The sequence below is a fragment of the Schistocerca nitens genome, chromosome 8 (assembly GCF_023898315.1).
Source record: "Schistocerca nitens isolate TAMUIC-IGC-003100 chromosome 8, iqSchNite1.1, whole genome shotgun sequence".
Classification (NCBI taxonomy): Eukaryota; Metazoa; Arthropoda; class Insecta; order Orthoptera; family Acrididae; genus Schistocerca; species Schistocerca nitens.
In genome coordinates this window covers 367,087,279-367,231,457 of record NC_064621.1, presented here as the reverse complement: position 1 = coordinate 367,231,457, position 144,179 = coordinate 367,087,279, and the positions used below count along the sequence as shown (strand labels likewise).

General features: G+C 42.4%; 1 protein-coding gene across 1 annotated transcript; it reads left to right on the top strand.

Moving 5' to 3' along the window:
• Nucleotides 1–37,091: 37,091 nt before the first annotated feature.
• On the top strand, nt 37,092–122,199 carry LOC126199296 (venom carboxylesterase-6-like). The gene is made up of 10 exons (XM_049936121.1): nt 37,092–37,227; nt 40,543–40,677; nt 55,281–55,557; nt 67,376–67,561; nt 73,866–74,065; nt 81,379–81,544; nt 92,143–92,324; nt 106,751–106,883; nt 116,621–116,750; nt 121,848–122,199. Exons 1-10 carry the CDS (start codon nt 37,159–37,161, stop codon nt 121,993–121,995), a joined length of 1,626 nt encoding a protein of 541 aa, XP_049792078.1. The 5' UTR covers nt 37,092–37,158; the 3' UTR covers nt 121,996–122,199.
• Nucleotides 122,200–144,179: the final 21,980 nt, after the last annotated feature.

Sequence of the window (144,179 nt, the reverse complement as noted above, 5' to 3'; positions counted from 1 at the left end):
TGGACTAGAAGTCAAAAATTCCATTAAATTAAAGAAGTAACCACAAATTAAGTCTCCGATATTTTATAAGTTATCGCGTGGTACGACAGATACGTCAGATTAAAATTAATTTCAAAATGTTGAAAGATTTGGAAACAACCGAAGACTGACAGGTGCTTCGGATGAAATGACGTGGAGGGAGGGGGCTTGGGGGGTGGGGGTGGGGGTGTTGCTATATATCGTCTTTCACGACGAAAATGTTTAGCGACAGTTATTCCGAGAAATGTTGTGTGACTAGGGCCTCCCGTCGGGTAGACCATTCGCCGGGTGCAAGTCTTTCGATTTGACGCCACTTGGGCGACTTGTGCGTCGATGTGGATGAAATGATGATAATGATGATTAGGACAACACAACACCCAGTCCCTGAGCGGAGAAAATCTCCGACCCAGCCGGGAAACGTACCCGGGCCCTTAGGATTGACATTCGCCGGCCGAGGTGGCCGAGCGGTTCTACGCGCTTCAGTCTGGAACCACGCGATCGCTACGGTCGCAGGTTCGAATCCTGCCTCGGGCATGGATGCGTGTGATGTCCTTAGGTCAGTTAGGTTTAAGTAGTTCTAAGTTCTAGGGGACTGATGACCTCAGATGTTAAGTCCCATAGTGCTCAGAGCCATTTTTTTATTGTCATTCTGTCGCGCTGACCACTCAGCTACCGGGGGCGGACATTCCGAGAAATGAAGTATATGAAATCTTGCTGATCAAGTGGGGCATTCCGAACAGTGTGACGACAGGTCAAATTCTTCACCGGTCCTTCATAAAATACAGCTAATACCACTTCAGTCTGAGATAACATGCTTGACGATGCCCTCTGTTACAACTGCAGACGATGACCCTTTCAGTGTAAGACTATGCCATAATCTATGTCGTACTAAGCGCCAATGTCGTACAGGTCAAGTGTGGAATTACCAGCCAGTTATCGACATGAGTAGAGAAATATGATAACGTAGCGAGTGATGTATTAGCCTCACGACAGAATACAGGGGAAGCCACTTGCTGATGACCTTTACTCATTACTTGTGGATGTACAATTTGTTTCTTCTGTGCCACGTGCATTAGATACGTCACTCATATAACCAAACGAGGGTAAAATGACTTTATGACATTTAAATCAGTACACAGTGAACACGAATATAGTCAGTGATGGCGACAATAATTAGTTTGTGGCAATTGCAGGCTCACCAATAAGAAAATAAAAACCTAAATATAAGCATAAACTCTAGGTTCTAATATAAGATCACCGTGAACAGCATCAAAATAATGTAACACATTAAAGTTGTGTGGAAACTTTTCAGAAATTTCCACTCATAGCAAATGAGACTGCACGTTCTAAGTCATAAGCACGAGCCATAGATCTACATACAAAGAACTTTTTCTTGTGATTGAAACAACCATTGAGGCAAACAGTTACATAGAAAAAGTGGAGCTTTTACGACAGCTACAGCGAATCTAAGTCCCTGAATACTCTTCTCGTCCACATGTAGACACGAAAGGCATATCCCACAGTATAAAATTCATTCCACATCAGAACGTGAAAAAGTTCGTTATCCAAAAAGCGAAGTGTATTTTGCCGTCTTCGTGCATTACTTTCCTACCAAAGTCTAGCGTTTTGTGACATGTCATACATGTAATGACAGTGTTATTTTGCAAAATAACATTGAAAACAGTTCATAGCTAAAAAATTGGGAAATCGCCATTAGCCTCGATGTCGCATCACCCAAGTCACATACGAAAACAATTCGAGACTTAAGTAATAATGTTAATGGAATTTTCTGAGCTCCTCTCTTCCCGAATACAAACCTAGTACTCCAGCCATTAACACATTCGCAGTAATGACATTTTTACGTTTGAGTTTCAGCCCTTGAACTTACAGTTTATGTAATCGCCTGTGGTTCTGGCAACTGCGTATTCTGGTCTAACAATTTGGTCCGAGACGCTGTTGAATTGCGAGTAAAACTGCGTGGAAGTACCCCCTAACTTCGAGTCAATGTGGAGACAGAGTTAAACGCGGGCTCAAAATTTTGTGAATTAAGAAGGCAGGATTTAGGAATAAATTCATGGCAGATTTAATTGTTTTCTGCCTGTAATGACCCCTTATTAATCGAAGAAGTAACACGTACAACTTCTTAGAGAAAATATTAGACCCAGTGTTTGCAAAGTTTTCAGAGTAAATAAGTTGGAGGTGTGTCAAAAAGAAAATGGATCGCATTCAATATTGCGTCCGGTGGAAGTATAAAAAATTGAGAAAAAAAAGAAAGAAAAGCACCGCTTGCTTTCGCAGCGATATTTAAACTTCTCCTGATTTATTTTATTTTATTTTTTTAACCTTAACAACTTATCATTAATTCTTTTCACTTTGAAATGCTATTCCAAATATTTCAACATTTTGAAATTTCAGATTTTTGTCTGACGCAGCTGTCACACCCTACAAGCAAAGAACGAGCATAAAATATCTGAGACTTTGTTTGTATTTCATTGATGTAATAGAATTTGTGATTTCCGGCGCAAAACCTCGCTTCTTTATATTCATTTATATTGAGAAGATTTGTTCTAAATAAGGAATGCTTTGACAAATGCCAATGTCATTTAAGTAAGCAAAAGCTCTTGCCCCACCTCATCCACCTCACCCCCATGCTACAGGTTTGTTTTGACCAGTTTTTAGACTGTTTCTGCTTTAAAAGTGATCATTACTTAATCAACTTTGCGATATTCTTGTGGGCATTCTTTGTTTTTTTTTTTTTTTAACTGATTCCGCAATGGTTGAAGTATCCGAAAGTTAGTACCAGTTTTTCGTTTCATTTGTTGCCAAAACATTATTTTCAGAATGGAGAACTCTCAACAAGTTTTCAAACCTTTTCGTGCCACAACATCACAAGTCTAAGAATTGGCCATTTATGCCTCCCAGTTACCCTGAATGATAAGCGTCTGACGAAGCCTCTTTCTTAGGTATATGCCAAACGTGTATTCCAGTTCTGACTTGCTTGTGTTTTTTTATGATCCGGTTTTTTGTACACTATGCCAGTTTTATTGGTCTTCCAGGTTTGCAAGGATATTGTTTGTAGCTCCAGTTCCACCAGGCTAGTAATTCGGTAGGAGCTTATACAGTAACAAGTGATTGGAAGATAGGGTCCTCAAACTCTCTTGTCTTAAGACTATAAAATTTTCCTTGAACATTATCATTTCATTGTTTGGCTATTACAACTTCTTTACTTAAACTATCTGGAGTATCATTTTCAGTATAAAAAGTAATGTTGGAAGATACTTGTTCAATTCCTAACAATTCGCTTGTATTAAGTGAAACTATTTCATCGCCATAGTGACCATGTGGGCACAAATCATCTCTGTCACTGATATCGGTACCATCCATAAAAAAAGGCTATCTTCAATGGATAACTTCAAAAACGGTAAACAGTCATTTCTACTTTAATTGTCACTGTGACAGCTGCTGATTCGTGAAAATAACGTAATTTATAAATCACAGTCGACTATACACTAATTAGCTAGAACATTATGATCGCCTACCTAATAGCACGTATGCGTATCTTTGGCACGGGTAACAATGGCGACGTATCGTGGCATACGAGCAATGAGGCCATGGTAAGCCACTGGAGGGAGTTGGCACCATATCTACTCATAAAAGTCACCTAATTCCAATAAATTCCTCGGAGGAGGGCGATGAGCTCTGACGCCACATTCAAACACATTCCCGATGTATTCTATCGGGTTCAGATCTGGCGAGCTGGGGAGCCAGCACGTCAACTGGAACTCTTCACTGTGTTCCTCAAACCACTCCATCACACTCTTCACCTGGTTGAAAAATACCACTGTGGTTGGGAAACTTGATCGCCATGAAGGGGTGTGCGCCATCTGCACCCAGTGTACAACACTCCTAGCCCATCATGGTGCCTTGCAAAAGCTCCGCTGGACCGATGGATGCCTAGGTGAATTTTCCCCAGAGCATAACTGAGCCGCCACCAGTTGATCTCCATCTCGCAGTTCAGGTGCCAGGGAGCTCTTCACCTGGAAGACGACGGATTTGAGCCCTCCCATTGGCATTGGGAGAAGCTATCAGGATTCATCGGACGATGCAATGCTCTGTCACTGCACCAACGCGCAGTGCCAATAGTCATAGGCACATTTCAGTCACAGTTGTGGATGTCGTGGTATTAACATTGGCACATGCATGGGTCATCAGCTGCGGGGGCCGATCTTTACGAGTGATCATTGCACTGTGTGTTCAGGCACCCCTGTACTCTAGCCAGCATTAAAGTCTGATGTTAATTCCGCGACAGTTCACTCCCTGTCCTGTTTTATCAGTCTGCCCAGCCTACAAGGTTCGACATGTGTAATGATATGTGGTCACCCAACCACATTAAGTCAGAAATGGGGCTAGTCGGTTTCTCGTGCAGCTTGCATTATCACCAAATTTATCCAAGATGATGGATCCAAGATGGTGGCTAGAGATGTGGCAACAACACACTGATGTTATGGTGGAAAATTCAAATTTAGGAGGGAAATAGGGAAATTGGGGTACCTCCACTAACTGAACTCCCCTACCCCTCTCCCCACTCCTATGACATCATCCACCCACACCACCACCTTTCCCCTGGAACTATCAGGAAACATTCAGTTTCCGTCCACCTGCTAAAGATTAGGAAAGTTAAGTTAGTATACTTAATTTATTTTTGATGGGAAATTGAAGTAAAGATAGGCCCTATTTACACATCTATATGTACAGTGCTGAAAAACGGAGCACCTAAAATCACAATACAGCTCAAAACTGACGATGTCACGCAATTAGTGTTAACCTGCTATAAAAAAGTCGTAATACCACCCGAAACTAGTAGCAGACGGATTGAAAATAAATAGTAACTCTACATAGGACGCTCCTCCAACTACAAGCGAAATAAATCTCTCTGCTCCACTTGCAAATTGGCGGGAAAGAGACTTAGTTTAAAACGATAACTGAAGCAACCTCCTAAACTGGTATACTAATAGAACTTACAGAGTGTTAAAAAACGAGAATTGCAATGATGTTAAAAATCGGGCTACACATACCTTGTACTGATAATAACACCATGCTAAAAACGACTGCGCAAAGAGTAACGCCATTTCATGTGTAAATTACAGCTGCATGCTGTGGGATATAAAAACAGCACAAAAAAGCTTTGTAAATTACCTGGTGCTAGTGCTGCAAAGGCTAAAAACAACTACACACAATGCTTGTAATCGTGTATTTAACACTCCTATACTAATATTTAAGAGCTTTGAGGTGCTGGCTGTTAATCATAACTTGAATTGAGTAGCACTGAAGCAGTGGGAGGAATTGGCAGTTTCTCATCCACGACATCTACACCCTGTCCTTACAGTAACACCGGAATGTTCTGGGATGGTGCGTATGTCGGAACCAGTACCGACCTGCAACATGTGGAGTAGGACTACGAGGACACTTCTTTAGAGAAGAGACAGATAGCAGAAACTCATTGGCCTGCTCCAACATGCCACGCTGGTGTGCTACAGCATCCCACGTTTCAGTCATGAGTAAAGCAGGTGATAGAAGTCGATTTATTGGTAGAATACTGGGGAAGAGCAGTTAGTCTACAAAAGAGATTGCTTACAAATCACTCATCCGACCCATCCTAAAATATTACTCAAATGTGTGGTAGCCATACAGATTCGACTAACAAGGGATATTGAATGTATATAGACAAGGTCAGCAGAATGGTCACAAGTTTGTTTAATCCATAGGAGAGTGACACAGAGATACTGAAGGAACTGAAATGGCAGACACTTGAAGACAGATATAAACTATACCGAAAAATTCTATTAACAAACTGTCAAGAACCAGCTTTAAATGATTCCTCTAGGGATACACTGCCACTGCAACCCACTACTATTTCTCACACAGGGATCATGAGGGTAAGATTAGAATAAATACTGCACAAGCAGAAGCATTCAACAATCATTCTTTCCACACTCCATAAATGAATGGCTCTGGCTCTGAGCACATCTGTGGTCATCAGTCCCCTAGAACTTAGAACTACTTAAACCTAAACTAACCTAAGGACATCACACACATCCATGCCCGAGGCAGGATTCGAACCTGCGACCGTAGCGGTCACGTGGTTCCAAACTGAAGCGACTAGAGCTGCACGACCACACCGGCCGGCATAAATGAATGGAACAGGAAGAAACCTCAATAACTGTTACAATCGGGCTTACCCTTGCCATGCACCTGACAGTGGTTCGCAGAGTATAGATGTAGATGTAAGTGCTGCAGATCCCGATAGACCTGATGTCACTGCAGGTCCCAACAAGCTGCTGGCGGGAACTGCTGCAGGTCTGGACATGGGTGCTGCTGCACACAGGAACCCACTGAACAAAGAAGTAGAATAAACAATAAGCATCTACCGAAAAAGATATTGAGTTGAACAAAGAATGACTATGTGTGGTAATAGTAGCAAAGACATATAATGAGTACTTACTCTTCAGCTTCTTCTGCAGACAGAGGCAGATGAGGATCTCAGTTGCTGTTGATGTTTAATGTCTACTACTACTCCACTGACAGACTGGTGGACTGCCGTATTCGTCTTATATCACCCCTGTCATCACAATCACATGACCAAATGTTCTGCATTCCTATCGACACTCCCCAATTTTCAGGTGAGAATGGTGGAATGCTGCATTCCAATTACTTCCCTGAGTGGAAACGGTGGGGGAGCACTCCATGTAACAGTTTTTCGAACTTGCACAGTCGGTCTGGGATTGTTGGTGAAGAACACACACTCATCTCTCAGACATATTCAGGGGCATTTCAAAAAAGGTAGACAGTTATAGCACAAACAGCCATCTGCATGAGCTGCGAAATTTATCTTCAACCCATCATGATGCATCACCATCATTTGCTGAAAAGCATTCTTCTTGTGCTCAACCATTATCTTTCCTTTCCAATCCTTACGTAAGGAGCTATGGATGCAGTCCTCAGCTGCATGCTTACCTTTAGTACACCCATTAAAATCCTACCTGCTCATCACTAGCATCTCCTCAATTCAACACATTCAGAACAATATGCCTACACTGGAGCAGATGAGTGTCCCACCTCTTGTACTTTCGAAGTCTGACTGGTCTTTCATGAAGGGTCTATAGTTCCAGTACAAGCATCTGTCAGCATGAGTTGGGACATGTAGCTCCAGTCCATCCTCCTCTATCTTCATTATTTGATTAAATATATTCTTATTCTTACACTTATCCAATATCTCCACTTTCCAAGCATCGTGCAGGGAGAGATGGATGCAGTCATCAGCTGCATGATTACAAGAAATATAGCTGTCGAACTCTTCTTTGTCTAACACCATCATCTTCTCCACTGAACACATTGTGCATACAATAAAGTAAAGACTTACATCCATCATATTTGGCAGCTCAGCGCAGACTGAAGCTTCCTCACTAGTAGAGGAGGAGAGGGAGAGTGGGGGAGGGGAAAGATTGGGGGGAGGGAAGTGGGGAGGCCCAACAGCGCCCTCTGATGGTAGTATCATGAACTAGGTCAGTTGGTCTCCAAACCCATGGTGAACATACAAAATTTGAAATTCCCACGATTTTTTGAAATTCCCATCAATTCCATAGGGGCAGAGGGGGTCAGTTATGTCAGAGGTGTGGGAGGAGCAGTGGCGGAGTTAGGGTTTTGGAGGTACCCCATTGCCCTATTTCCTGCATGTTGTTGGATAAATTTGGGCCGGCCGCTGTGGCCGAGTGGTTCTGGGCGCCTCAGTCCGGAACCGCGCTGCCACTATAGTCGCAGGTTCGAACCCTGCCTCGGGCATGGATGTGTGTGATGTCCTTAGGTTAGTTAGGTTTAAGTAGTTCTACGTCTAGGAGACTGTGACCTCAGATGTTAAGGCCCATAGCGCGTAGAGCCATTTAAACCATTTTTGATAAATTTGGCAACAATTCAAGCTGCACCAAAAACCACATAGCCCCACTACTGACGTCTGAAGGTGGATTCACCTTGGTTTCGCCATGTTTTCAAGACACTCACCACAGCACTCCACAAACACCTGGCAAGTCGTGCAGCTTCCGAAATACTCATGCCGAGCCTCCAGGCCATCACAAGCTGCCCTTGGTCAAACTCATATAGCTCACACACCTTCCCCATTTTGCACAAGGACAGCACGCTCACTGATACTACATGCACAGTGTGTGTAGTCTTTTCTTGCCAGGTGACGCTGCTATACCTGAACGGTTTTATATCGATAATAGATCGGTGTTCACAATGTGTATTACATATAGCCCAAAAGACTTATTTGCACACAGGCTTTAACAGCTATTGCGACGCAATGAGAAACAATTATTAGTTTGTAAACTATTATTTGCTGCTTATGCTAAATTAATATAAATAAATATGTGAAAATATTTCATCACACTGAAGTAATACCATCGTATGAGTGCAACAATAGTACCTGTAATGTCTGTAATTTCCTCACCAATGATTCCTGATAATGCCATCAAATATCGCTGTGGAAACCTTCACCTATATGTTACATGAGCTATTAAGAGGAATGGGGCCAAATCATAGTGTTTCCAGCACTTGAAACTCATGCGGCAAAACTTTGTGGCCATTAGCTTGATAGCATGTTGGTCCACCATTGGAATGCCATACAACAGAGATTCTGCATAGCATGATAAGATAAATCTTTTTAGCTTTCCAGAGGATTGTGGCACCAGATGCCTACAAACATCTGACACAGTTCCTGTAAATTACAGGTCGATAGTTTGTGGGCCTGGAGATGGCATTAGGTACATGTTCCATGGTTTTCAACTCTGGCGAAAGTGGTGGTCAAACATCAACGTTACTTCACTAACACCAACTTCTAACCTCTGCCGTTCCATTCTGGCCTTGTGATGTAGACAATAACCCCACTGGAAGCTGTCATCGCCATCAGGATTGGATGCAGCTGGTTTGCAATAATTTTCACGGAGATCACAACTGTCATGGTGCATTCAAAGGCTACAAAATTTCTATGGATGCTCAGGTGATTGTCCCTCATAGCTCAGTACTGCACCACCAGGCACTGTCCGAGGCTTGGTGTATGTATTGACAGAACTTCGCTTGGATGATGACATATACGGAAACGAACAGCAATGTGGTGTAACAAGAAACTTGATTCATCTGATCTGGCGACACATTTCCATTGACCTACTATTCAATCTAGATCGCCATGTACCCACTACAGTAGTAACTGATGGTGTCATTGGGTCACTATGGGGATACATAAGGTTCGTCTGTTCTTCAACAATGTTCAGTAATGTGCACTGGACGGTGTGCTCCGAAAGACTTGTGTCTGCACCAGACTAAGGAAGCCTCTGTTCTCCAGATTCTGTGAGCAAGACATGGACGTCTAAGAACTTGAGTAGCTTGTTGCCTACTCATGAAATCATTGCTCTTCAACCTCTTTCAATAGATGCTGATGATGGTAGCTTGCGAACAGCCGACCAGCTTGCACTGGTTCATAACAAGCTAACCTTTGTAAAAGTGACTTATGTTAGTGGATTTGCACCTTTGGAAACCGTATCGTTCGTCTGAGTGCCACTTATATGTACACATCAAAAAAAGTTTTGCATCACCTCGGTTCCTAGAGTTCCGGAACTTGTACAGAAAACTGCAATAGAGATCAACATAAACATCATTTCTGCTCTTTTTATTGCTCATGAAAACCATACATTCCATGTTGTATCACCATACAGCGAAACCTTGAGACGTGATGGTCCAGACTGCTGTACACACCAGTACCTCTAATACCCAGTAGCACGTCCTCTTAAATTGATGCATGCCTGTATTCGTCGTGACATATTATAAACAATTTCATCAAGGCACTATTGATCCAAATTGCCCCACTCTTTAACGGCGATTCAGCGTAGATCCCACAGAGTGGTTGATGGGCCACGTCGTCTATAAAGAGGCCTTTTGAATCTATCCCAGGCATGTTCAGTAGGGTTCATGTCTGGAGAACATGCTGGCCACTCTAGTCGAGGTATATCGTTATCCTGAAATCATTCACAAGATGTGCACGATGGAGGCACAAATTGTCGTCCATGAAGACGAATGCCACGCCAATATGCTGCCAATATGGTTGCACTATCGGTCGGAGGATGGCATTCACGTATCATACGCCTTCCATGACCGCCAGTGGCATACGTCTTCCTCACATAATGCCACCCCAAAACAGCAGGGAACCTCCACCTCGCTACCCTCGCTGGACAGTGTGTCTAAGGCGTTCAGCCTGACCCAGTTCCCTCCAAACACCTCTCCGACGATAGTCTGGTTGAAGGCATATGCGACACTCATCGGTAAAGAGAACGTGATGCCAAACCTGGGCGGTCCATTCGACATGTTGTTGAGCCCATCTGTACCGCACTGCATGGTGTCGTGGTCGCAACTGTGGACCTCGCCATGGACGTTGGGAGTGAAGTTGCGCATCATGCAGACTATTGCGCACAGTTTGAATCGTGGCTGCATGAGAAGCATAATTCAACGTGGTAGCGTTGCTGTCAGGGTTCTTCCGAGCCATAAGCCGTAGGTAGCGGTCATCCACTGTAGTAGTAGCCCTTGGGCGGCCTGAGCGAGGCATGTCATCGACAGTCCTGTCTCTCCCTGTATCTTCTCAACGTCCGAACAACATTGCTTTGGTTAACTCCGAGACACCTGGACACTTCCCTTGCTGAGAGCCTTTCCTGGCACAAAGTAACAATGTGGATGCGATCGAATCGCGGTATTGACCGTCTGGGCAATGGTTGAACTACAGACAACATGAGCTGTGTACCTCCTTCTTGGTGGAATGACTGGAACTGATCGGCTGTCGGACTCCCTCCGTCTAATAGACGCTGCTCATGCATGATTGTTTACATCTTCAGGCGGATTTAGTGAAAACTCTGAACGATCAAAGGGACTGTGTCTGTGATACAATGTCCACAGTCAACGTCTGTCTTCAGGAGTTCTGTGAACTGGGGTGATGCAAAACTTTTTTTGATGTGTCTGCTTTTCTTGCCTCACCATGTGCCTCCATTTCTACCAAGTGGCAACTAATTTCTCAGTAGTAATTGGCCATAAATGCTGGCACATCAACGTGCATGCAAAGCAATAATGCAGCAGAGTGACAGTAGTATCAGAAGAAGCTGTCAGAGAAAGTGAGAGTCATTTTCTACGCTCTACAGAGATAATAGGATAGTTGAGTCACACACAGCAGGAGAACACACTGCATAATTAGCACGGCCCAGGCTATTCCGTATGTCCTGATCACTATTGGCACCACCTCATTACTTTGCTAAACAATCTTTGTAAACTTTAGCTTCGTAATGACTCTGTCTCACTGTTTTTTGTAAATGCTTAAGCATTATGAAATAAACTACTGGCCATTAAAATTGCTACACCACGACGATGACGTGCTACAGACGTGAAATTTAACCGACAGGAATAAGATGCTGTGATATGCAAATGATTAGCTTTTCAGGGCATTCACACAAAGTTGGCGCCGGTGGTGACACCTACAACGAGCTGACATGAGGAAAGTTTCCAACCGATTTCTCATACACAAACAGCAGTTTACCGGTGTTGCCTGGTGAAACGTTGTTGTGATGCCTCGTGTAAGGAGGAGAAATGCGTACCATCACGTTTCCGACTTTGATAAAGGTCGAATTGTAGCCTATCGCGATTGCGTTTTATCGTATCGCAACATTGCTGCTCTCGTTGGTCGAGATCCAATGACTGTTACCAGAATATGAAATCGGTGGGTTCAGGAGGGTAATACGGAACGCCGTGCTGGATCCCAACGGCCTCGTATTACTAGCAGTCGAGATGACAGGCATCTTATCCGCAAGGCTGTAACGGATCATGCAGCCACGTCTCGATCCCTGAGTCAACAGATGGGGACGTTTGCAAGACAACAACGATCTCCACGAACAGTTCGACGACGTTTGCAGCAGCATGGACTATCAGCTCGGAGACCATGGCGGTGGTTACCGTAGACGCTGCATCACAGACAGGAGCGCCTGCGATGGTGTACTCAACGAAGAACCTGGGTGCACGAATGGCAAAACGTCATTTTTTCAGATGAGTCCAGGTTCTGTTTACAGCATCACGATGGTCACATCCGTGTTTGGCGACATCGTGGTGAACGCACATTGGAAGCGTGTAGTCGTCGTCGCCATACTGGTGTATCACCCGGCGTGATGGTATGGGGTGCCATTGGTTGCACGTGTCGATCACCTCTTGTTCGCATTGAAGGCACTTTGAACAGTGAACGTTACATTTCAGATGTGTTACGAACCGTGGCTCTACCCTTCATTCGATCCCTGCGAAACCCTACATTTCAGTAGGATAATGCACGACCACATCATGCAGGTTCTGTATGGGCCTTTGTGGATACAGAAAATGTTCGACTGCGGCCCTGGCCAGCACATTCTCCAGATCTCTCACCAATACAAAACGTCTGGTCAATGGTGGCAAAGCAACTGGCTCGTCACAATACGCCAGTCACTACTCTTGATGAACTGTAGTATCGTGTTGAAGGTGCATGGGCAGCTGTACATGTACACGCCATCCAAGCTCTGTTTGATTCAATGCCCAGGCGTATCAAGGTCGTTATTTCGGGCAGAGGTGGTTGTTCTGGGTACTGATTTCTCAGGATCTATGCACCCAAATTGCGTGAAAATATAATCAAATGTCAGTTCTAATATAGTTTATCATCTGCATTTCTTGTTGGTGTAGCAATTTTAATAGCCAGTAGTGTCGTATTGGTAGAGTGTTTATTGCTGACTACTAAATATATTCATAATTACAGATGTTTATATACAAAAAGTATGTCGTTGAATTCGGTATATAATGTTAAACAAATTGAGTATACACACTACCCAAAGTAAATTACAGTTTACAGTAGTTAGTGGGTTCCTTAAGATGAGATTTAAAAATATTTCTTAAGTCTGCAACAGATCACACTGATTCTGCTGTGCCCCCTCATGGATACTGCCAAATAGGAGTGGTGTTTCATAACATATATTCTAGCCATAATTGAATTGTATCTGCAAAAGTTCAGCTATGTCTGATATTGCTCGTTCAGTCCACGGGTGTACTGCCTGTCGATAGTGTCCAACAGGCAAAATATTTCGGCGATCAGACATGTCGCCATCGTCAGGTGCGCTGACGAACTGAGCTCCAGAGGGCGGGGGGCCCCTCATGAGGCGATCTCTCCGCGGTCCGCTCCCGCACGCCAGCGGTCGCTGAGACGCTGGCGCCTGTGGTGGCGTCGCTGTAATTGTGTCGTCCGCCCGAGTCGCCCGTTCGTTTCCTTTGCTGAGCGTGTCCGCCCTCAGGAGCTCAGTTCATCAGCGCACCTGACGATGGCGACATGTCTGATCGCCGAAATATTGTGCCCATTGGACACTATGGACCGGCATACACCCGTGGAGTGTTCGAGCAATATCAGACATAGTGAAGCTCCCTCAAACAAATATGAAAGTATTCAGGATATTGGATGGCATCTAACACTAGTATGCATGTCACAAAACTTGGCGAATTGGTGGCAGAGGCGTCACCCGTCACAACTCATGTTTGCAGCTGAAGTGGTGACCAAGCAGCTGGCGTTTTCCCCTGTAACTTTGATGCCCTGAGTATGGTTGGTTGACGTTTCATGGCGTGGGTTCTTATCCTCAATTTGTTCACAACACATCCTGTAAAACCTCTTGTAGTCTGTCGCTGGAAATCAGGTTTAACCTGTAAATCACAGTCAGTCAACTTAATCGATGGATTCGTCGCCTCTGTCCTTGTCACAGACTGAATTCTTCCTCCGTCATCATTTACGCTATAGCTCGAGCGTCACATATCCTCCTGCCATCGCCTGCACTGTCTTTTGTTCAGTCGTCGGCCTGTGCCCAGACGAATGACATTCTGGAGCCGTTTCTCATTCCCATCGGATGCTCCTACTTTTATATTGCTCCCTCTGTCCTATTCGACGAAACGTATCCTCACTATCGTCGTATCAACAATCTCTTATCTGCTCTTGCCATTATATACGTATTGCAAAACCATGGACGTGGCACTCCATAAAAGTCAAACTGACGTGAAGTGCGCTACATGCTTGGACCTGTAAATGTGTAGTAGTTCAGTGTACAAAGTAGGTACGAGTAGTGCTGTCTACGAGGGATGTTCAATAAGTAATGCAGTATATTTTTCTGAACGGAGGTTTGTTTTATTCTGAATTCCAATGCACCATATTGTTCCCCACTCTTTTGGCTTCAAGACTATTTTTCAACATAATATCCGTTGAATGTGACAACTTTGCGCCACCTTACTGGGAAGGCCTGTATTCCCAAACGGTACCACTTTACTGACCAACCTCAGATCCAACGTCTTACTACACCAATAACCTCTCCATCATCCGCATGTTGTTTCCAGTGGAGTGCAGCCATCATTCCATGGATATCCTTTGCTGCTCTTTATGGTCTTCTGTTAGATGGCAAGGTACCCAGCAGGCTCACACCTTTGAGCACCCCAACTGTACGACGAGACTGTCAACAACAGAGACATCCTCTTAAGCAGCGAGGTGATTGACTGTGATCTGTCGATCATCTCGAATAAAAGTGTCGGCATGTTCCAACATTGCAATAATCATAGTTGTGTGTGTGTGTCCGGCTGGCACACAAGAGATTGGACAGGCTTTCACGATCTGGTTGCGATGGTGACAGACGCCTCGTCCAACGACTCATCGTGCTCTTGTTCACTGCCAGGTTTCTGTAGACATTCTATAACCGCCTCTTAATACTTGCGATGCCACGGTTTTCTGCCAAAAGAAACTCAGTGACATCTCTCTGCTTAGAACGCATCACTGTTACAGACGCCACCAATCAGAGCTTCATGAAACTGTAGAGGCTTCAGCAGAAATATTCCACGATGTTCCACAAGAGAATTCCTCTTTTTTCAACCGAAACTGGCCGCGAAAAAAATGTTCCATTACTTACTGAATCCCCTGATCCGTCATATATATATAAGGAAAGGCTATGTGGTGTCACTGCCAGACACCACACTTGCTAGGTGGTAGCTTAAATCGGCCGCGGTCCATTAGTACATGTCGGACCCGCGTGTCGCCACTGTGTGATCGCAGACCGGGCGCCACCACACGGCAGGTCTCGAGAGACGTACGAGAACTCGCCCCAGTTGTACGACGACGTTGCTAGCGACTATACTGACGAAGCCTTTGCTCTCAGTTGCCGAGAGACAGTTAGAATAGGCTTCAGCTAAGTTAATGGCTACGACTTAGCAAGGCGCCAATTGTATCAGTGCATGTATCTTACGAGTCTCATTTGTATGGTCAAGAGAGATGTATCACAAGGAGTGATTAAAAGTTAAGTATATTCCAAAGCTACGTATTTTCTTTATAGCAGTCATAACGTATCCTGTTCCAGACTTGACGCCAGTCGGCGTGTGTGTACGCGTGCCTTTCGGCTTTCTCAGTGTGGCGTAGCTCGCTTGTTACGCCACAACAGGTTATACTGCGTATTTCTCTCCAGACACGTTGCTCGTTTGTCACAAGACTGTACTATTCCTCATGGGAGAAGGAGATACGTCTATCAGCAAATGTCGGAATTCGAAAAGGTAGGGTCGTAGCCTACCTAGAGTGCAGTTTATCGATCTATGACAACGGAGCTTGTTTTCGTTATTCGACGACTGAAATTGGAATACGGAATCAATGGTTTCAGAATCGGCATATTCAACGCCATCCAGAGTTTCATTGGCCCCACAGGACTAGCTGCTGAGAGGACAGACACCATGAAAGACCATACAGCCATGTCATATACCCTATGTGAGGAAATGGCCTTGTTTACAGCAAGTCACGTATGTACACAGATAGTTCGACGTCTGAAACACCATGGACTGTCAGCATGGCGACCAGTTTTACAGCTTCCTCTGTCACTGCAGCAGAGAGTGGTGCCCCGAGGGCGGTGCGTCCAACGGCATTATTGGGCATCTTAGTGACAACGTCTCGTCTTTCCAGAGGAGTCACTCTTCTGTGAACAGCATCAAGAACGACGTTACCATGTATGGGGTCTCTGTGGAGAATGGACGTTGCCGGATTGCTTCATCCTCAATAGGGCTACCATCTGGCATGATGGTGTGGGATGTGTTCATAACGTATTCACCACTGGCTCTCATAGCCAGCAATTTTGACAGATGGCGTTACACTTTTAACATGTTGAGGGTGGTGGGTGGGTGCCATCTACTATGTCCCTGTGATGTTTTCATGTAGCAAGATAAGGCAAGACCCCATATTGTTCTTACTGTCTTGACCCATCACGATCTAGAGGGTGTTCGAATGTTGCATGGTCAGCATGTCCTCCAGATCTCTCACATGTTGAAAACAACTAGTGACTGGTTGCCGGAAGACTGGTACACCATTACATGCCAGCCACAACGACTAATGAACTCTAGCGTAGAGTTCACGCAGCCAATCAGTTTGTTATCTGGTGAAATAAATAGGAACTCAGTGTACCAAAGAAGAACAGAAGACGTTTTTATGGTGTTAAACTTTCAAGATTCTAGGGAATTTTATTCTTAGCAGCGATTGTTACGATGGAAGCGTGGTAAGGGCACCTTTATAATGAGAAACTGTTCTACAGTGAATGATTCCAGGCAAGCTGCAAACAGTTTGATTAGTAGTGTTTCTCCTTACCAGAATCTTGTTTCGGCTATAGCACCAGTTTCCAGTAAATCTGGAGATGTTTCAGTTGGTGAGTCTTAAGTATATGTATGAAAGTTGTACATAAAGCTCAGTATATATTTATATATAATTCCTTCTCCTTTCCCAATAATTCATCCTGCACCAGCTCAACATAACATAGAGTAACTTCCATTGAAGACAAACTCGTTCATGTCTTCACTCTCAAATAATGAAAAGCTTCAGTGTCTTAGTGACTCAGGCATTCCGCAACCTAAGCTAACCGCTAACTTGGTACTGCCTGTCTCGTTCTCACTTTCTTTAAGATTCATTGCTAAATCAACTTCGACTCAATCACTATTTACATAACTCGTATTCCTGTCCTGAGGCTAGGAAGCAATGACGAATGGAGATGCTGTAGACGGTGTCCCGGGAGCTTTATGAGGTCGATTTTGTGATTTTCAGCTTCAGTAACATTTGGATTGTAAAGTGCTCACCTGATATCTCTGATAGCAGCCAAAACTTATTTATACTATTTTGGTGCATCTATAAGGAACTAATTTGTTTTATTTTCTAAGTTCTTTCTCTCTCTTTTGTTAAAAATTCTTGTCTCCTGCTTTATTGCTAGTGTTTTTAAAGAAAATCGGCGAACTGGAGTATTTATGATTACATGCACTTTGGAGAACAGGTTACAAAACTGCAGTAATACGAATGATTATTCAGAAAATACACAATAAGGCAGTACTTGCAAAGCGTTAAAAATGCCTGGGAACCTGTACTTTTGTAAGTAAAAGAACAGTTTGTAACGTTATCCTTTTACCCGTGCTAATGTGCCTCCGGCAGCTGCGCCTCCGTCAAATATGGCTGAAAAATGGTTTTCAAAAGTAGTCTGATTCAAGTGATGTTGTTCACAGCAGATTTACAGTCCAAAACACTTTAACTGGTGGTGGTGATGGTGGTTAGTGTTTAACGTCCCATCGACAACGAGGTCATTAGAGACGGAGCGCAAGCTCGGTTTAGGGAAGGACTGGGAAGGAAATCGGCCGTGCCCTTTCAAAGGAACCATCCCGGCATTTGCCTGAAACGATTTAGGGAAATCACGGAAAACCTAAATCAGGATGGTTGGAGACGGGATTGAACCGTCGTCCTCCCGAATGCGAGTCCAGTGACTTTAACTGCAGTTTGATATTAAATAGCCTACTGTTTGTAGCCAGATCGAGTTTCATTTACTATTATTTATACACAGATACACTTTACTGATCTCCTGTAATGGTGTTGATTGTCTGAGTGCTAGTATAAATGTACTGATTCACTGTAGTTAATGTGTGGCCATTAAATCATTAAAGTGTTTACTAACTACACTGTCCTTCAAGTATAACTGTCATATCAATACGAAGAACGACTTGCGCAGTAAGTATAATTCAGAAATAACACAGTACACAGTCTAACACTACTGTAACAGTTTCCAGAAAGCATTTTTGAAGTTCGACGCAGTTCTCGAAATAGTCTGCAAATTCACCGTAACTCATTAAAAGCAGTCACTGAATTACAGAAAATTCTCCTGGATGTGAAATTTAGATCAAACTCGGCACATTGTACGAATTGTAATTTGCGCTAACTCGTCCGCTGTATATTTTTACACACAGATTTTTCTCACGTTGTGCTCTTAAGCAGAATGACTAAAATAATTTCTAAGGTACTTCTTAACATAGATTTACAGTTATTAGAAACACTTTGAGCTATTGTCATTTGCTGTTTTTTTATAAACTACAATTAAAGATTTCTCTTCCTGAATAACTAAATAACATGTTTGACTAAGGACTTTTAGATAAAACAATAGTTGTTGTTGAATTATGCTGTCTAGTTTGCCAAAATATGGGATTCTACTTCACCAACAATGTTTTGGATAAGACTGATAATTACTCGGAAACTAAATGACGGCAAAAGTTACTACCAAGTTTCGAACACTAGCAGTTAAATGATTATTCATCTGTCTTTTCCTCTACTCTATCCAAAAGTTAATAACTGGGTATCTATGTTTACATATAAATAACAATAAAGAAGTTTTAAATTACTGGTATTTGTAATTAGCTGCACTCTTACGTAAAATAATCACACTCATGAATTACAGTTAATCAGAACAATGTACTGCGTAATAAAATTGGCTAAGCCCTGAGTTAATATTCAAGATTTCTGGTACTGTGCACATGTCATATAAGTGATAAGCACAACATATTTGCAAAAAAAAAAAAAAATGAAGAAGTAGGGGGAAGAGAAATATAACAGGGGGAGGGGGGGGAATCACCTGCTTTGTTACAAATTGACGAACGACAACTGGTATCTATCACCATCAACAAGTTCATACAGGTGGACAGAAATCATCTCTAAGTCTTCCAGTGGTGCAATGTAGCTTAAGTTCAGATTTCCATCGGAACTAACGTGATGGTGCTATTTTTGGAACCTTGGTAGTGCTGCTCATATATGCTCTGATCTAGTCGTTGCCATTTCTTTCTAATCTCAGTGCCATGGATGGTGATTCTTCAGTTACTAATGGTAGCTTCCTACATTCAACTCAAGAAGGTGACTTTCTCATATTTCTTATGTATGAGGATAGAAGTGACTCAATGTAGCCGAAGGCTTCAATATATCAGCCAGGAACTTTTTCGTTTCAGATTCTTAGTGGCTGAAACTAAACTGACGACGTTTTAGTGCCCAGGAGAGTAATTGATAAGCATTTATTATGTGCAGGTATTTTTTCAAAGATGCTACAATTTTCAGTATTTTTAAAAGATTTGTGGAATCTACTTATTTTAACAAGTGATTTAGTAAGTAATCTATCGGATTTGCGTGTGGGGTCTTTGGTCGCTGCCCATTTTTCATAAATTAGATTATTCTAGTTAATTTGGTAACTTTATTTTTAGCAAAAAGAGCCACAAGTGGTTAAATAACTTCTTCACTTTTTGGTAGGTGGGTCGGTATTCAGGACACGAATACTGACTAGAACTCACACTCTTACTGAGTACAGCACCTCTCTTATGTGCACCGAACGCAGTGGTGAAACACAAGGAGTTCAAATTCCTATCCAGTCATCCATATTGATGGTATCAGTCCTTTTTAAAAAGGACACGGCCGAGTTCTTTCCCAGCCCATACTATTCCGAACTTGTACTTCGTCTCTAAAGACCGTATCGTCGACGGGGTGTTAAACCCTACTCTTCCTATCTTGTTTTAGATTCTGCTTCTTTCACAGCCATCAATAAAGTCTACAGCAAAGCAGATCATAATGTGCTGAAGGTTGACACCAGAAAGGATTAAGTGCTAATTTCCCGATCATGTTGTAATACAAAGGGGCATTTGGAATTTCCATCAAATAACTGGCACAGTCACCCATTTCCACTACCGACAGAGAGATGGGCACGAAATCGGACAAAGCGTTATCGGACATTTACCTTGAACGGGCAGTTTGACGATTCAGCAAGTGTGCCGTGACAGTGCTGTCTCTATGCAGATAATTACCAGATTCTAAATGTCCTGCGATAAAAAGAAATGATTTTTTGCTCAAAAGACCTGACCACTAGTTAACCACAAAAAAATGGCTCTGAGCACTATGGGACTCAACTGCTGAGGTCATTAGTCCCCTAGAACTTAGAACTAGTTAAACCTAACTAACCTAAGGACATCACACACATCCATGCCCGAGGCAGGATTCGAACCTGCGACCGTAGCGGTCTCGCGGTTCCAGACTGCAGCGCCAGAACCGCGCGGCCACTTCGGCCGGCTAACCACAAATTAAATGAATATCAGTCAGTTTCGTGTACAAGGGACTAAGCAAAGGAACTATAGAGGTTGACTGAATTCAGTTGAAATGTAGTACTGCGAACATTCTTCGTGAAAATGGAGGTAGTGAGAGATGATAGATTACTTACCTGGAATAATGACCTTCGAAAGATGACCAAGAAAACAAACTAGACGATGGTTCAAGAGAAGTCATGAGACTACAGGAAATACAAAATTTAAAAGAAATCAGACAGCGAGAAGACGTTTGTAGGAAACCTACTACAAATTGTTTCTAAGACGCTATAAAAAAAACCAAAGAAGTTTTGATTATAAAAAAGAGAAATGATTACCTGAGTACCCGTCAAACGAAACATCGGTTAGCCAATGCGTTCCATTAAGCGTTTGTTAACGATTCTGTTAAAAGCTGCGTATTTATATAAACCACCACACATTCCTCTTACCAAGTCAAAATCAAACTGGTGAGAGGTATGTGTGGATTGTGGAATCATTGTGCAAGCATTTATAAAGTATGTGTTGCCATTTGATGTTCATTATTGAGATCAAACACTGTCAGTGCAGCCTCAGTAAGACACGCTTTAAAATGAACCTGTAAGGTTCGAAACTTGTCACTAATGTAACTACTGAAACAGTTGACAGAATCGTTAATAAACGCTTCAAGGAAGTTAATAATGTTGCTGGTTCCCTGTCAATAAAATGTGGAAAATGTGGAAATGAAGCAAAGTGTTCCAGTTGACAAGTTTAAATTTGCGAAATCACCACTTATAAGTCCGACTGACGTTGTGTTGGCCAATTCAGTGGTTTCCTCCTTCCTGCCGACCGCTGTCTTTGCTGACGTCTGAAGCTTCTCTTGCGACAGGTCGTGCTCTTGTGTCGTTTTCAACCATGACTCAAAGTAAACGCGTTTTTCTTAGAATCTCCGATAAACTTAAATAGTAGACCAGTTGAAGAAAATTGGAAGTGGACCAAACTTACCTCGGGAATTTGGAGTCAGACATTAAAATGACCAGTGATGTCGCCACTAAATTTTCCAGAGTACTTGACTGTGAAGGTGGCAGCTTGCATACGAAAACAATGAAAAAGACAGGAAACCAGTACTGAGACAATACAGTTTACATGTGGTTAATGCAGGAACCTAGCCAAGGTCAAGCAATAAAAGAATCTTCAGTTTGTGAAAAAATCTCGTGAAATGAACAAGAAACAAAGGGTTGACACATTTCAAAGCCCTACCGGCTAGATTATACGTTTTAAATGTAGGCATGGTATTAGGGAATTAGACATCAAGGACAGAAACCGTCGGCTGGTGCTGAAGCGGCTGAGCCTTTCAAAGTGTCTTTTAAAAACATAATTGATTTGGAGAGAGAAAAATTAATGACTACGATGCGGATGTAACTGGTTTTTAATGGAAGAAAATCTGCAGTTTCTTAAAATGAAACGTGATAACCTGGTTTTAAGGCGAGTAAATCACGTATCACTGCTATATAATGCGGAAAATTTACTGGAGCACAGAAGTATGTGTGTGTGTGTGTGTGTGTGTGTGTGTGTGTGTGCGCGCGCGCGTTTAGAGTTTAGGGGCGCTCAACGGCGAGGTTATCAGCGCCTTTACAAATATTAAAGGCAACGAACGTGGTTAAAAGGGCTAAAATGTTATCACACCGTGAGGAGTAAAACCACAAAATGACACTCGCTCACTTACTCCCACTTCACTCGCGTTGACCCACACCATCACTCCACCTCGAACGCTATGAGACAACTGAGAAAGGGTGAAAGGTGCTATACTTAGGATTAAAACATAAAGTAAACAACAGAGGAGCTAAGACAACAGTTCAGAAAAATGTGACTGGTGGACCACTTACAGAAACTGGGGTCACCCGGTCTGTAAAGGTGCTAAAACTGAAAGTAAAATAAGAAATACAAGAGCTAAAACAGCAGCGTAAGGAAATGTGACTGGCTGGCCATTTAGAAAAAACATGAGGCAGACAGTCACTCCGTTAACACATTAAGCACATCTTCCTGAAATTTTATGAAACAAATTGGACATATCACAAACCCTCACAACTCTTAGCACATTTATTTGAATGTCACTTTTAAGGGGAACCCGAACGATGAAAATGACAAAATTAACGTTTTTTGGTTTTTTCATTGTAAAATTATTTGGAGTTTTCTGACTAAAACAAATCAAGTTTCAGCCTTCTAAGTGAATTCTAACTGTGTTTTTTTATCGCTGCAAAGTTGACGCGCCGCGTAAACGACTGTAACGACTTGGTGTGTCATCTCTGACGGCGCCGCTCGCTGGCTGCAAACAGGATATCTCTGCGGAATTAGACAGTGTTTTGTTTTCCAACGTTGTATGGCTAATGTGATCAGACAGGTTTACTCACCTACTAATTTGAGGATTAAATGGCGTAGCGTTTACCGATATGAACAGTCACTTGTCACAGAGATAAACGCTATACCGTGTGTGTTGACTTGTGGAGTTTTCTTTGTATTGTTTAGCTGTTCAATTTTGCGTATTTGATGAATTTTGCTCGTACCTGTAACATTGAGCATATGAGGAGAGCAGTATGGGCATTATTTTTTCATACTGCATCAACAAATGAGCACCCACAACATGCACTGTGCCCCACAGGTGACGACTCATGGTGTAAGTACCAATCAGGAAAGGAATATGCCCATAAAAACAGTTTGCGAAATGCTGTAATTGATGTATTCAGAGATTTATCAAAGCCAAGTTTATTGGAAAAGTGTTTACATGGGAAAACACAAAATCCAAAAGAAAGTGTAAATAATTTAGTTTGGATTGGGACTGCCAAAAACGTGTTTCTACCGATAAAAACATTGTATTTTGGAGTGTATGATGCAGTGACAACATACAATGAAGGAAACATTATCAAATGTGATGTGCTGAATCGTTTAGGTTTCCAACCAGGACACAAAACCATTTCCACAATGAGCCTAATTGATGAAGAAAGACTAAGAGGTGCAGGAAGAAGAGACAAAAGCCTGCAACATGCAGCAAAAGGGAAGAAAAGACCAGTGAAAAGGAAACTAACATTGGAAAAAGAAGAGGATGCTGATAATCCATCATATGGGGCAGGAATGTACTATTAACTTTCGAAGCCATTTCCCATAACTTTAAAATTTTCATCTTTGAGGAACATTTTCTTAAAAACTGCTAACAGTATATTAGTGAAATTTATATACAATATTGTTTACTTCTTTTCCTTCATTTTTATAACAAGTTGTAAAAACATTTTGTATAATTCATGAGTTACAGAAGAAAAAGTGCAAACTTTTGGAGAAAAAAAATAAGCATCTGTTTAAAAAAATTGTAAAACAAAAACCAATAAATATTTCTTAACATGGCAATATAACTTTGTAGAGAAATATTCGCTGAACATATAGTCCAAATTTCAGAGCAATATGTTTAATGGTTTTAGAAAAAAAAATGTTCCTTGTATTTGCTAAAATTAACATGGAGGAGATGGATCGTTCTGGCTCCCCTTAACGGAGCACACAAGCTTCCTTTGCTGGTCACAAGAAATCTACATATCCGGAGTGCTTTAAGGGAGTTAAAAGATTTATCGGTCACCTACAATAACCAAAAAAATTCATAGATGGAGAAAATTAGAAATTCGTGTTGTACAACAAAGTAAAAAATACTTTATTAGTCGCTTCTTCTGTAATTTATGAGAGTATTTAGAATGATAGATATAAATTCTGGTCGATACTTAAGTTCATAAAATACGTGATCAAAAGTATCCGGACACCTGACTGAAAATGATTTACAGGTTCGTGGCGTCCTCCATCCGTAATGCTGGAATTCAATATGTTGTTGGCCCACCCTTAGCCTTGTGTCAGCTTCCGCTCTCGCAGGCATACGTTCAATCAGGTGCTGGTAAGTTTCTTGGGGAATTGCAGTCCATTCTTCACGGAGTGCTGCACTGAGGAGAGGTATCGATGTCGGTCGGTAGGCCTGGCACGAAGTCGGCTTTCCAAAACATCCCAGAGGTGTTCTACAGGATTCAGGTTAGGGCTCTGTGCAGGCCAGTCCATTACAAGGATGTTATTGTCGTGTAATCACTTTGCCACAGGCCGTGCATTATAAACAGGTGCTCGATCGGTTTCAAAGATGCAATCGTGATCCCCAAATCGTTCTTCAACAGTTGGAAGCAAGAAGGTGCTTAAAACATCAATGTAGGCCTGAGCTTTGATAGTGCCACGCAAAACAACAAGGGGTGCAAGCCCCCTCCATCAAAAACATGACCACACCGTAACACTACCGCCTCCGAATTTTACTGTTGGCACTACACACGCTGGCAGATGACGTTCACCAGGCATTCGCCATAGCCACACCCTGCCATCAGACCGCCACATTTTGTACCGCGATTCGTCACTCCACACAACGGTTTCCCATTGTTAAATTATCCACTGTTTACGCTATTAACACGAAGCGAGGCGTCGTTTGGCATTTATCGGCGTGATGTGTGGCTTATGAGCAGCCACTCGACCATGAAATCCGAGTTTTTTCACGTCCCGCCAAACTGTCATAGTTCTTGCAGTGGATTCTGATACGCTTTGGAATTCCTGTGTGATAGGCTGGATAGATGTCTGCCTATTACACATTACGACCGTCCAACTGTCGGAGGTCTCTGTCAGTCAACAGACGACGTCGGCCTGTACGCTTTTGTGCTGTACGTGACCCTTCACGTTTCCACTTCAAAATCTCGCTTACAGACGTGTGACAGAAATGATGCCCGATTACCTGACCACATTCTAAGTCCGTGAGTTTCAGGGAGCGCCCCGTTCTGCTCTCTCCCGAAGTCTAATTATTACTGAGGTCACTGATATGGATTACCTGGTAGTAAGTGGGAGCACAATGCAAGTAATATGAAAAACGTATGTTTTGGGGGTGTCCGGATACTTTTGATCACGTAGTGTATTCAGAGGCTGTGTGTGTGTGTGTGTGTGTGTGTGTGTGTGTGTGTGTGTGTGTGTGTGTGTGTGTATGTGTGTGTCATCCTTTCGTAATTGCTCTGCAAACCAAGGCTTTAATTTCCTAGCACAGTGCTTTCCTGCTGCAGTTTAGCCTTGAAAATGACAGGTTGATTTCCTGCCAAAATATCGACGGTTGTCGACGATTTCACGTGGCTCCATTCTCGTAAGTTATTTGCAAGTTGTACACGCCGTGAGAAATTCAGGTCACATATTTACTATTTTTTCTTTACTTTTCCGTAAGATTATTGCTTATCGCCTCATAGCGATTATTACAGGGTGACCGGGCTAGAGGTATACACAAATAAATGCGTATAACGAAATAAACCGACAATTTATGCAGTTGGGTAAATACGCAATCGATAGAGACAGTCTCCAAGATGTCATCCTCACTATTTCATGAACAGCATTGAGTCGTATGATGCATGCGTGCAAATTTTGCTGTGCAGCAGACAGACATACTCCTGGCAGTCAACATGTGGACGCGACGGAGAAAGGTGCAGAGTGTGCTGTAGTTAGCAGACTTAAAATCTGTAACGCGTTTTCAGTGACGAGCAAAAAATGGAAAGTCGATCCTCCCACACGTAAATGAGAATTTTGATTTCACATACTGCAGAACATCCGCCAACACATGTAAATGAAGAGACGGTGAATGTATGAGCGATGCATTGTCTAAAAGCCAATGTTAATTCATTAGATAAACTATTGGGGAACTAGGAGTCCTCCATTCGACAGTCCACGACATTGTGCACAATCGTCTCCGGTTGCGTGCTTACAAACTATTGCATCAAATTAAGCAGGAGGACCACCACAGACGAAGTGATTTTGCTGCTGAAATGTTGCATTGTATAAATGAAAATAACGACTACCTCAACGCAATGCTGTTCAGTGATGAATCTACCAGCCTCCACTCCCTTCCAATCTCTTGCAAAGCTAACCGACATAACTGGGGAAGTGAGACTCCAGAAGAAGTGACTGAGTACGAAAGGGACACTCCTGTGGTTGGGATTACATTAAACATCGTGTGATCCGTCAATTGTTTGGAGTCTACAGTGACAGAGCACAACTATCTCGACATGTTGACGAGCTGTGGCGTTCCAAAATGCCTCCCTAGGTCATTTTCCAGCAGGTTGGTGCCCCACCTCACTATCAAGGGGAAGTTAACACATTTCTCCATGAGATATTTCCTCAACGTTGGATCGGAAGTCTCATTTTCTGTCTCTCTCTGTCTCCTAATATGACTCCGCTGGATTTCATTGTATAGAGGTTATCAAGGACATTGTGTACAGGAGAGGGTAGATTTGAGACAGTGGATCTACGCCACAGTAGAGACCACAACACCTGTCATGCTTATCAACATGTAGCGAGAAATGGAGTACCGTTTCGATATCCGTCGAGCTACAAAAGGTGTCTACACTTAACTGTACCAGCACGCTTAAAAATGCATGAGCTCCTGTGTTCAGTGTCGGACGAAAAAAGTCACAGGTAGCGAAATATATACGATTGTTTTTGTATACCTCTAGGCAGGCACCCTGTATATTCATGTAGCTACAGTCGGTTAAGCTGTCACCAGCAGTTCAGATTAGGCTTCAACTGCTGACAATACTTTTGGAATTATTATTGTTGTAAACGTGTCGTCCATACGCTTGGTGTAGTACGTCAGGCAGTCAGATGGCAGCTAGATTCTGAAGTTGTCGTTGTTCAGCTGCGCTCGTTAAATGCAGACAGATGGAAGTGTGGACGTTCAGATGCAATATATTCAGTCTAATTACACTGAACATCAAATTTGAAGTGAAAGTGTATAAATCGCATGATTTTGAGTTAGTTATGATTATTTCAGTATATAATGATACAAAATCATCACCTTCATAAATATTTAGCTCCAGTTTTTTTAAAAAAAGTAATCTATATTTTTGTATATATAATTCACTAACTAAATATGCATTCACGTTCCAAGATTCAGCATAACAAATTTTACATGAATAATTACTTGAATTATGTTATGTGTTATGCACTGATGAATTTCAGTGCCATTCTGGAAGCACAAAAGTAAAATATTAATAAAAAATGAAGATAATATTACATGAATGAAAATACTTTATAAGTCTACTTTGTACCAGAACTATATAAAGCACAAAAGAAAATATATAAATTAACTGGTCACAAATGTATATAAAGGATTACATATGTTACATGTCCATATGTACAATATGTAATTTAAATATTTTGTTCAGAGATAAATTCAGAAGATGACCGTTTTGGCTTGGCTTGACGTTTATACACATACTCGTGAACATCCCTTATGACAGTCCAGCAGTAATCTGCTAATAAAATAGTAGGGCTCCACTTTCCGGCACACATCTACTTAAATGTGGCAATATCTTGATGAAGTCGCTCCCCATGTTCATCACTTACTGCACCACAATCATTGGGGAAGAAGTCAAGATGATTATGTAAGAAATATATTTTCAGTGACATTTTGCAGTCGAGTTTTTCATAAGATGACAACATGTTATTTACAATCTCCTTGTAATTTATTGCTCGTTTGTTCCCTAGAATGTCTTAAAACATTTTCATGCAGGCTTCCCATCACCTTGTATGATTCCATCAAAAGTATGGTCTCCAAAAAGCTCACCAATCTGTGGGCCTACAAAGATTCCCTCCTTTACTTTGACATCACTTAAGTAAGGGAATTTTTTCCTTAAGTACTTAAATGTATCACCATTTTTGTTCATTCCCTTTTTTCATGAGACCCAACCGGAGTTGCAAGGGCAGAAGCAAAATCTACTAAAGGTTCACTCTTAATGTTCTTTATACTTGGTTGAAGAGATTTTCGGGTGGGTCATTCTTGTTTACTGTTCATGTTTACGAGCTCGGTTATCCCATTCACAGAGAAAGCAGCAATATTTAGTATACCCTAACTGCATACCCAATAGCAGTGCAACCACTTTCAAGTCACCACAAATCTGCCATTGAGAGTCATTATACTTGATGGCTTCTAGTAAAATTTTCATGTTTTGGTATGACTCTTTCATATGCACATTATGCCCAACTACAATAGAAGGAAGTTCATTACCAATATGTAAAATCACTGCTTTTAAGCTCAACTTTGACGAATCAATAAAGAATCTCAACTCATCAGGGTTGTAATTAATTTTCTGAGAGCCTTCATTAGACGATTTATTTCTACACATGCCACAAGATCTTACATGTTTAAAAAAAGGAGTGAATTGTTGTTCTCTTCTGCGGTACAATGAAACATTTACATTGCTCTCCAGAAAATTGTGCCGCTGCAGTCTTGATGCTAAAATCTCAGCCTTAGCTTTAGAGAGCTCCAAATCTCTAATGAAATCACTTAACTAATTTTGAGACAATTTTTGTGGATCGTCAGTTGATGACATATTTGATAGAAACTCTGTATCCTGTGATGTACATGGTTGAGGACATTCAGAATCCCCATCAGAAGTAATTCATAATCTGTCGATGCTTGAGGTATTGGCAATCCTTCCCCATGTAGAACTAGATGAATAGCAGGTGGAATGTCAGGATGGATCACTGTCTGCTTCTTCTTCTTAGGTATTCCCTTCTTGAAAGGAAGAACCATACAAAAGTAGCAGTCACTGACGTGGTTAGATGGCTCACGCCAGATCATGGGCACTGCAGAGGGCATTAAACGTCCTTTCCCATGCATTCGATTCCTGAGGTTGCTGGTACAAGGGTTTAAGATCACATGTGGAGCCCAGGGTTTATCCTGATCACCTATTTTGCACCCAAAATTACAACTGTAAGCTTTTTTAATCAATGGAATTATTTGCTGTTTTTGTGAAGCAAATGTCACTTCTCCATACACATAGCAAAATGTGTCAACACTGTTAACACCAACTCGTGGCATTTTTGTTCACTTCAGTAGCAGCCAACTTGAACAACTGGTAGTTAATCTGGGAAGAAATGTCCAAAAATTATTACATGCATTAATAAAATCACTTAAGTTGAAGAGGAGGGAGACAAAAAGATCACTAAAATTGGTATCAAAAAGTTTATATCCAAAATATTGCAGACAAGTAAGACCAGGGACAATAATATAACCCATTGTTACTAGTTATTATGACTCTGGCAAACCATTATAACATTTGACTTTAAACTTAACATAAAAATCTCTATACAATTATCTCACCATAACAAAACAGTGTAAAATGAAAACTAGAGCTAATTTTGAATTGTCTTTCTGATATTTGCGATCAGCACATTAGAATTGATAGCAACTGGCTATCTTCATTCGATTTACATTTTCATTGTTGCACAGTGTTATTTGTGCCACGTTTTGATGGTACCAAGAGCTTCAATGTGAAGGGGTTAATGTTGAATTGTGGCATATGGGATGTGAAACTGAATGTTGTTGTTTTAAGAAGACGAAGATTTACCAGTTTCAGTCATTAACAGACCATCTGATGGTGCCTGGAAACAAAAAATACCACATAGAGAACAATGTTTCGTCACAAAGATAATCTTACATATAGTAACAATCTTACACAAAATACTGGAAACTTAAGACAAAACTGAATTCATGAGCGATCCTCAGTACAAAACACATCGTCAAAGTAGGTGGACAGTAGGAAGAGACCCTACACGACGCCAAAGAATAGGCATATATTCTCGAAGCTCAGATAACATTCGATATCTAGCACCTCAATAGCATAAATACAATAACAAATTAATATTGTAAAACAGACGCTATATAAAATAATTGAACAAACCACATGAAAAAGAAAGGGCTTTTCCCATCCTTCACCCTCTCCAACCCAAACCACTCTACTTTCATTTCACTTCGTACTCCTCGCCTTTTCCTCCAGCTCACTCTCCATCACAGACTAAGCACTTATGTCCACTCATCTTTGCTTCTCCCTCCCCCACTTATTCACAACAATAAAATTTTATCACAATTCCTCCTTTACTCTTACACAATGAACAAACACACAGCAACATAATTAAATAGAATAAGACACATCTAATTAAGTAAAGAGAAAAAAGAAAAAAAACACAGGTCAAAGACGAAGCAGTGGCAATGTTTACAACACTACAAAATACAATACAAACTTAGAAGTATAGAAATAAACAGTAAACAGTAGTGTACTAAAAAGCGTGTTGTGTAAAAGCTAAAAAATTCATAGTTCTGCAAAGCAACGAAAAGTTAGACTACAAGTATCACTGTGTAATGAAGAAAGAAACCAAAGACGTGCCAGCACACGGCATTTCCTAATGTAGAAGAAGAAATTACCGTAAGCAAAAACCAACAAATTGTGACCAAACTGTTTTTCCATCTCAAAAACAAACTACATTGCAAATATCTTTAATTACAAATCACTGATTATACTTTAATTTAATAAATCGAAAAGCGTCTGGTGAGAAATACCCGCATTTCTTATAGTCGTAATGACGAAACACAACTACTCTCCAGAACGATCACAAAATACAAAGGCTAAATGGAAAAATGATGAAGAACATTTCGGATCTGAGTCAAGTCATAGCAGATTATAAAATTATATACAATAACGTAGAATGTTATTTTACGAGTACATCGTCATACAATATACGCATACAAAAGAACAATAGGAAACATGAGAACATAATTCTCTCAAAAAAGTCTAAACATCCCATTTGTCACAAAAACTTAACAATATTTCATACAACCATTTGCCATAGAAAGGTAACACACTGTATGAATTGAAGTATTTATAAAAATAAAAGACATACCATGATAAACCAACTAACACGCTTAGTAAACATTTTCGGAAGCTTAAGTTAACTTACATACCATCCTCATTATTTGTATGTGCACGAACCATCATCTCATTTCATAGTGCTATATAAATTTAGAGAGCCAGTACCGCATTATATGATTTACAGTAACGAATAAAACTATGCACGTCTTTTCAATGAGAAATTGCCCCTCAATTATGGACTAAATTCACAATATCAGTGAGAACAGTCCAAGAACTGAAATGCTTTGTCCTGTACTTAAGGTAACAACAACATAAGACGTAAAACAAAAATGGTATTAATCTCAGTTTATATAAATTAGAATAATAGTGTGCATTCAGATCATATGGTGACAAATCTCGTGAAAACAAACTACCAGAGTCTCCTGTACTGCATTATGTGGTTCAGCAGTAACCAATAAAACTATGTACAACTAGTCAATGAGATACTGCCCCTCAATTATGGCGTACATTAATTGTTACCTCATGGTACAGTGAGTGAAACGTTCATTCAACTTGACAGCTAATTGGACAGAACCTGCAATAATTGGCATTGGCGTTATGCCTATCTCATAATTCCTAGGACAATCTAACATAATCAAACAAAAAAATGGTTCAAATGGCTCTGGTGGTGGTGGTGGTGGTTAGTGTTTAACGTCCCGTCGACAACGAGGTCATTAGAGACGGAGCACAAGCTCGGGTTAGGGAAGGACTGGAAGGAAATCGGCCGTGTCCTTTCAAAGGAACCATCCCAGCATTTGCCTGAAACGATTTAGGGAAATCACGGAAATCCTAAATCAGGATGGCTGGAGACGGGATTGAACCGTCGTCCTCCCGAATGCGAGTCCAGTGTGCTAACCACTGCGCCACCTCGCTCGGTAAATGGCTCTGAGCACTATGGGGCTTAACTGCTGTGGTCATCAGTACCCTAGAACTTAGAACTACTTAAACCTAACTAACCGAAGCGGTCGCGCGGTTCCAGACTGTAGCGCATAGAACCGCTCGGTCACTCCGGCCGGCCATAATCAAACACCTTATACAAAGTTTACACCACTGTGTAATGGGTGATGTATTCCCTGCATCTTCAAAGGGGATTGTGATGAACTACCTGTTGGTAAATAATCAAAAAAGTCAAGTGATAAATCTTAACGAATACAGAAAGTGCAGAGTTATATGCTCGGTGACCCTCCTCAAAAAGCAAATATATTTTTTCATGCTCTCGGGTAGGACACTAATTAGGTCATTGCACGAACGAAAACCAATCAAGTGCTCAATAATGAAATGAGCATCAAATGGCGTGAAATAGGCTCTGTAGCGAATAAACATCATAACCATCTGAAAGAGTTCAAACACCAGAAACCATTTCTTGAGTGAAGGTTACCCCTGGAACAAAGTTCACAAAATGTCATTGCCGTTTATCTGTTCAAGTAGTAATTTAGACATCGTCATGTCGAAACGTTATCAAAAGCGACCTGCATCTGTACCGCTACAAATTTTACTGTTGCAGATGAGTTAATGCAAACATAGGAACCATAGTGAGTTGAGTTCTGCCAGTGTTTTCTGAGTGAATGGAATCAGACCTTTTGGATCCTTAGTTCTTTATTTATTCAGATCAGGCCTGGTTCGGTCTTTCAGGCTATGTGAGTTGATAGAACAAGCGCTATTATGCATCAGAAAATCCTCATCAGTACTTTGAAAAGCCGTTACATAATCTCAAGTTTGGTGCATCAAGTCTGGTGTCCACACAGTATCACGACTGTTTCAACAAGCTATTAATGCTAACTGGGAAGTCCAGGAACGGTTTTATTCGTGTATGGATCAAATCACAGAAGATGCACAACTGTATGGTTATTCTCATCAAGATGAAGCTACAGCACACACTGCTTTGACAACCTTGTCATGTGTTCAGAAGATGATCGGTGAGGAAACAACAATCGGCGGAGGCAGTGCAATCTCCTGGCGACCTCTGTCGCCTGATCTCTCTCCCCATGCTTTTTACCTGTGGTGCAAATTGAAGGATCAGGCGTACTCATATAAGCCTCAGACAAGAAAGGCTACAACAGAACATTGAAAATGCCATTGCTTGTCATCCACCAGACACAGCTGACTCGCGTGTCTCATGGTTTATAAGTAGAACAAAGCGCTGCACTGACGACAATAGTGGCAATTCCCAGTAGCTTCTGTGGTGTGCATTAGCAAGAGTCAATGCTACATCAGCCGTACTGTCAGTATTTTCTGAACCAGTTTTATTTTTCCCACATTGCACAGCGTAATATGGATATGTAGAGGCACAATGTTCATCTGAATTTACCTCCATACTGCCCAAGTCACCTTATGGTGTCTGGTGAAGGATACTTTGTCTACCATTGGCTCTAACGTCCTTTCCTATTCCTACTTTGAATGGTGCTCAAGCGCCTGTGTTAGCTTGAATAATGACAGAGCATATTAGCTTCATGTTCTTTCCCTGAGGTACATGTAATTCTAAGAAGTATACGGGCTGACTAATTTGGGAATGTACACTCTCAATATTTTAACAGTCAAGTACTGCGAAACCACTTTTCCAGAAACAGTCACGTAACGTTCCTAGCAAAAGCTCCATCTGATCACAATGTTTAATCGACACCAATGAATACGATAAGCCACAGTGATTGTTGGCAACTGAATAATGTAGCTATACTCTTCATTTCCTCTTCATTCAGACTTGCAGGCCTTAGATAAGCGAGAGGATGTTGAAAACATTCTAGAAACGGCAGAAGCACACGGGCTTCCAGGGAAAGGTAGGCCGCAACACTTGGAGCCATTTTGCAGAAGGATGCCCGAGGGAGGCGCAGGTGAGTAACAAACAGGCCAGACAGCTCTGTATATTGCCGCTTTGGGGTGCCCAAAGCATCATGGATGGAGATAGATAGGATCTCCTGTGGGGCAAGCCCCCTGCTGCCAAACATTTTACAGCCCAGGATAGTGGAAAGTGGAGGACCGTTTTTATCAAAAGGCACTACTTTGCAAAAAAGTAGAAAGCTGAGTTTTACCCGTAAAGCACCAGATGCCAGAGATAAACATCTCGAAAATGGAATGGTGACCCGCAGTGTTTGGGTCTTTAGAGGCGTGAGATACCGTTGGATGTGATGACTCCACAAAAATGCAATGTTTTTGCGATATAAGAATCACAGGGATTGGCGAACTTAAGTAAACATGTTACACTGAGAAGCTCTACTGTGCCAATGAGGATCACAGAGAGAGAGAGACGGAGAGAGAGCGAGACGACTTTTTTCAGTGCAAAATGGTGGAATACGCGTTACTGGTTAATCAAATAGAGAACAGCCCTGGGAAGGGGACTAGCGTTGGCAGTTGGCACTCCGATTATCCGAAGCCAAACCAATCGAAATACAGTAAGAGATGCAAACTGCAGCAGTGCGAGATTTCCTTACAGAAAACGTTCGATCAGTAATCACTCCATCTTGGACTCCACCAGGAGCCTTTGACGGCCTTCTGCCACCAAAGCTGATGTATCTAGGGACTTGGAGAAACCTTGGGCTGATTTGCACTTCACCATTAATAAGGGACGTTGGTGAACCAATGACTGATTCAGCGGCCACTTCAGTCTCTACCTACAACACTATGGTTAAATCAAGCCACATCCGCGAGGCAATACGTACAGCAATTAGTCATTTCATAACATTTTGATTACCTCAGGTTTCACTTTGAAGACTTGTACTTTCATTCAATGAACAGTCTGCTTTCAACTCCAACCACAAATGTGACATATTCCTTCCTGTAGCGCTATTTGTCTTTTAGTTAACATCACAACAATTGTTGTGCACTGTCTAGTTCCAATTAATTCACCAGTGATTCAGCAGGCACTTCAGTCTCTACCTACAACACTATGGTAAAATCAAGCCACAACTGCGAGACGATGCGTACAGCAATTAGTCATTTCATAATTTTTTTTTTACCTCGGGATTCACTTTGAAGACTTGTATTTCCATTCAATGAACAGTCTGCTTTCAACTCCAACCACAGATGTGACGTATTTCTTCCTATAGCGTTATTTGTCTTTCAATTAACATCACAACAATTTCTGTGCACTGTCTAATTCCAATTAATTCACTTTTGTAATTATTAGAATCTTCCCCCATCCCTTTTGTCAGATATTCCAAGGTCTTATACGAATACTGCCCCTGCTGGTCGACTGTTTATCCTAACTTTACCAGAATAAAATAAAATAATTTTGATTCTTGTCTCATTTAGTTGTTTGTAGGATTCCTAATTTATTATTTTGGAGGGCGATTTACGTTTTTCAGATGCAGGGTCCACTTTCACATTCTTACATAAATTAACAACCCCAAGCAGTGTCAACCAGCAGAAGCAAACCATATTGCATAACTCCTCTCCTGCAAACTCTACATCTGGAGCTAAATGAGTATCTCTGTGACGCTTTCATGCTTACTAAACTAACCTACGATGTCTTCGGATCCGTTCCATATCCTCTAGCGATCCTATCTTGTAAGTTTCTCCTGTCGATGAGTAGTACTGAAGAATTGGTCGAACACGGGTTTTGTTAGTTACCCCCTTCGTAGGTGGACTATACTTCCTGAGGATTTTACCAATGAATCTATCAGTCATCTCTCTTTTCTACAAATAGTTTTATGTTGGCGTTCCATTTTAAATCACTTGTAAAGCATTTGCCCAGATTTTAATGGATGTGACTGAGTCCAGTGATTGTTTGGAAATCCTGTGACCGTATAATAATGGGTCTTTCTTGCTATTTATGCAGAATTCATTACGTTTCTTTATGTTGATGGTCAGCTGATAATCTCTACACAAAATGTCAAACCTCTGCAGGTCTTCTTCATTTTGCTAAATTTTTCTAGCGTTGCCCTATCGTTACAGGCAACAGCGTCATCACGAAACAGCTTCATCGAGCTTCCGACTTTATCCAGTTGGGAATTTACATATACACTGTGAGCAGTAATGGTCCTATAACATCCCCTTCGGACCCCATCAATGTTAACATATTGCGAGAGGTAAAACTTGCGGAGACCAATACATTGATTACAGTCAATAGGTCATAATGGATGTAGGTTGCGGTAGTTATGCAGAGATGAAGAGGTTTACACAGGCTAGACTAGCGTGGAGAGCTGCATCAAAAGAGTCTTCAGACTGAAGAACACAAAAATAAAACAACATAAGCATCAGTTATCACAAAAAATCAGTAAGAAATTCTCTCCTGTGGTTAATAAAGCATATAAGCATCTGCAAAAATAGACTAGTTGTGAAGCATTACATGTTTTGGAGTTAAAGAGCAATCTTCATGAAGTGGAGAATTTTTTTGCTGTAAATATTTAATTGATTAGAGTAATAGATCTTACATTTTAATCTGTGATCTAGCCACACAATTTATTTACAGATGTTAGTCGCATCTCTTCAAACAGAAGTGAAACAGGCTACTTCCAAATACACAAATAAACTTTTCACAGGGTAAATATTCATCGGTAATTACACCTTAGCAACCAGGCAATCAGTGACTCTCTGAGATTATCCTCACTTCGTTCCAAAGATAAACAATATCTGCTCATCAACAGATATGACAAGCCCCAAACATACTGCAAGGTACTTGAGATTTCGATCAACATTCATGGCTGGAGCTGAGAGAGACTACGTTATCACAACATCTGCTGTTGGCAATGGATATCAGTGATTATTTCAAACATCAATTTGCAGCGATAATATTTCCTTCTCTCTTTCCACCGTACTAGGTACTTATACATATAAAAGCTTGTGATGCGGCCTGGAGCAGCATAACAAGAATACGTCTGTTCATTAAAATATCTCGACTGCACACAGTAAGACGACAAAGTTGATATTCCCAGTGAAGATGGCAGTTTGTGTTCAAGCAGTCTTTGCTGCGATGGTGCTCGTGACAGCCCATCTAACATTATGTACGGTAAGTAAGCATTTTATGTAAACGCCCAGATTTATGTAGTATCTCCAGCTCCCTTCCATTAGAAGATAGTCCTTCATTGATTATTCAGCAATGAATACTTACGAGAGGTTAAAAATATTTATTGTCCATAGAGCCCACGTCTTGGCGTGCCAAGGTAGTCCGTGCAATTGCAATGAACACTTGTGTCCAGGTGGCACATTGGTTAACGCAGCTGCTTAGTAAGTTGGAGATCTTGGGTCGTTGCTGATTCCGCATAAAGTCCCGATTCAATTGACATCAATAGTCCCTTCCCTTTCCTTTCTTTCTCTTCCCTCCACCTTCTATTTACATAATATGAATCACAGCTGTGGATTCCACGTGGTGTCTGTTCTTTTGGACATGACGGATTCGCCTCGATGGGCAATGAATCCACCACTTTCATCGCACGTGCATAATTACGTCCGACCTCCTGTGGGAATAAAGTAGCAAGTATGGATGACATGGACAGGAACTGTGGATAGGTGGTGCTAGGTGGGAATGTGGAGCGGCCAAGGAGCATGCAAATATAGTCCACGCAGTTGCAATAAACACTGTGTCTGGGTGGCACAGGGGTTAATGCAGTTGCCAGATAAGCGGGAGGTCCCGGGTTCGAATCCCGATCCTGCGTGCATTTTCACACATCGCCGCTGATTTGGTACAAAGTTCCGATGCAGCTGACATCAATAATCGATTCTCTTTTCTTTCATTTCTCCCTTTTCCACCTTCAGTTTACGTAATAGCCCCACTTGAAGTATCAAATGTAAAGTGCAGTCTGATGAAAACGAGACTGATGAAATAAAAGTAGGTACGTTGTTTATTGTTCCAAAAGTAATTGCCATAACTGTCAACATATTTATCCCACTGTGGGACAAAACGTTCAATTCCTTCAATGCAGTTACCTACTGATCCATGATTATACACACTGTGTATGCTTCATCCGAAGCAAAAAGACAGCCATGACTGCTAAAGAGATGCGAAAATGGGATGAAGAGAAATTGGGACAGTATGGAGGATGTGTAACGGCTACCCAACGAAATCTCTAAAGCGTAGTCGAAACAACCTTTGCAACCCTTGGGTGGAAAACTGTCTCTGGCTGATCACTAGAATTAAGAAGATCAGTCGGTTACTCTGCAACAACTAAAATGTCCTGTATGGAAGCTTGGACCGGAGTCCAAACAGAACTTTAAAACCTTTTGTCATATATTGACGACGTAATGAGTTGTACACTGTTACTTTTAAGGCTGCTTGGAGCCATCAAGGGCACTCCAAGATAGGAAATCAAAGACACAATGCAGAGAGTGGGCAAAAGCGATAGCGTTTATGTTACCAGAGCTATGGGCAGTTCCCTCGAGGAAAAAGTTTCACTTCAGAGAATTACACCTAGGCGCCGGCCGCGGTGGTCTAGCGGTTCTAGGCGCTCAGTCCGGAACCGCGCGACTGCTACGGTCGCAGGTTCGAATCCTGCCTCGGGCATGGATGTGTGTGATGTCCTTAGGTTAGTTAGGTTTAAGTAGTTCTAAGTTCTAGGGGACTGATGACCTCAGATGTTAAGTCCCATAGTGCTCAGAGCCATTTGAACCAATTACACCTAGGCGCTGGTACAGGTGTCACAGAAGAAGTAGAGGCAGCAAGCTTGATACTTGCCCCTGAGAACTGCAACATCAGTGGGTTTACACAGGTTAGAGTGCTACTGCAGCCGTTGCCACTCATAAAAGGACTGAGGGCGGGTACAAGTGACGTAAAACACTATTGTTGCTGCCCATAATCGAGCTGGCAGTGACGTTTAGCTTTCAGCTGAACGCTGTTGCTACCAAACTTGCAGTTGTTTAATGTAAAGTCAAGAAGTATCCCTACCTACCGAGTAGGAGAAGGGGAGGAAGCTAAATGTGATTGGCGAGATGCGCCCTGGAGGTGTAGAGTGAGTCGTGAGATTGGCTGAAGCTTGTTAAGTGCCAGCGGATCGGTGGGTCGGCTATAGGATGGGAGAAATATTGCGCCGACATGATTCTTTAAAAGCAAATGTTTTTGGGTTCAGATCGAGGTCTCAATCAGATCGCTGGGGCGCTGACTCCGTGTCGCTTATGGTCAGCCTCGTTAAGCCCCAACATGTCTGTTTCTCTCACTTGGACTGCTGCTCCCAAATTTGTACTAAACATGCTGCTAGTGTTCTCTACTTTTGGTAGCCTCAACCCTGTGGTTTCAGACACTGACTTCTGTTGTGCAACCAGCTGCCCTCTTTGCTTATTCTAATATGGTAGTTAGTCTGATTGCTAATAACCAGTGTTAATCAGGATCCCAGATTCCATGAGTCTCCTACTACAAACATCCTGTCAAGTTCCAAATCCTCGCCTCTCGTAGATGTCCTGTGACATTGTTTGCGGCTGATCGAAGCCATCACCCTGCCTTCACTGGGAATTTCTCTTCCTGCATTTACTCCTCACCGCTCAGAAATTGCAGACTGACCTCAAACCCCCCGTCTCCCTCTATCCTGCGTCAGGACACGACTCTTGGCCAAACATGTCGTCAGCTAAAATAAAGGACAGATTCCATCCGAAATTCGCTTCCACCTTCTCATCACAATAACGAAACGCACTCAGTTAAAATGTGGAGTGCAGTGATTTGAACGCAGTAGGGATCACAGACTGGGTGATCCTTTCGCTTGACTAAGAAGCCATACAGTAGGGGAGAGTGTTCCATTTGGAGGCGGATCAGAGTCATTTCATCCAGTCTGAGTGAACGGCTTGAGGAACGCCGTGGTCAGTTAGCTAGATTTGGAGCAGATGAGAACCTGTTTGCCATGAAGGTACTTCACCTCCTCCAGTGCCTTTAGAGGCGTATGGAGCTCTGCAGTAAATACAATATATAACGAGGAAAGTGAATCCTGAAGACGCGGACGGGGAACACTAGTGAAGAGCTAATGAAAAGTCCTTGTTTGGAACCATCAGAGAACACAACTGTAAGCCTGTGATACCTATCTACATAGATGGAAAAAAACGCTGCACCAAAAAATAATTAATGTAGGGTAATAATTTTCGGAAGCATGTTTGTCTCTGTAACATATTTAAGAGTTTAACATTGCAGGATCACAGGTTAATGCAAGCGCGAAATATGCCAATGCGAATTTGAAACACTGTTACACTAATAGCCGATTTAACTTCCAGAATGTTGAACGCAATCATCGAAAAGTGCATACATCGTGTTGTACAGGTTGTCGAAAGTAGGACGATACCACCACAGATCACGTGGTGTATGGTCACTCCTGCTCAGAACTTACACTTCCTTACGGCCGTTTTCCAGGCGCAGGACGTGTACGTGACGGTGCAGCAGGGCAGGCTGAGAGGCGCCGTGGAGACGAGCGCGCTGGGCCTACCCTACGCCAGGTTCAGGGGCGTGCCCTACGCCCAGCCACCAGTCGGGGAACTCCGCTTCCAGGTAAATGATGTCACTTCTTATCCACAGTTATTAGACGCTCCCTGGATCATGCATTTGTACGCATACTTCTAGAGCGCATAGACACACCTTCATGGGAGATACATGGGAGATACAAAAACACGCTGCTGCTGCTGTAGACCTCACTCTGGAAACTGCGCAAACTCTCACATCTCTGCACAAGTACTGCAGCATACATTCACTTGAGCCTGCTCACTATAGTCGAACGTCGGCTTCGCTCTAAAGTTTTTACCAGCCCCACCCCTTTCCGTTAAATAATCCCTTTTTACTTGATGCCTGACGATCTATCCTGTCAAACTGTATCTTCTTTTACTCAGTCCGCCTGCTTAGCTGGGTGATAACGTGTTCGCCTCCCATGCAAACGGGCTCGGGTTCGATTTCCGACCGGGTTGGAGATTTTCTCTGCTCGGGGACTGAGTGTTGTGTTGTCCTCATCATCATTTCATCGTCATCACCGGCTCACAAGTCGCCCAATGTGGCATCGACTGGAATAAGTCTTCCATTTGGCGGCCGAACTTCCCCGATAGGGCTTCCAGCCAACGATGCCATACGCTCATTTCATTCCATTTCTTTTACTCAAATTGTACCATGCAGACATTTCTCCAAGACACAATTCAGTTCCCGTTCCTTGGTTATCAAAGCTACATATTTAATCGTTATCATTCTTCAGTAACGCCACAATTCAACAGTTTCTATAGTTTTCTTGTACTGAATTGTAATAATGCCTGCCATTTAATGGTCAAGGTAGCAGATACGACCCAATTAAACTGTCCCCAACAACACCGACCCACAAATTAACGAAGAACCGCACTTGATGAGTGCTAGTAACTGTGGCATGTGGGTTATCCTCACTCCAGACATGCGAATTGTGCGTGTTGAAAACTCCATCACGCCCGAAGTTTTGCTTCATCGGTAAACAACACAGAGGATGGAAATGTAGGATGCATTTCACACTGTTCCAGGTACCACTGCGGAAACTGTGCTCTGGGTGGATAATCAACTGGTTCCAAGTTGTGGACACGCTGTATGTGAAATGGACGTAACAATTGCTCTCGAAGGACTGTTCTTACACTCGTCTGATTCGTCCCCATGTTACGTGCAACTGCACGAGTGCTGATTGAAGGATCCCGCTCCACATGCTGCAAAACAGCTTCCTCAAATCGCAGCTTTCTTACCGTGCGACGGCGTCCCTGTCCAGGTAATCTGCTAAATGACCCGGTCTCACGCAGACGTTGGCACACAGGAGCAAAGGTCGTATGATACGTGATACGACGATTAGGATATTGTTGTTGATAAACCCGCTGTGCAGCTCGTCCGTTGTGGTGCGTTACGTAGTACGCACCAACCATATCAGTGTACTCACTCCAGGTGTATCGTTCCATTAGTAAACAGAGACAAAGCACTGGGGGACAGCAGTTGCCTGCAACTGAAGAACGTAATACGCCCTCTAACAACTGAAGATCGTATTACGGCCTCTAACAACTGAAAAGCGTAATACGGCCTCCACCGGTTCAAATAATCCTCATAGGAAAAAATGACATTAGGGAAAAATATTTGTTTTGATATCCCCTACAACCTCCAAGAGTTTGTCGGTTTAAATACTTTTCACTATGTATACGGAAACATTTCTATACGTCTTTCTTGCATTAACAGGCCACATTTGCACCTGGCGGCCAAATTTGAACTAATTCTTTTCCAGTGTAAACTGATTCTACATTAACTCATTAGCATATATACTAAGATTCGCTGCCGTACCATAATGGAGCGAGGTGGCGCAGTGGTTAGCACACTGGACTCGCATTCGGGAGGACGACGGCTCAATCCCGCGCCCGGCCATCCTGATTTAGGTTTTCCGTGATTTCCCAAAATCGCTCCAGGCAAATGCCGGGGTGGTTTCTTTGAAAGGGCACTGCCGACTTCCTTCCCTAATCTGATGAGACCGATGACCTCGCTGTTTGGCCTCCTCCTCCAAACAACCCAACCCATACCATAACTACAGCCCACACTGGACCTCTGCCAGTAACTATAATTAAAACCATCCGGTGCTTAAGAATAACCTGTACATCCTCTTTACTTCGTTAACCGTCAGCTACTTCCATGGAGGTATAATAAGGGTTATTCTTATGGTGTCACAAACTTGCATCAGACGTTCGCCATGTTAGCTGACACAAACATTAGCTTCTGATGGAAGCGTTTTGATAAAACATGCAAGCCTGCATCATTTGAGGATGTACTAGACATCCTCATTATAGTCTGAAGTCTAAAGGAATCACATTTAATTCGGAAGTGGACTCGACCACATGATGTTGTCTTTTATCTGCACGAAGTCTGTTTGCTGTGTTTACTTTTCTAGTAGTGCTTTTATTTCTAACATTTTACTTTAGATTTCCTTTCTATCCAAGTCGGAAAAGCTTTCTGGGAGAACGCTATGAGAAGGAAAGATTGGAAAGCAACCAAACATACACTCCTGGAAATTGAAATAAGAACACCGTGAATTCATTGTCCCAGGAAGGGGAAACTTTATTGACACATTCCTGGGGTCAGATACATCACATGATCACACTGACAGAACCACAGGCACATAGACACAGGCAACAGAGCATGCACAATGTCGGCACTAGTACAGTGTATATCCACCTTTCGCAGCAATGCAGGCTGCTATTCTCCCATGGAGACGATCGTAGAGATGCTGGATGTAGTCCTGTGGAACGGCTTGCCATGCCATTTCCACCTGGCGCCTCAGTTGGACCAGAGTTCGTGCTGGACGTGCAGACCGCGTGAGACGACGCTTCATCCAGTCCCAAACATGCTCAATGGGGGACAGATCCGGAGATCTTGCTGGCCAGGGTAGTTGACTTACACCTTCTAGAGCACGTTGGGTGGCACGGGATACATGCGGACGTGCATTGTCCTGTTGGAACAGCAAGTTCCCTTGCCGGTCTAGGAATGGTAGAACGATGGGTTCGATGACGGTTTGGATGTACCGTGCACTATTCAGTGTCCCCTCGACGATCACCAGTGGTGTACGGCCAGTGTAGGAGATCGCTCCCCACACCATGATGCCGGGTGTTGGCCCTGTGTGCCTCGGTCGTATGCAGTCCTGATTGTGGCGCTCACCTGCTCGGCGCCAAACACGCATACGACCATCATTGGCACCAAGGCAGAAGCGACTCTCATCGCTGAAGACGACACGTCTCCATTCGTCCCTCCATTCACGCCTGTCGCGACACCACTGGAGGCGGGCTGCACGATGTTTGGGCGTGAGCGGAAGACGGCCTAACGGTGTGCGGGACCGCAGCCCAGCTTCGTGGAGACGGTTGCGAATGGTCCTCGCCGATACCCCAGGAGCAACAGTGTCCCTAATTTGCTGGGAAGTGGCGGTGCGGTCCCCTACGGCACTGCGTAGGATCCTACGGTCTTGGCGTGCATCCGTGCGTCGCTGCGGTCCGGTCCCAGGTCGACGGGCACGTGCACCTTCCGCCGACCACTGGCGACAACATCGATGTACTGTGGAGACCTCACGCCCCACGTGTTGAGCAATTCGGCGGTACGTCCACCCGGCCTCCCGCATGCCCACTATACGCCCTCGCTCAAAGTCCGTCAACTGCACATACGGTTCACGTCCACGCTGTCGCGGCATGCTACCAGTGTTAAAGACTGTGATGGAGCTCCGTATGCCACGGCAAACTGGCTGACACTGACGGCGGCGGTGCACAAATGCTGCGCAGCTAGCGCCATTCGACGGCCAACACCGCGGGTCCTGGTGTGTCCGCTGTGCCGTGCGTGTGATCATTGCTTGTACAGCCCTCTCGCAGTGTCCGGAGCAAGTATGGTGGGTCTGACACACCGGTGTCAATGTGTTCTTTTTTCCATTTCCAGGAGTGTATGTTCCGTGCATTTTTGGGAAGAGATCGTAGACCGAACATCAGTTTCGCCAGTCCGAATTTTGAGAAGATTACAAAAACAGCCAAAAACAAAGTCACATTAATTAGGCAAAATGCATCGTATTACTTTATCAGATACAAATTTGAGACCGGAAAAAATTCTGAAAATTGCTTCCAGGCACTCTTTTATCCATGAAATCACAGTAACATTTTCTATTTAAAACAACTGTCACGTAAAGATGGAAATTAAGAACAAGATGCAATCGTAAAAAGTAGTCTGCTAATGTTTTGGGATATCTAACATGATGGCGGTGGCTTCACAGCAATGTACAGGGTAAATCTGTAGCGACATCTCTACGTATTATATTTCCACGGTTATTTTACTACCCAATCGCAAGATTCCTCTACGAACTTCAGTGTCATTTGCTAATTACCTCAAAGTCACCTGATTTAAGTCTACTACTCTTCATCACCTTCGCTTTAGTTTTGTTGATGTTCATCCAGTGACTGATACAGAAAAACCTCAAGGAGGGGGCGTTAAAAATATCCGGAGCTACCTTTACTTTTACCGTAATAATGTGGCAGACAGAAATATATAAAATGCGATGACGCGGACGCGCGTGCTACATAGGAAAGTACAACTACTCGATAATTCGATTCAGCCGAGTCGACTGACGAAGGAAACCAACGAATAGCGTGCGGGCTGACTGGCGGGGGCGGCGCGGGTGGCAATGCGGGTGGCCCTCAAGGGCCAAGGGTATCTGCCACTGTCTTCATCTTATACCCTCTCTTCAAGCCACTATCAAATACACTCAACTAATCTTCCAAGTCATTTGCCGTCTGTGTCATAATTACAAGTCATTTTTTATCGCTTCAGCAAGGTCCATGTTTAGTGAATCGTTATATACATACATACATTGTTCCTTGTTCCATAGATCATGAATACGACATTTCGTAATGATGCGGAACGTGTCACTTTAACATAAGTTTTCTTTATACAAAATAATTATTTTTTTACAGTTAATATTTCAGTTAAGAATTCATCTATTGAGTAGAAGGAGTTGTCATTCAGAAATTCTTTTAATTTGCTTTTAAATGTTGGTTGGGTGTCTGTCAAACTTTTAATTTTATTTGGCAAATGACCAAAGATCTTTGTGACAGCATAATTCACCCCTTTCTGTGCCAAAGCGAGATTTAATCCAGAATAGTGAAGATCATCCTTTCTTCTATAGCTATGCACTTCGCTGTTATTTTTTAATTGGGATGGGTTGTTAATGACAAATGAATATCTATTTATTACGAAGGTACTGTGAATATCTCGAGTTGCATAAATAAATGTCTGCAAGATTATCTTGGGTAGGCTCCAGCTATTATTCTGGTTACACACTTTTGTGCAATGAATACTTTCTCTCTTAATGACGAATTGCCCCGAGTTAAAAAAGGCTACAATAATATAATAATCCTCAGTCCGACAACACCTCAGTTGTATGCCACAACTATCAATAGGCACTAGAAGGTAGTAGGAGATTGTACATACATTAAGAATAGCTGTGTAAAATTGCAAACCTTAATTTCTGTACAGGCGTGAGAGCACAGCGGGCTCCACCCCATCCATCTAAACGACGTTATACTCTGGTTAACGAGGCTTGGTGCTTTTTCATCTCTAACTGAAGAGAAAATCAGCCTGTTCCTCTTGTATATGTTTTACAGTTTTGTAGTGTATGACAGATAATGCAAAATAATTTCTAAACTATTTTAAATTACTTTCATGAATTTAGGACTGTTGATGTTTATAACCTCCCCTCATGAACCATGGACCTTGCCGTTGGTGGGGAGGCTTGCGTGCCTCAACGATACAGATAGCCGTACCGTAGGTGCAACCACAACCTAGGGGTATCTATTGAGAGACCAGACAAACGTGTTGTTCCTGAAGAGGGGCGGCAGCCTTTTCAGTAGTTGCAGGGGCACCAGTCTGGATGATTTACTGATCTGGCCTTGTAACACTAACCAAAATGACCTTGCTGTTCTGGTACTGCGAACGGCTGAAAGCAAGGGGAAACTACAGCCGTAATTTTTCCCGAGGGCATGCAGCTTTACTGTATGATTAAATGATGATGGTGTCCTCTTGGGTAAAATATTCCGGAGGTAAAATAGTCCCCCATTCGGATCTCCTGGCAGGGACTACTCAAGAGAACGTCGTTATCAGGAGAAAGAAATCTGGAGTTCTACGGATCGGAGCGTGGAATGTCAGATCCCTTAATCGGGCAGGTAGGTTAGAAAATTTAAAAAGGGAAATGGATAGGTTAAAGTTAGATATAGTGGGAACTACTGAAGTTCGGTGGCAGGAGGAACAAGACTATTTGTTAGGTGAATACAGGGTTATAAATACAAAATCAAATAGGGGTAATGCAGGAGTAGGTTTAATAATGAATAAAAAAATAGGAGTACAGGTAAGCTACTACAAACAGCATAGTAAACAAATTACTGTGGCCAAGGTAGACACGAAGCCCACGTCTACTACAGTAGTACAAGTTTGTATGCAACTAGCTCCGCAGATGACGAAGAAATTGATGAAATATATGATGAGATAAAAGAAATTATTCAGGTACTGAAGGGAGACGAAAATTTAATAGTCATGGGTGACTGGAATACGAGAATAGGAAAAGGGAGAGAAGGAAACATAGTAGGTGAATATGAATTGGGGCTACGAAATGAAAGAGGAAGCCGCCTGGTAGAATTTTGTGCAGAGCATAACTTAATCATAGGTAACACTTGGTTCAAGAATCATGAAAGAAGGTTGTATACATGCAATAACCCTGGAGATACTAGAGGGTTTCAGATTGATTATATAATGGTAAGACAGAGATTTAGGAATCAAGTTTTAAATTGTAAGACATTTCCAGGGGCAGATGTGGACTCTGACCACAATGTATTGGTTATGAACTGTAGATTAAAACTGAAGAAACTGCAAAAAGCTGGGAATTTAAGGAGATGGGACCTGGATAAACTGGAAGAACCAGAGGTTGTAAAGGGTTTCAGGGAGAGCATAAGGCAACAATTGACAGGAATGGGGGAAAGAAGTGCAGTAGAAGAAGAATGGGTAGCTTTGAGGGATGAAATAGTGAAAGCAGCAGAGGATCAAATAGGTAAAAAGACGAGGCCTAGTAGAAACCCTTGGGTAACAGAAGAAATAATGAAATTAATTGATGAAAGGAGAAAATATAAAAATGCAGTAAATGAAGCAGGCAAAAAGGAATATAAACGTCTCAAAAATGAGATCGACAGGAAGTGCAAAATGGCTAAGCGAGCATGGCTAGAGGACAAATGAAAGGAGGTAGAGGCTTATCTCACTAGGGGTACGCTAGATACTGTCTACAGGAAAATTAGACCTTTGGAGAAAGGAGAACCACTTGCATGAATATCAAGAGCTTTGATGGAAACCCAGTTCTAAGCAAAGAAGGGAAAGCAGAAAGGTGGAAGGAGTATATAGGGGGTCTATACAGGGGCGACGTTCTTGATGACAATATTATGGAAATGGAAGAGGAGGTAGATGAAGATGAAATGGGAGATATGATACTGCATGAAGAGTTTGACAGAGCACTGAAAGACCTAAGTCGAAACAAGACCCCGGGAGTAGACAACATTCCATTTGAACTACTGACAGTCTTCGGAGAGCCAGACCTGACAAAACTCTACCATCTGGTGAGCAAGATGTATGAGACAGGCGAAATACCCTCAGGCTTCAAGAAAAATATAATAATTCCAATACCAAAGAAAGCAGGTGTTGACAGATGTGAAAATTACCGAACTATCAGTTTAATAAGTCACAGCTGCAAAATACTAACGCGAATTCTTTACAGACGAATGGAAAAACTGATAGAAGCCGACCTCGGGGAAGATCAGTTTGGATTCCGTAGAAATGTTGGAACACGTGAGGCAATACTAACCTTACTACTTATCTTAGAAGAAAGACTAAGGAAAGACAAACCTACGTTTCTGGCGTTTGTAGACTTAGAGAAAGCTTTTGACAATGTTGATTGGAATACTCTCTTTCAAATTCTGAAGGTGGCAGGGGTAAAATACAGGGAGCGAAAGGCTATTTACAATTTGTACAGAAACTAGTTGGCTGTTATAAGAGTCGAGGGGTATCAAAGGTAAGCAGTGGTTGGGAAGGGAGTGAGACAGGGTTGTAGCCTATCCCCAATGTTATTCAATCGGTATATTGACCAAGCATTAAAGGAAACAAAAGAAATATTCGGAGTAGGTATTAAAATCCATGGAGAAGAAATAAAAACTTTGAAGTTCGCCAATGACATTGTAATTCTGTCAGAGACAGCAAAGGACTTGGAAGAGCAGTTGAACGGAATGGACAGTGTCTTGAAAGGAGGGTATAAGATGAACATCAACAAAAGCAAAACGAGGTTAATGGAATGTAGTCGAATTAAGTCGAGTGATGCTGAGGGAATTAGATTAGGAAATGAGACACTTAAAGTAGTAAAGGAGTTTTGCTATTTGGGGAGCAAAATAAGTGATGATGGTCGAAGTAGAGAGGATATAAAATGTAGACTGTCAATGGCAAGGAAAGCGTTTCTGAAGAAGAAAAATTTGTTAACATCCAGTATAGATTTAAATGTCAGAAGTTGTTTCTGAAAGTATATGTATGGAGTGTAGCCATGTATGGAAGTGAAACGTGGACGTTAAATAGTTTAGACAAGAAGAGAATGGAAGCTTTCGAAATGTGGTGCTACAGAAGAATGCTGAAGATTAGATGGGTAGATCACATAACTAATGATGAGGTATTGAATAGAATTGGTGAGAAGAGGAGCTTGTGGCACAACTTGACTAGAATAAGGGATCGGTTGGTAGGACATGTTCTGAGACATCGAGGGATTTAGTATTGGAGGGCAGCGTGGAGAGTAAAAATCGAAGAGGGAGATGAATACACTAAGCAGATTCAGAAGGATGTAGGTTGCAGTAGGTACTGGGAGATGAAGGAGCTTGCACAGGATAGAGTAGCCTGGAGAGCTGCATCAAACCAGTCTCTGGACTGATGACCACAACAACAACAACAACAACTTCTCTATAAATTAGTTGACACTGCAATAAAGTTTAGGTCCATTAGAACGGTAGGGAAAAATGTAGCTTACAGAAAAAAAGTAGTGAACTGCTTTATAAACTTACGAAGATATGTGTACATAAATTCTGAAAAACAATACTTGTGAGAAATTGTGGATGAAGATTTGAGCACATTAAATTCTGTCTCAGAACCTTCCTGACGGGTAATATTCATCCTCCTTCATTTCTGAGTCTTCAAGCTTCTTCTTGACTCCCTTTAAACACTTTTTCCTGATTTGGTGAAAATACGTTAATTATATTTATCTCCAAATATTTCAGCAGAAATAACAGAAATAACTATTAAATTCCTGTTTGTACCATTATGTTACTATTTTACACGAATGAATACATAATCGCCTACAATCAATAGAATTCTACTGTTGATTCGTTATTATGCTTAAAAACTGTGGGAGGGGGCATTCTAATATAATTCCTTTTCTGATTATGGAAACTGCATAATGTAGACAATGTGATTGTATAGATTTTCTGGAAGTAACAAAAAGATATTAGGAAGGGTTTAGCGACGACTAAAAACAGCATTACAATTCATATAAAAATTTCAGCCATCAGAGAGACTAGCCATATGAGAGATTCTTCCTTAAAGAACTGATACAATAGTTCCTGCCGGCCGAAGTGGCCGTGCGGTTAAAGGCGCTGCAGTCAGGAACCGCAAGACCGCTACGGTCGCAGGTTCGAATCCTGCCTCGGGCATGGATGTTTGTGATGTCCTTAGGTTAGTTAGGTTTAACTAGTTCTAAGTTCTAGGGGACTAATGACCTCAGCAGTTGAGTCCCATAGTGCTCAGAGCCATTTGAACCATTTTGAACAATAATTCCTCTCAGTAGTATAGACTGGTCTGTTTCTAAATTGGTTACACAAAAATCTGTAGCACTTAGGCAACAAACTTTCACTAGGATGTAAACAAAACACTTCACCAAATTCAAAATAAACAGGGATAAAGATGATCATTTACAGTTCATGGAAAGCAGCAGTGTTACCAGCACATGCAATGTAGCCTAAACTGAATCGGTGAAAGCGAAAATGTTGCGTTTCTTTTGTGAAATAATAATGGTTTTCTATAACTGAAATAAGGGGAGTGTGGCAGCGTAGATGACTATAACTCTAAAATTTAGTACATAGCGTCATTTTCCTTCTAAACCCAATAAAGTTAATGAATTTATAAAACAGATCAGTTTCCCTCATCATTTAAAATATAGTGTCCTTGAAGCGTCTTGTTATTTGTCAAGTGGCGCTACAGCGTTGCCACAACGGCTGTCAGCAGAGTTTCGGCTAAGGCCTGGACAACAGGGATCCGGCTGCAAAAACTGAAAGAAACCGCTTTTGCTTCCCGCGGCATGTAACAGTTAAGCTAAGTGCTTGGAAAGCTTCATTAAAAAAACGAAAAAAGGACAAGGAAATGGTGCAAAAGCCAGAGTTCATAAATAATGCACAAGAATTGATACGTTGCTGTGGAACATTGTCAACAGTGGGCCCCTCAGGTGCGATACTGAGAGCGCTGATTAGAGAAACTAAATGCCGGTTAACAAGCAATTATCATCACATGAAACATATAACAGCCAGCAGGTAGTATATGGATTTCTCTTCCATTTTCTGCAGGTGTCTCACAGATCACCCTTAATTATGCCCGATTTGAAAAAAAAAATCAAGTGGTGTTAGCCTGGATGAACCTGCTGGCACAGAATAATGACCTCATATTCCACTCTACCTTTTTCAGAGGACCCATGAGTGCGATACGCAACCAGGACAGTGCACATACACAGGGTGATCCATGAAGATATGCAAATATTTTAATACGTTATTCTACTAGGAAAACTAAAGAAAAAAGTTCCTAATAAAAGATTTTGCCTGAAATTTAGCAACTTTGCTAATATGAAGCCATCACAAAACTGTATGAGTTTAGAGTAAAGCAGGGTTTTCATTTACTTTGTTGTTATTGGTCTGGTGAATCTAATAAAACATGTCCCAAAAGTGTATCTGCAGTAGTTTTCCAGAACATCCAGAGAAGCAAAGAAGTAATTTTGTAAAATTTTTAATTTATTTACTATTTGGCCCAATTTGTTTTTTAAATTCCAGACGATTGCACAAAGTTTTCAACAGAAGTTATAGAGAATTTAATTTTGGAAAAATGATGGTAATAACATTAACTGAAACTGTATGAATGTGTCAGATAATCTGCTTTTATTAATACTATTGTTGTTGTTGTTGTGGTCTTCAGTCCTGAGACTGGTTTGATGCAGCTCTCCATTAATACCATAGCTCATGTGAATTCATGTTAAAACGGAAAAAACAAGGCTCAGTGTCAAGAAAGTTGTACAGTGTATACACAATTTCACAATACATTCGCAACAAATGTTCAAAAATGTCTCGACCGAGTTGAATGCGTTTAGCTGCACGTGTATGAACAGCTTGCTTGGTTGTTTCAGTTTCACAGGGTTGTTTTTAACTTCGCCTATTGTATTCGTGATGCGAGCAAGTAATGCCTCACGTGTGCTGACTTGTCCTCATAACCATATCTTTCGTCCGTCCCCATGCTTTACTTTGACCTCGTAAAGTTTTGCGATGGCTTCATATTAGCGAAGTTGATAAATTTTAGGTAAAATCTTTTACTAGCCGTAACTCCGTAACTAAACATTTGCGGACCTATGTATATATGAACTTTTTTCTTTAGCTTTACTTGTAGAATAACATATTAAAATATTTGCAGATCTATATTAGTTTCTGACCTATGCTAACGTCAGTGAAATTACCTGGGTACGTTAAGTAATCGCTCACTATGCCTCTTCATATGCTCTCATGCTATTTCTTAATAACTAATCCCAACTGTCACAGTGGAAGTCACGCAGGTCCACATTTGACAATTCCTACTACTAACTATGTCATTTATGTTGAAATAGTTCACACATTGTTTCCGTAAGCACAGATTAAACACACTGCCAACTCTGAAGTCAGTTCAAGGTACTAGCTCTGTGGACTGTTGAGGTACAACAGTTTTTCTATAATTTCCAAACATTGTTGTTTCATTGTTACATAGCACTGTTATCCAGGCTTCTCAACAAGTGTCCGCGGAGTGCTACAAACCGCACAGTATAATGCCCTGAATTAGAACTGAGATTCCCCTGTCCTTATATACACCAACACATAATGGTTGCCTAATTTCGGTTTGGTTAAGTGGATTGCCTCAGTGTGCCTGCCTGCGTTTTGGATTAGAAAATGCACCGGTATTTCTGGATTGATAAGTGTACAAATTCATTTATCATTCTCAAGAGATCCTGAGTACTACGCTCTTGCTATAAGCAATAAAGGAAGGTTTTCCTCGACGTATTGCAGAGATTTATTAACTGCAATATCCCTTCGTTTAAAATCCTCTGTTGGTGAACAGCATTCAGAAAAAATTTGGGGAATGTTTTTCAAAGCCACTTATTACATCGCCAATTCTGACTCATATTACCTACAGTTAGAAGCTTTTTACAACATATTGGCCACACGTGGGTAATTGGAGCACGATACTGAAATGCTCTACGAGTCTGCTCTATCATAGCACATATCCTAGTGAAGCAGCTTAAATCACTTAATAAGAGCAAGTCTTCCGATCCAGACAGTATACCAATTAGGTTCTTTTCAGCGTATACTATGCAATAGCTCCACACTTAACAACCACATACAACCGTTAACTCGATGGAAGATCCGTACCCAAAGACTGGAAAGTTGCACAGGTCACATCAATATTCAAGAAAGGCAATAGGAGTAATCCACTGAATTACAGGCCCATATCATTAACGTTGATATGCAGCTGGATTTTGGAACATATACTGCGATCGAACAATTTGAATTGCCTCGAAGAGAACGGTCTGTTGACTCATAGTCAACGCAGATTTAGAAAACATCGTTCTTGTGACACAAAACTAGCTCTTTACTCAAACGTAGTTTTGAGCCCTGTCAACAAAAAATTTCAAATTGATTCGATATTTCTAGATTTCCAGAAAGCTTTTGACACAACACCTCAAAATGGCTCTGAGCACTATGGGACTCAACTGCTGAGGTCATTAGTCCCCTAGAACTTAGAACTAGTTAAACCTAACTAACCTAAGGACATCACAAACATCCATGCCCGAGGCAGGATTCGAACCTGCGACCGGAGCGGTCTTGCGGTTCCAGACTGCAGCGCCTTTAACCGCACGGCCACTTCGGCCGGCCACAACACCTCACAAGCGGCTTGTAATCAGTTGCCTGCTTATGGAATATCGTCTCAGTTATGCATCTGGATTCGTGATTTCTTGTTAGAGATGTCAAAGTTCGTAGTAACTGACGAAAAGTCATCGAGCAAAACAGAAGTGATTTTTAGCGTTCCCCAAGGTAAAATTACCAAATAAGCAGCAATTAGTCGCAAGATCATGTTTTCTTTATTTAATTTTGCATATCGATTTCAACTGATTTAACAGCCATCATCGGTGCTTTCAACGTGTATGTTCCCTGAGTAATAACACTGTCTTAAACAGACGTCAAACATGGAGGTAGTGTTGTAGGCCCTCTGTTGTTCCTTATCCATATAAACGATTTACGAGACAATCTGAGCGGCCGTCTTAGGTTATATGCAAATGATGCTGTCATTTTTCGCCTAGTAAAGTCATCAAAAGATCAAAACAAATTGCGAAACGATTTTGATAAGATGTCTGTATGGTGTGAACACTGACGATTGACGCTAAATAATGAAAAGAGTGAGGTCATCCAGATGAGTGGTGAAAGAAATCCGTTAAACTTCGGTTACACGACAAATAAATCAAGTCTAAAGGCCGTGAATTCAACTAACTACCTAAGAGTTACAATTAGGAACAACTTGGGGCAGGCGAATCAAAGCCTGCGTTTTATTGGTAGAACAGTTAGAAGATTCAGCAGATGTACTAAAGAGTCTGCCTACACTACGCTTGTCCATCTTCTTTTGGAGTACCGCTGTGTGGTGTGGGATCCTTACCAGATATGATTAACAGAGTACATCGACAAAGTTCAAAGAAGGGCAACACGTTTTGTTTTATCGAGTAATAGAGGAGAGAGTGTCACAGACATCGTACAGGATTTGGGGTGGACATCTCTAAAACCAGAGCATTTCTCTTTGCGTCGGGTTCTTCTCACGAAGTTTCAATCGCCAACTTTCTCCTCCGAATGCAAAAATATTTTGCTGATACCGACCTACATTGGGAGAAACGAGAAATATCATAAAATAAGGGAAATCAGAGCTCGCACGGAAAGATATAGGTGTTCGTTTTTTCTGCGCGCTGTTCGAGAGTGGAATAACAGAGAATTATTGTGAAGGTTGTTCGATGCACGTTCTGTCAGGCACTTAAGTGTTATTTGCAGAGTAGCCATGTATATGTAGATGTAGACAGTAGTCGCCTTCATTACCTTTTCAGATGCCTTTACAGTCCATACATATCTAGAGGAAGTCGCTCTATCCTCCTTAGCAGACGAGAGGTTCCTGACAGCAGGCAGTTATCGGATCCATGTAGGGCTCTGTATTAGGCCTATACTCTAGTGTGTACCTGTCTAGTGACCTGATGAATCTCTTGGCAGGCACCGCAACCACCGGCCAACTGGGATGGTGACCGCGATGCCTTGGAGGACCCTGACCCCTGCCCACAGGTAGGGATGTCTGGAGGGTTTCAAGGCAATGAAGACTGCCTATACGTCAACATATACGTGCCTCTCAATGCATCGGGCCCTTTCCCGGTGCTCACGTGGTTTCCTGTAGGCGCCTTCAAAAGTGGGTCTGCGGCAGACACAGGTCCAGACATATTCCTGTCACTAGACATCATTGTAGTCGCTGTCCAGCCTCGAGTCAGTGCCATGGGTAAGTAGTTTTGATATGTTCCTTGTGATCTATACATACGAGGTGTCGTGACCGTAGATTATTCTAATGACAAATCAAAATTAGCGCGAAGAATCATAAGGAAATGTAACTCATCCACGAAAGAAGCTGTTAATAAGGCTTTTGTTCGCCCAATTCATCAGTATTGTTCATCTATCTGGAATCCCTATCAGGCAGGACTGATAGAGGAGATAGAGAAGATCCAACGAAGAGTGGCGTGTTTCGTCACGGGATCGTTTAGCTGGCGAGAGAGCGCTACGGAGATGCTAAAGAAACTCCACTGGAAGGTGTTACGAGAGAGGTGTTGTGCATCACAAAGATATTTACTATAGAAATTTCGAGACAGCACTTTCCAGGAGGAATCGAGCAACATATTACTTCTCCCCACATACATCTCGCGTATTGACCAGAAGGAGACAATTCAGGAAATTAGAGGCAATACAGAGGCCTACCGACAATCATTCTTTACACGCACCATTCGCAAGAGGAACAGGGTTGGAGGGATCAAATAGTGGTACCAAAAGTACCCTCCGCCACAAACCATTAGGTGGCTTGCGGAGAATGATGTAGATGTAGATGCAGATGTTCTGCCAACGAGCAGTATTAAAGTTCAATCATAGAGACAAAACATTATGACCATCTACTTACTTTTTTTGTCCGCCTTTGGAACGAAATATGTCACTGATTCTGTGTATCAGGCATCCGCCAGTTTGTTGGCAGGTTTGTGGAGGTATGTGGCACTAGATGTCTGCGCACAGATCGTGTAATTCGCGTAAGTAATGTGTCACTGATTTGCATACGCCGTGATGTGGCCGATAGCGGCCCAGATGGGTTCTGTAGGATTTACACCAGACAAATTTGGTCGTCAAGACATCAACGTGAGTTCACTATAACGCTCCTCAAACCACTGTAGCACGGTTCTGGCTCATAGACACGAACAATTATATTGCTGAAAGGTGACGTCGCCGTCGGGGAAGACATCAAATATGAATGGATGCAGGTGGTTCGCAGCTGTCAGCGTGTCTTCGATTATTGCCCCATATTCCATGAAAGAGCAGGAGAATGTCTCCCATAGCATAATACCGATCCCAGCAGCCAAAATCGGTGGCGTGCTGCACGTTTCGAGCGACCGTTCAGATCGATGACGGCGTTTGTGGAGACGATCATAGGCTTAATGTAGCAAAAATGTGATTCACCCGATGAGCCAACACGTTTCCATTGATCGACGGTCGAATCCCGGGGGTCCAGTGACCATTGCAATCGTAATTGACAATGTCGTTGGGTCAACATGTCAACACGTAGGGTGGTTTGCTGCGGAGCTCCACGTTCAACAATGTACGATGAACGAGGTGCTCCGAAACACTTTTGCGTGCCCCAGCATTGAGCTCTTTCGGCAGACAACCATCTATCCACTTTACAGAGCAGACAAGCCTCCGAACCCCACCTTCTGTGAAGAGTCGTGGACGTCCAACCATTTAACGTTTAGTGGTAGTTTCACCGTCCTCTTAAATCTTTCTGTAGGTGATCACGACAGAAGCGCGTGAACATTCGACGAGCTTCGCCGCTTTCGAGACACTCGTTCACAGGCTTTGAGTGATAGGAATCTGTCCATTGTCAAAGTCTCTTATCTCTATTGATTTCATTGGAATAGCACTGTCTCTGTCTCAAATAGTGAGCGTTTAGTATTTTTCAGTAAATAGTAGGAACAAGACACTGGTCGTCTCCTTTCATTTCGGCTAAGGGACCGTAGAGTATTAGTTAAATAGGCCAAGGGGCCAGTGATCAGTGATGAAATAATTAGGCCAAGGGGTCAGAGATAAATTATTTAGGTCAAGGGACCAGTGATTCAGTAGTTAGCAGGACAAATTATACCAAAGGTGTCTGTCTATGATAAAGGTCATAGACTGCGTGTTTTCAGAGGGGTATCCTCAGGAGAGCTGCTGACTGAATCTGTAGGAAGTTACTGGGCTTCATATGTATCAAGGTGTAATTGGTCCTACAACCTCACATTTAACTGTGTTTACATCGAATAAATGCTCTTAAAAGAAGACTAATAACTTGCTACTTCGACAGAGCATTTCTGCCAAACACAAGCCCCGTTCCCAGTCGCAACCGAGGAGGTTCTTCTCTCTCTCATCTCCGTTATAAAGGTTAATTAGAGCAGCACAACGACCTCCCGTTGTCATCAACGTCCTGATTGCGCCACGCGACCCACACCGACCCCATATCGATGAAATCGGTTTTTCCCAGGACGCGGGAGATGTGCGTTCAATTTCTAAGGTCTCCGGTTTTCGTTTCTACAAAATAATCACATAACAAATATGAATCGTCTCAAAGTTTTCCCTCTGCAGCCATAGACATCGTTCACAATATCGCCGGTGTGAACGCTCCTTTAGGAGTCTATTTTGACGACTGGAAATAGCCGACGACTAGAAAATTTTTGACCATGGAGTGCGTCTTTCATCGTTGGAAAAAGATAGAAACCGTTAGGAGGTAGGTCAAAGTTGATTTCACGAAGACACTCCTGCATTGTATTCGCCCTGTGCACCGGTGCATTGCCTTGATGAAAGAGCACACGTGTGGTCTTTTCCGTCCCTTTTTTCATGTAGAGCTTTTTCTTCAAAACACAGCTCGCACCTATCACTGTAGACCCATATGACGCAGTGGGTAAGGATTACGCTTTCGCTGACCCTACCTTTGTCTCTGTACTGCTAACTCTGTGTGCGTCCACTGAGCTGCTGGCACCCCAGTTCAGTACTGAAAAATGGCAACCATGCCCTACCCATTGCCACAATTGTTGAAAAAATTAAGCTTCCTGCTGCCACCATCGCCGGCTGGTGTGGCCGAGCGGTTCAAGGCACTTCAGTCGGGAACCGCGTTACCACTAGGTCGCAGGTTCGAATCCTGCCTCGGGCATGGATGAATGTGATGTACTTAGGTTAGTTAGGTTTAAGTAGTCTACGTTCTAGGGGACTGATGACCTCAGGTTTAAGTCCCATAGTGCTCAGAGCCATTTGAACCATTTGAGCTCTCACCATCACTTGTCAACATCATGTGGCAAATTGCCCCTCGCGGAGCCTTACGATCGCCTTTCGGTGTTAGAGATACGCACCTAGTTTCACTTTCCGCATTGTAAGGTCATCATGCATAATTGGGCCCCCTTAACCCACTGAAATGCCAAGGCTCGTCCAAAATAACGGTCTCGAGGCCGAGACTGTTTGGTTCGCTGTCACCTGACGTTTGGCCTTCTTTGGATGCGCGTTCTTCACATTCACCACCACCAAACGTTTCACTCAACCGACTGTGAGTTTCAATGAGTGTCACCAGCACCTGTTCTAGTTACACGAGCGACATATCATTTGCCCACCCCTTCCCTATAGTCCTCCCCCCCCCCTCCCCCCTACACATACACACCTCGTGCTGTGGAGAAGATATATCACGCCCGTAAGCTTGAGATTAGTTTTTATGAGAAAGGCGAAAGCTTATTGGTAAACGGATCCTTGATTCCCGTGCTGCAACGAACGACCATTCCAAGGAGCTACAGCGATAACGACAAGGGTAACAACCCCCCTCCCCCCCCCCCCCCACTTCCACATCATCCCTATTCCGCGGTCGTTATTACCTCCGGCCACGCGCTTGACTTTAGTCCGCTGGCAGAAATGGAGGAGGATGTTGGAGAGCGCCAGCCACTCGTCTTCGCGAAACAGGAGAAAAGTAATAAAGAAACGTCGACTGAAGATCCCGAGATGAAATCCAGCAGATAATACCTCGTCGGTTAAGGTCTCATAGTATTTCTATTAGAGGAAACAACTTGTTTACAAGATTTTTCGCTGCTTGTAGAAGGCGAAGTAAAACAACTTTCACAGCCTTAGCTTAATTTTCATTTTCCTTCTTTCCATGCGCTTTTCTTTTTCGATAACATGTGCCACATAGTTCCTTTTCTAGACATATTTTTGTCAGTTAGATCTTCGTTATGAAGGCAGTAAAATCACAGAGTAACTTCACTACACAACACAGTGTACTTGCATGGCTCAGTATTACTCATACTATAGGAGACCAACTGAACACTACGCTCAGAAAGCAAATGTTGCTAACTGCATTGTTTGGATGCCATTATCGGGTATGTAGTAGGGAAGGAGAGAAGGGAGGCATCGCATAGCTGTCTAGGGTGCATGATTCTTTGTCTTTAAATGGTTTATTCCTCATCACTGAGCATTGGCGAGGCGTCCGGTATTTTGCTGTGAAGAGCTGTTACAATTTCCTAGTCGAAATGTCATGAGGTTAATAAGCATTCACAAATACGGTAATCGCTGTGAATGGTAGCGTTCATGCTTTCCACGCTGGGGATCTTGGTTCGATTACGGGGGCAGCAACAGGACTGACACATGTGTCACTGAAATGCCATCCAACGAAAATACGAGGGTAATCCCAAAAGTAAGGTCTCCTATTTTTTTGTAAGTACATTGACCTGTTTATTTCTACAATGGTTTACATCAGTTTACAGCTTGAACATTTAGCTATTTTTCGACATAATCACCATTTCTGTCGATGCATTTTTGTAGACGTTGTGGCAGTTTTTGTATGCCCCTGTCATACCAGCTCGCCGCCATGCTGTTCAGAAAGTTATGAACCTCTTCTTTCACCTCGTCGTCGGAGCTGAATCGCTTTCCGACCAAATGTTCTTTTAACCTAGGGAACAGGTGATAGTCACTGGGCGCCAAGTCAGGATTATAGGATGGGTGGGTGATTATGTTGCACTGAAACTGTTGCAGGAGAGCAACGGCTTGCTGAGCGATGTGTGGGCGAGCGTTGTCATGGAGAATGTGTACGCCCTTGCTCAATATTCCTCTTCTCCGGTTCTGAATGCCCGTTTGAGTTTTTTCACTCTCACAGTACCTGTCAGCGTTAATTGTGGTGCCAACGATTCAGCTCCGACGACGAGGTGAAAGAAGAGGTTCATAACTTTCTGAACAGCAAGGCGGCGAGTTCGTATGACATGGGCATACAAAAACTGCCACAGAGTCTACAAAAATGCATCGACAGAAATGGTGATTATGTCGAAAAATAGGTAAATGTTCAAGCTGTAAACTGATGTAAACCATTGTAGAAATAAACAGGTCTATGTACTCATAAAAAACAGGAGACCTTACTTTTGGGATTACCCTCGTATTTGTACCAAGCTGTGAGCCATAGGAGATTTATAATTTATTTATCTATAAATATTGTAATCAAACTTTTGTTATTATACGAGTATAAGGGACGATAAAAAGCTTCCGTCCGAAGGCCATAGAGTTCAGAATCGGTATACCGATCACATGAGAGTATTGACGCAACCATCCCACCCACCGTTAGGGTCAAGATATCTATCTGTAAAACACCATGTCATGCTGCGTGAAGAAGTTCTTAACTGCCAGCTGCACGTCCTCGTTCGATAGGAGTCCTCGACCCTCCGAGGCCTTTTTTTAAGGGACGAAAGAGCCGTACTCGAGTGACTCCCACTTGAGTTGGCGTAACTTCAGCATTACGACATTTGCAAGATAGGGACGTGTGTTATCACGACACAGTAGCACCTCTTGTCTCACTATTCAACAACGGGGTTTTCGACAGGCATGCTGCCCCATACGCACTCTTCATTCTCCGATGGATGCTGCCACCGGAGTTTGTCCTTCAACAACCAAGAGAATAACAACCACACGTTGGTCCAGTTTAGACGCATTTGCTAATAAAGTCGCCACAGTTCACGTTCCTGAATTTACCATACGCACGTAGTAAAGATACAAATGCCACGCACCTCCTTTGCCCGTATGTCGCTGCTTATACGGGGTGTTCCAGAAATGTTGCGACAAATTTCGAGGAGTTGTAGAGTGTGTCTTGAGGAATAAATCGAGAATAGGAATCCATGTCCGAAAACGTCATCCAACGACGCTACAGAGCGTCGAAATTACGTATAGGCGCCGGCGCTTGTCACTAGGCCACCCCTTTGGCAGCAAACGTGACTTTGTACGCTGACAGACCGTAGACAGAATGTCTCGCAATGTTGTTTGTTACTCTGTGATAGTGACTGATGGCCATGATAGCCAGTGGCGTGTACATGCCTTACGTCCCATGAACGCGATGCTCTGTTGCCTTGGTCAATGACAGTTTCAGACACAGTTTCCATCTGAAGTTTATTTTCCTCCTGTGTACCGAAAAATAGTGGAGATTTTGGAAGGTTTTTGCTGCTGATACAAGACGACATCCAACTATGTAACAGGTCCCAAGACGGAAACGTCGAACAGGGTCTATACCTTGGTCTCTAAGGTCATTTTACCTCATTCCTCGATATATCTGTCTGATGTCATCCGAAAAGTTAAGTGTACAGCACTCCCGTTGACATAGCTGAAGATCTGGAGCTGCAAGTTGTACAGCCTTGGCAAGATTTGCGAAATAATGCCGGGGTGTCTGAAATAATTCTTCATTCACTGCAAATTCCAGAGTAGTATTGCATTCAAATGTGATGAAGACACGTGGAACACCTCGTTTAACTGATAAAGTGTAACGTTAATAGTCACTTCGAATGTGAGTTTTCGCTACGAATTACAATACACCCTGTACACAGATTCGTGTATCGTCTGGGCATTAAACCGATTGGGGTGCTACCCAACACAAGTAGAGAAAATGAATGAATAATCACTGTTCTTGCAGTGGGGAACACCATTTCTACAATCAAAATCAGTCCTCAGTCTCGACGCTGCCGCTAGCATTCTGTGTGTGCCATACAGTGCTGCCATCTGTGTCACCTTTATTTAAGCGGCGTCTGTATGGTTAATGTGAAAACACATGAAGGATAATAAGAAAACAGATCATGTTTTGCTGGACGTATGCCAGTCTTTTCGGAAGTGATCAGTACAATCTCAATTTGTTTCTTGGTAGAGAAAGACGACGGTTTTCCAGAGCTTTTACAAAAATTAGTGTTCCACCAACTTAAGCTGACTGGCACCAGTCATGTACATGCCTCAACTCCACCCTCCCTGTCAACTCCTCCAAGTACTGGTCAGCAGCCTTCCACCGCCTTATTAGTAGCCATCCCACCCCACATTACCCTATCTTCCACGACAATCGCCCCTTTCCTTACAACCTCAGTAAGGCTAACCATATCGCTTCCCACCCTCTCCGAGGTCTTCTCGATTCCTGACAATCCCCACTTTGACTACTCCCTCTTCCCCACCATCCTTGACTGGACTGATACCTCTGTCCCACCACTCGCCCCTAGCTTTCAGTACTTGGATCAGTCAGCCCCCTCAGACATCAACACTCCCATCACCGCACATGGCATCACACACGTCCTCTGCTCCAAATGCAACACCGCTGCTTTTCATGATGGCGTCACCTACCGCCACCTCAAGGAATCCCCATCCCCCCATCCTCCCTGGCTTTCCTTGCTAATCTGTACAATGTCCTCCTCTCCACTGGCTTGTACCCCAACCTGTGGAAGACTTCCCGTATCCTGCTGTTCCCTAAGCCCAGCAAACCTCCCTCTGGTACCTCTTCCTATCGTCCCATCTGCCTTACCTCCATGTTCAGTAATGTCTTCGAGACCATCCTCTCCTGCCATATTCACACCACCTTAACCAACACCACCTCCTTCCCCTTTCCCCGTGTAGCTTCTGGCCTTCCTTCTCAGCCAATAACCAGCTCCTTAACCTTACCAATCTTCTTTCCCTCCAACTTAGCTCCCATTGCTCCACTATCTTTGTTTCCCTTGACGTCCAGAACATGCCTACGACCATCTCTGGCATCCCGGGCTCCTCTTAAAACCACAGATCTATGCTCTCCCTATCCATTTCGTCCATCTCGTTGCTTCCTTCCTGTCCCGTTGTTCTCCTATGTCACTATCCACAATTGCAACTCCCATACCTTCTATCCCTCCGCCGTCATGTTCCAAGGCTCCGTCCTTTCCCCTCTCTATCTCCTGTACATGGCTGATATGCTCAAATGTCCACCACCTGTTCATCGCCTCCAATTTTCTGATGACATCGCCTTCCTAGAACTTTATCCTACCCTTCAAGGGTCCTAACATACCCTGCAAACCCACCTTGACCATTTCAACACTTGGAGCAACCAGTGGTTTCCTTCGTAACAACTCCTCCAAGACCCAAGCGTTCATCATAGGCCACACCACCCATTCCTTCCGTCTCCATGATTTCTACTTAACCATTTATGGCCATCCTATCCACCTCACTCCTACTCTCAAATACCTTGTTCTCACCCTCGACCACCACCTCATCTGGACTCCCCATCTCCTTACAATCCAACACAAAGCTCACAACAGACTCCACCTCCTGAAACTCGTGTCTGGCTGGACATGGGAACTGCATCCTTCCACCAGCCTTTACACCTACAAATCCTTGATCTGCCCCATCTTTCGTTATGCCAACATTGCTTGGATTTCCGCCCCTCCCAGGTTCTATAAAGCCCTCCAAATCCCGGAACGCCATGCACTCCACCTCGCCTTCTATATCTGCCTTCTGTCCCCCATGCGCATCCTCTATGATCTCATCCCTTTCCCCCACCTTCTCCCTTTCTTTGAACACATCTGCACCCTGTTTATTGCACACCGACTTGATACCCCCCAACCCTTGTGTCCCCCTTCCTCGCCACCCCCAGCCCATTGCTGTGCCTTTACTGTGTCTCCATCTCCACACCCTACATCTCCTTTCCCAACAAAACTTCCAGCACTTACCCCTCCCAGATGATAAACTTCGCCCTGATGTCTGTCCCTCCTACCAACTCTAAGCCCACCTTCCTCCTGCCTCCTCCTCAGGGCTCCCTCTCCTCCCCCTCCCTTCTCCTGAGTGGCTTTCCCCCTCCTACACTCCCTCCTTCTCCTGTGCTCCCCTTCAGTGTCGCTGCACTCCCTTTTGCCTTGTCTACCCTCTTCATCTCCCACCCTACCCATCTCCTGCCTCTTGACATGCCTCCTGCCCCCTTTTTTCCCTCTTCCTCCCACCCCTCCCAGCCGCCCCCTCCACACTGCACCTCCTCCCCTCTTTTCCTCTCCTGTCCAGTCCCTCAGCAGGTCCCTACCAGAGGTTTTTCTTTTATTCTTCATGAGTACTCTGTAGTTTCCAGTGTTTTTAAGTGTCTTGCTCTGTGTGATTTTTATCCTGTGACCGACTTTTAACTTGTGTGCCTCCATGTTTTTAAGTGCACTTTGAGTTGCCAGCTGTGTTCTTTTAACTTTATGCCGACTTTTTTACTGTCCCCCATTGTACGTTCCCATCTTAGCATATATTTTAACTCCCATCATTTCCGTTTACTGTGGTTTTTATGTCCCCCTTTTTATCCCCCCTTTTTATGTAATCACCCTTCTGTACTTTTGTAAAGCCAATTGGGTCAAGAGTGGTGGACTGTTCCGTTGCCAGCCCTCCCCTGCCCATACGGGAAAGGGAAATGAAATTACAATAAAGAAAAAAAAACTAGTTAATCTATGCTCCTTCAGATGAGAGCCATTTCGGTATGGATGACCTGTTTCGTGTTCACTTATTTTCCTCCAGACAATCAGTGACTCATATCGCCAACTTACGAATATTTCATGATCTGTTTGATGACATTTGTTCCTTGATTATTTCTGCAGTTCGTTTTGGAAAAAAACGTAGTCAGAGGGACAAAACTGATTTATTTCACTGCTCTTTACATAACTCTAAAATAAACAGACAGTCCTCGAAACCAGCCTGTGCTTTGACTAAACGTGATAGACAGCTACGCTAAAGATTCACCAAGAAAATTCCAGTCAGTCGCCAAGTAAAACAGGAGGAATAACCACAGAGAAGTTCTACATTGTAGCCAGGCAGAACGGGGTACAGTGGCAGCAAGAGTTGACTGTGAAGCACAGAACGGTCTGGTAGTTGTGCTCCACTGGACACGGAGATATATTAGTCGCCTGACGTCAACAGCTCCGAACATGTGATCCATTTATTTCGCCGTCCCGAGGCGGTCACTGAATACTGTGCAAAGATGAATTCAGGTCATTGAAGGTAGACTTGTAGCAGGTTCTAAGGTACCTGTAAAGCGATATTTTGTGCTAATTGTCTGAACAACGAATCCGTTCGTTCAATGCGGCATTTCAGTTACTTGTTTTGTGATAGTAGGTGAGTTCCTTTAGTGTTTCCTAATTCGCACTTGCCTGCATATGCCTATGGTACACATAGATATCAGGCATTACAACGCTTATTTTACCCTACTCCCACCCCAATGGGAACCAGATGGTGGTTACCCCAACAATGTTTCTTTCCAGACAATCAGTAATACGTGTACCATATTTGGTTGAAATCCCATCCAGTGGTTTGGGAGGAGATGTGGAATGTGCACAAACACACACACACACACACACACACGCACACACATATATATATATATATATATATATATATATATATATATATATATATATTGCTCGTTTCCAAATGGTACCAAACTGGACAAATTTTTCAGTATAGCAGAAAAATTTCCTGTAGCCACAATGGTTCTCATATGCAAACCATAGTCGATATGCACAAACCAATCTTTTAGAAAAATTTAAAGTATTCCTCATTATTATTCTACAGTTATTGGGAATTTAATTTTGTAATTGGTACTTTTAGTTATAAAAATTATTTTCAAAGTGTACAAACTATGCTTCATGAACAAATAACACTCAATACTAATATATTTTGTGTCATTTATTGCAAATGACTTTGGAGGACATGTTTATCAATCAAAGCTTTAGAAGAAAACTTTATCTTTCTCTTACTTAGAGCATAACTTGTCATATATTAATTCTCTACAGGACCTTCTAGAATGGTAGTTACTTCAAGTCTTACAGAATTGTAAGAATTGTTAACATGTACTCTCTCAATAATGATTATAATATTGCAACTAATTGTTTCTAGTACTACTGTTATTTGCTTCAAAACATCAGTCATCATTAAGAATGTCTATCTTGTCACTGTCTCCATCCTCATTAACTAATAATACTTCAGTATCCTCTACCACAAACATTTTTAGAAAGGGATGTGGTTCAATTCATACCCCACCGCAGAAAGTCATTTTTGTTTGCCTGTTGTTTGTTTACTTGAGGCAAAATACGACCACACCTTACCCTGCCTCTGAACATTTTGTGTTTATACTTTGGTGTCATTGCGTATGTAGCATGCAGACCAACCAGTGCTGACGGATGACGACCAGTGAGACGTTCAGCTTCATTAATTTTGAAGTTTTTTTTTTTTTTTTGAACTAATGTTTGACTGATTTCTTACCAACTGTTTGAGAAAAAACCAGAACTCAGGGAGTAAAGTGTTCCTACTGTCTCAAATACATTATGGTGTTCTTCTGGGAGCATTACAGTTTCAAGTTATCAGGGTTTCTTTTCTGCAATACCAAAAGACCTAACTGCAGGCCTCTATAAATGACCATATACAGGGAAGAACCACTCGATCTGAAATCCATATTGTCATGCATCACACAGAACGGAAACAAAATACAATAATTTTTGTTTTCAGACGAATAATTGTCACAAAACAATCGAATACGCTTAATATTATTTGCATCACAGAAAAAAATGCCACAGATGGCTCAGTGCAGGGGGATCTGGTACTTCTTGCCATAAAAGTTCAAAGGGATTTGGTATGCTTTGGTGTAAAATGCTGGATCTGACGATCTCTGTATAAGAGATTTTGGTGTGTGTGTGTGTGGGGGGGGGGGGGGGGTGTCTGTGTGAATCCTAAAGGCACAATTGCAATGATTAATTTTTTTAATGTTTGCACTATGGTGCACTTTGCAGGCTTGCTGAGCACTGGTGACGAGGTGATCCCTGGGAATGCCGGCATGAAGGACATGGTGATGTCCCTGCAGTGGATACAACAGAATATCGCTGCCTTCGGTGGGGATCCTAACCAGGTGACCATCGGTGGTGAGAGCTCTGGAGGCTGCTCTGTCTCGCACCTGGTGTTGTCACCTCTCACTGCAGGTTGGTGCATAAAACCATTTAATATAACAGTGGTACACTTTTGAATGTCACTAAGGAAACTCAATTTTGGTCAGCATTTATCATGGTGGCAAAGCTATCGCCTCTCGCCGCAAATCGGTGCATAAAATCACTTCACCCGACTAAATAATTTCGAAAGAGTAGCACACTGAGTGACACTAAGCAGGTCGCCATTTAGGTCTTTAAAGAGTAACGGGTTTGTGTTCTCTTGTCCAAATTTATTCTCTACGTTCAGAAGAATACAATGCTGAAGTCTCCATAAATGTATCAAACTCAAGGGAGAAAGGGTCTTTTCACGTTAGGAAATTTTAGTTACAATCTCGCAATCAGTACTCTGGTATCCAACGGTTGCTTAATATGTTAACATCTTTATATAACCAGTTTGTAAATCTATGCAGTAGCAAAACAGTTTCGCTAATGTGGCACTGGTGAGTGCAGGATGCCTGTCCGCCGAAATTAAAACCGAAGTCTCAAAAGTGCTACTCATATGGCTCGACTCATCCAGTTGCTGCTATTGTCAGCAAGTAATTAAAAGATCTAGGGCTAGGTTTCTACAGACTATCTCAATTTTTAACAAGGGGCTTACATAGACATAGAAAACCTAGCTTCTTCTTCCATAGGTTGTCATATAAACCATAGTAGTATTAAATACATTTCACTATCATACAATAAATTCTGATACCGGCACATCATTACTTGGTTGTTATGTAAAATGCTACAGCTCGGAAGGATTATTCTGTACCCGACGTACATGCATACTACGATCAGATACTCTAGCAACTCACCTTTCAATTCCTACTACCATTGTTAGTGAAATCACTACACTGTACTTGTTCTTACCTTAGACTTTTTACATGCAGTGCACTCTCGAATTTTTCAGAAAAAGTCTGCTTTTCCCCAAGCAACTGCAGACATGCAGAATTCCTTAGCGCAGACGTCACAGAATTGAGGGAATCTTTGATTTCGTTTTTCGTTTTTCGTTTGCTTTGTAAATGCTGAAAGTTCCATTTGATCCCTTAAGGCACAATACCCTTGGCACAGTACTCTCATCTCATATACCATTCTTAGTTCAGTAGATGTATAAATACAGTCACGACAGCTGTCCTCAATGAATATACAGGGTGGTCCATTGATAGTGGCAGGGCCAAATATCTCACGAAGTAAGCGTCAAACGAAAAGACTACAAAGAATGAAACAGATAGCTTGAAGGGGGAAACCAGATGGCGCTATGGTTGGCCCGCTAGATGGCGCTGCCATAGGTCAAACGGATATCAACTGCGTTTTCTTAAATAAGAACCCACATTTTTTTATTACATATTCGTGTACTGGGTAAAGAAATACGAATGTTTTAGTTGGATCACTTTTTTCGCTTTGTGATAGATGCCGCTGTAATAGTCACAAACGTATAAGTGTTGTGAATTGGCAAGACAGCCAATCCACTAGGAGGAAGCCGAAAGGCACGCGTTTAAGCTCACGCAGGCTGGCGTGAGGTCTGGAACAGGACACGGAAAAGAGACTAGCAAAAAACGTACGTATCTTCTGGAATACTTAACTTTAATCCATAATTGGTGAACATCGCTCTTGACGGTACATGTTTTACAGCATCAATACTAACTGGTAATGGCGCCTTGCTAGGTCGTAGCAAATGACGTACCTGAAGGCTATGCTAACTATCGTCTCGGCAAATGAGAGCATAATTTGTCAGTGAACCATCGCTAGCAAAGTCGGCTGTACAACTGGGGCGAGTGCTAGGAAGTCTCTCTAGACCTGCCGTGTGGCGGCGCTCGGTCTGCAATCACTGATAGTGGCGACACGCGGGTCCGACGTATACTAACGGACCGCGGCCGATTTAAAGGCTACCACCTAGCAAGTGTGGTGTCTGGCGGTGACACCACAATGAGTACGTGGTATCACGTAACATTCCGCCAGTGCGGACGGTATATGCTTCGCGATACGTTACCCGTGTTAAAATGGACCGTTTACCAATTGCGGAAAAGGTCGATATCGTGTTGATGTATGGCTATTGTGATCAAAATTACCAACGGGCGTGTGCCATGTATGCTGCTCGGTATCCTGGACATCATCCAAGTGTCCGGACCGTTCGCCGGATAGTTACGTTATTTAAAGAAACAGGAAGTGTTCAGCCACAAGTGTGACGTCAGCCACGACCTGGAATAAATGATGACGCCCAAGTAGGTGTTTTAGCTGCTGTCTCGGCTAATTCGCACATCAGTAGCAGACAAATTGCGCAGGAATCGGGAATCTCAAAAACGTCGGTGTTTAGAATGCTACATCAACATCGATTGCACCCATCCCATATTTCTATGCACCAGGAATTGCATGGCGACGGCTTTGAACGTCGTATACAGTTCTTCCAATGGGCACAAGATAAATTATGGGACGATGACAGATTTTTTGCACGCGTTCTATTTAGCGACGAAGCGTCATTCACCAACAGCGGTAACGTAAACCGGCATAATATGCGCTATTGGGCAACGGAAAATCCACGATGGCTGCGACAAGTGGAATATCAGCGACCTTGGCGGGTTAATGTATGGTGCGGCATTATGGGAGGAAGGATAATTGGCCCCCATTTTATCGATGGTAATCTAAATGGTGCAATGTGTGCTGATTTCCTGCGTAATGTTCTACCGATGTTACTACAAAATGTTTCACTGCATGACAGAATGGCGACGTACTTCCACCATGATGGATGTCCGGCACATAGTTCGCGTGCGGTTGAAGCGGTACTGAATAGCATATTTCATGACAGGTGGATTGGTCGTCTAAGCACCATACCATGACACGCACGTTCCCCGGATCTGACGTCCCCGGATTTCTTTCTGTGGGGAAAGTTGAAGGATATTTGCTATCGTGATCCACCGACAACGCCTGACAACATGCGTCAGCGCATTGTCAATGCATGTGCGAACATTACGGAAGGCGAACTACTCGCTGTTGAGAGGAATGTCGTTACACGTATTGCGAAATGCACTGAGGTTGACGGACATCATTTTGGGCATTTATTGCATTAATTTGGTATTTACAGGTAATCACGCTGTAACAGCATGCGTTCTCAGAAACGATAAGTTCACAAAGGTACATGTATCACATTGGAACAACCGAAATAAAATGTTCAAGCATACCTACGTTCTGTATTTTAATTTAGAAAACCTACCTGTTAGCAACTGTTGGTCTAAAATTGTGAACCATATGTTTGTGACTATTACAGCGCCATCTATCACAAAGCGAAAAATGTGGTCCAACTAAACCATTCATATTTCTTTACGTACTACACGAATATGTAATACAAATGGGGGCTCCTATTTAAAAAAACGAAGTTGATATCCGTTTGACCTATGGCTGCGCCTTCTAGCGGGCCAACCATAGCACCATCTGGTTTCCCCCTTCAAGCTAGACAAGTTTCGTTCTTTGTAGTTTTTCGTTTGACGCTTATTTCGTGAGATATTTGGCCCGGTCACGATCAATGGACCACCCTGTATACAGTGACGTCACAATAATCATAGGCCGCGAAGGAAAATGTACGAGGAGACATAATATTTCTAACTCAGAGACTAAATAACGCTTTATGATACCCTTCTGTTTTGCTAACAGTGCTGTACATCTTCATCATTCATTTCGCTATTTATCGTCTTCCAGCATAGGAGAATAACTTCGAAACGAGTCCAAGTACACAATGGCAACACTTAATGGAAACATGGAAAGCATGAGCTTGCACTTAGTTTCTTAACAGTTTGTCTTTATACTTTCCATTTCACATTCTTGGTCTATGTAAGACATACATAGTAATGACAAGCGGTTTGGCCACCCCATATATCTCTCAAGAGTCACAGTTTACTTATAAAGTCCACCAAATATTTTAAAAAATCAGTACAGGGTTATTACAAATGATTGAAGCGATTTCACAGCTCTACAATAACTTCATTATTTGAGATATTTTCACAATGCTTTGCACACACATACAAAAACTCAAAAAGTTTTTTTAGGCATTCACAAATGTTCGATATGTGCCGCTTTAGTGATTCGGCAGACATCAAGCCGATAATCAAGTTCCTCCCACACTCGGCGCAGCATGTCCCCATCAATGAGTTCGAAAGCATCGTTGATGCGAGCTCGCAGTTCTGGCACGTTTCTTGGTAGAGGAGGTTTAAACACTGAATCTTTCACATAACCCCACAGAAGGAAATCGCATTGGGTTAAGTCGGGAGAGCGTGGAGGCCATGACATGAATTGCTGATCATGATCTCCACCACGACCGATCCATCGGTTTTCCAATCTCCTGTTTAAGAAATGCCGAACATCATGATGGAAGTGCGGTGGAGCACCATCCCGTTGAAAGATGAAGTCGGCGCTGTCGGTCTCCAGTTGTGGCATGAGCCAATTTTCCAGCATCTCCAGATACACGTGTCCTGTAACGTTTTTTTCGCAGAAGAAAAAGGGGCCGTAAACTTTAAACCGTGAGATTGCACAAAACACGTTAACTTTTGGGGAATTGCGAATTTGCTGCACGAATGCGTGAGGATTCTCTACCGCCCAGATTCTCACATTGTGTCTGTTCACTTCACCATTAAGAAAAAATGTTGCTTCATCACTGAAAACAAGTTTCGCACTGAACGCATCCTCTTCCATGAGTTGTTGCAACCGCGCCGAAAATTCAAAGCGTTTGACTTTGTCATCGGGTGTCAGGGTTTGTAGCAATTGTAAACGTTAAGGCTTCTGCTTTAGCCTTTTCCGTAAGATTTTCCAAACCGTCGGCTGTGGTACGTTTAGCTCCCTGCTTGCTTTATTCGTCGTTTCCGCGGGCGACGCGTGAAATTTGCCCGCACGCGTTCAACCGTTTCTTCGCTCACTGCAGGCACAGTCGTTGATTTCCCCTTACAGAGGCATCCAGAAGCTTTAAACTGCGCATATCATCGCCGAATGGACTTAGCAGTTGGTGGATCTTTGTTGAACTTCGTCCTGAAGTGTCGTTGCACTGTTATGAGTGACTGATGTGAGTGAATTTCAAGCACGACATACGCTTTCTCGGCTCCGGTCGCCATTTTGTCTCACTGCGCTCTCGAGCGCTCTGGCGGCAGAAACCTGAAGTGCGGCTTCAGCCGAACAAAACTTTATGAGTTTTTCTACGTATCTGTAGTGTGTCGTGACCATATGTCAATGAATGGAACTACAGTGAATTTATGAAATCGCTTCAATCATTTGTAATAGCCCTGTATTGGTACATGGCTAAACATAGCTAACAAACAATACAATCAGTGATGAACAAACTCTGAGAGTTTCTTTTGAATGTGGTATTCCCAAGTTAACTTGCAAATAGCCAGAAACGGTGCCTCCGACCGTAGTTGCACAAAATGGCAGCGAAGCAGGCGAAGAAAGCATTTTGTATGACCGCATTTGCCCATTGCCAAACGGTAGTGAGTATGCAAAGAGCTTTCCATGGCAAGTTTCACAAGAAACCACCACTTCACAATAGCATTGTGCAATGATACAGGAAATTCGAGAAGGATGGTTGTTCGTGAGAAGCGAAACGATCGGGCCAATCGGGCATGTCGGAATAGACAGTGGACCATGTGAAGAAAGTGAAACTGTTAAGTCCCAGAAAGCTTTGCTATGTCCTACAAGACAGTCTACGGACCATTTTTCTTCACTGGGAGAGTGGTGTCGCCTATCTCGACATGTTGCAATCATGGCTCATGACACAACTTGAAAGACACAACTTGAAACTAATAGCAGCGATTTCATTTTTCAACAAGATAGCGCCTCTCCACATTTCCACAATTGTGCACGAGATCACCTGAATGAGACTTCGATACGTCACTGGGTAGGCCGCATTGCTGGCAGTACTACTCGAGTGGCTACCATAGTCGTCAGAGTTGACACCTAGAGATTTTTCCTAAGAGTTTCCACCTCTATCACTGGACCTCTAACACTTGTGACACAGCAGCTGTTTTTACCTTCACTCCTGATATACTGATTCGGGTATGGGCTGAATTGGACTACAATTGGATGTTCCATGTGACGAAGCGTGAACACATAAAACGTTAATTATAACCATTTAAAAAACTGAGGTTCTGTCTTTCACATACTGTATCATTTTTACGTTGTTCTTGGCCGATTTTTTGGAAAGTTCGTCGGACTGTATAATTACTCCATATTACATGATGCAGGCCGCTACAGAATATGGCTGCCACCGAAGTAGCATTTGTTGGTTGATTTCACAGTCCGACCGGAACACGTGGTAGCAGTATGTTTGTTTTCCTCACAGGCCTCTTCCGTGGTGCCATAATCCATAGTGGAGAGGCAGCCAGCCCCTGGGGAATAATGGCCGACCCTGCGGCCAAGGCGTTCCGTCTGGCAGAGGTCCTAGGTTTTACTGCGAACAACACTCAGGAGCTGCGAGACTTCCTCCTGACGGTTGACCCCCAGGACCTCGTATCTCACGATGACGACATCATCACTCCAGAGGTAACTCCAGCAGATTTGTACAATAAGCATCCGTATCGACCACTACGAGGACTATTATCCAGCTATATGAAGGTGTCAGACAATCCCTTAAAGAACATGATGGACTATATACTCAGGTCAGTTTTTCTTCGTCAGAGGCACAGGTGCGCAGTGACAGTTTGTCGGGATGGCGTAGTAGACAAGAGCCAGGCTGCAAATCAAAGGCCTGGTCTTCAATCCCTTATTCGACTCTCGAAATTCTTTCGGTCACTCACATCACTTCTTTCAATTGCGGCAATGATTTGTCAGTGTGAAAGATGCCAAGTTGTATCGTGCTTCGGGTTCCACATGAAACTGCAGACTCTCCTATAAAAGGCTAGGAAAATAAGTTCAGAATTTGGAGGAAGACGAGGGTATACCACATTCAATAGTATGAGTCTAGCAATGCACTATGGTGTTAAACCCACATTCCGGTTGACAACAGCTTTGCTTTTATCTGCACTACAAAAATGACAGATAGAATTACTCATATACCGAAAAGATTTGTAGGTATCATCATTAAGTAACTGAAAGGAACTGTAAATTACACAGAACATTTTGTTTTGGATAGTAAGTGACAGCAGACTGAGCGATATGACATAGTAGTTAAGAAACTGAGCTCCCATTCAGGACAGTAGTTAAAATCCTTCTCTGGCCATCCAGTTTTACCTTGACTGTCGTTTCCTAAGTTTATTAAAGCAAATGTTGGAAATGTTGTTTTGAAAAGGACATGACCGAATCCCTTACCGAATATAAGTTTGTGCTCTATTTACAATGTGTAAGAGGTCCATAACTAAGGAATTTATTGCTAGCACACTCGAGATGTAATTTCGATGGATTGCTCATGCGCTGCCTGCGATATGTTAGCTATAAGAGAATCTCAGACCAGAGAGCAGTGTTGGCTGCAGTAAGAGCAGTGTCAGTACGAGTAAGTAGTGGCTAGCAGTGTGGTGTATGGAGTTGGCGGGACCGGTCGTGGGGAGCGATGTGTGGTTTGTTTCTTTTAATAATAATCTTTTTTATAAAATTAACCTTTTTGACAATCATTCATTTGAATTTAAAGAATTTACTAATTTCTGCAATTGATGGTCATCCCAATTATCGTAAAGAAAAATCAGTTGTTTCTTTTTATACATGACAAATCTAGCGGCTAGCATTGCACTGGGCTGTGCCAGAAAAATTTATCATAGGAGCAGATATATACGTGTTATCCGGCGACTTCATTGAGGTAAGAATTTTCAATTTATTCAGAATGATCTTTTAAGCCCATGACGCAGCACTGCTGACGTCCAAAATTTACCAATTTAAATTCACAGTTAATTATTGAACGGTTATAAGTGAGCCACAGTTTTATTGAGAGGTTAGTCACATTTTTATTACGAGGTTACGGAATGTTATACCTATTTTTACTGCTGGAAGGTTACAAATGGCTTTGTCATTAACAGAAAACTAAGCCTCAGTCTTCCATTTCCTTCTAGTTATTGACAGCTTCTCTTGTACACAACTAAGTGAAAGAGAATATGTAGAAACGAAGTCATGTTTGCAGTGACTAGACTATTGACAAAAAGCATTTGGACTCTGCCACATCAATTACATAGCTAAGGATATATTAAAATGCGATACGAAATGAAACAAACATTTAAAGTTACTTATAGGGTGTATGAATGGTACACTTTATAATCTGAAATATTTGTCACGAAATTCTGTGAGAATACAACAGATACCGAATAAAGGATTCTTGTGAGAAGTTTCCTCGTGTGCTCTTATATTACTGAAGTTTCATGATACATTAAGAACGTGTGCTTAATTATCTCTTGCAGCCATATCTTTCCCTTTTAACTGGCACACCCAATCGCTGGGTCATATGCTATCAGATATTGTTCTCACACATTGAAACTTTTGTACACCTTCAAAAAATTCTTTCTATTTATAAATGTCGCTGCTCGTTATCATGAAACAAGAAACTGCTCGACTACAAGCTGTTTATAAAATAACGCTGTCACTGAATCTCATGTCTCCACAACAAACCTTTCGGGCATGTGGTTTCCTTAAACTGGTTCAGGCAAATCCTGAATCGTTCCCTATTCTAGCGCAATTAGAACTTTCCTCCATCTGTAATGATCTCTTCATTGACAGGACGTCTCTTCTTTTGCTAGTAACGAAAACTAAGACAGGACTGGTGGTACTGTTTAATGGAGGTAAGTCTCATTTTCCTCAAAGGTTTCGTCATGTTCATGTAATTTGGGACCAGTTGATTATAAATAATACAATAAAATTATCAAATCTCATTTCTTTCGGTGAACGAAGTTCTGAGTAAATTATTGATAACGAAGTGGTGGAGGAGTGGATTTCCAATAAATCTTAATCATTTGCTTTATATCAGTTGCTTGAAAGAAAGGATGCTTGAAAGATAGGATTAATAAGATGCGGGCAATTTGACATTAACGACTACCAGAAAGGTTCATCTCACTGAAAGAGTCCTGTGGTGTCCCAAGGCAAGTTGCGAATAGTATTGTAGTTTCTTTCTATCATTTCAGTGTAGATGTTTGTGTTGATTGCAAAAAAAATGTGGTGATATTTATATGATAGATAGGAATTTTTAAACAATGAACGAGCATTAAATGTATTATCAAAAACCACACGTTCACTAGTAACACAAAGAGCTGATATTCATCCGTATGTAATCAACATGAAACCATGGCGAATCAACCGCATAATAAAAGGAAGCGATGCACAGAGTATAATAAATAATTGCAGGAATAAAATTTTGTCAGAAGCTGACTGAGGCATCACTAAGCGGGGCACGTCTGTCGACTATGAAACAGCGTCACAGCCGAATGTTAACACGGATGGTCCAAAGTTCAAACAAGCTGGGAGCTCGTTTCATCAGTCTATCTGAGAGGGAAGCCAAGAATAACTGATTCAGCACTTTGACAACAGTGCGGAACAGACAGAACGCTCTACTGTAATGACGATAAATACGGTAACTTCACCTAGAGATTCATAATAACACCTTTCAGGAGGCAAACACCCTCGAACTCTGACATGAAACACTAGAGCAGCTGAGAGTGTTGATAGGCTCCGAAAATGAGAGCGCGTTCTATTACCAGTATAGGGGTGGTTGAGGGTGGAGAGGGAGGGCAGGGGAACTATGTCATCCCCTGCTATACAATCTCTGCCCTCCTCAAGCTTATTCTCAGAGAAAGGCTATTCCTTCTTCATCAGCGATACCAATGCCAGACCAGCACTATAAGTTGCAGAATGCTCTGATGAATTCAACAAGTATCTACAAGGTGCCGCTAATCTGAAGCCCACAGCTACAAGTCCACAGCCATCTGACAGTGGATGAGACTTCTGAACGGTAAGCCGCAGTCATTCCGGTTATAATAACACTGACAGAGGTTGGGGGCCTGACCGATCTTCCGTTGATGAAGAACCGACCTGCCCATCTACAAACTGTCCAACTTGGGCACTGGGTGCCTATGTCGCCGCAACCGGGGCAGCGTTAATACCGCCTTGCCGGCTGTGTGCTGGGACCGTCACTCAGGCTGTTCGTGTTACTTCTGGGTTTTTTGCCTTCGCGCCATCTCGAAAACCGACTACAGGGGGATGCAGTATTCTGGGAACAGGCCTAAGTACAGCTTCACTCATAGAGGGTACTGAGGCTCTGACGACGCCCACAGCCACGCTTCGATGCGCAGGCGCACAGCCGCTACACCCTCCTACAGGTCTCGGTACAAACCAAAGGCAACGTCAGGGCCTGCCACCTCAACCTTTCAAGCAGCGGATTCGGTATTCAGCACGGTCGTTCCTAGGCAACGCCGGCAAGAAGACGGAGTGATTGTAGAACTCTCGCCAATAAATGATTGTTAATTGAGTAATGTTTAATTTGCGCCCTGGCACTCCACAGTGTGAGTTAACGAGCATTGCGTTCTCATTTAAATATATGGCCGAAAGAGTCAGCCTACAGGAACTCTGAAACGAACCCTGTCGTCCAGGACCGCGTACCACAAAGGGCGCAGATTCACCACGAGGTGGGGAAACTCACAGACGTCTATTGTCTATTGAGGCCTAAGCACTGTAGTGTGCGAGTGAGACAGATGAGAACCTATGTCATAGGGAAACCCAGTAGAAGGCTTTTGTGGCCGAGGAGACGTAGCAGTGTTGAATATGGAGGACCTAAGATCGGCTATAAAGGGAAACATTTATGGAAACTATTTAATTCTATAGTAATGCGGGGAATGAAGCCACAGTAATTTCAATCTGCCATCCTCGATAAATTTTCATGGTGATCCCAATAAAACTTGAATATTGATCATATCTATAATATTTTAGGATTTATTGTTAAAGTGAAATTAATAAGTTTTGTAACAAAGATCTGAATGCTAAAATCTGAACGCTTTGGTCTTAACGATCGACATTTCATATAGAAGCGCATCATTAAAATGACAAACGTTGTAAATATCAACTCTGTAATTATACTTGTTTAAAAGATATAGTAAATTTAAATTATCAGCATTTTCAGCTAAGCATCAGATCATCATTTCCTGCACACTAAACCGGTTGAACGATAACAGCATGAAACCTTATTGAATCATTAAGTAATAGAATATTTGTTGTAAAATTTAGTGCACAATAGTTACTTTTGTTCTTTATTTATTTATCAGAAAGTACATTGGTGCAAGGCTACTGGCCGTGACATTCAAATTTATGAAAGAAATTGTTTTGGTTTTCTGTATAAGAATTTAACGTTTATTATGTAATGGATATTATTGTTGCTTTATTTAGAACTTGAAAGTGGTCAGGTTTTGATCATTTAAATATATTAAAATGTAAAATAATGTAGAATAAGCTGTTTCCAATCAGACGGACGGCTTCAGGAAAGGGAACTGCGCTAGGCAGTTGAGCGAGTATGTTCGGCACGCAGGAGACGCGACCTGAGACGGGCAGAAGCGAAAGCGGACAGTTAGGCTAGAGACACCAGAGGGGACCGAGCGAGGTGGCGCAGTGGTAGCACACTGGACTCGCATTCGGGAGGACGACGGTTCAATCCCGTCTCCAGCCATCCTGATTTAGGTTTTCCGTGATTTCCCTAAATCGTTTCAGGCAAATGCCGGGATGGTTCCTTTGAAAGGGCACGGCCGATTTCCTTTCCAATCGGTCCCTAACCCGAGCTTGCGCTCCGTCTCTAATGACCTCGTTGTCGACGGGACGTTAAACACTAACCTAACCTAACACCAGAGGGTACAGTCCGGAATGAGACGCGAAAGCGGGCAGTTGGTCTTTAGGCAGCGAGGAAGTGAAACGACTTAGAAAATTTGCCGTTATGTGGTATCGCGGGACTTAGTCTCTGAGCTGTGAGCAACCGCGCGCCTGGTGTGAACTCTTGACTTTTCGCGTAGTTAACTAGATGGAGTATTGGACTCGTTATTCGCAATGAGATTGTGAATGATGGAACTGCGTCAGATATATGTGCACTCGAGTGTAACAGTAACCTTAAATACGACCACTTTCGCTATTAGTTTGCTTTCTGAATAAATCGCAACTGTGTGGCCTACATTATTTATGGGTCGTTAATTTAGTTCCTGATATTATTATTACTGCTATTATATGTTATGTGAACTTTGTATTTCGCAAACTTGCTATCGGCCAGACAATTTAACGAAAGGGTCACAAGTGTCTAATTTAGGGCGTGTAATGCGACATGTGCGGTTCAACCCCTAGACGAGTTTGAGGCAAGACATTTCGACGAAGGGGAATCGCATGTGAGCCCGAACATCTTCGGGATGTTATCTCGGAACAGGATCACTCTCCCTCACTCTTCGCTTAATCTTCTGATAATAACACGATCTCGGATCGGGACTTTACAGAAGTACTAGTCGAGCTTTTGCTACCTTTTACATTATTGCAGCACTACAGTTGTAGAGTCCTCGAGTGCTAAAAAATGTAATGGAAAACAAACTGATACCGTAATGAAATATCGTTTAACTGACTGATAAGTTTTATTACTTCAGGAGATACATCTCGTCGTCCGCAGCTCGTGGTCGTGCGGTAGCGTTCTCGCTTCCCGCGCCCGGGTTCGATTCCCGGCGGGGTCAGGGATTTTCTCTGCCTCGTGATGACTGGATGTTGTGTGCTGTCCTTAGGTTAGATAGGTTTAAGTAGTTCTAAGTTCTAGGGGACTGATGACCATAGATGTTAAGTCCCATAGTGCTCAGAGCCATTTGAACCATTTTGATACATCTCGTAGTGTAGTCAACAGCATCTGAAACAACTAGTCAAGACACAAATACGTTATAGATAAACTTAAGGGCTTCTGTCAATGAGAAAAATGTATCAGTCTGGGTAATTTTCTAACAGTGCATGATTAATCGTTCACAGTTATAGACATGCTGCTAACTCCTTATCTATTTCTCAAATTCTGTCTAGTTCCAGAAAATCTGCTGTCTGCTTCATTCATTAGTGAATACACTCAGTTATATACTGTGTCTGCCATTATTGAATCCAACTAGCTATATACAGGGTGTTCTGGTGTATCGCATTTATCTTGACCCCTCCAAATACGTTTTTTATTTATGGAGAAACGTTATTAGGCAAATGTTTTTTAGATGTGTAACACCAAATGGTAGTACACGATGAGAGTACCCAAGGTAAACTAGTCCACTTGCTGGGGTTGACAGTAAACAACTGGAAACACAAGTAAACTGCACACCATTCATTCATTCAATTGACATCAGTTGATGGTTTGTGTGAATACCATATACTTGAAGAAAGACAATGTCGACGGACAATGCAAGTTAGCAAAACAGTAATGACTGGTGTGCATTTTCCTTGCGTTGCCATTTGTTTACTATCAACTCCAACTGGACGAAATACGTTACTCTAGAGAACTGCATGTGACTAATACAAGAGAGCCAAAGTTAAAACTCTTTTAGGGTTTTAGTGTCATGTTTACTTAAATGGTACACTGCGATACGTTTCTGAACAAATGTTGAGGAGAAGAAGTGCATTAGCGAAGATAATGTAGCTTACTATTTAAAAAGGCGTATTGCTGTTCATACTTTCGGTAACGCGGAAAGTTACGTTAGCCGCACTCATACTAGTTAATGTTCTCCTGGCAGCTAAACAACATTCCGCTGGTCCTTTCTTTTTCTTTTTCTTTTTTTTGTGTGTGTGTGTTACTTCCGGACAAAAAGTTACTGGTGTGATCAAGATAACTGGGACACCCTGTGTAATATGTTATCTGTGTCTTTTATTCTTACAGCCTACTAATTCTGCTGTTGCCACCTTTGCAGGAGGAGATCCGCATCCAGCATCTTGCATGGCTCCCCGTGCTTGAACAGGACGTGGAAGGCGCCTTCGTTACCGAGTGGCCGGCCGAAAGCCTGAAGGCAGGTCGTTTCAACAAGGTCCCCGTCATCACGGGCTTCACGTCCGGGGACGGGCTCGAGCTGATTCGACGTGAGTTTCAACCTGTCCATTCGACTCTGACCACAGCAGTTTTCGATCCGTTAAATTGACAATCTGCTACAATACTGGCCATTAAAACTGCTACACCAAGAATAAATGCAGATGATAAACGGGTATTCATGGGACAAATTTATTATTCTAGAACTGACATGTGATTACATTTTCACGCAATTTTGGTGCATAGATCCTGAGAAATCAGTAACCAGAACAACCACCTCTGGCCGTAGTAACGGCCTTGATACGCCTGGACATTGAGTCAAACAGAGCTTGGATGGCGTGTACAGGGACAGCTGTTCATGCAGCTTCAACACGATACCACAGTTCATCAACAGTAGTGACTGGCGTATTGTGACGAGCCAGTTGCTCGGCCAGACGTTTTCAATTGGTGAGAGATCTGAAGAATGTGTTGGCCAGGGCAGCAGTCTAACATTTTCTGTATCCAGAAAGGCCGGTACAGGACCTGCAACATGCGGTCGTGCATTATCTTACTGAAATGTAGCGATTCACAGGGATCGAATGAACGGTAGAGCCACGGGTCGTAACACATCTGAAATGTAACGTCCACTGTTCAAAGCGCTGTCAATGCGAACAAGAGGTGACCGAGAAGTGTAACCAATGGTACCCCATACCATCACGCAGGGTGATACGCCAGTACGGCGATGACGAATACACGCTTCCAATGTGCGCTCACCGCGATGTCGCCAAACACGGATGCGGCCATCATGATGCTTAAACAGAACCTGGATTGCCATTCGTACACCCAGGTTGGTCGTTGAGTACACCATCGCACGCGCTCCTGTCTGTGATGCAATGTCAAGAGTAACCGCAGCCATGGTCTCCGAGCTTATAGTCCATGCTGCTGCAAACGTCGTCGAACTGTTCGTGCAGATGGTTGTTGTCTTTCAAACGTCCCCATCTGTTGACTCAGGGATCGAGGCGTGGCTGCACGATCCGTTACAGCCATGCGGATAAGATGCATGTCATCTCGACTGCTAGTGATACGAGGCCGTTGGGATCCAGCACGGCGTTCCGTATTACCCCTCTGAACCCACCGATTCCATATTCTGCTAACAGTCTTTGGATCTCGACCAAAGCGAGGAGCAATGTCGCGATACGATAAACCGCAATCGCGATAGGCTACAATCCGACCTTTATCAAAGTCGGAAACGCGATGGTACGCATTTCTCCTCCTTACACGAGGCATCACAACAACGTTTCACCAGGCAACGCCGGTCAACTGCTGTTTGTGTATGAGAAATCTATTGGAAACTTTCCGCATGTGAGCACGTTGTTGGTGTCGCCACCGGCGCCAAACTTGTGTGAATGCTCTGAAAAGCTAATCATTTGCATATCACAGCATCTTCTTCCTGTCGGTTAAATATCGCGTCTGTAGCACATCATCTTCGTGGTGTAGCAATTTTGATGGCCAGTAGTGTATTTATCATGCTAATAAAGTCCTGTCAGTTCTAAAGGACACAGTCTATATGGAGATAGGTTGTAATGAATGACATAAAAAATTTATTAATTTTGAGTTCTCAACACTAATTTTAATAGAACAGCTTGCATTCTAATGGCGCAGCGAGCAACTGTCTCCTATTCGCATTGGCAGTATTCCAGTACTGTATCAGAAGACAGTTAATAAATCAGTTGTAAATCTGCATGATCATTTCCATTGCTGACTGTTTTTTTTTTTTTTTTTTTTTTTTTTTTTTTTTTTTTTTTTTTTTTTTTTTTTTTTTTTTTGTAGATTCAGGGTGCAAAACGGCTGAGCTCATAAGCGCCCAAATAATGACTTAAAATTTGACATTTTCCAGGGAATTCATTTCTTTGTTGGGAGACGTTAAAACGCACATTGGTGGAGAAAACTCATTAGCAGGAGGATGAAACCTCAATGAATAATAATAGTGAGCCTAGAAATCTAGTTACAAACTAACAAATACAGTGAAAAGGTACAATAAGCAATTATAACGTTCATCCTTTTTTAACGGGCCGTTCGGTAAGAGATTCTAGAACATCATCACTAAACTGACACACAGCATTTTTGGCGCAACGCAATCTGACTTTCAATAATCCCTACAAAAGAATGGCCCTGACTAACAATAACCTATACTTTTCACGAATCACTAACCTCACAAAAATCTTCGTTATTCGATCTACTGCAATACAGCGAGCGCCAATACTGCCAGCTAAATAAAAGATTCTAACTACTCAAGGCACTAACTACTGATAGGCATAGTTAACAAATGAAAGATTTTGATCAGTTCATGACATCCAGTCTTACAAATTTCCTTTTGCTGATGGACACACGTCCAGATCGTCCGCTCATAGTAACCTCTCAAAACTCTGGCATCTCTCTCCCCACATCCACCTCTGCTGGCGGCTCACCTCCAACAGCCCAACGCTACGTGCTGTTCACATCCAACCAAGCCCCTACCACGCCGTAGCGGAGAAGCGAGGAAACTGTCCCCCAATTGAAGCAGCTGATCGCCACCATTTGCAGGGGTGAATCCTTGTACTGGGGTTGTGATTTGAAGTATATGAGACGCAACAAAGGCAATTTGAAGCACAAATTAAACACATGTTTGTTTAAAAAACACTGAGTACTCGAGTCTATTTTAAAAGTGTACTTAAATGAATGAAGTGTCCTAATTTCCGAAATACGTCTGCATAGAGTCGCGAAATTTAAGAACGTAAGGCTCTTTACTGACAAGGTGGAGTGAGTTTACATCGAGTTATTTGCATTAAATAATTACATGAAACTTTTAAAGTAGCAGACAGTACGATTATATTTGCACCTAACTCCCTTGCCATTGTAATATTAGTGGAACGTCCATCACAAGTAACAGCTAACACACTGACATTTACATCATACAACATTGCAATGGCCATCTCCAGTAACATGTCACTATCAGTAGCGTTAATAAACGAGATTACTTTATCGTTTACTAAGTTTTTAGCTTTTAGTTCTTCTAAAATATTTGCTAATTTGAAAACCTTCTGCGTCTGTCTTTTGCACTTTTTGTTCACTGTATTTAACTTAGTCTTATATTGCACAATGTTTGCTTCCTTCCTTTCTTCAGTTTTTCGAACTTTTCCTCTAGTTTACTTGGACTTGATGGAAATGAATAATTTTGGTCTCCAGTGTAACCAAGAAGGTGCACATCCACACACACGTTTTCTGCTGTCTCAACATTTCTTGGCTTTGTCGGTTTCCTTGCCTTGGTAACCTGGAAAAGGAACGTTCAAAATTATACACACTGACAGTATTTCCACACTATTTAACCTAGGCCTATATGGCACGGTTTCCAGGACACTGTACCTTTTTTAAATGAGTTGGAAAACCAAATACTGCCGGTATAGCATCGTCCTTCAGTTGACGTCTATTTACATAATTTTCCATGTAACAATTCTCTTCAAAATGAAGAGAGCACAGCAAATGATTTACTGTCGGTTGGAAGTTCTCTCTCCGAGTAGCAACTATCCATTTCCGATTTAGAAAATCATTCGTAAGGGGAAACCTAAACAAAAACAAACGCTCATGATGTATTATTTCTCCATGAAAATACTATATACAAGTAATAGTAACAAACAACCAGAAATGACTGACCTGTGAAATGTAACATTGTTTCCGTCTTCGTCTTTGCTTCCATTCTTACTGTTACAATTAAAAGCAGCACACGAACGAACCATTTTTACGCACTGCTTCCCTGCAAATGGCGGCATCTATCACGTTCAATGTGGGGACGCGACACTAGCGCCAATGCGCGGTCTAGTTTTTATTTACTAAGTCTATTATGCATCCAACTGCCCAACACTACACTAGCGAATATTCCAACAATGAGTCCAACCAGCCACAGACTGCACACAGCGTAGTCAGCGATTTTCATACAGAGCCTACGTGGCGTTACCAACATAAAAACCTAAACAGCCTTCTTAAATATTAAGGCGACGCAAACGAACGTTTCGTTGGAAACAGCATCAGCGATCAATGAGGGCATTCCTAGATCCGATGTACTAATGTGTGGTAAGTGTACATAGCACCTGGGCTCTGGAGAGCACGGAGCAAATCAGAGTATGCAAAAGATCTAGAGATCCCGCACCATGATAAACGGCAAAACCGTGCACTAGTCTAAAAGGTGATATTCAAATATCTCTCAAAGATGCATCAGGTACCACGGGCAGAAAATACTGTTGCCACATTTAGGAAGATACCCGCTTGCCTGTGTGCACTCTATTTCGGAACATATTTGCAAAGGATGGCAACGTATACTTCTGCAGTCATTCGTTCTAGTAAACCTTCATTATTGCGAAATAATCCAATATATCACGAGTGGTGAGAATGCTAGATGGTTACAACTAACGAAGAATTACTGTGTGTGGTACATCTGCAACATACGTCCGTTTGACGATCTGAGTACTCCATATGCCCATTAAGGTTGCGTGCGGACAGACAAGTCACGTGACTACCATACAATCAGTTTACTTCACTGGCTACTCGGTGCGCATCCACCCCAGCATCTCGCATCACAGTTTAAGTACATGTAATCTCATAATAATCGAAGCACAAGGCCTAACTTATCTAATATCCTAGTTGTGCCCATTGTGAAAGAAAACGTTCGCAGATCCTTTTCTGTTGGTGCGGTCCGCCTTTGGAATAAACTACCCTGTTTTCTGCACAAAATTCACTTTCCTGTTGCTTTTAGCAAGAAGCCTAAGCACTTTTTCTGTCACTCTCATAACATGCCGCAAAAATTAACTCTCATGACAAGTTTTTTCCTCTGTCAAACAGTGTAGCAAATGCCCCCATCTTCTCGCAGTTGCACTACTTTCTCTCTTCGTTTCTCGATAAGTCGCCACCCGTGCTAGCCCCTCCTTTTTTCCCCTACCACGTTCAAACTTCCAACTTTCCACGCCCCAACTTGTAGAACGTTATCGTTCCGTTAGTTATTCAGTCTTTTTCTCATTGTCATCTCCCCCATGGCAGTCCCTTCCTGGACATCTCAATGGGGGACTATTCCGGAATCTTTTGCAATGGAGAGACCATGATGACACTCTTTCAATTACAGGCCACATTTCCTGTGGATACACATCGTGTCTTTAATGCAGTGGTTTTCTTTTGCCTCCTGTACCCTCACGCCGTTGATCACTGCTGACTCTTCCGCCTTTAGCGGCAGTTTGCCAACCCCAGGGGTAAGAGAGTGCCCTAAACCTCTATCTGCTCCTCCACCCTCTCTGACAAAACCGTTGGCAGAATGATGGTGACTTCTTATGCCGGAAGCCTTGGATCGTTGTTGCTGATGATTTTTATTCTAAATTTTAACGGTGACGGGGTTCGAACTCAGGATCGAGGGCGATTTGATTGCTAATCAAAGACACTACCCTTAGATGACGCTCTCTTTTCCCTTATCTTCATTAATTGTGTTTTATAACGTTCCTCTTTCTCTCCCTCATCCCCCATTCTGTCACGTCCATTGCTGGCAGCTCTCATGAAGCGATGAGCCAAAACATTATTGCCGCCGGAGTGGCCGAGCGGTTCTAGGCGCTTCAGTCTGGAACTGCGCGACCGCTACGGTTGCAGGTTCGAATCCTACCTCGGGCATGGATGTGTGTGATGTCCGTAGGTTAGTTAGGTTTAAGTAGTTCTAAGTTCTAGGGGACTGATGACCTCAGAAGTTAAGTCCCATAGTGCTCAGAGCCATTTGAGCCAAAACATTATTACCACGTCTTAATAACATGCTGATCCACCTATGGAACGCAATACAACCGCAATTCTTCGTCGTATGGATTCATCAAGTCCCTGGGAGCTTTCCTGAGGTATTTCCCACCACATGTCAAGGCACAGGTCACACAGTTCCCGTAAACTGCGAGCCGGTGGTTTGCGGGATCGGTGCTCGCGCCCAATAGCGGTCGCGAGTATGGCGGCAAAACATGAAGTGTACTGTCATACTCCACAGACCACTCTAGCGCCATTCTGGCTTTCTGACATGGACATTTATCACACTGGATGAAGGCTTCGCCGTCAGAGAAAAAATGGTTCAAATGGCTCTGAGCACTATGGGACTCAACTGCTGAGGTCATTAGTCCCCTAGAACTTAGAACTAGTTAAACCTAACTAACCTAAGGACATCACAAACATCCATGCCCGAGGCAGGATTCGAACCTGCGACCGTAGCGGTCTTGCGGTTCCAGACTGCAGCGCCTTTAACCGCACGGCCACTTCGGCCGGCCCGCCATCAGAGAAGACATCATCAAGAATAGGTGCAGGCAGTCCACAGTAATGTTCACGTAGACACAGCTGACATGTTTCCACCGATTACTACCAGAGATCCCATGGAAACACAAGTGAATGTCCCCACAGCGTAGTAGCCCAGCGTCCAAGGCGCAGTGCGCCTTTGGAGCAGCCGCTCGCCTGGATCTGAACACGCCCATCGACCTGGCTTAACAGGACACGTGGTTCATTGCACTAGGCGATACGTTTCCACTGATCATAGCCCCTTCTCGATGATCTCGTGCTCACTGCAGTCGTAACTGACGAGGTCTTTGTGTCAGTTTAGAAGCATGTAGCGATCGTCTAATATGGAGATGTTTGTATGCAGACTGAAGCGACTAATGAAAATTTAGATCGGGATACGAACCTGGAACTATTGCTCACTAGGTGGATGCGTTAACCACTACGCCACCCTGGCACAGTAGCTTTGCGCAACTGCACGGACTACTCTAGCACACCTCCCTCCTCAGTCCAAATTTCCATTCATGCCTCAGCCCACTTGGTATCTATGTTCAATACCGAACGCTGAATCGTCTTTTCGGAAACACCATTGCTTGCATCAGCATTGTACTCTGTCTCCCACAGATCGCTAGCTATTCTGCTTTACAGACCAGACACTCCTCCACGTCTCTAATGAGGCTTAGACGTGCAACATCTGGTCATGTGGTTTCATCTTCGATCAACAGTTTTCCATTAACGCTCAAGGCAGTAACAAGCGAACAGCCGTCCAGCTTCGCTATTTCCGAGATGCTCGTTCCCAGGTGCTGGGCCATAATAACCTGCCCTGTGTCAAAGTACCAGGTGTCGGTAGATTTCTCCATCTGAGATCGGTATCGTCGCTAAAATGATTTCCCCTTTCGTCTCTGCTCCACTTACATATGTTCCCTGCTGCCTTACGCGCCTGTGCCGGCCGCTGGTTGCCGAGCGGTTCTAGGCGCTTCAGTCTGGAACCGCGCGATCGCTACGGTCGCAGGCTCGAATCCTGCCTCGGGCATGGATGTGTGTGATGTCAGGTTTAAGTAGTTAGGTTTAAGTAGTTCTAAGTTCTAGGGGACTGATGACCTGAGATGTTAAGTCCCATAGTGCTCAGAGCCATTTGAACCATTTTGAACCTTACTTGCCTGCAACATTTTCTGGCTGTTTACAATATCACGGTGGGCAGTGGTCACAATGATTTGGCATGTCACTGTAGTTTAAATCCACTTTCCTATAATTTGTCTTCATTGTTGTACCTCTCATTAACTAACGTAATCTCTGCCTTTTTTTTCTCTGCTCTGATGTAATTTCTAAATGTTATGTTGAGAATTAGATGAAGCTTATAACGAGGTTATAGTTGTTGTTGTTGTTGTTGTTGTTGTTGTTGTTGTGGTCTTCAGTTAGAAGACTGGTTTGATGCGTTCTCCATGATATTCTATCCTGTGCAAGCCTCTGCATGACCGAATAACTACTGCAACCTACATCCTTCTGAATCTGCTTCTGTATTCATCTCTTGGTCTCCCTCTACGATTTTTACCCTCTCATCTTCCCACGCAACACATACATACATCCTTCCAATAACAAGTTGGTGCTCCCTTGATGTCTCAGATCGTGTCCTACTAACCAATCCCTTCTTTCAGACAAGTTGCGCCACAAATTTCTTATCTCTCCAAATTGCGCGACTGCTACGGTCGCAGGTTCGAATCCTGCCTCGGGCATGGATGTGTGTGATGTCCTTAGGTTAGTTAGGCTTAAGTAGTTCTAAGTTCTAGGGGACTGATGACCACAGCTGTTAAGTCCCATAGTGCTCAGAGCCATTTGAACCATTTTTCTCTCCAAAGTCTACTCAGTACCTCCTCAGTACTCACGTGATCTACCATTTAATCTTCAGCATTCTTCTGTAGCACGACATTTCAAAAACCTCTATTCTCTTCTTGTCTAAACTATTGTTGAAACATGTACTTTTGAAATATGATTGAAATTCCGTAACTGACAGTAGTCTGAAACACAGCTGTCAGAATGTAAATGTGTATTTTGTCTCGTCGCTTATGTGCTTGGCCCTGTAGTGAACTTTTCTGACTGCGAGAGTGTAATTTTAATTTAGCTGTAAGAATATGAAATGTCGATAGCTTCGAATCAAATCAAAACTACATGAATTTACGTAACACAAAAACTGAATCTGGTGAAATAGTATTGATTTGAAATTGGCCCTGTTAATAAAACAAAAGTTGATCAGTTCGAACATAATGGTCCTTGTGCTTAATAAATGCCGTCGCTGCAATACTAAAATTTCTTATCCTTATCTGCGCTATGGTAATGCTCTTCGCACTGCTCTCTGTTAGTACTTAAAATTGTATAGTCAGCAAACAGCTATTGTGCAAGGCTGTTGCTTGTCACACATTTTAATTAAATTAAATATGACTGAGACAATAACTTCCTGAGAAAAGTAGTTAATCAAAATGACATGGATCTGGGAACTCGTATTGACTTGGGTAAGTATCAATATTCACTAACTCTAAAACTTGTATTTTGACTTTTTGAAAATTAATAATGCTCACAATTAACACATTCAATAACCTGTTTATACATAAGAAAATGGTTCAAATGGCTCTGAGTACTATGGGACTTCTGAGGTCATCAGTCCCCTAGAACTTAGAACTACTTAATCCTAATTAACCTAAGGACATCACACACATCCATGCCCGAGGCAGAATTCGAACCTGCGATCGTAGCGGTCGCGCGATTCCGGACTGTAGTGCCTAGAATCGCTCGGCCACCCGACGGCTACACATAACAATTACCTTTACAAAATTATTGGATGTGAGATATTGTCTCAATTATCACTTATGAATACGCACATTGTATTAGTAACAAAAAAACTTCCTTTACCTTAATTTTTTCCAACTTCTGTTGAGTTTCCTTTTACAGTTAGCAAACATCACAGTATCATGCAAATAAAACAAAAATCGTTACTGCCATAGGCGGGTAAGTATATATCGAGCACACACCAGAAACAACACATCCTTACACTTGAGAGTCCTCCATACATCACTCGACCTAAAGTTACTCTAACACATTAACCATAACACCTTGAATCAGCGATCACGGTTGAGCAGCGACGCTACTACACAATCGATACTACATTTGACCATCTCTGATTCAATAGCGTATTTTCTTACAAAACTTGAATTAATTTACCCTGTTTCCATGTTTCACTTTAACACAAGGCTACAGTCCAGACAAATACCTCAGAAAAGCATTCATAACATTTAAGCCCATATTCCATGTTAGCAAATTTCTCGTCTTCAGAAACTCTTTTCTTGTCATTGCGAGTCCACATTTTACATCCTCTCTACCTCGCCCATCATCACTTATAGAGGAACTACGAGCTTTATGAAAGTAGGAAAACCTTATACAACAATACTTGTCCAAGTTCTGTGTTATTTTTATGTACCTAAATAATTTCTATTCAGCTCCCAATGACGTTAGCTGCATTTCGGCACTGAAATGAATCAGTGGTAACAGGCGAAAATTTGTGATAGACCGGGACTCGAATCCGAATCTGCCGCTTGACACAAGCGGTCGCATTATCCGCCTCGATCATCCTTGGACGCCCCATAGCCGCCCCAAATTCCCACCCTGTTGCCCTCCTAATATCATAGGCTCACCTACCCGTGAACACTTACCTGCCATTTCGGATTCCCGCAAGAGGTAGGGCTTGGTGCGCATTCTCACTGAAAGAATGGTCGTCGCACCTTACTGATATATATATATATATATATATATATATATATGTGTGTGTGTGTGTGTGTGTGTGTGTGTGTGTGTGTGTGTGTGTGTGTGTGTGTGTGTGTAAGTGAGTAAGCGAGTGAGTGGTGTCTGTTCTTTAGGACACAACGAAACAACATACATCTTTTAAACTCCTCGTTTCGTGAGTTTTCGTGGAATGGTGCATCATTATGTGGCTTTATTATGAACGATTGAACAGTTACAATTGCCTCTGGGAATGCTTTCCTGACATTAGATGGCTTATTTTCGATAAACCCGGCCGGCCGGTGTGGCCGAGCGGTTCCAAGCGCTTCAGTCTGGAACCGCGCGACCGCTACGGTCGCAGGTTCGAATCCTGCCTCGAGCATGGATGTGTGTGATGTCCTTAGGTTTAAGTAGTTCTAAGTTCTAAGGGACTGATGACCTTAGATGTTAAGTCCCATAGTGCTCAGAGCCATTTGAACCATTTGATAAACACGGTTGCTACCCACTTCTCCTCTACTCCAGTTCGCGCTATGTTTCTGCGTCTGCTAGCGACTAGTCTTCTAGAATAATTGATGAACATTTTTTCCCACAGAGAAGCTGTACCTCTCTGACACGGCAGCAGTCCAGGAGCTCAGTGACAACTTCGTGCAGATAGTGTCTCCAATCCTGCACCTGGCGACGGCCGAAGAGCGCGAGGAGGCGGCACTCAAGATGCGGGACTTTTACTTTGGCCACGAGAACATCACCATCGACGATGCTCAAGCCATCACCGATGTAAGTGTCAACAGCACTGGACAGTCTGAGTGTGAAAGAGTTACTTCCTGTAAATTAAGTGATTTTTTATCAGTCTCCCTGCTTGTGATAGTCTACGATCCCGCTGTAATACTGGAGGAGAATCCTTTGAGTAGGTCTGTATTTGATAAATAGATCATGGCTTTATGAATATACCGTTAGAAGACTACTGTTTTATCCACACACTGAATTCATGAATCGTTTGAAAGGAAACAGAGAAAATTTAGTAATGCTTGGAAATATCTTTAGCAGGGCGAAACGAGACCTTACAAACGGGATGGACACTACAAACCATACTGCTAGTATAACAAGGCTACAAGTGGAGAAAAATAAAAATCTGTCAGTCAGCAACGACAGAACGATCTTCATCGATTGATATACGAGGGCTGCTCGGAAAGTAAGGTCCGATAGGTCAAAAATGGAAACGTTAGCGAAAATCAAATGATACTTTGCACAGATGTGCTGGGCAGTGTCTCTAGTATGCCTGTCGATCGAGTCACGTCGCTCCTTTCAGTTGTGAGACCACAGTGAACATGTAAAGACGCCTGGAGCAGTAGCGTCTCCCGCCAAGTATGTGTACCCACTGCGAGATTTCGCCTTATTTCACGCAACCCCAGATAAGGAAAAGCTGAACGAAGCGAAAAAGAGCGTAAAGAGAGCAATGAGAGAAGCATTCAACGAATTCGAACATAAAACATTGGCAAACAATCTAAACAAGAACCCTAAAAAGTTTTGGTCATATGTAAAATCGGTAAGCGGATCTAAATCCCCTATTCAGTCACTCGTTGACCACGATGGCACCGAAACAGAGGACGACCGAAGAAAGGCAGAAATACTGAATTCAGTGTTCCGAAACTGTTTCACTGCGGAAAATCGTAACACGGTCCCTGACTTCAGCCGTCGCACGGACGCCAAAATGGAAAATATTGAAATAAACGATATCGGAATTGAAAAACAACTGCTATCACTTAGTAGCGGAAAAGCATCCGGACCAGACGAGATACCCTTAAGATTCTACAGTGATTATGCTAAAGAACTTGCCCCCTTTCTATCAGCAATTTATCGTAGATCGCTGGAAGAACGTAAAGTACCTAGCGACTGGAAGAAAGCGCAGGTCGTTCCCATTTTCAAGAGGGGTCATAAATCAGATGCGAATAATTATAGGCCTATTTCGCTTACGTCAATCTGTTGTAGAATAATGGAACATGTTTTGTGTTCTCGTATTATGACGTTCTTAGATAATACAAATCTCCTTCATCATAACCAACATGGATTCCGCAAACAGAGATCATGTGAAACTCAGCTCGCCCTATTTGCCCAAGAAATTCACAGTGCCGTAGACACTGGCGAGCAGATTGATGCCGTATTCCTGGACTTCAGGAAGGCATTTGATACGGTTCCGCACTTACGTTTAGTGAAAAAAAATACGAGCTTACGGAATATCGGACCAGGTTTGTGATTGGATTCAGGATTTCCTAGAAGAAAGAACACAACATGTCATTCTTAACGGTTCAAAATCTGCAGATGTAGAGGTAATTTCGGGAGTACCGCAGGGAAGCGTGATAGGACCTTTATTGTTTACAATTTACATAAATGACTTAGTTGACAACATCGGTAGCTCCGTGAGGCTATTTGCAGATGACACGGTTGTCTACAAGAAAGTAGCAACATCAGAAGACTCGTACGTACTCCAGGAGGACCTGCAGAGGATTAATGCATGGTGCGACAGCTGGCAGCTTTCCCTAAACGTAGATAAATGTAATATAATGCGCATACATAGGGGCAGAAATCCATTCCAGTACGATTATGCCATAGGTGGTAAATCATTGGAAGCGGTAACGACCGTAAAATACTTAGGAGTTACTATCCGGAGCGATCTGAAGTGGAATGATCACATAAAACAAATAGTGGGAAAAGCAGGCGCCAGGTTGAGATTCATAGGAAGAATTCTAAGAAAATGTGACTCATCGACGAAAGAAGTAGCTTACAAAACACTTGTTCGTCCGATTCTTGAGTATTGCTCATCAGTATGGGACCCTTACCAGGTTGGATTAATAGAAGAGATAGACATGATCCAGCGAAAAGCAGCGCGATTCGTCATGGGGACATTTAGTCAGCGCGAGAGCGTTACGGAGATGCTGAACAAGCTCCAGTGGCGGACACTTCAAGAAAGGCGTTACGCAATACGGAGAGGTTTATTATCGAAATTACGAGAGAGCACATTCCGGGAAGAGATGGGCAACATATTACTACCGCCCACATATATCTCGCGTAATGATCACAACGAAAAGATCCGAGAAATTAGAGCAAATACGGAGACTTACAAGCAGTCGTTCTTCCCACGCACAATTCGTGAATGGAACAGGGAAGGGGGGATCAGATAGTGGTACAATAAGTACCCTCCGCCACACACCGTAAGGTGGCTCGCGGAGTATAGATGTAGATGTAGATGTAGAATGTACCTGTCATACATTTTCTTCTTCATGGAAATTCTCAGGCGAACACTTCAGGGTCAATGAAGACACCCCTGCGGCGTTTCCGATGGGAAGTGTTTGATCACCCACCCTACAGCCCGGACTTGGCTCCCTCTGGTGTTCACCTCTGCTCACATGAACCGCTGGCCGTGAAGACATTTTGGCACAGACAACGAACTGCAGACCAGCTTAGAGAAGTGACGGAAAGCACAGGCGGCCTCATTCTATGACAAGGGTATTGTGAAAGTTGGTACAACGCTACGACGTCAGTCGGGGCGGCCACTTTGTAGAGAAGCAGCTGAAAGGCATAGCTAACTATCACAAACAAAACATTTTTGATTTTCACTGTGGTTTCCATTTCGCGACCGATCTGACCTTACTTTCTGAATGGCCCTCGTACCCTAATTGACATCCAAAATTCCCTAGCACCAAACAGGCGAGACAAACACGTTTGGGGTAGTTACTCAAAATAAACACTGTTTTGTTGGTGTATAACCTCTTACAACAACTGTGGAACAAAATCTGATGTTAGGCTAAAATCAAATTCCCTAGTTCAGTCACGCAGATTCTAAACCTTCATGTTGTTGTGATCTTCAGTCCTACGACTGGTTCCAAGTAGCTGTCCATATACCATATTAACCGCTCAAAAAAGGTTTTGCATCATCTTCACGAGTTGGATAGTTTGCGCGTATTTTAATAGACAGCCTCTTTCTCAATAACTTTTTGGTTGCAGGAAATCGCTCTGTACAGCCCCCTGGGGAGAAGGGATGCAAGTAAATCCGCATTCTCGGTGCACTTCAGCAGAACTCGTTGTGACTCCAATCCTGGACTGTTCAGAACTGTCACCATGTTTAAAAGCGTTATTTTCATCTTAGGCCGTACCTTCATTCTACGGCAAGAAAGCTTGTGAGCATGGGAAGGTGTCTGCCGAATTGGCTCACACCACAGGTCACAGCTACACCATCCGAACTTTCAGCCTCTATAGCCTTCTCCTTCACTTAATGGAGTAACCACTCTTGCCCGTTCCGGCTTCCCAGATGTCTCCAACGCGCCCTGGATCGTTACTGTTCTCTTTTTCCTCTCGTTATGTAATCTAACACTCTCTTGGGAAGTCTGGTATTTTCCACTCGTTGTTTGTGGTCGGTCCAGTGCTATCTGCTACTTAGTATTTTGTTATGTACTGATTCTATATTTCTTTCTTTCTTGATATCTCCATTTCGTATCCTATCCATTGCTATACAACCTCTAACACTTCTTAAAAACCTCAGTTCTGCCGATTGTATTTTGCTCACTTGTTTTTGAGTCGGCATCCAGGCTTCACTGCCATAAAGCAATGTGAGTAAATCCATTACATTACAAAATTTAGTTTTTGTTTCTTTCCTAACTTTATTTTCAAAATATTTTTCATTTGTCCCACGTGCAGCTTTAACTCAGCTAACTTTTTTCTGAATGTCCTCATTATAAAAACTTATGGCACAAACAAGATATTTAAAATTCGATAATTGTTGTAAATCGTTATTTCCAGGCAAATTTTTATCTGACTGGATCTTTTACTCTGAAATCCATAACTTCCGTTTTATTAAATGAGACTTCAGAATTATAAGATTTATATTGATTAAGTAAATGATACGTGGATGTCTGCAACTTTCTTTCACGTACTTGAGTCACTGTTTGATCATCTGCAAATAAGAGTGTTTGAACAGACCCTGTTTGATAATATAATACTTAGGTCTGGCACCAATTCCCTTTTCTTTAAAATGTCGTCAATATATATACGAGGGCGGTTCAGAAAGTAACCTCCGATTGGTCACAGTGTGGGTTGTGGGGGGAGTAGCGACGCCATCTGTGCGTTCACGCACTCAACAGGTCAGTCGGCATCAAGCCGTGGTCGAGTGAACGTCGTACCTGCGCTAGTTTAGTTTTTGTGGCAGTTTGAAATGTGTGCTGCAATAGAAAACCCCGCCAAATGTGAAGTGCGTGCTGTCATAAGGTTTTTTACAGCCAAAGGATATTCTGCAGCAGCTATTCATCGTGAGCTTTGTGCCGTGTACGGACCAAGAGTTATGAGTGAAGGAGTTGTCCGTGAATGGGTACGTTTATTTAAAAGTGGACGAGAAAACGTCCATGATGAAGAGAGGAGTGGTGACTGACGAACTCGTTCAGACAGTTGATGCAAAAGTTCGTGAAAATCGACGTTTCTCAATGTCGGAGTTGTCTACTGGTTTTCCACAGATTTATAAGACTCTCTTGTACGAGATAGTGACAGCAAGATTGGGTTACCGTAAGTTCTGTGCACGATGGGTGCCCAAAATTCTTACCGACCACCACAAAACTCACAGAATGGCCTCTGCATTAGACTTTCTGTCACGTTATGAGGACGAAGGAGAACCATTGTTAAACAGAATCGTGACCGGTGACGAAACCTGGATTAAGTACGTGAACCCTGAGACAAAAGAACAATCAAAGATGTGGGCACATTCAAATTCGCCTACCAAACCAAGAAAAGCCTCGCAAGATTTTTCTGCCAGAAAACTGATGGCAACGGTGTTTTGGGATGCCAAAGGGGTGTTGTTGGTTGAATTCATGGAACGTGGTATGACCATTAATCAAGACGTGTACTGTGAAACAATAAAAAAGTTACGACGGGCTATACAGAACAAACGCCGTGGTATGCTGACTTCCGGTATCGTTTTTTTGCACGATAACGCCCGTCCTCACTCTGCTCGCAGAACAACGGCCCTTCTTGAGTCCTTCAAGTGGGACGTTATCAACCATCCACCTTACACCCCAGACCTGGCGCCAAGTGATTATCACCTCTTCATGCATTTGAAGAAATGGCTCGGGTCACAGCGGTTTGATGACGAAGAGCTCAAAGATGCGGTCACAGGCTGGCTCCAGGCACAAGCGGGTGATTTTTATGCAGAAGGAATTTCAAAGCTTGTGAAGAGATACGATAAGTGCCTCAATCGCTATGGAGACTATGTAGAAAAATAGTGCAAAGATGTAGTTGTAAGATGTATATATTAAAATATTTTTATTTAACTTGGTGTATTTTTTTAAATCAACCGGAGGTTACTTTCTGAACGGCCCTCGTATATATTAAAAATTGAGCGATAAGCTACACCCTTGTCTAACTAATATATATGCTAAAATCCGTTCACTTCTTATAATTCCAGGGTCTATGATGAAATTATCCTTTGCATACAGACTCCTATACCAAAAGTAGGTGTGGTGGATAGTCCTCATTTTCTAGTATTTGTCATAATTCTATTCGATTTTCTCTGTCAAAAATCTTCTCAAAATCTATAAAAGTGAAATGTGTTTCCGAGTTACTTTCTGTTGTTTCTTCTACCTTTTGTCTAAATGCGAAGACATTATTCATTGGCGATGTCCTATTCCCAAATCCACTTCGCTCTTTTCCTAACAGGTAATCTGTAATAGCTTTTAATCTCTTAATTATTATTTTAGTATAGATGTTATAATTCGCAGTTTTTAACATAGCTGTTACTAAGCAAGCGTATACTAGGTTCAACATAGGATTAGAGAACCAACCGATTGCATAGAAACGGTACGTACGTTGATTTAGGTTTCGACATCTACAAGAGGTGTCTTCATAACAATGAAATGTTGCTAAATCGTAAAATTACATTGCTAAAAAGCAATAGTCAGAATCTGGAACAGCTATACTTTTGGTTAGAGCATAGTTGCTCCAAATTCTGACTATTGCTTTTTAGCAATGTAATTTTACGATTTAGCAACATTTCATTTCTGATGAAGGCACCCCTATTAGGTGTCGAAACCTAGGTCAATGTATCTACCGTTTCTATGCAACCGGTTGACTGTTTAATCCTCTGTTGACGTTATATTTTGTATTCATGAAGCTAACTACTTTACAGTTTTCACGATTTTTGCAATATCTTCTTTTGAATATATACTTTAACTACACATCCTGACCAAGAGAGAGGTATTTGCCAATTTTCGCAGCGTTTATTAAGTACATGTAAAATTCTTAATTTGTATATTATTCAACTGTGTTTAGTAAGGTCCATATTCACTCTGTCTAATCCAGGTGCCTTCCTACTTTTTTTCAGATTTTAAGTGTCTGTCTAATTCTTGTAACGTTGTGGGGTCTGAATCTGGAACTTTATTTGCACCGGAGCTGCCTATTTCTGTTCCACTTTATACCACAAAACCTCTATCGTGAGACACAAAACTTTGAGGATCTACCTCATAGTGGCCGCCTGAGGTTCATAACAGCAGCTGATGACCGTCGACCTAAAAATTATGGCTTCCATCACGAGTAGAATCTGACAGAATCGTTCACTGTCATTTTGGAGGCAACTGGGAGGGCTGTGTTGACGCAGACAGTAGGTGATCATCTCCATACAATCTGTTTTGTCTATAGGCGTCCATTACTAACAACAGTACCAAGGATTCAGCACAACAGTGACTAAAGAAGGTGGGCGAAGGAACTCTTAGAAAAGAACCTGGATCAGTGATTTTGAGTTCTCTTCATTGACGAGTGCTGGACTTGTCTGAGACCTTACAATCGTTGCAGAATAGTGTGAAGGAGACCAAAAACCGATTCATGACTCAGGCCTGCAGTCCCATGGGTTCAGGGGAGGTGTCTTGGGCTGGTATCATGTACGAACGCAGGCCACCTATCACCGTCATCGAGGGTAATTTGGGAGTTCTGAATTAACATAAAAAGTTTCTGGGTATGATGTCCCACCATACTGTAAAATAACTGCCATTGATAAATTCAACGTTTCGGCCACGGCTTCGGTCGCCTTCCTCTCGGTCTGCTGAAGCACTATAACCAGAAAACTTCTATGTTATCAGATTAGAACTGTGGAAACGTACCCAACAGAACGCTGAGCAGTATCGGTACAGGATACTCTCCACCTATTGTCGAACCTTAGTGTCAGTATTTCGACGAAGGGTTCGTCTTTGAAGACGATAACAGACGCACACTCACCATGCCCATGTTCAGAACAGCTTCCTCCGGGCGGCAAGAACCAACCAAACAGAATGGTCTGCAGTATTTTAGTCATCAACGTGACTGAACATGCATCTAGAACATGCAGTCTGTGGTCAGAGCAACCATCCTCAAACGCTGAGTGACTTCAATACAGCCACCATCGTAGAGTGGGACGAATGTGAGCAGCAAAACCTCTACCACCTTGCTGACAGACTGGAAAAGCGGGTCTAGGAATATTAAAACAGCCGGCCGCTGTGCCCGAGCGGTTCTAGGCGCTTCAGCCCGGAACCGCGCTGCTGCTGCGGTCGCAGGTTCGAATCTTGCCTCGGGCATGGATTTGTGTGATGTCCTTAGGTTAGTTAGGTTTAAGTAGTTCTAAGTCTAGGGGACTGATGACATCAGATGTTAAGTCCCTTAGTGCTCAAAGCCATTTGAATCAATATTAAAACGCGCGGATACAGCATAATGGTAACGAATAATACCCAGTAGTAGATTAAATATTACCTTCATATTGGTGAATTGTTTTTACGTCATAATTCTCTCATTTCCTGCTCCTCTTGAATCTCTATTTTGATGTTTCATGTCACACTAACTTTTTAGAGTCATAAGTCATTTCTTTCGCGACCGTGGTGATCTAGTGGGTCAAGCTCTAAGCTGCGGGCCTGGAGGTCCAAGTTCTACATCTACATATATACTCCGCAAGCCACCCAACGGTGTGTGGCGGAGGGCACTTTACGTGCCACTGTCATTACCTCCCTTTTCTGTTCCAGTCGCGTATGGTTCGCGGGAAGAACGACTGTCTGAAAGCCACCGTGCGCGCTCGAATCTCTCTAATTTTACATTCGTGATCTCCTCGGGAGGTATAACTAGGGGGAAGCAATATATTCGATACCTCATCCAGAAACGCAACCTCTCGAAACCTGGCGAGCAAGCTACACCGCGATGCAGAGCGCCTCTCTTGCAGAGTCTGCCACTTCAGTTTGCTAAACATCTCCGTAACGCTATCACGGTTACCAAATAACCCTGTGACGGAACGCGCCGCTCTTCTTTGGATCTTCTCTATCTCCTCCGTCAACCCGATCTGGTACGGATACCACACTGATGAGCAATACTCAAGTATAGGTCGAACGAGTGTTTTGTAAGCCACCTCCTTTATTGATGGACCACATTTTCTAAGGATTCTCCCAATGAATCTCAACCTGGCACCCGCCTTACCAACAATTAATTTTATATGATCATTCCACTTCAAATCGTTCCGCACGTATACTCCCAGATATTTTATAGAAGTAACTGCTACCAGTGTTTGTTCCGCTATCATATAATCATACAATAAAGGATCCTTCTTTCTATGTATTCGCAATACATTACATTTGTCTATGTTAAGGGTCAGTTGCCACTCCCTGCACCAAGTGCCTATCCGCTGCAGATCTTCCTGCATTTCGCTGCAATTTTCTGATGCTGCAACTTCTCTGTATACTACTGCATCATCCGCGAAAAGCCGCATGGAACTTCCGACACTATCTACTAGGTCATTTATACACTCCTGGAAATTGAAATAAGAACACCGTGAATTCATTGTCGCAGGAAGGGGAAACTTTATTGACACATTCCTGGGGTCAGATACATCACATGATCACACTGACAGAACCACAGGCACATAGACACAGGCAACAGAGCATGCACAATGTCGGCACTAGTACAGTGTATATCCACCTTTCGCAGCAATGCAGGCTGCTATTCTCCCATGGAGACGATCGTAGAGATGCTGGATGTAGTCCTGTGGAACGGCTTGCCATGCCATTTCCACCTGGCGCCTCAGTTGGACCAGCGTTCGTGCTGGACGTGCAGACCGTGTGAGACGACGCTTCATCCAGTCCCAAACATGCTCAATGGGGGACAGATCCGGAGATCTTGCTGGCCAGGGTAGTTGACTTACACCTTCTAGAGCACGTTGGGTGGCATGGGATACATGCGGACGTGCATTGTCCTGTTGGAACAGCAAGTTCCCTTGCCGGTCTAGGAATGGTAGAACGATGGGTTCGATGACGGTTTGGATGTACCGTGCACTATTCAGTGTCCCCTCGACGATCACCAGTGGTGTACGGCCAGTGTAGGAGATCGCTCCCCACACCATGATGCCGGGTGTTGGCCCTGTGTGCCTCGTTCGTATGCAGTCCTGATTGTGGCGCTCACCTGCACGGCGCCAAACACGCATACGACCATCATTGGCACCAAGGCAGAAGCGACTCTCATCGCTGAAGACGACACGTCTCCATTCGTCCCTCCATTCACGCCTGTCGCGACACCACTGGAGGCGGGCTGCACGATGTTGGGGCGTGAGCGGAAGACGGCCTAACGGTGTGCGGGACCGTAGCCCAGCTTCATGGAGACGGTTGCGAATGGTCCTCGCCGATGCCCCAGGAGCAACAGTGTCCCTAATTTGCTGGGAAGTGGCGGTGCGGTCCCCTACGGCACTGCGTAGGATCCTACGGTCTTGGCGTGCATCCGTGTGTCGCTGCGGTCCGGTCCCAGGTCGACGAGCACGTGCACCTTCCGCCGACCACTGGCGACAACATCGATGTACTGTGGAGACCTCACGCCCCACGTGTTGAGCAATTCGGCGGTACGTCCACCCGGCCTCCCGCATACCCACTATACGCCCTCGCTCAAAGTCCGTCAACTGCACATACGGTTCACGTCCACGCTGTCGCGGCATGCTACCAGTGTTAAAGACTGCGATGGAGCTCCGTATGCCACGGCAAACTGGCTGACACTGACGGCGGCGGTGCACAAATGCTGCGCAGCTAGCGCCATTCGACGGCCAACACCGCGGTTCCTGGTGTGTCCGCTGTGCCGTGCGTGTGATCATTGCTTGTACAGCCCTCTCGCAGTGTCCGGAGCAAGTATGGTGGGTCTGACACACCGATGTCAATGTGTTCTTTTTTCCATTTCCAGGAGTGTATATATTGTGAAAAGCAATGGTCCAATAACACTCCCCTGTGGCACGCCAGAGGTTACTTTAACGTCTGTAGACGTCTCTCCATTGATAACAACATGCTGTGTTCTGTTTGCTAAAAACTCTTCAATCCAGCCACACAGCTGGTCTGATATTCCGTAGGCTCTTACTTTGTTTATCAGGCGACAGTGCGGAACTGTATCGAACGCCTTCCGGAAGTCAAGGAAAATAGCATCTACCTGGGAGCCTGTATCTAATATTTTCTGGGTCTCATGAACAAATAAAGCGAGTTGGGTCTCACACGATCGCTGTTTCCGGAATCCATGTTGATTCCTACAGAGTAGATTCTGGGTTTCCAAAAACGACATGATACTCGAGCAGAAAACATGTTCTAAAATTCTACAACAGATCGACGTCGGAGATATAGGTCTATAGTTTTGCGCATCTGCTCGACGACCCTTCTTGAAGACTGGGACTACCTGTGCTCTTTTCCAATCATTTGGAACCTTCCGTTCCTCTAGAGACGTGCGGTACACGGCTGTTAGAAGGGGGCCAAGTTCTTTCGCGTACTCTGTGTTCAATCGAATTGGTATCCCGTCAGGTCCAGTTGCTTTTCTATTCCTTGGACACTTATTTCGATGTCAGCCATTTTTTCGTTTGTGCGAGGATTTAGAGAAGGAACTGCAGTGCGGTCTTCCTCTGTGAAACAGCTTTGAAAAAAGGTGTTTAGTATTTCAGCTTTACGCGTGTCATCCTCTGTTTCAATGCCATCATCATCCCGGAGTGTCTGGATATGCTGTTTCGAGCCACCGTAAGACCAGAACTTCCTAGAATTTTCTGTCAAGTCGGTACATAGAATTTTACTTTCGAATTCACTGAACGCTTCACGCATAGCCCTCCTTACGCTAACTTTGACATCGTTTAGGTTCTGTTTGTCTGAGAGGTTTTGGCTGCGTTTAAACTTGGAGTGAAGCTCTCTTTGCTTTCGCAGTAGTTTTCTAACTTTGTTGTTGAACCACGCTGGGTTTTTCCCGTCCCTCACAGTTTTACTCGGCACGTACCTGTCTAAAGCGCATTTTACAATTGCCTTAAACTTTTTCCATAAACACTCAACATTGTCAGTCTCGGAACAGAAATTTTCGTTTTGATCTGTTAGGTAGTCTGAAATCTGCCTTCTATTACTCTTGCTAAACAGATAAACCTTCCTCCCTTTTTTTATATTCCTATTAACTTCCATATTCAGGGATGCTGCAACGGCCTTATGATCACTGATTCCCTGTTCTGCAGTTACACAGTCGAAAAGTTCGGGTCTGTTTGTTATCAGTAGGTCCAAGATGTTATCTCCACGAGTCGGTTCTCTGTTTAATTGCTCGAGGTAATTTTCGGATAGTGCACTCAGTATAATGTCACTCGATGCTCTGTCCCTATCACCCGTCCTAAACATCTGAGTGTCCCAGTCTATATCTGGTAAATTGAAATCTCCACCTAAGACTATAATATGCTCAGAAAATTTATGTGAAATGTATTCCAAATTTTCTCTCAGTTGTTCTGCCACTAATGCTGCTGAGTCGGGAGGTCGGTAAAAGGAGCCAATTATCAACCTAGCTCGGTTGTTGAGTGTAACCTCCACCCTAAAATTTCAATCCTGGATAGAGTGGGGATTTTTGCTCATTCTAGTTCCTCCAGGATTGGCCAAGTCCAATCAGCCTGTTATCAAATGTGTGCCAGAAATCATTCCCAGGAGTACAAGGTGGCTAGGACGATGGGCCTGTCACCCTCCCCCTCGTAGCATCGACGTCAAGAAAGGTTGCACTCGACCTACAGTCAGGGATATATTCGTGTCACGGGCTTATGCCACAGTCTGCACCATATTTTTAAGTTAACTGTTTTATTCTCAGCTTCCCTTGTCTCTAAGTCCATACTCCTTCATAGATGATATACTTACGTCATTTGCAGACTAATAATTATAGCTATCACCAGTTGTATTTTTTGTGTTGGTAAGTATTACGAAGTTCATGTGGCAGCAGGTCAGGTGTTGAAGTGTGGACACATGGACGCAGAACAGTTGGTCCACAATGAGAGTCCGCTTACCAGCGCATTCACGACTGTGCAGAAAACATCAGGTCCTAAGTTTGTGATGTGTTCATGGTAAGACTGTTCTACGCAGAGACAAAACAGTCAACACACAGATGAATGTTCATATTAAGGCGCCACGTATAAAAATATCTGCATTTATATGTAGTAGTCCACTTACCGGCGCATTCACGACTGTGCAGAAAACATCAGGTCCTAAGTTTGTGATGTGTTCGTGGTAAGACTGTTCTACGCAGAGGCAAAACAGTCAACACACAGATGAATGTTCATATTAAGGCGCCACGTATAAAAATATCTGCAGTTATATCCATACGCAGGGTGTCATGGATAAAACTGCTGATTTTTTTATATGTGGAACACGAGGAAAACACATAAAGGGAACTACTCAACAAATCTATATAGCTACAGCACAGGAGATACATCAGTAACTATACGCAGTTTCTGTTGATCAATAATAGAATAGTTCTTGTGATACGGTACATGGAGAAGTGCAGAGAACAGCAAAAGCCTTTACTACTTGTTTTCTATTATCTAGAAAAGGCCTTTGATACAGTTCCCAGAGAAGCCATGTGGATGGTCTCAAAACGCTTCGGCTGCCATGAACATGTTGTTGACTTGATTGAAGCTCTCCACGATGATATGACTGGACAGGTCCTCTGCCAGAATGAAACAACTGGTGAATTCCCAATAACAAGTGGGCTTAAACAAGGATGCGTTCTTGCACCAACATTATTTGCATTGTATCTGGCATCCGTAAACAATGCAGGAATAGAAATAAAGTACAGATTCGATGGAGGATTATTCGACCAGTCCAGACTCCATTCAAAAAGGTTCACCAGTACCACTCGTGTGACAGAGCTGCAGTATGCTGATGACAATGCTTCTCCAGCTCATTCAGAGTTGCAGCTGTCAGTTGATTCCTTCAGCAGGGCGTACGAACGATTTGGTCTTTCCATCAATATTCCAAAGACAAAGGTGATGGCGCAGCCAACTCCTGGCTCCTCCGTTCCGGATTTCAGCATATCCATTTATGATACACCCTTGGAACAAGTGGACCATTTCCTCTACCTAGGAAGCATACTGTCATCTAACTGCTCATCTGGAAAAGATGTGGAGAATAGATTACATGCCGCCCATGTAGCATTTGGACGTCTTACAAAGCGTGTCTTACTGAATAAAGACCTATCACTGTACACCAAACTGATGGTGTACAAAGCTGTAGTCATTTCCACCCTGCTATATGGTTGCGAAACCTGGACGTTATACTGCTGTGATCTGAAGAAACTAGAACGCTTCAACCAACAGAAGCTAAGATATATCATGAACCTGAAATGGGATGACTTCATATCCAACACGGCTGTTCTTGAGAAAGCAAAAATTTATAGCATGGAAGCTCTTATCATTGGGCATCAACTCAGATGGGTCGGACATGTCCAGCGGATGAAAAATGACAGACATCCACGCCAAATGCTGTACAGTGAAGTGAGCACAGGTAAAAGGCCACAAGTTGCCCCTCTCAAACGTTATAAGGATCAGTACAAGAAAAATCTGAAAAACTTGAACATCGACTCGAGTAACTGGTCCACAGTAGCGGAAGATCGACGTCGCTGGCGCTCAGTTACCTCAATTGCTCTTCAAAACTTTGAGCTGGAACGTCGAAGAATGGAGAATGACAAACGCTGGAGACGTAAACTCCTCCAGGCTCAGTCACGTCCTCCACCTTCCATCAGCTGTAATGTCTGCGGCCGCCTGTTCCACGCTAGGAGTGGATTGCTACCCATCAACGACACTTCCACGCCTGAACCGTGACAAAGGAAATCTCAGGAGAGAAATGAAAACTCGGAAACGAGTATCAGCCGACGGCGACGGTACATGGTATGTATGTTTGTTTCTCGCGTTCCAGATGTGTACCGACATATACTGGGGCGAGCCGGCTGACGCCACAGTGAGGGCAGCATCTAACCATTCCGACGCCGGGCCCATCTACTACCACCTGTTCGATTACCGAGGACCGGAGCTTGGCAACGGCACGTATGGTACGTCTGGTCTACAACAACTTAAAAAGTTTTTTTCTGATGATTCATAGTGACACAATTTTCCCACGACCCCCTTCTCATCTGTTGCCGTGCACTCGTTTCTTTTTTTATTTTATCTTTTTAAACAAAAACTTACCTGCTATTCACATTCCACACAATCCTAGGGCCTGCCGGCAGTGGCCATTATGCCGCACTTCATCCACTGAATGAAATGAAGTTCATTGATAAGAATAAAAACTATTGCTTGATAAGTTAATGATGCGTGTGGTCCTGAATGGTGGTTGGCTACACATGCTAGCTGAAGCACGAGTAAGATTTCTTGTGTTATGATACGAGCATTTTATTCTGGTTCCCAACTTTTACTCTACCGTAATTTTGACATTAAACCGCCGTAACTTGGCAAACAATATAGATTTTTGTTGTCTCGGGCGACGACTGATCCGGTATATGTTTTTTATTGTGTTTCGAACCATGTTGCTTGAGTTGGGCATAATTAGTCTGGCTCCTTTATGGTAACCTGCTTGAGATGGTTGAACATGTCCAGTACAAGCCTCACCATCACGTCAAGGTCACATGCCAACAGGAGGTTTCTTGTTTTATTTTTAATTGTTTTAAATTTTTCATAATTTTCGTGTTATTTTGTATTATATTTTAATTTTTTAATTTTGTTTAATTTTTTTATTGTTTCTGAAATTGTTTTTATTTTATAGATGCACACATTTTATTCATATACACATGAGACCATATATACAAACATATGAAAAATAGCCATAAATACCTAATACACTGCACAAAATAACAGCAAACATAAACAGGATACCGAACGAAATATCAAATACCATGTGAAATTTAAGATAATAATGTATGTAAATAGCTCATATTATATAGATAAATTTACGATATGACCATATCACATAAATAACCTTACTTAAAAGCTTACTACATCGCACGCTGAATAATAATAGCAACTGGAAAGCGTACATCTTGTTATCTCTTATTTAAAATCCCTGTTGTTGTTTAAAGTATTCAACAATAAAAATTCAAAATTAAGCAACCGCTGCTAGAAAAACTCGCGTGAATAATTTTGGCGAGAAATGTTGCAACGACCAACCCAAATTAACAATAATAAGCAGAAGAACGGTGAAACAAATTATGCTCCACAAAATACGTTCATCTTTTCAGTCCTTATTAAAATTGTCGAAATTAAGCTTGTTTTACCAGAAAATAAATTTTCTACAATATAGCATAGAAGTTTGAATAGGATTGGGGAGAAGAGAAGTTTGTGGCACAACTTGACTAGAAGAAGGGATCGGTTGGTAGGACATGTTTTGAGGCATCAAGGGATCACAAATTTAGCATTGGAGGGCAGCGTGGAGGGTAAAAATCGTAGAGGGAGACCAAGAGATCAATACACTAAGCAGATTCAGAAGGATGTAGGTTGCAGTAGGTACTGGGAGATGAAGAAGCTTGCACAGGATAGAGTAGCATGGAGAGCTGCATCAAACCAGTCTCAGGACTGAAGACCACAACAACAACAGCATAGAAGTTTTCGAAGAAAATGCAGTAAAACGTTTTATATTAGTTATAAATAAAGTGACCTTTTTTCTGACAGTTATTTTCATAGTAGTTTTTGCATTAGTTTAATTTTTTGTGTGGCCATCGACAAAGCTTTAAATGTTCGATCAAACAGTGTATCTTTTCGTACAGTATTGGGCATATTTCTGGACTGATACATGCATTGTTTAGCAAGTCCAAAGATTTCTCGGTTGTTTGAATAGAATATTTAATGCATGAACAACGAAACGATAATGAAGAGTAATAATCAGGTTTTTAAGGTTCCCTGCCTCAATCGGTAAAAACGGAACCCTTATAGGATCACTTCCTTGACCGTCTGTCTGTCCGGTTGTAAAAAACCCCTTTTCTGAGAAATGGGCACATTTATCAAATTGAAATTTATGTCACATATTAAGGTCAACGGTCAATTGGTGTTGTAAAACTTTAAGCTCCTAAGTCAATGCATCAAAAGATACAGCAGTTTGTCACTTATTTTGATACAAACTCATTCATCAAAACCAAAAGGTTGTTGACCTAGAATCATGATATTTGGCTAGATGCGAGGTTTCACAGTACAAGCAACGGAAAAAATCCGAAAATTGTTACTTTTTAATTATAATACGAAAAACATTTTTGGTCTTATGTTAACGGATTGTCTGTCTGTCCGTCCGTTTGTTAAGACCGCTTTTCTTTAGGAATGGGTAGACGTATATCTTGCCTGTATCGACATCAATAACAGAAAAAAATTTTCGCGATTCTCGATTCCTAGGATGCATGAACTATATGCGTACATAATTAGATTTGCACAGAACCCTTTGGGCACGAGTCCTCCGCGCAATTATCCGGGTGTTTTTAAATTATATTCAAATGCTGAGCTTAAAATGCAACACATGTCCACGAATCACAGTTTCATATGCAAATGCGTAATTTTTCGTACGTAAAGCCCAAATGATGAAAGAGTTTGGCAAACGCTTCTTATAATTTCAGTATAATTTTTTTTTCTTATCATCCGTATGACTAAAACGTCTCAGCATGTGCGATTCGAGTAACATGATTTTACGTGCATTTTATGTGCACATTTAGACCGCCATATCGTGGCAGAGGATAAAGCTTTCACAAAAGAATAGAAAGACTGTTAACTACGTGTATGTGTCTACCTTCTTACAAAATTTGAACCGATTCGCGCAAGAGTGAAACACAGAAGTGGCGCGTGTAAGGAAACCTCACAAAAACCGTGTTTTTTGAGAGTGAAATCCCAATAAGACTAGATTTTTTAATCAGTTTTCAATTATAGCGGACTAACGCATTTTCCATTTATTTGATTCACTTTAAACCCTTTCCGCACATTCAGTTCAGGTAAGAACGAATATTACGTGCTATATTTAGCTAGACTTTAAACCATCGTCTCTTGACAGCGAATAAAGATTAGTAGATTTAAAAAAATCTTTTTGACATTATCCATTTATCTATTTTCGTGCAAAGCTTGCACCGATCCATTTAAAGTATAGAATTGGGGCTTTTTTACACGTAAAATCCAGACGAAGTAAGATTTTTTCGAAGGGTGAAAACTTATCTTAGACCAAGGTCTGATATACCGGTGAACAAATTTTGAAGGATCAGTCTCGCTCCAGATCGGAATCACTTAAGGGTGGCTGATTTTACACGCAAAATCCGAATAGCGAACATACAAATGGTGCCATTAGTTGAGTTTTAATTTCAGCCCAACTAAAAATTTTGGAAGATTTCGGCATTCAAACCTTGCTTAATATACTGTAATATAGCTACAGTAAGACCCGATGTTCGAATAACTATACAAATGGCCGCTGGTCCGGGCTAAACCAAAAACTATTTACCTCCTCATATGAAGTCTTCACGGGTTGTCAGCCGAGTGGCGTCGTCGTCTCGTAGCAACATTTCGATGGAATGTGTCTCCATCATCTTCGCCTGAAGATGATGGAGATGCATTCCATCGAAGCGTTGCTACGAGAAGACGACGCTACTCGGCTGACAACCCGTGAAGACTTCATACGTAAAATTCGCCGAGAAAGCCTGCACTCACATATATTTACCTCCTGTTTCTGCCTCAAACAGGAACCAAACATCGAGACTTATAGCGCTCCCGCGAGCCTTATTTGTCGATGGTTCAAATGGTTAAATTGGCTCTGAGCACTATGCGACTTAACTTCTGAGGTCATCAGTCGCCTATAACTTAGAACTAATTAAACCTAACTAACCTAAGGACATCACACACATCCATGCCCGAGGCAGGATTCGAACCTGCGACGGTAGCGGTCGCTCGGTTCCAGACAGTAGCACCTAGAACCGCACGGCCACTCCGGCCGGCTTTATTTGTAGAAAGCATGTGAATTAACTATCCTAGCTAAAGCATCCTTCAAACTACCTGCGTGGCAACTGATACTGCGTCTTGTCCAAGAAAGCATGGTTGGCACTGCAGGTAGAGGTTTTCAGAATTTTTCCCTGAGACAACTGGAACTTTTCTTGCGAAACAGCGCGCAAAGTACTCAATTTGCAAATGCCCTAAAGTGTAGTTTTGTTACCTTCTTCATCATGCAAACGTCGTTGACTTCGAAGACCTTTATTACGTACTCGTTATTTATGCACATATTTGTCAGATGAGCGTATCTCCTCTGCACTGACTTTACCTGAGCTCAGTAAAATGTCTTTATCTGAGTCATCACAATCATTTATCAGCACTTTCTTCCGTGAGGAAAACACTTTTGAAGTTCCTATGCATCTTCCACATGTCTCACGTGCTGTTGCAAGTGTGTGCTATCACTGGCGCTACTACTGTAAAGGAAATTACACGATGGAAATGCCTCACTCTTAAGCCCTCGTTTGCGCGGTAAACTTAGCAGTCCAGAAGGCAAGTCTCTAATATAAACAGTTTCTTTGAAATGACGAGAACGTTTTCTAGCATTTGCAACAGTCACACCCAGCATCTTTTGCAGACTTGCGTTGCGGGAGAATGCATGAAGCACTACTTCATTCCCCTCAGTGTTGCGATGATGGGAATTACAGCCAACAACAGCACAACCTGGTTACATGGCATTACTATCGCATGATTACATCTACTTGACTATTCTGCATTTCATATTTAAGTACCTGCCAGAGGTTTTTTCAAAAAAAAAAAAAGTTCAAATGTGTGTGAAATCTTATGGGACTTAACTGCTAAGGTCATTAGTCCTTAAGCTTACACACTACCTAACCTAAATTATCCTAATGACAAACACACACACCCGTGCCCGAGGGAAGACTCGAACCTCCGCCGGGACCAGCCGCACAGTCCATGCATGACTGCAGCGCCTGAGACCGCTCGGCTAGTCCCGCGCGGCAGAGGTTTTTTTCAAATTATGCTCGGACTCTTTAACGTTTCACCCTCTAACAGCGCGTGGGAAAAATTAACACTTAAGTCTTTTTTTACAAGCTCTGATTTCTCTTATTTCACAGTGAAGAGCCCAAGAAACTGGTACACCTGCATAATATCGTGTAGGATCCGCGCGAGCACTCACAAATGCCGCAGCACGACGTGGCATCGTAGAAGAGTTTCTGTAAAGTTTGGAATGTAGGAGACGAGGTACTGGCAGCAGTAACGCTGTGAGGACGGGGCGTGAGTCGTGCTTGGGTAGCTCAGATGGTAGAGCACTTGCCCGCGAAAGGCAAAGGTCCCGAGTTCGAATCTCGATCCGGCACGCAGATTTAATCTCCCAGGAAGTCTCATTAATGTAGTAATGTTCAACAGGCATGCGTAGATACTCAAATGAAAAACGGAAATAAAAATAATAACCGGGTTTCCACCACGGGGCGGAAAGTAAAGCCACGACGCTGGCGACTGCGCCACCGTTTTGTTTACATGGTTTATTGACTAAAATACACATGAATTACCTCGAAAACTTTGACCGTCGTTTTCTCAGAAACTGTCAAACATCTACGGATAAACCGAGATACGTGTTCACTTATTTTGACCCCTCTTTCACTGAGCGAAGTTTCTGGGAACTCGGGAGATGCATTAGCCGTGTTCTCCTCGTCAGTGCACAAAATAATCTGAGAAACAGCGAAGATGTGTCTACTGATAATGATACTGCCTTCGGCACAAGTCTCATCCCTGAGAAGATGTAAGAAAAACCCAGAATTTTCGCTACACTTAGCAAATGACAGCCAACCTTACCTGATTAAAAATTAAAATGAATGTAATAGGCGAGAGAAAAAATTCAGCACTATTCAGCGCCTGCATTCTTGTACTCTGACCCAGAATCAGTACTACACCGATTCAATATGGAGCTAAATTAATGGCAACGGTAAAGGTGATCTGCAGAATACGATATTCGGGGTGAGTTCGGGGTAAGTAGGGCTTGTTAACAGCTGACGTTGTCGCGTACAAAACACATATAGGATCTACCCTTGCACATTTTTCGACTTTTATTAACTTCATTTCCCGTCTTTTCAGTCGCGAATGGAATAAATGCAGGAACGGGTAAGAATGTAAACTCACATGCGTTGGTAATGGAACTGGGAGTCAATGGTCAATTTGCTTTCGCGCTATTGAAGCCAGCACAGCGTGAAATTCATAGATGTAGCAACCACGTCCCTTACATTTAAAGACAATCAGTATGGAGTGAAATTAACTGGTGATTTCTGAACGGGAAAAGTGAACTGAAGATTTCGCTTTTCTGGGTGAGTTAGGAGTAACTAGACCTTATCAGCAAACCATGTCGCGCATCAACCGTTCTCTTTCGCTGCTATCTGCACTTACTTGGTTCACCAGCGCAAAAACTAAAACAGAGCCAGTAAGATTTGGTGTGTAATTCCTTAACTGCATCATTTCATATCATTTTTTCTAGTTATAATACGTAATTATAAACACTCTCTAAACTTATAATAATAAAAATTATAGCTCCCCATTAACAACTGTTACAAAATGTCGTGAAAATAACTGAGTGAGCCGGCCGAAGTGGCCGTGCGGTTAAAGGCGCTGCAGTCTGGAACCGCAAGACCGCTACGGTCGCAGGTTCGAATCCTGCCTCGGGCATGGATGTTTGTGATGTCCTTAGGTTAGTTAGGTTTAACTAGTTCTAAGTTCTAGGGGACTAATAACCTCAGGAGTTGAGTCCCATAGTGCTCAGAGCCATTTGAACCATTTTAACTGAGTGAACATTCCTAATTCCGTAAACACCTTCGAAGAAGAGCACGCAGACACCATTTTGCGCAGGCGAAACTACATTCCGATGGAGGAATTAATGAATGTTGTGACACCACTAAATCTTGAATAGTTCTCTAGTGTTAGCGGTTGTAGTTGGCGCTTCATGTCTTCCAAATTAAACGCCGCCTTCCCTAAGACCTTCGTTGTACAGAGTTTCGAAGTGTGTGCGAATATTTGAAAGACAAGGTAACATGTTAAAAGCTGAAGGTAGTTGAGAAAAAATAGCGTGCTGTATGATGGGCGCAAGTTGTCACGCTAGAATGTAACTTTATGGAGATATGTGGGAAGTTTAGGCCATGTGATTATAGAGTTTTCCAAAACTGAGACGTCATTGTCTCAATGACTACAAATATAAGATACCAGAGATCTTTTTCAGTGGCACCGCACGACATAACAAATGAACCTTTTGTTTGACAGTAAGTCAGGACTCTCAGTATCCGAGTTCGATTATCATCCGTACCCAAACTGTAACCTTCCCGTATAAATGAAAAAATATAAAATAATGGTGTGTAACCTTCCCGAACAAAAAATAAAAATAATTAAAGTTGGGTAATTAAATTCTGACGTATGAAAACTGATAAATCTTAACTCATGAAAAACTGATAAATTTTGACGGAAGCAGCGCTACGCCATGGCCCTGTAAAATCAATCTGAATCTGTCCATGAGAAATAAACTGAAAAATTCTTACCTCGTGATGGTGTCGCCGGATAACGCTGTCTATATATCTGCTCGTAAATGGCACGCCTTAGTGCAATTCTGGCCTATCTACTAATATAGGATAACGTTTGTCTGAGATCTGAATTACTAGAAAAACAGACTTTACTTAGTGACACAGCTGCACAGCTGGTCGTCTGATTACTAAACAGCACGTGACTATGATCTGACAAAAATTCTGGAATATTTTAATTTAGATAAATGACTGGATCGGGACTGGCAATGACTTAAGGGGGAATTATACTTTTATAGTTGACTAGTAAAAACAATTATAGTCTGAATATTTTTTACGTTATTGATAAATATCTACTATCCATTACACGGGAATATATTACAAATATGGGTCAACTGGTGCTGACGAATCACAAAAGAAAACATTGAAACAAATTTATATTAACATGTCAGACAAGTGACTTAACTACGCGCATGCCAATAAATATAATAAAATTTACCTTACAATAGATGGTTGACTTAATTACACTGTTGATTTTTCATTATATTAACAGTTATTCATTTGTTCACCATCATCTCAATCCATGGAATCATTTAGCTCTGCGGCTGATCACAATTATTATTCAGTTCCATATAATAAAATTTTATAATTTGTTCTGCACTGTGACTTTAACAACAGCGACAGACTACCATAACAGTGTAGCAGCGAGCCACTGCAACTGTGGCAAAGACTGCTCTGACCTGCGACTATTGCAGCTCTCTTTTAACAAGGGCAAAGATATTTTGTTTCAGGTAGCGCCTGTGAATTGTCGTTCTAGCAAATGAGCAATACATCGAGATTACATTTTCTCCAGCAGGGTGCTGAACCTCTTACAACTCTCATCTTGATTCAGCAGTTAATGTCATTCAACGCTCTTCCACATGTTCTAACAGTCAGCACCCTCTTATTGCCCAAAACCGATTCATCAATTTGGAAGTACCGTAAGGTTAAATTTTGGCGGCTGGTAACAATTTCACAGCATTTGGCACGCTGAGATAGTAAGTGAGAGGTAGCAATCGGTAGAATTTAAATAAACAGTTTTCATAATACTCATCTGTTATTGTTCTTCTCTATTGTCGGAAATTATGGGCTCGTAATCGATGTCCATCCTAGATTCTGAAATGCAACTTCATATACTGGTCTAGAGAATACTCGGTTTCATTTTCTTAAATGATATGAACACTCGTTGAGTTTCTGTTGTCGAACAGATATATTTTTAGTTACTTCACTTCGCAATACAATTGAGTTCAACTTCCACGCTAGTTGAACACATACATAAATCTTACTCCGCACTCGTACTGGACAAGAACAAAGATTTACCTATGACAACATATAGCAAAGAAAATAATATCGTATATTTATCTATTCATGCAAAGTCATCTATGGAAAATACATTTAAAAAAAAAAGTACGAATAATTGTATATTGTTGTCTATCATTTTGAGATGTCCATACTAATCATAGTAATTACATAAAATGTTTATATATGTTGACGTTTATACACTTTCGTATAGCTATTTGGCAGTGGATTTCTGGGTTTTGAGTCTTTAATTTGGGAATCAGTCATTTCATATTATTCAAGATTGGTCATTGGATTTTGTCTCACCATAACCACTTTCATTATAATGTGCTCCTGCAAATCAGGTTCAACTAACGGAAGTAGTACACAGAGTTTCACAGGCAAGACAATGTGCTGAAATGACAATCTTTAAAAGTTAAGAGAATATTAACTGTGAACGGCACTTGAGATTTAAGTTATTTTTTCCGTCTTAATAGTACAGACTCTATACTATAGAGCACCGTCTAATGTGAGAAAAATGGTGGAAACCATGCTTACGGAATAGATGATGGTATAGAATCAGACTAGCTCATAAGACGTGTAAGTAGCCTCGTTGATTTGTTCTAATCATCCATCCCATTCTTCGTTTGTTATTATGGTGGGTGTACATTTAGTTTTCACTTATTTGTAATCCTAGTATCAGTTGTTAATTGATTCAGAAATGTACAATATTAAAGCTTCGTGTCTGGGTTTTTGATATCATTAGAAATGGTGATATACTTCAATTAGACAAGCATATGGCGTTGAAACTGGTAATAAATTTCAAAGAACTGTCCCAGTGATTACCTGGGGCAGTTCAGACAGTGATGCCGAAACACTGTTTTGAGCTCCACTTCCCTCTGAAACACTTCACATTTTCAAATTTAGTTACATCCTAATTGTTTTATTATAAAATTGCAGCCAGAGTTTCTTTTACTTAGGTACAAGCCACGCCTCGCAGGGCTTCATGATGTTCTACAACGAGCGTATGGGGCTGCCAGATCCCAATACGACGTTTGGTCAGTTGAGACTGGCCATGATACGGCTGTGGAGCAACTTCATTAAATACGGGTAAGTGGAGGACACAAGCTGCGTTTTATGTACTGTAACAGCTAAGGGAGTTTGTTCCTTTCTTCTTTTGTTATTACTACCCCAGCACCTCTTCCCTAATAGTGTAAAGCGCTCTAAGACTGTAGATAGTGGATGGCGGGGGAAGGTGATACGGGCGCGAAAAGTGGCCACTGCATATTTTTTGCCGTGAGCAGTGCTGCTGCCTGCCGAGAAGAGGTAAAACTAGTTCTTGTCAGTGAGTTTGACAGAGGAGGTTTGTTTCGTTACTTTTGAGTTAAAACTATTCTGATTTTCAGTCGTCTCGTGTATGGTAAGTCATTTGTTTTATTCTTGTTACCTCACTTAGATGCAGAGTAATAGTATTTTACGATGTAAAAGTTTAAACATCTTTTGGTTTACAAATATAGTATCTTGTTGTTTCTTGCTACTTGATAGTTTCGTATGTGAACTACTAATGCCGGCATGGTGTCCGAACGGGGAAAAGTGGGCTGGCAGTGGATAAAAACCGCTCTTCAGCCAAAGGTTACATAAACTGTATTTAAGGACGGTTAAAATATATAAAAGGTGACAATACCAAGAGATTTTGTGAAAAACACATATGTGGACGATATTTACGGTTTTTACATCAAAACGAGTGACAAAAGGGCAAACGGGGGGGGGGGAGAATCGAAAGAAAACTGTATTTGAGTGACACTCATCAGTTATACACAGTCTACATCTACATCGATATCCACGATACGGCGCGTTGCGGAGGTTACCCCGTACCACTACTAGTCATTTCCTTACCTGTTCCACTCTCAAATACACTGATCGGCTAGAACATTATCACCAGCTACCTAACAGCCGGTATACCCATTTTCGGCAAGGATAACAGCGGTGACGCGTCGTGGCATGGAAGCAAAGAGGGCTTGGTAGGTCTCTGGAGGGAGTTGGCATCACATCTGCACACAAAAGTCACCTAATTACCGTAAATTCTGGGGAGGGTTGCGATGAGCTCTGAAGCCATGTTTAATCACATCCCAGATGTGTTTGATCAGGTTCAGATCTAGCTAGTTAGGCAGCCAACCTATCAATTGGAACACACCACTGTGTTCCTTGAACCACTCCATTACACTCCTGGCATTGTGACATGGCGCATTATATTTTCAAAAACTGCCACTGCCATCGGGAAACATGATCGTCATGAAGGGGTGTACGTGGTCTGCAACCAGTGTATGATACTCCTTGGTCATCATGGTGCCTTGCGCGACCTCCGCTGCACCCATGGATGCCCACGTGAATATTTCCCAGAACATAATGGAGCCGCAGCAAGTTGTCTCCTTCCCGCAGCACGGGTGTCAAGGAGCTGTTCCCCTGGAAGACGACGGATTCGCTCCCTCCCATCGGTATGATGAGGAAGATGTCGGGATTCATCAGACCATGCAATGCTCTGGCACTGCGCCAAAGTCTAGGGTTGAAGGTCACGTACCCATTTCAGTCATAGCTGCTGATGTCATAGTGTTAACACTGGCACATACGTGGGTCGTAGGCTGTGGGGGCTCATCGTTAGGAGTGTTGAGTGCACTGTATTTTCAGGCACACTTGTACTCTACCCACCATTAAAGTCTGATGTTAGTTCTGTCACAGTGCGCCGCCTGTCCTGCTTTACCAGTCAGCCCAGCCTCTGACATCCGGCATCTGTAATGAGAGACAGCCGCCCAACGCCATGACGTCTGGACAAGATTTCACCTTGGTTTCGCCACTTGTTTAAGACACTTACCACGCCACTCCTCGAACACCCGACACGTTCTGCAGTTTCCGAAATGCTCGTGTCGAGCCCTCAGGCCTTCACAATCTGCCCTCAGTCAAACTCAAATAGATCGCGCTCCTTCCTAACTCTACACACGGTCAGCACGCTAACTGATACTACATGCACTGTTCTTGTGTTTGACTAGCAGTCATTCCTCGCCAGGTGATGCTGCTGTCTGCTGGATGGATTTCTGTAGATGGATCGGTGGTCGTAATGTTCTGGATGATCAGTGTAGAACGAGGGAAAAACGACTGTCTGTACACCTCCGTATGAACCCTAATTTCTAGTGTCTTATCTTCGTGGTCCTTACATGCAATGTATGTGGGAGGCAACAGAATCGTTCTGCAGTCAGTTTCAAATGCCGGTTCTCTAAATTTTCTGAATAGAGTTCCTTGAAAAGAATGTCGCATTTGAGTTCCTGAAGCAACTCTGCAACATTTGCATGTTGTCGAACCCACCAGCAACAAACCTAGCAGCCCACCTCTGAATTGCTTCGACGCCTTCCTTTAATCTATCCTGGTATGGATCCCAAACACATGAGCAGTACTCAAGAATAAGTCGCACTAGCGTCCTATCTGTGATCTCCTTTACAGATGAACCGCACTTTTCTAGAATTCTCTCAATGAACCGAAGTCGACCATTCGCTTTTCCTACCTCAGTCCTCCCATATTTGTTCCATTTCATATCACCTAGTAATAGATATTTTAACGACGTGACTGTGTCAAGCAGGATACTGCTAATGCTGTATCCGAACATTATGGATTTGTTTTTTCCTATTCATCCACACTAACTTACATTTTTCTACACATTAATGTGACCACCAGGTGTGTTCGAAGTCAACGTGCAATACCTAGTCATAGACGGAAGGTGGCCGCCCTAGCAGTGGAGAGTATATAAAGCTTGTCGGCGGGACGCGGAAAACATTGCAGTCGTTGTCGGAATGAGGAAACAGATGGAGCTATCCAAGACAACTGTGGTGCACCATGGGCCTTAGATGACAGGGATGAACTACAGCTGCGGAGATGACTACGGGTGAACAGATGTGCAACTGTCGAGCAACTGATCGCCCAGATGAACCAATGGGCTACAAGCAGTGCCTCCTCAACGACAATTCTGCGAAAGCTGTTGCGTAAGGGGCTTCGCAGCAGGCACCTGCTTCATGCACCCATGCTGGCTGCTGTTCATAGGTGACGAAGGACGGAGTTTGCACGCCATAACCGCAATTGGACGTGCGCTGAGCGGCGACAGGTGGCTTTTTCAGATGAATCACGTTTTATGCTCCATTGGACAGGTGGCCTCTGGTGTCTACAGCCCTGCAACAATCGTCGGAAGGGTCCAGGCCAGAGGAGCGAGCGTTATGATCTGTGGAATACTTTTACGGCATTCCCTGGAAGGCACAACGGATTAAAATGAACTTGCATCCATCCTTGGGAACCATGTCCATCCGTACATGCAGTTTTTTTTTTCCTCAGCAGTTTGCATCTACCAGCAGAACAATGCAACGTATCACGCAGCTCACAGTGTATGTTTGTGTTTCAAAGAGCACCAGGATGAGTCTACCGTACTCCCCCGGTCATTAAAACCCCCAGATTTACGAGGAGGTACCCAAAAAACCGGAATTACTTCTTAAAAGCTATATATTTTCAAACTCTATAAAAAACAGACTTATCGCCTCCAAAATACTCTCCATTACAACTAGTATATCTGTCCCGTCGGTGCTTCCACATTTCGAAAAGTTTTTTATAGTCACCTTTAGAAATGGATGACAGCTCCTCCCTCGTTTTATTCTTGACTTCTTCAATGTTGTCAAATCGATATCCTTTCATGCCCCTTTTCAGTCGCCCAGAGTCAGGTCAGGCGAGTAAGGCGCGTGGGACAGCCGAACCATGCCATTTTTAGCTAAAAACTGTCTAACAGAGATGGCTGTGCGTGTAGGTGGGTTGTAGCAGTGGAAGAACCAGTCTCCTGTTGACCGCAAATCGGGTCTTTTTGGACGAACACTGTTGCACAGTCTTCGTAAAACATCCAAATAAAATTTAATTGACGGTCTGACCTGGTGGAACAAACTCTGAATGAACTACGCTCTTAGCATCAAAAAAGCAAATCAGCGTTGTTTTGATGCATGATTTGACTGGACGACATTTTTTTGGAGAGGGTGACGATAACGTCTTCCACTGGCTTGACTGTTGCTTTGTTTCTGGGTCGTAAACATAGCACCATGACTCATCATCAGCAATGACCTCCGGCAGATAATCTGGATCAGTTTCAAGCTGTTGTTTCAAAGAACGTCAAGTTTCAGCTCGATGTTCCTTTTGATTGTCAGTCACCCAAGGAACAAACTTGGCAGCACCCCTTTTCATCCCGAAATCTTCCTGAACCTAGCGCCAAGACAACCCACTAATCTCTGACAGTTGATCAATTGTCTGTCGACGGTCTGTGAGCACAAGCTCTCGAATTTTTCAATATTTTTGTCGATTCGGGTAGTTGATGGACGTGCAGAACGAGGTTTGTCACCAATAGACATGTCGCCATTTTTAAATCGAACAAACCTTTCGTACACTTGAGTTTTTCCCATAGCTTCATCTTGGTAAGTTGTTTTCGACATTAAAACAGTTTCAGCGGCATTTTTACCGAGTGTAAAACAACATTTCGGTGCTGTACATTGTGCATTTAAATTTTCCATCATAAAAAACTAAACAAGAACAAAACAGCACTAGCAAAAACAATCACTGCAGATGAACAGATCAATTCAAGTCGACAACACAGGTGGCGCTGAACCGGCAATGAGTTGCACTATACCCTAGCAACAGAAATGGTTACTACACAAGCTCCGTCCACGCCAATATTATTCCGTTTCTTTTTTGTTATACTACCTCGATGAGGTGGTACCATGGAACCTAGCAGAGCTGACCACAGCACTGGAGTCCGTATGGCTCCACAGCCCTGTCTGTACCTTCCAGAATCTGACTGGCTGTCTTTATGCACGTCCGCGCTACGGAAGGTGGGCTATTCAGGCTTTTGACGAGTGGTCACATTGATGTGACTGGACCGTGTACTAAGCACAATGTAGTCTTCATTATCTGTGATTTCACATTTTGGCGCTTTCAGTGTGAGAAGCTTGTATGAAGGAGTACAAATTTTTAATTTCGCCAGGCGACCAGACTACAGCACGGAAGTAAAAGCACAGTTCTGGTACTGGCATACGGCCAACCTCCCACTACAAAGGTTTAATAATCTTACTGGAAGCAGCCTCACACAACGCAACGTTTCTGAACTATAAATAATTGCGACATTTCTTTCTTTTACAGAACACCATCTCCAGAAGGTGACGAGTTCATCTGGGAGCCTTTCGACAACACAAATCTTTATTATGCGCACATCACAGACACCGTCAATCTGGAGCAAGCCTTGTTCAAGGAACGCATGGAATTCTGGCAACAGAATATCCCCCTCTGAACTTTATGTAATCGTTGACATGCGCCATTGCTATACTTCCTGCGCACGACTGATATTATATTTGTCACTGTTGTTCGCTCAGCATGTTTAACACGCAATGTTTCGTAACATGGCGTGTCAAAATGGACTCATGTGCTTCATGGGAAGTCACAGTGCTGTGTACTGTTTTGATAGCTCCAAACAGAACACTTCAATAAAGAAAACAAGTAGAAAAGTACTGACTCATTTTATATTTGAGCGCCTCGGCTATGAAAAGATTCGGCATGCAAATGGTGAGTTTCAAAAATGGTTCAAATGGCTCTGAGCACTATGGGACTCAACTGCTGTGGTCATCAGTCCCCTAGAACTTAGAACTACTTAAACCTAACTAACCTAAGGACATCACACACATCCATGCCCGAGGCAGGATTCGAACCTGCGACCGTAGCAGTCGCACAGTTCCTGACTGCGCGCCTAGAACCGCGAGACCACCGCGGCCGGCTAAATTGTGAGTTTATTCGGGGTTATTTTGGCATGTGATGGTGCTTAACACTTCAGCAAGAACTGCTACACATCTGCATCGTGAAGGAAAAATAAGCCGACCGCTATGGCCGAGCGGTTCTAGGCACTTCAGTCCGGAACCACACTGCTGCTACGGTCGCAGGTCCGAATCCTGCCTCGGGCATGGATGTGTGTGATGTCCTTAGCTTAGTTAGGTTTAAGTAGTTCTAAGTCTAGGGGACTGATGACCTAAGATGTTAAGTCCCATAGTGCTCAGAGCCATTTGAACCATTTTTAGGAAAATACAGTAGTGGAAATTCAAAAACGACTGCTCCAAAGTGTTATTTTCACATGAATTTATAAGTATGTTTTTTGTGAGGATGGAACAGATGGTTCGACGTAGCCTTGTTGAACGAGGCATTCCAGCATTTGGGAAAACCTAAATTAGGACCTCGAACAGAGCAAACTCTGTCCTCCCAAATATAAGGTCAGTGTGTTTACTACTGCACTGCCTCGTTCTGTTAGTCCCTACTGTACAACGATTTTTGATTTATACACAATTTTCATCATGATCACACACTTCTTGGAGTGCTTCTTGTAGCACACCATCACAAGTATTCTCCAAGTAATGTATACATGAGCATTGTCCTTTTGTAAGAGCAGATCTCCCTTTCATTATACAGGGGGTCCCAAGAGGAATGCTAAATATTCATGGAATAACAGGGAGGATCATTCACAGAAAAACTTCTGTTAAAACATGGAGTCTGAGATATATACCATAAGAGCTATGGGTACTTCTTCATCTTTGCTACTGTGAAACACAGCTTTTCTGCTGAACAAGTGTTCATAGTTCTTGAGGTATGCATTTCAGAGAAAATGTTTGCTACAAAGTTTTTCTTATTTTCGTCCTTGCTACCTTTCGCCAAAATACGATAAGCATAGTGCTTGAAGTAAAAGAGATTTGTTTCACAGTATTAAAAATGATGAAGTGCTCAGAGCTCTTAAGGTGTACATGTGGCCCAAGTTCACTACACTTTTTTCCTTCGATGATCGTTTCTGTCAAATTTCTCAATACTGACCATTCCTCCTGGGACATCCTGTAATAATGATGGAACAATGGATCTGATGGGATTCTAAAGATGCCCTTAACTTCTCTGTGCACTCTTGATGAACAACAGATATGTGGGATTATTGTGAGCGACGCTTCTGGACATCACGATGCCCTTAGTTGGGCCGCATGGTGCTACCTGAGACACTCTCACTACCAACTAGACAGAATTGCACATTTTCACTAAATACAACTAGGTGCCATTCTTGCTCAGATTTCTGATTTTCATTGCACCACATAATGTAGGCTGAATAGTGACGAATTAGAAATATTGAAGAGCGATACATTTGCTCACATTTTAGCTTCCAAAAGACGTTTTCTGATGGTTCTAGGAGACACAATGGGTGCAACGTTGGTTCTGATTTGCACTACAGTTGCTGTGCAACCAATTCGTCTGATGCAATAGTCAAGGTGTACACCTCTATGCCGATGCCATCTGAAATTAGGACGGCGAGCACCTTTCTACAGCCAACAACAAAAATAGTATTAAATCTCGCATCAGAAATCTTTTTACAATTATTCAAACCAGTGGACTCGAGCGAAACTTTCACAGTTTTATAGTTTTAAATAATGACAGTATTCGGAAAAGTGCAGTCGTTGGGATAAGGGCAGTTGTGGTAAGTGTGAGAAAACATAATTAAATATGATTCGAACGACGTGAAATAATAGTCACGAACTGATGATACGTTCTTCTTGATACATTTTCATATGTCCAAAAATGTGTTTTGTAATCGAAATGTTGATCAGGGACTGTCAGTAGGGCCGCATAACCAATAACTCTTACTTGAAAAACATTTTCAATTACAATTTCCCAAGCACGTTAGGCTATACTACCAAGATGTAAATCACAAATGAAAGAAAGAGTGACTAATATGTTTGTCGTTCGGAACAGTAGCTGTACTCGTTTAGTAAAGTCTGCAGTAGTTATTATCTGTGACAAAGCTGTATACAAATTATCCGTTCAATAAGTACTTTACAGCAAATAAAACTGTAGTTTTAATTAGGTAACATAATAACGCAGTCTCTTATTCGTGATTAATAAGTTAGTTTCGTAAAATATATGTATGAAACTATGATAGTTAAAAGTCTCTTTTATGTTAAAGTTTCCCACAAACAATAAGTTTTAGAGTAAAATCGGTAGGCAGTGTCATTTAAAAAACCTTTCTAACGATACCTCATTCTCCCTGTACGATTACAACCTGTTGAGAAATAATGATGTTGATTTGAGAAATCGCTGTATATAAAAGGCAATGACCTGACTGACTGACTGACTGACTGACTGATCATCATCCAGCCCAAACCGCTAAGGATACAAACTTGAAATTTGGAGAAGGCATGGATCTTGTAGTTTAGGCGTCGTTTAAGGAAGGATTTTTCGAATTTCCAACCCTAACGGGCATGAAATAGGGGAACAAGGTTTTTTTAAAAAAAATGTCGTTATGAAGGCAATTTTGAAACTAGAACTACGAAAATTGGTATTTGGTTTCTAGGTCAGAAATAAAGGAATGCGTGTTTCAGCATTTTTGGAAATTTGATCCTATGGATGTGAAATAGTGGGTGAAACCTTTTTGTGAAAATATATAATTCTTAAACGATCACTAAAGTATTTTTGAAGCTACATCGATGAACACTGTTTTTGACTCCTTGGTTACAAATAAAGAATACTTGTTTGAGTGTTTTTGGATATTGAACCCCTAATGGGGTGAAACAGGGGATGAGATTTCTTATGAAAATATTTTAAAGCCAAATCAGTGAAAATTTAAATTTGGCTTCTCAGTTGGAAATAAAAAAATACGCTTTTGGAAATTCAGTCCCTATGGGAGTGAAACGGGGGATGAAAGCTTTCATGAAAATATTTCATTCTGCAAGCATTTTTGAAAATGAATCTGTGAAAATTTGTACTTGGCTTCCCTGTCAGATATAAAATAAACGTATGTTACTGGTTTTTTTTTTTTTTTTTTGGAAATTTAACCCCCCAGGAGGTGACATAGGGGATGAAACGTTTTATGAAAAATTGCATTGCCAAAGTGATTTTAAGGATAGATCTTTGAAAATTGTTGTTTGTGTTATCGATTGGAGATGTGAAATACGTGTTTCACTGTTTTTGAAAATTCAATCCCTAAGGGGATGAAATGAGTTAGACTGATACACTGACTCATCATCGCCCAACCCAAATCGCTGACGATAGAAACTTGAAGTTTGGAGAGGCTGTGGATGTTATAGTGTAGGCGTCGTTTGAGAAGGGATTGTCCGAAATTCCACTCCTAAGGTAATGCAATAGGGGATGAAAGGCTTCTTGAATGTATGTCACTCTTGCCGCGGCGTGGTCCAGTTCCGCGCACCATAGACCGACGTTTCCTCACCGCCATCTCTGTTCTTGCATTCCGTGTCTTCTTCGTGCCTGCGCTTGTGGTTACGCCAGATCATTCCTCCCCCCCCCCCCCCAAAGCGACCGACCATCGTCGTGTATAGAGTGCGACCACGATGGGGGATGCAACAGCGTGGACGCTCTGATGGACCGGAAGCTGTGGATGCAGGGAACGTGCAGCTTCCGGCCGTACCCCGTCATCTGGCTTCCTGCTGCCAGAAACCAGATGAAGAGGGCGTCGACAGTTGCGGTGTGCCGGCCACTGTGGCCGAATGGTTCTAGGCGCTTCAGTCCGGAACCGCGCTGCTGCCACGGTCGCAGGTTCGAATCCAGCCTCAGGCATGGATGTGTGTGCTGTGCTTAGGTTAATTAAGTTTAAGTAGTTCCAAGTCTAGGGAACTGATGACCTCAGATGTTAAGTCCCATAGTGCTTAGAGCCATTTGAACCATTTTTGTTGCGGTGTGGGAGGGTCCAGCTCCATCACTAGGACGAGAGGAGGCAAAGGCTCCGTCTCCATGGGGTCAGCCCGTCGTGTCGTGATGACGTCTGGCGGCTGCTGCGGCTGCGTTGTCCTCTGGACTAGTGAATCTGAGGAAAGAGAAGCTGAAAGATCATCTTGTACGTGACGGAGGCGAAGTTGATTCTGATGGAGGCGCTGCAAACCATCTGGATCTGAAGTAAGATAAATGAAGCGCCAAGTCGACGAACGATCTCGCCTCGCGCCCACCTTCTGCTGCCGCTAAAAACCCTGTAAAAGACAATATCATGCGACGCGAAGCAATACTTGAGGCATTATTCGACGCCAGAGGAGGGTGGAGCAGTGTGCGATGGCGGTGGCCGTGAAGCAATTCCGCCGGCTATGGTCCATCTCATGGGTGCGATCGATACGAGGCGAGAAAAAGTTGCCATGCTTGATCCCTGGTGTGTGCAGTGCGTAGTTTGGGCGTCTGCTATTTGAATGTTCTGACTAAACGTCTCGCTTCGCCGTTTTGACTGTGGATGGAACGATGCACTAGTTAGATGCTGTATGCCATTACACTCACAGAATGTTTCAAATTCATGTGAAATGAACTGAGGTCCGTTATCTGACACTATTACTTCAGGTAAACCTTCTAGGCAAAAATATTGATGACAATACCTGAATTGTGCTACGGGAGGTTGTCGAATTCATGGGCACAGCAAAAGAAAACTTGCTCTATGAGTCAACCACAATTAACCAGTGAGTGTTCCAAAAAAGGTCCCGGAAAGTCAATGTGTACACGTTCCCATAGCGATTGTGACTTAGGCCAAGCAGAGAATTTTGTGGTGGAGCCGACTGATTTTCCGCACATGCTTGACACTGTGACATCATCTGTCCTGTTTGGGACTCCATTCCCTGCCAAGTACAGTGTCGACGCGCTAACTGTTTCGTACGAACAATCCCCCAGTGTCCTTGGCGAAGTAACTGCAACACCTCTTTTTTCAGAGCTTTAGGGATCAACACACGGGACTGTCCACTGTCATTTTGTACAAAAATTACACCTTTCTGTACAGCGAGGCCGTGCCGACGTGCAAGGTATCGACACACTGCACAGTTCTTTACGCTATTCAATGAGTGAGGCCACAATTTGCGAATGTGTTTGAGCAAAACGTTCAAATCTGGATCATTGTCCGTGGCATGTGCAATTTTCTTATAGTACAATGGAAAGACTGAAGAAATTCAAAATCCCGAGCATCGATGTGACAACAACATGCAGCAGAATCGTCAAAGTCTGTGACAGGGTCAATCGGAAGGTGTGAAAGTGCGTCCGCATTACCATGTTGAGCTGTCGGACGATACACAATCTCGTACTGGTATTGAGACAACAAAAAAGCCCTTATTTGCAATTTTTGGGCAGTTCGTACAGTAACAGGTTTCGTCGGACGAAACAAATATTACAAAGATTTGTCATCCTTTAGTAAGCAGAATTTTCTGCCATACAAATAGTGGTGAAGTTTGGTGATACCATACACAATAGCCAATGCCTCTTTTTCAATTTGTGAGCTTTGGACAACACTTTTGATGCAAAAGCAACAGGTCTGTCTTTATCACAAATTTTGAGCGGAAGCACTGCTCCGATTCCGTAAGAGGAAGTGTCAACTTGCAATACAACTGGTTTTTGAGGATCAAAAACTGGTGGGGTGCGCTAAAGATGATCTCGGTTTGAGGAAGGCTGGCGTGTACCAGATTCCGTGTCAACGTGGCAAGTCGTATGTTGGTCAGACGATGCGTACCGTCGAGGATCGATGCCGTGAACACCAGAGGCACACTCGACTGATGTATTCGAGCAAGTCGGCGGTCGCTGAACATTGTTTGTCGGAAAACCACGCTATGGAGTATGAACGCACGAGGATTCTGGTACAGACATCGAGATACTAGGACAGCGTTGTTAGAGAGGCCATCGAAATTCGCACCAATGACGACCTCATAAACCGTGATTGTGGCTATAATCTTAGCAAGGATTGGGAACCAGCGATTGGGTTAATCAAGAGTAAATCCAGCAAACATATACACTCCTGGAAATGGAAAAAAGAACACATTGACACCGGTGTGTCAGACCCACCATACTTGCTCCGGACACTGCGAGAGGGCTGTACAAGCAATGATCACACGCACGGCACAGCAGGAACCGCGGTGTTGGCCGTCGAATGGCGCTAGCTGCGCAGCATTTGTGCACCGCCGCCGTCAGTGTCAGCCAGTTTGCCGTGGCATACGGAGCTCCATCGCAGTCTTTAACACTGGTAGCATGCCGCGACAGCGTGGACGTGAACCGTATGTGCAGTTGACGGACTTTGAGCGAGGGCGTATAGTGGGCATGCGGGAGGCCGGGTGGACGTACCGCCGAATTGCTCAACACGTGGGGCGTGAGGTCTCCACAGTACATCGATGTTGTCGCCAGTGGTCGGCGGAAGGTGCACGTGCCCGTCGACCTGGGACCGGACCGCAGCGACGCACGGATGCACGCCAAGACCGTAGGATCCTACGCAGTGCCGTAGGGGACCGCACCGCCACTTCCCAGCAAATTAGGGACACTGTTGCTCCTGGGGTATCGGCGAGGACCATTCGCAACCGTCTCCATGAAGCTGGGCTACGGTCCCGCACACCGTTAGGCCGTCTTCCGCTCACGCCCCAACATCGTGCAGCCCGCCTCCAGTGGTGTCGCGACAGGCGTGAATGGAGGGACGAATGGAGACGTGTCGTCTTCAGCGATGAGAGTCGCTTCTGCCTTGGTGCCAATGATGGTCGTATGCGTGTTTGGCGCCGAGCAGGTGAGCGCCACAATCAGGACTGCATACGACCGAGGCACACAGGGCCAACACCCGGCATCATGGTGCGGGGAGCGATCTCCTACACTGGCCGTACACCACTGGTGATCGTCGAGGGGACACTGAGTAGTGCACGGTACATCCAAACCGTCATCGAACCCATCGTTCTACCATTCCTAGACCGGCAAGGGAACTTGCTGTTCCAACAGGGCAATGCACGTCCGCATGTATCCCGTGCCACCCAACGTGCTCTAGAAGGTGTAAGTCAACTACCCTAGCCAGCAAGATCTCCGGATCTGTCCCCCATTGAGCATGTTTGGGACTGGATGAAGCGTCGTCTCACGCGGTCTGCACGTCCAGCACGAACGCTGGTCCAACTGAGGCGCCAGGTGGAAATGGCATGGCAAGCCGTTCCACAGGACTACATCCAGCATCTCTACGATCGTCTCCATGGGAGAATAGCAGCCTGCATTGCTGCGAAAGGTGGATATACACTGTACTAGTGCCGACATTGTGCATGCTCTGTTGCCTGTGTCTATGTGCCTGTGGTTCTGTCAGTGTGATCATGTGATGTATCTGACCCCAGGAATGTGTCAATAAAGTTTCCCCTTCCTGGGACAATGAATTCACGGTGTTCTTATTTCAATTTCCAGGAGTGTAGTTGTGACGACCACGGCGGACAGAGCCATCACACCGACGTCATCTCAGACGCCGTCGCAATCTGTTCCACCGCGCGACCGTGGCGCGGGGCGCGGACGGCGGTGGGAGCGCGCCGCGGGCGGAGGGTATTTAAATCTGCCGCCGCCGCGATCGAACCCAGTTCCCCCTGAGCACCCATAGCGTACGGATCTCCGTACCGGCACGTTCACAGGAGCTCAGTCCGTCAGTTCACCTGATGATGGTGACATGTATGATCGCCGAAATATTGTGCCCGTTGGGCACTGTAGACCGGCAGTACACCCGTGGATATTTTGATTAATATTTCATTTTTCCTAAAACTGTCTGCAATTCTGTGATATTGCGGGGAACTGGAAAGTCTCATATGGCTAACAAATGCGACTGTAGAGGATGTACACCTTGACTGTTTATGACATTACCAAGATACTGCAACACAGGTTTAAAAAAATCACACTTGTCCAGTCTACACTTTAGTCCTGCATCAGATAACACACGAAACAAAGCACGTAAATTTTCAACATGTTCTTCAGGTGTACGACCTGCTTCTACAATGTCGTCGATATAGTTTCAACAGTTTAGCACTTGTGCAGTCAGCTGTTCCAAATACTATTGAAAAATGGGGGGGTGCAGAAGCATTGCCAAAAGGCAAACGCAAATATTTAAACTAGCCCAAATTAACTACGTACACTTTTTTATATTCTTCACCTAGTGGTTTTTGAAGATACGCATCGCGCAGATCAGTTTTTTAAGAGTAGCGTCCAACGCCTAATTTGTCCATGAGATCCTCTGGGCGTGGCAGTGGATAAGTATCAATGACAGTTTGTGGGTTGACTGTCGACTTAAAGTCAATACAGAGGCGAATGCGACCTGGAGATCTGGGGAGCAGATACACTGGACTTGCCCTTTGACTAGCTGATATGGGCGCAATAACTTCGTAATCTTGCAGTTCTTTAAGTTTAGCCACGACTTTGTTCCGTAATCCAATGGGAACAGTCATTAGCGTTGTAGAACATTCTCTGATACGAAGCAACTGTAAATTGGGAAACAGGATGCCATGTACATAAGATAAGGTAAAGTGCTAAATTGTTTGCGATACAAGGAATTGCAACAAATTTCTTTGCCTGTGTGATGTGAGTTATCGGAAGTATTTGCTTCCATAACTGTGATAGTTAAGTGCAAAGCTCATTTATTGTCTTTGAACATAGGTACTTTCATGAACATAAACAACATTTTTGGTCTCCATATTTTTAACAGTGTGTGTGAGAGTGACAGCTACAACACTATTCCCTACTAATTGAACCTTTTGTTCTGTCACGGGAAAAGCTACGCATAACACTAACGTGAAACACATTAATGTTACCCTCTGAGAGGATTTCAAAATTCGACTGTGCGTGTGTCTAATGGAAAAGGGTATCGGACTATAATTTCAAATTTTGTGAAGTTGTCAGTAAAACGGAACGGGCCTTAATCCTGGGAGTTAACAGAAGTGGTAAAATTATAAGTGAATGAAAAAAAATGAACGGTCGCCAGCCTAATTAGGCACATTAATTTGGAAATATATATTCAAGAAATTTGGATATCAGTTATTGAAGTTACTTTTGTTGAGACTTCCCTTTGAATAGCAAACAGGATACAAACTCACACAATGCAATCTGTACTGTGTGTAGCAACAGTTACCAATAACACACACACAAATTATGGGGGGCAAAATTGCACCAAGCTCATACCAATGGCGGCCACAGTCAATAGCATTACTTAATCAAAATACTGAAACATCACTGCATGAAGTGCAGAACTAATTTTGGAGATGAGGGGCTTCTATCTTGACTGACATGAATAACACAAATAAAGATGAATAACATCTTAAATACACAGTTTAAGCTCTTCTGCATATAGCAGTTTTCCTTACTAACTGTAATTGTTCATTTTATTCTTAATAGGAGGACAATATGATGGGGATCCATAAACTAGTATACTTTCACTAACCAAGGTTCTTTGACTACAGCAAAGGCATAAACTATCTCTAAAAGCTAATCATTCACTTAAATTGCTTTGTAAGGTAATAAAATGCAACACTGGCTTAATGAACTTCAAAAGGAATCATTCATGATGGTTACCAAACTACACTATCTTTGAAAGTGTGCAAACTTCACTTCTGATAGTACTAACGCAAATCGGTCCATTAAAGATTTATATGTACATGAACTTTAATCACCTGTGAAACAGGTATTCTTGGGAGTAATACATACACAATGTAGCACTTAATCCTACAAAATTATATTTTATAATAAACTAAGAATACTTTAGTAAAAGCCTATCCAACTTCACTTTTATGGTTTTAGCTTTTAAATAATTAAGATTTTCACTTTCCTATTGATTGATCTTTAAATTTTTTGTGTTTCAACTTCCTACCTTCACAATTTCACTTGGAGCAGTCCATAAACAAAGCAACCAAATTTTACTCTTACTTTAACTTTTGCCACTCCTTTGACTTTAGACAAAAAATCACTTTTCACACATGAATGCCAGAATTGTTCATTTAAATCATGATACTCGGTTTTAATAGCACTTAGGTGATGACCCTGCAAAGGTTCGTGATCAGGATTGAAGTTATGGTTTCGCAGACGAACTGACGTTTTATATGATTATTACTGAAACAACACACAAATTAACTGGACCATGCCAATACGCATTACTTAACTGAATGTATAAAGTCTGTGAAGCAGTGGCGAAGATTAGTGGCAGCCGAAATGGCGGCTAACTGTACTCACGACTCTTGACGTGCGAATGCTCTATAAAATCTCTTCTTGGCGTCGGATTTTCAACATATTAGAGCCATTCTATTATTCCGTGAACACCAAATAATAGCCAGATCCACATCCGAGGCAAATCCCTTCTAACGCAGCTTCCAATTGCCTCTCTTAGCACCTTCGAGGTGTACCGTGCCGTTCACCCAAAGGAGCCGCTCAGTTCGATGGCCAAACCCACCTTTTACATCGTGCCATGCCACTTTCGTTGCGGAGGGACTTAACCTACAGCGTTTACATGTTACAAATACAGGGCTCTAAGCATGAACCAGCTTTTAACAAACACGCTTCTTTCGTAAACATATTCACATTATAATAATTTAAAATTTCAACATATTCTTTTGCTTTTTTTCATACATTCATTACAAAACTCTAATTTTCTTGCTGCACATCATGGAGTTCAAACAACACAGAATGCACACTTCACAAATTGCAGATACACAGTTGCTTAAAATAAACCTACTCCTAATCGATATAAATGTTACACAGTATATTAAAGTCTTACTTGAATGGAAAGTAAACACTGCCGCACATGTTCGGGGATGTGCATATTTATGAAATTTATATCACTTTTGAGAATTCTTCTTGTCCTTCTTCACATGTTTTTGTAATTAACTGCTGAAAGCTTACAAGTAAATTTTTCTTAATTGGTTTGATTGACCTTTTAAGCATACGTTTCTCAACAAATATTTTGGTCACAACCCTTACTTCGGACTAGTCCTCCCCATCCTAGACAACTCCACGCAGTAGCTGTGCACCAAACTCCCTACAATAATCCGTGATAGGTGCATATACTCCCCCACATGTTATGTTCAGGCATCACGAGTGCTAGGCTGAAATTGTGGATGACGTGCTGAGGAGGCTTCTGCACTGGGCAATTATTCATTTAACTGTTAAGTTGCTTGCTGTGTGAGGGGAATCGGGATAGCCCCCGATTATTAATTAATTCGCTTGCTACCTGGATTATTTTGTTTCACTGAGTACTACTATGATAAAAAGACCCCAAGCAAATTACACAGCATATACTGACGGTATTTTAATGAACTGACATTAAAATATAAATTACGCAGCCAGCAGGTTGCAAATAACTGTTTGGTACATTGACCTAGGTTTCGACACCTCTAAGGGTGTCTTCATGAGAATGAAATTTTTAGAAACCCTATAAAATACACATAGAAAATTAAGTTTGACAAAAATATTATTAAGATAACAATTTTCATGGCATAGAATGGTTACTTACGTAAAGTTACTTAGCGAGAAAGCAATTGTCAAAGCTACTCCCAAGTTAAAAATTAAACACATTCCAGCCTTTGGCACGTACGCCTTGCTAGGAACAACATCAGACTGATCGGTCCAGTGGCTTACAAGTTGCGCCGCCTATCGGGCGCGGACGGTGACATGTGCCCATCTAAAACATTATAACAGACACAACTGGATTAAACAGAAGTTAATGAAAACAAAACAAAATAAAAAGGAAGAAAGCTTCATGTATTTTTGAAAATACAAAAAGAATCAAGCAAATGAAATATAACAGAGCCATCTCTTAGGCCTTACAGAAAGTACCATTATGTAAAGCACAGGATACAAACAGCTGCACAACCGAAAGTAAATATTTGCATGAAGGTAACGTTAGTATTATACGTCTATGAGACTCGAAGAAAAAGATGTTTCGGAACGAAAGGCAGGAAAACATAGTAAAAAATAAATGACAATTGTCATCTTCGTTAATATTTTTGTCAAACTTAATTTGTTATGTATTATTTTCTAGGGTTTCTTGAAATTTCATTCCGATGAAGACAAGTTTAGAGGTGTCAAAACGTAGGCCAATGTACCAAACAGTTATTTGCAACACGGTGGCTATGTGATTCCTATGCTGAAACTTATATACGGCTGCTGAGGGACAGCCATGTTTAAAACTGTAAATTACAGCTGTTCAACATAAGACACCATTATAAAAAACCATTCAACAGCCATGATCGCATAAAATATTTCTTTATTTAAGATAACTGGTTTCGGCAGACCATGATGTCATCTTCAGGTCTTAAAATCTTTTGTCGTAAAATATGTTCATCTTACGCTGAACCTCTCTCATAATATGTCAAGTGGATAAAAATCAGCACTTAAATAAAATACCGCAAGATGACAGCATAGTCTGTTGAAACAGGTTGTCTTAAATAAAGAAAAATTTTATGCAATCTTGGCTGTTGAATGTTTTTTACAATTAAAACAGATCACCCTTCAGAATTCTCAAAATTAGAAAATTCAGTTAAGTCGTCATTCTATCATTTACAGTATTTCTCCAGTGGACGTCCCTTTCTCAAAACACATGCTTGTGGTACGGCAATAATTGAAGTATCGTTAGAAAGGTTTTTTTCACGATAAAGGATGACAGCCAAAACAGTTGCAGGATAAAGATTTATTAAAATTCTTGACCAAGGTTTCGGTATGTATAAATATACCTTCATCTGAAGTAAAAAATCTAAAATTACATCATGCAATGGAGATTAATAAGACAATTGTGCCAAAGGCGTCGTCAATAATTGAGGCATCTTCTCCATTCATACAACATGATTATGGGCACAGGGTCAATGCGAACAGTTTAGCACCAGCACTTCGTCTATGAAGTCATCCTTTATCGTGAAGAATTTCAGCAGTTGCTGTTTCAGCCATGTTTAAAATCTTGAAAGGTTTTTTTTAACTGGCTTCTAACATTGCATACCGCTTTTGCGCCAAAAAATTATTATTTGCGAAGAATTTCAACATCTTAGGTGAAAGGGAATCGTGGATGCCCACTTAATATCTATATTTTACGAAGCTAAGTTATCAGTCACGAAGAAGAGGTACCCTTTTCATATTATCTTATTACAAATACAATTTTGTTTTAAAGTACTTATTAAGTGGATAATTTGTAGGCAGCGTTGTCTTAAACAATAACTGTGAACATTACGGTAGTCCATTATCTCTGACCGTCGTACAAATTAGCTTTCCTAAACGAACATATTTTCTGAAACAACATACATCCAGTAGAATTCTTACATTCATTAGATCCGTCAGAATTCCGCCACAAAAACGTATACTAAAGAAAAACGCTACTGTCACGATGTAAAGCAACCTGAACATTAAAGAGTGGAGAACACATGGATGTAACAAGTTCGAAGAATTTACAATTAATGCACAACTAATGCCGGGAAAACTGTTGTAATACCACGGATAAACATAACACCATTTGGTCCAAGCCTGTCTTTTCAACTGACAAGAAGACAGTTGCCTATTAATTGTAAAGCTCTGTAAAGAATTTTGTTCAAATTATGTGCTTGTAAATGTATGTACAAGGATGTATCATAAATTCATGACTATTACTTCACGTCGTTCGGTTCATTTTTCAGGACTTTTCTCTTCATTCCCACAACTACCCTCATCCCAAAGACCACACTTACGCCAAATACTGTCATTTAAAACTATAAAGGTACAAATGTTTGCATGGGGGCTTAATTAAAAAGAAAAGGGACTAATATTAATGAATAAATGCAATAATTTTAGTAGCTGTGTGACCGGTTACTAAGTCTCGTAACCGGTAGGCCCTGACTATTATTAGCACGCAATGGGACTGCATAAAATAAAAATGAAGAATGACAAGAAATTTCGATTAACACAATTGATTAATTAAGTCCCCTGCAACTATAAAAGCTATGAAACAACAAAGCACAAGTGTAACTGTTATGTGTGTGGTAATGTGACTCAACGTACATATATCTGGTTCGGTTCTTTCTCAATATGACTGGACCTGTGAGCAAGAGGGATTGTCACTAAAGAAACTGTAATACTTTTTACCTCATTATATATTGACGAAAATATTCCATTACACCAGCATCATAAATAAAAAGCCCATCCACTTTCTCAAATATATTCTGACAATTGCAACTTCTTCCATCTATACATTACACCAACCGAACAGCGTCTACTCTCTCGCCCAACAGAACAACGATAGCCCTCAACATCCTCTGAACTACTACTGCCCAGTGGAGGCGGTGGAATAAGAATCTTTGGCGCAATCTCTGGCGCTGTGACTCAGTGTAGCCACCTTTCAAATGCCCCTCCTCCACGGGCTAGAATTTGGTGGCATTGTTGCCAGCATTAGTGGTGAAAACACCACCAAATTCGTCCAAAAAACACAGACAAAAATAAAATATCATATTAATAAGGAAATATCACACAACTAAATAAATTTTGGCATTGCGCTGACCCTTCAATAACCTAATATATAAAAATACAGTAAGGAATACAAATGCTTGCATACATGTGATTTTACATAATAGTTTACACAAGTATCACTTCTCAGAGTAGTTAAACTATTCAATCAATGGCACCAGCAGTGACGAATAGGTGCAGATGAGAGTCTCATAACATTTCATAAACGGTAAATACACAATAAATCAGTGTACACAAATATTCACATAAAATCTTTTCAATAGTTCAGTAAACAAATAGCACTCCTCAGAGTAGTTGACAGTTCCAACAGTAGCACCCAGCTATGGTCAGGTGCAGACAGCAACAGTTACATCACCTCAGTAGCAGCAGTTCCAACAGTGGCACCCAGCAATGGCAAGCAGGTGCAGGCAAAAACAAGTGACATCTCATCAGTGGTTGAGCAGTGCCAACAGTGGCACCCAGAAATGTTGAACAGGTGCAGACAGCTACAAATCACATCATCTCAGTAGCAGCAGTTCCAACAGTGGCACCCAGTAATGGCGAGCAGGTGCAAGCAGGAATGAGTGACATCACATCAATAATAGCAGTTCCAACAGTGGCACTGGCACCCAGCAATGGCGAGCTGGTGCAGGAAGGAAAGAGTGACATCACATCAATAGTAGCAGTTCCAACAGTGGCAACCCAGCAATGGCGAGCAGGTGCAGACAGCAGTCCCATAATATTCATCAGCAATAAATAAACAGTCCATCACATTTCATCAGCAGTAATTAAACAGGTCATCACATTTCGTCAGCAGAAATTAAACATTTCCAAGTGGCACCCACCAATGATAATAGGTGTAAGCACGAATGACAGTTTGAATGCACACACAGTTGCTTTTACAAAATTATTATCAATGCTATTACATTAAACATACAAATTATAATAAGCACACAAATGATGTCAGGTAATTATCGTATTAACTATTACAAATACACAAATATAAGTAAACCTATAATATTTATGGGTGTCAGTGCAAGCCACAACAAACAAGTAAAATAATATTTAGGAGGTAGGTCGGTCCCAATTATTTGGGATTAGGAAAGGAAAACACAAAACACATTCACTCATCTTTCATCCACATACTAAGTACTATTGTATAATTGAATAGTGTTAACTGTGTAAATGCAATTCTGTCAAAATTTGATGTTTGACATGTCTATCAATTAGTAGTGTCAGCAGTGTATAATAGTCAATAGTAGTTAGTCAACGTCATAGTCATCATGTCAAGATCAATGTTTGCCAAGCCACATCAAAATATATGGTTGCTGAACAGCTGTAAGTTTGCCGACATACTCAAATACTTCTTTCCCAAAAAAAAAGTATATACTGCTTATTGATTTAACAATGTGTGTGTGTAGACAATCTTCCTTCCACTGGAGTGTTCCAGTCTGCCATCTTCATCCTTCTTGTTCTATATAAACCAACAAAAAATATATGCTCCTCACTTACCTTACCTCTTATCCACCAAAACTCCAACAATCATCAGCATCACACAATCTCAATACTTCAATAATACCTCTTCAATAAGTCGATACATATAAACCTTATCACCAATATCATTTCGCTTCCATAACAACTCTTTCCTCTAGTCAGTCTCCTCGAACAAGTACGGATAGAAACCTAGTGCAAACTTCAATTCATCATCCCATACAATCCAAAGACATAATGTCCACACACAACCTCTGTGTAATCCACCTGAGCCAAATCTTCTACTCATTATGAATTATAATCACCAACATCATTTCACTTCCATAACAACTCTTTCCTCTAGTCAGTCTCCTCGAACAAGTACACATAAAATCCTAGTGCAAACTTCAATTCATCATCCCATACAATCCGAAGACACAATGTCCACACACAACCTCTGTGTAATCCACCTGAACCAAATCTTCTACTCATTATGAACTATAAAATACAGTTTAGTTAACTTGTCCATCATAAAATAAAAGAAATGCATACATGACCTCTAATAGCCTTCAGTTTGAATAACTTTCAGTAAATACATGCGAGTATACATTGTTAATGAACACATAAGAATTTGAATGAATAAATCGTAATATTTCACAGTGTGTTCACCACTTCAAGGATAATGGCAAAACAGAAGCAAACATGTGGAGTATTTCTTTGTGTCAAGTGTCACTTGTTATTAAATGTCAATGGTCTAAAGCTAGTATTGGTATTTCATGTCGTCAGCTTCCTTTCTATAATGATGAATTTATACAGCTTCCATAAAACCTCCAGTTCATGTGACTTCAATGAAGTTTCTTGTACCCATGTAGTTCGTGGAATTATAGCAGTTCATTTTCTTATCTTAAAATGGAAAGCACTGAGCGTAAGCAAAACATGTAATACCGAGTAAATATACCAGTAGGGAACAGAATGTCAACAAATGGATGCAGCACAATCCCTACAATGAGGCTCTGCCAAGCGAACAATCTATAATTAATACCATAGTGTAACCTAAACTCTATGTTCGTACACAGTATACACGCATTTCTATATACTAATTAAAGAGTAGTTATGACAACAAAACAGAAATTGTAAATATGCAATCCACACGCAAAGTAGGAAGTATATATCTTACATAATAAATAAGTCATTAGCATCATATCACCATAAGCAAATAAATGTTCATATGTAATCTATATAAGTAAACATAAAGGCGGAAGCAGATAAATCACGAAGTATAAATTACATACATAGCCATATCAGTACAACTAATCAGGTGACAAATATAATTTAAAAAAATAAGAACAGCAGGCACATAATGAAAAATATGACATCAGTGAAAAAGCATAGCAGCCAAGCGATGCATAATATACACAAGTAACAACCCTGTTCATTAATAAAACATTGTAAAAATCAGCAATGTACATAAGCAAGTCGCTTCACATAGAGCATAAAATTTAACACAAAGTACAAATCACGTAATCGCGAGCAGCAAATTATGTATAAAGTACATAACTAAGTAGAAATATGTTACCTGAAAAATAAACCCAATTAATAGTTACCTTTTTAGTTTATTACTTTCTTCCTAGAAATTACATTCCTCCTGAAATTTTCTCGATAGCAAGTCTTCTTAATGTAGAACACGCAGAGAATTTACCTGTAGTTCTTAAAGATTTTATACAACTGTATCCTGGAAAAACTGAACGTTAATAACATAAGTTATCAAGTCACTATAGCTTTAGCCTTCCCCCATGAACCATGGACCTTGCCGTTGGTGGGGAGGCTTGCGTGCCTCAGCGATACAGATGGCCGTACCGTAGGTGCAACCACAACGGAGGGGTATCTGTTGAGAGGCCAGACAAACATGTGGTTCCTGAAGAGGGGCAGCAGCCTTTTCAGTAGTTGCAGGGGCAACAGTCTGGATGATTGACTGATCTGGCCTTGTAACATTAACCAAAACGGCCTTGCTGTGCTGGTACTGCGAACGGCTGAAAGCAAGGGGAAACTACAGCCGTAATTTTTCCCGAGGACATGCAGCTTTACATGCAGCTTTACTGTATGATTAAATGATGATGGCGTCCTCTTGGGTAAAATATTCCGGAGGTAAAATAGTCCCCCATTCGGATCTCCGGGCGGGGACTACTCAAGAGGACGTCGTTATCAGGAGAAAGAAAACTGGCAATCTACGGATCGGAGCGTGGAATGTCAGATCCCTTAATCGGGCAGGTAGGTTAGAAAATTTAAAAAGGGAAATGGATAGGTTAAAGTTAGATATAGTGGGAATTAGTGAAGTTCGGTGGCAGGAGGAACAAGACTTTTGGTCAGGTGATTACAGGGTTATAAATACAAAATCAAATAGAGGTAATGCAGGAGTAGGTTTAATAATGAATAAAAAAATAGGAGTGCGGGTTAGCTACTACAAACAGCATAGTGAACGCATTATTGTGGCCAAGATAGACACAAAGCCCATGCCTACTACAGTAGTACAAGTTTATATGCCAACTAGCTCTGCAGATGATGAAGAAATTGATGAAATGTATGACGAGATAAAAGAAATTATTCAGGTAGTGAAGGGAGACGAAAATTTAATAGTCATGGGTGACTGGAATTCGTCAGTAGGAAAAGGGAGAGAAGGAAACGTAGTAGGTGAATATGCATTGGGGGGAAGAAATGAAAGAGGAAGCCGCCTTGTAGAATTTTGCACAGAGCATAACTTAATCATAGCTAACACTTGGTTCAAGAATCATAAAAGAAGGTTGTATACCTGGAAGAATCCTGGAGATACTAATAGGTATCAGATAGATTATATAATGGTAAGACAGAGATTTAGGAACCAGGTTTTAAATTGTAAGACATTTCCAGGGGCAGATGTGGATTCTGACCACAATCTATTGGTTATGAACTGCAGATTGAAACTGAAGAAACTGCAAAAAGGTGAGAATTTAAGGAGATGGGACCTGGATAAACTGAAAGAACCAGAGGTTGTAGAGAGTTTCAGGGAGAGCATAAGGGAACAATTGACAGGAATGGGGGAAAGAAATACAGTAGAAGAAGAATGGGTAGCTCTGAGGGATGAAGTAGTGAAGGCAGCAGAGGATCAAGTAGGTAAAAAGACGAGGGCTAATAGAAATCCTTGGGTAACAGAAGAAATATTGAATTTAATTGATGAAAGGAGAAAATACAAAAATGCAGTAAATGAAGCAGGCAAAAGGGAATACAAACGTCTCAAAAATGAGATCGACAGAAAGTGCAAAATGGCTAAGCAGGGATGGCTAGAGGACAAATGTAAGGATGTAGAGGCTTGTCTCACTAGGGGTAAGATAGATACTGCCTACAGGAAAATTAGAGAGACCTTTGGAGAGAAGAGAACCACTTGTATGAATATCAAGAGCTCAGATGGCAACCCAGTTCTAAGCAAAGAAGGGAAGGCAGAAAGGTGGAAGGAGTATATAGAGGGTTTATACAAGGGTGATGTACTTGAGGACAATATTATGGAAATGGAAGAGGATGTAGATGAAGATGAAATGGGAGATAAGATACTGCGTGAAGAGTTTGACAGAGCACTGAAAGACCTGAGTCGAAACAAGGCCCCGGGAGTAGACAACATTCCATTAGAACTACTGACGGCCTTGGGAGAGCCAGTCATGGCAAAACTCTACCATCTGGTGAGCAAGATGTATGAGACAGGCGAAATACCCACAGACTTCAATAAGAATATAATAATTCCAATCCCAAAGAAGGCAGGTGTTGACAGATGTGAAAATTACCGAACTATCAGTTTAATAAGTCACAGCTGCAAAATACTAACGCGAATTCTTTACAGACGAATGGAAAAACTGGTAGAAGCGGACCTCGGGGAAGATCAGTTTGGATTCCGTAGAAATGTTGGAACACGAGAGGCAATACTAACCTTACGACTTATCTTAGAAGAAAGATTAAGAAAAGGCAAACCTACATTTCTAGCATTTGTAGACTTAGAGAAAGCTTTTGACAACGTTAACTGGAATACTCTCTTTCAAATTCTGAAGGTGGCAGGGGTAAAATACAGGGAGCGAAAGGCTATTTACAATTTGTACAGAAACCAGATGGCAGTTATAAGAGTCGAGGGGCATGAAAGGGAAGCAGTGGTTGGGAAAGGAGTGAGACAGGGTTGTAGCCTCTCCCCGATGTTATTCAATCTGTATATTGAGCAAGCAGTAAAGGAAACAAAAGAAAAATTCGGAGTAGGTATTAAAATTCATGGAGAAGAAGTAAAAACTTTGAGGTTCGCCGATGACATTGTAATTCTGTCAGAGACAGCAAAGGACTTGGAAGAGCAGTTGAACGGAATGGACAGTGTCTTGAAAGGAGGATATAAGATGAATATCAACAAAAGCAAAACGAGGATAATGGAATGTAGTCAAATTAAATCGGGTGATGCTGAGGGGATTAGATTAGGAAATGAGACACTTAAAGTAGTAAAGGAGTTTTGCTATTTAGGGAGTAAAATAACTGATGATGGTCGAAGTAGAGAGGATATAAAATGTAGACTGGCAATGGCAAGGAAATCGTTTCTGAAGAAGAGAAATTTGTTAACATCGAGTATTGATTTAAGTGTCAGGAAGTCGTTTCTGAAAGTATTTGTATGGAGTGTAGCCATGTATGGAAGTGAAACATGGACGATAACCAGTTTGGACAAGAAGAGAATAGAAGCTTTCGAAATGTGGTGCTACAGAAGAATGCTGAAGATAAGGTGGGTAGATCACGTAACTAATGAGGAGGTATTGAATAGGATTGGGGAGAAGAGAAGTTTGTGGCACAACTTGACTAGAAGAAGGGATCGGTTGGTAGGACATGTTTTAAGGCATCAAGGGATCACAAATTTAGCATTGGAGGGCAGCGTGGAGGGTAAAAATCGTAGAGGGAGACCAAGAGATCAATACACTAAGCAGATTCAGAAGGATGTAGGTTGCAGTAGGTACTGGGAGATGAAGAAGCTTGCACAGGATAGAGTAACATGGAGAGCTGCATCAAACCAGTCTCAGGACTGAAGACCACAACAACAACATAGCTTTAGACTGAATTTAAGCGCAGAAATTAAACTTTGTATTTGTCTACGGCTATCAGTGCATTTGCACTGAGCACTCGATCAGCTGTAGGTAAGCGTGACGTAAGAAGTAATTGTTTGCGGTCATGGCTCCCTTGTGAATCGCGCGGACTGACTGTCGCTTTGTGTATGTGTTGCCGCTAGAACAAGGCGCGGTATCCCTGTGTTCTCTGCGTGTTTACGTGTAACTGTTAATTTTCTCAAAAGTATGTCATTCCACAAAAATTTTAACGTTCGATGTATGATGTATTCCCTTAGAGCGCCGTGATTTAAGAGTTTCTACTTCAACAGTGTTATCATGAATATGGACCATTATAAAGCAGAAAAAATTTGCGACACAAGCCTTTTCCTTTGTGAGACAAACGATGAGACTTAATTGACACCTTTTGACCAACTGACAAAGTTTTTAAACGACCAGGACGTTTAGATGATTTCTCTCTTCTAGCAGCCGCAGATGCAATATTTTGTAGAGCCAGGTTGACAACTTCAGAATGCCGCAGTTTCCACGTAGGTGGAAAAAGGAACGATTTCTGAAATACTATTTGTCGGTGCTTTATTCTTTAATATCATTATAGGCGGTAAAGAAGTTGAATCATTAGGGAGTTCGTTCAGAATGTTTTGAAAAATATGAAGATACTGATCCCACGTTCTGTGATTAGGATGACAATAAA

Coding starts and splice junctions, on each gene's coding strand:
- LOC126199296 (XM_049936121.1), top strand. CDS start 37,159: ATGGCAGTTTGTGTTCAAGCAGTCTTTGCTGCGATGGTGCTCGTGACA. Junction 37,228..40,542: donor CCCATCTAACATTATGTACG/GTAAGTAAGCAT, acceptor GCCGTTTTCCAG/GCGCAGGACGTGTACGTGAC. Junction 40,678..55,280: donor TCGGGGAACTCCGCTTCCAG/GTAAATGATGTC, acceptor ATCTCTTGGCAG/GCACCGCAACCACCGGCCAA.